Source organism: Haliotis asinina, chromosome 4 (genome assembly GCF_037392515.1).
Source record: "Haliotis asinina isolate JCU_RB_2024 chromosome 4, JCU_Hal_asi_v2, whole genome shotgun sequence".
In the NCBI taxonomy this organism is placed as follows: Eukaryota; Metazoa; Mollusca; class Gastropoda; order Lepetellida; family Haliotidae; genus Haliotis; species Haliotis asinina.
Genome location: NC_090283.1, coordinates 32,854,996 through 32,982,138, shown reverse-complemented (window position 1 = coordinate 32,982,138; position 127,143 = coordinate 32,854,996). Strand labels below are relative to the sequence as shown.

At 40.4% G+C, this 127,143-nt stretch overlaps 4 protein-coding genes, 1 long non-coding RNA gene and 1 pseudogene across 5 annotated transcripts; 1 reads left to right on the top strand and 5 right to left on the bottom strand.

Annotated features, from left to right (window-relative positions):
- Nucleotides 1-41,659: 41,659 nt before the first annotated feature.
- On the bottom strand, nt 41,660-43,101 carry LOC137281470 (uncharacterized). Its single transcript, XR_010956739.1, has 4 exons — nt 43,081-43,101; nt 42,459-42,549; nt 42,159-42,275; nt 41,660-41,742 (listed from the first exon to the last, which is right to left on the bottom strand). It is a non-coding gene; the product is annotated as an uncharacterized lncRNA (long non-coding RNA).
- A 3,887-nt stretch (nt 43,102-46,988) lies between these two features.
- Nucleotides 46,989-52,324, top strand: LOC137281999 (monocarboxylate transporter 5-like). The gene is made up of 5 exons (XM_067813757.1): nt 46,989-47,028; nt 49,780-49,923; nt 50,599-50,745; nt 50,897-51,883; nt 52,206-52,324. The coding sequence occupies exons 1-5, from the start codon at nt 46,989-46,991 to the stop codon at nt 52,322-52,324; spliced, it is 1,437 nt and encodes a 478-aa protein (XP_067669858.1).
- Nucleotides 52,325-54,368: 2,044 nt separating this feature from the next.
- Nucleotides 54,369-65,432, bottom strand: LOC137281499 (NFX1-type zinc finger-containing protein 1-like; annotated as a pseudogene).
- A 3,121-nt stretch (nt 65,433-68,553) lies between these two features.
- On the bottom strand, nt 68,554-85,118 carry LOC137281498 (NFX1-type zinc finger-containing protein 1-like). Its single transcript, XM_067812756.1, has 6 exons — nt 84,586-85,118; nt 83,736-84,266; nt 83,513-83,552; nt 78,280-83,315; nt 77,774-77,996; nt 68,554-69,025 (listed from the first exon to the last, which is right to left on the bottom strand). The coding sequence occupies exons 1-5, from the start codon at nt 85,064-85,066 to the stop codon at nt 77,791-77,793; spliced, it is 6,294 nt and encodes a 2,097-aa protein (XP_067668857.1). The 5' UTR covers nt 85,067-85,118; the 3' UTR covers nt 68,554-69,025; nt 77,774-77,790.
- A 2,846-nt stretch (nt 85,119-87,964) lies between these two features.
- On the bottom strand, nt 87,965-100,170 carry LOC137281496 (NFX1-type zinc finger-containing protein 1-like). The gene is made up of 4 exons (XM_067812755.1): nt 100,043-100,170; nt 91,699-97,774; nt 91,081-91,174; nt 87,965-90,887 (listed from the first exon to the last, which is right to left on the bottom strand). Exons 2-3 carry the CDS (start codon nt 97,703-97,705, stop codon nt 91,083-91,085), a joined length of 6,099 nt encoding a protein of 2,032 aa, XP_067668856.1. The 5' UTR covers nt 97,706-97,774; nt 100,043-100,170; the 3' UTR covers nt 87,965-90,887; nt 91,081-91,082.
- Nucleotides 100,171-105,660: 5,490 nt separating this feature from the next.
- LOC137281495 (NFX1-type zinc finger-containing protein 1-like) lies at nt 105,661-120,660 on the bottom strand. The gene is made up of 4 exons (XM_067812754.1): nt 120,358-120,660; nt 115,203-115,259; nt 109,257-114,715; nt 105,661-108,392 (listed from the first exon to the last, which is right to left on the bottom strand). The coding sequence occupies exons 2-4, from the start codon at nt 115,229-115,231 to the stop codon at nt 108,199-108,201; spliced, it is 5,682 nt and encodes a 1,893-aa protein (XP_067668855.1). The 5' UTR covers nt 115,232-115,259; nt 120,358-120,660; the 3' UTR covers nt 105,661-108,198.
- Nucleotides 120,661-127,143: the final 6,483 nt, after the last annotated feature.

The window sequence follows — 127,143 nt, the reverse complement described above, 5'->3', positions numbered from 1 at the left end:
CTTCGGGCATATCTATACGAGTCAGGCCTTTCATTCTGGGTCTTAAAAAGAGTTTAATTTTGTTTTTTAGCATTAATGGATCCGTGGAAGGATTCATATTATCCAGACTGCGCAGAATTGGTTGAAACAGAGGTGACTGTTTAAAGTACTTAGTGTATTCTAACACGCAGCTGAGGGTATTCACCATTTCATTTTCCCACAACTGCATCATCTATCTGTCCACCCAGTCATCCGTTCGACCCTGCTGCTGGTACTTATTTCTCTTGAGTTTCATCACGTCATGACGCAAGTTGTACAACCGCTCCCAGATGCATTGCAAACCCACATCTTGCCACTCCTCGGCTTCCTCATCAGCGAGTGGTGTTGGCTGCTGCTTCCTACCACAACGTTGATGATGTTTGACAGCAGGACTACCTCCTCCACCACGACCATCCTTCCCGGGGAAGCCTAAGTCACTGACACCATCACCATCACTGTCCATCTCATCATCATCACTGTCATGCTTTCTCTTTGATTTTAAGGTAGTATTTTCTGGACACCAATATTTGATGTGGCGCTGTAGATCGTACATGATATCTATCAGCACCCCGCAATCAGCACAAGCCTTGGCCATTGTAAGTAGACCCTGAATGCTGCTACTACTACTCATGTCAGAATTCGTGTCTTCTTCTTCCCGACTGAGTTGATTACGATGATGATCGTTTGAGCCCTCTTCTTCTTCTGTAGTGGCCAGCTTGGGAGGGGGGACACTATTTGGCGAGGCACCCCTCACTATGCTGCTGGTGGTACCTGTGAACTGCTGCTCCTTCTCTGTACTCCGAGCTTTAGTAGCACCTTCCTCCTTGTTGTTTATAATGTTCACGAGCAGACGGTCCTTGTCATTCTTCCTGTTAGGTTTCAGATCAGTAGTAAGTTGTCCAAAAGGTTGTTCTGCAGCCCGTTCATACATGGACATAAAGCGATCAATGTTTTCAGGGACGATTCTATGAGTAAAGACCTTGATTTGCTGTCTATCTATAGGCGAATGAAAAAGTGTGACATAATGAGCATTCAAAGCAATATCTCTGGAATCCTTACCTCTCGGAAACAGGTTTTGTACAAGAAGAAATATCAGCACATTCTTGTGATGGGAGGTTTGGGTAAACAGACCGGAGATACGTTTGTCGTGTTTAGCTTCAGCCAGGAAATCGTCCAAAACCAATACGTTGCACTGACTAGCATCAAAGTAATCATCCTCTAATATATCATAGGGAAGTCCTTTCACAAATGTCACTATTCGAGACGATTGCTCCTTTATGGTCTGATATAGTGGCTGCCACCGTGTGTAACACCAAACGATACGGTCGGGGAGGGGTTTGATCAAGCAGTGCTAAAGCAGCACACGGTAGGTAAACACAGACTTTCCACAACCACTGGGTCCAACAACGAGAACATTCGAAGGGATCAGAAACTTGTATCCCCCATGTGTGTCCATATCATCCGAAGGAAGAGGAGGAGGAGTAGGAGGAGGTGGTAGGACGTGAGTTGTTCCATGCCTTTGCTTCTGATGTCTTCGTAGGTTGTCTTTCCGTGTAAAAGTCATCCCGCAATCTGAACAGGTTGTCGTCTTCATGGATTCTTTTTGTATTTTTTTTTGGCACAAGAAGAGGAGGATGACGTCCTACCCGTCCCGGGGTATGAGTGAAAATGGAGCTACCCTGTTGAGGCCCTTCGTTTATTCTAAAGATATACCCCCACAGCAGGTCATTCAGCTTCTCACGGCTTTGATACAGTTTCTTCTTGTGTCCGGCCTAAACATGTACTATTGTTATGTGTACTCTTCCACGCCTCTGAATACGATCCATGGTGAGCATACCCACAAAAAACTATTACTAAGGAGATGCTCTATCAAGCACCCACGCATTTTGAATGGCCTCATCTCTGAGAACATTGAGAAACTGTGGTTTTAAAACAAATGCTACGATAGGCATGTAACTGGCATAACTTTCCAAACACCTACAGTAGTCCATAGGGGATGAACTAAGCGTCGTAACACTGCTAGATAGTTATTTCTATCATTTCTCCTTAGAAAACGACGTTTTTCATATCGAGTCACTGGTAATCTTCCTCTTAATAATCTATTGATAATAGCATTGACAGCAAGGACCTGTTCTCTGTTCATTTCTAAGATGTCTTGTCGAATTTCCTCAACATCTTGAAACATTAACATGAACCTTAAAGAGTCGTAATGTTTCAACACGTACCTAGCCATGATCCTAAGGAAATCAAAACAAACAAGCTCTTACTCCTGTCGTTGTTGACGTCTCAATGATAGCCATACTTCCAGTCAAACTGTATTTATAACAACACCAAGAAATAAGGCTATGCACAGACACCAGCTGCGCGCGCGCATGCACGCATATGTATGTATGTATGTATGTATGTATGTATGTATGTATGTATGTATGTATGTATGTATGTATGTATGTATGTATGTATGTATGTATGTATGTATGTATGTATGTATGTATGCATGCATGCATGCATGCATGCATGCATGTATGTATGTATGTATGTATGTATGTATGTATGTGTGTGTGTATATGTGCGTGTGTGTGTGTGTGTGTGTGAGTACGCACTCATGTGCATACGTAGTCTCTTTGTTGCAGCAACCCGGGGAGAAAACATACACACAGTAGACGTTTAAGCATGAGAGTGGATTTAATTTTATTGTGTATATATATATATGCTTCAATCCAAACATACAGATCATGACATGGGTCTGACACATTACACCATGTTTTAAAGGAGTGGCAATACAAATGTAATATTTCTGTAAGGTATATACTTACATATATCTATGTACAAAACAGAACCAAAAACACTAAGCGTTTAATTCATTCACTACTAACAAACACAGAGTGGTAATGTAAATTTAATATTTCTGTAAGGTATATACTTACATATATCTATGTACAAAGCGAAAACGCTAAGCATTTAATTCATTCATTACTAACAAACACAATGCACACTTTTGCAAAGATAAACAAAAATCGATAATACATCTACCAGTGAACACCAGAAGAACAGATGGATTACATTAACACAAGCGCGACCCAGGAACCTCACCACATTCGACTGAGGAGTGGCGGTTGCGAAATGACACAAAACGGATACCTCCTTGCTATATATTCATAGACATAACAATCGTTTCCAGTATAGTTGTTACGGGAAAATTGTTCAAGCATTATCTCCCTTAAATGCCACCCTCTCAACCGGAAGAAGAGATAATACACAACATATTGTCCACAGGTTTTTCCCAAGAGACTCTGGACTCTGATGTGACTCCACACGAGTGCTCTTTTGCTGATATGACGACGACGATGATGATGGTTATTGTCGTTTATATAATCCACAAAATCCTGTACCTCTTTTAGTCTATGGTCTATTCCTCGATCAAACCCAAGGCTATAAAAAAATTCAATACTTTCCTCGTTTACGTAGACAGCAAACCAGTGTTGACCATCCTCATGGGCTCTCCCTGTATTTACTATAATAGCAGATGGGAGAATGTTTCCCCTTGTCATACGCCATGCTAGGTCTTTTGTTAAATGATTCAGGGCGAACACACCCAAAACGTGATGTCTAAGTATGGGGTCGCACTGTATGATGTATTCTAGTTGACGAGTGTTCATGCCGCCTCGTTTACCCCACCTCTGTTTTGCTCACTGTTCCTATTTGCTCAAACGACAACGTTTCTGCTTTTCTCTATTTGGAAAATGTCATCAAACCCCCCATAAACGACGCATGATACCGTCTCGGGAAGCGGTGTTCCAAACTGTGCTTCAAGTCTAAGAGTACCCTGCTTTTGAAGGCGTAGATATGTTCCGTCATTGTTCTGACCAAACACGGGATCCAATGACAGGACATACAGCGCGTAACCTCCGTGAAACTCATCTCTTGAGATGTCTACCCGATTGAGACCTCCACCGTCATCCGTCAACTAGCATCCGGTGGATCGGAATAGGTTAACAAATGCTGGGATGAAGGCTCGTCCAGTTGTCTCCCCGAATTGTAGTTTCATGGGACCGGACTCGCCCACGATGGTCCCATCGCAGAACAATACAATTTGGGATAAGCGCCAGTTGGCAAAGTTGTAGGGATTCTTATGGTAGTCACCCATCCCTGTTGCTTTGGCGGAGACGAACCCCACTACGATCTTGTTAGGACGAATTCCTTGAAAAATGTTATCCCACGCAAAGCTGGTTTGACCCTTGACGATGGGGTCTTTGAGAGCGCCTCATTGTGACCCCATATGACACCGGGATTCACACACACTTTCATTACCTTCAGAACTATGTCTTCAATGTGAACCACATACGAGGTGTCTGTTTTTGTTGCCATGAGCATGAACTGGGGTGTAGATCTGTACAATTTTACTTGTACGTCGACCTGGTTCAGTATGTAGCGTTTCATCTGAAAAAGGTCATGCATCAGTGGGGATTCGAGGTCAAACTCATACCTGGCGAACATCCCCTTACTAGTCCCATTCGGGTCAGTTACGTCTAACGCCCCTGCTGTGTCTTTGAAAAACAGTTGTGCCTCCATTTTTGTCTTGCTGTCAATGTAATTGGTGTCCAAAAGCGTTTGAATGATGGACTTGTATGGATAATGATTGGTGGTGGAGTTAACCAAGCGCCCTTGCAGCCATACGTCTACTTGAGAGAAAAGGGAATGAAGGAAGAGGTTAACCACCGTTTTGACCACTGATGTGAAATTCAATCGGTGCGGATGATGACAGAGGTGACACCGGACGACAGTCTTGTAAATAACCCCTTTCAACGGCTGTTTGTGTGGGTGGCAGGTCGAATCATTGGGATCATTCGTTAGTGCGGTCATGGTTGACTACTTAATAGCCGAAAATGTCCTTGATGGTTCTCTTCCGTCCCAGCCCGCGTTTGTTCTTCTTCTTTTTCCCTTCACCAGTGTTCTTGCACATTTTATTCTTTCTCTTAATCCCCACAGCGGCCACACGCCTACCAAGATATTGAGATAGGGCTGTTTGCCTGTATCTCACAAGTTATCTAAAACTGACCAATATCATAATATCACCAACAGGTCTGACTGCAGTTCAAGAGTATTTATTGAAAAAGCCAAGAATTGATAACATCAATATATATTAATAATCAGTGGATTATTAATATCGTCTGCAACAGATATCAGAAATGATAACATCGTTGTAGATTACTTTTATATCTGTATGATTTACTATTATATAGATAGAAGTACCTGAATAACATCAAGAGTAACATAATCGTAAGTTACATATACAATATAGGGTCTAATATTTCATATCATGACTTACAATAGAATAGGATATAACTTTATTAAGCGTACACATTACATAAACGTTACCAGTGAATGTTTTAATCATACGTATTCAAGTAATACAATAAGAGTTATAAATTTAATCAGATATAAGTTCAAAATAGTTCAAGTACAAATAGTAAGTCCAACATCAACTTAGTAACGTTTCATAAATGAAACGTAAGTCAAGTAATACATTAAAAAAATACAGAATGCAAGGTCTTACCTGAACAATATCAAAATATGACCAACAAGTCTGACTGCAGTTCAAGAGTGAAGATTAGGGGACGATACCCTGTATTTATGTGCAAGGAACATGCAGTCAAACCTGTTGGGGTAAGACCCGCGGCAATGTTTCACAATAACTCTTTTGGTTAAAGCTAAATGAACAATGCAGTAGTGTGGCCTATTGGTGCCGTAGGCTTGTGTAATGTCACTGAGACTGGTAATCCAGACAACTTTAAACAATGGAGTGAGCCGTGCTCACGAGCTTAGCCAGAAGATAATGGGATACTGACCAGGAAGTCCTGGCCGGAGGCTATACTGATGGGTGTGCAGCGATAGTTGTTTTGACAAGCCGAGAGGGAAGCGATAGGGTTTAATTTATGGTTATTGAAAGGAGCTTATCTGAGGTGTGTTTACCTTTGCCAGATGAATTTTATACAGTGAAAGAAATGTATGAATGGTCTTTATTTCAAACAATATAGAATGTAAAAACTGTACAAAACATATTCCACATTGTTACACTATAACAATACCCCTCCATTTTGAGAAAGATCTTTCGTCCTCGAAAGAAATATTGGTTCAGTATACAAGGTAACTAGGCATCGAGGTATAAGGACATTTCATACAATAGTGGCTTCAGAAAGCTCAATCATTTGATACAGATCGTGGTGCTGTATTTCAATATTGGCATTGAAAGGTTGTGATATTATGGAGGTGATACGTTTGGCAGTAATAGGAGAAATGTTTACAGTGCTAGGAATTCTAACGGGTTTATCAGTGCATTTGCTTATAATATTGAAATCCGCCCAATCAACCGTTAAACGTGGAAATAGCCACCCAGAAACAGATACTTGATTGATTGATTGAGGCCTTTTTATAAGAAAACAAGATGGACACTGATTCAAGCATAAAACTGGAACAAGCAGACATTCTGCCCCAGAGCTTAGTTCTAAATGTATGACAGTATTCGCCCTAGGTGATTTACACAATTTGAAAAGGGTTATGGCGAAAAAAATGAGAAACACTGCACACAAAATAATTGGAAAATAATCGTAAAGATATGTTAGAAAATTGGTACTTATTGAAGTAGGAGTAGTAGTTGGAGGTGTGGGGAAATGATACTCAAAAGGTGGTAGAGTCGCAGCTTTCACGGGATTTTGAAATAGTAGTATGGCTGCTGTTATTGTTTTGAGTTTACAGATTAGCCAAATGTTGATAAAAAAGGATAGGGTAGATAGGGTTAAGGAAACTATTAAAAGAATGGTATTAACATCAAAAAGATTAGTTTTAATCTTAATTTGTCCATCTAAGAGCGATTCTGTAAGTGTTTTGAAGATAGTGTTGTTATTTTTGACACTTTGTACCATGCGTTTAAGACTTAAGTGATCATTGTGGTCATTAGCAAGTATTGCCTGAAACTGGTGTGAGTACACATGAAACTTTGGAATTTTGACTTGTACAGCCTTTTGGTACAGCGTGTCTCCCGAAATAGCATCTAGGGAAGAACTTTTAAAGAAGTGTTGTAGAAGTGCAAGGTTGACAGGGTGGAGATAGGTGACCTTTTCAGTAGAATTGCGTTGGCAGGTGCCTAAGTGTGCCGGTACAGTTAGTGTTTGAGTGCTGAGAGAACAAAGGCAGGGTACCTGAATGATGCAAAATGTGCATCCTGTTACTACCTTTTGTCTTGACGGACAGTTTAGTGTTACCAGAGGTGTGCTGTGAACAAGTACCTTAAGGGGAGAGAGCTTAGTCAGTTGAGATTTTTGTTTATTAAGTAAAAAACGAAAGTCACAGTGAGACAGAATATCGTTCTTGTTATTCTTAAAGAGAGACAATTCACAGGCTGAAAGTTCAGTAGATGCTAAAGTAGGATGCAGATAACAGTGCAAATTGCTGTTACTGGAGCATTGAGATATTTGGTGAGAAGTGAGAGTTACATAATGAGTAGTAGTGTTGTCTATAGCTATGTAGTGCGCAATGTTAAGGATTTGCGTAGCATGTGGAGCAGTTTCGTTAATAGGGACGGGAAGTGAAATAATCTTGTAAAGGCTAAAGGGGGGTTTGGAGGAAGCAATGGGAAACTTTATTGTGACATATAGATGATTGGAGTTTCTTGAAAATATGAATTTGCCATGGCTGTAATAAAAATGTGGGTCCGTTTGGACGAGAGTAAAGCCATGATACTTAGACAAAGAAACAGTTTGAATGTGGTTAATAGTTTGTCTAAGAATTTGGGAAGGGATAAGAAGTGGTGACAGTTTACCCTTCAGCATGTCCAGAATACCTAGCCTATATTCTTCAATTTTATGTTCCAAAGTTGAAGCATGTTCTATTTGGTTGAACATAGTTGAAGTTAAAGAAGCAAATGCCATTTGAAAGCTTTTGAAATTAGATGTAATGCTTAATGTGGCTTGTTTAATTGCTTCATGGTTAAGTTTGATACCCTTAATGGCGTTTGTTAGCCTAGTATCACTGTTTTTCATGAAAGATGAAAGTTTGTGTTCGTGCTCTATTACTGTGTTAGCAATAGAAATATCATGCTTTGTTAGCGCGTTGATGTGTTTAGCAAGAACATTGACATCTTCAGTTGTAGCTGTGCCAAATAAGCTTTTTGAGAAGTCGCCAATGAACCCTAGTAGTGCCCGTTTTGGAACGTCTTCCTGTAATGGGGCTTTGGGTAGGAATCATGTTGTTGATTTGTTCCACAGTGTTGTTTAGTATTTGTTGAATTCGTGTTTTCAACGAGTTGAGTTGAGTGTGTAACATTCTAACAAACTGACACGAGTCATTGTTGTTGGGACAGCCTGAGACTGTTTTCAGCTTGAAAGGAGTTGGTATTGGTATTTGGTATGTATGTAGCCAATACTCGTTTGAGAAGCGTACCTTAGCAGTAGGCTGGAATATGGCGCCATAGTTCATGCGTTGTATGACGTCAGCATTGAGTGAGCAGGCAAGTGCACTGGATATCAGCATGAACCATGAGAATAAGAATGTCCAGAACGAGAGGGTGCCTGTAAGGTAGGAGAAAACAACATGTTTGTAGGTTGAGATAAGTCTGGGGAATATGAAAGTGAGTGGGCCCTACTCAACTTTCTAGCACTAAGAATACACAGTGTGTAGAGAGGCTTATCTCATCCTGTTGACATGTTACTTTTGAGGGAAAAGATGGCAGATGGAAGAGTGATAAACAGTAGTGCAGTATAGGAGTGAATAGAGAGTGGTTCAAGTGATAGTGATATGAGATTTTGTGCCTTAAGGCTTAAAATCTCTTTTTCTTCTTGCGTCCATTTGCATAGAAGTTTGCATTGAAGTTCTGACGATGCTGTTCTGGTATGTTGTCAGATGGTTCCCATGATGTGGAGCCATCAGACCATTTGATCTTGTACTGGGTTGTCTGTTGTCGTCTTCTTCGTTTGAGTATTTTCTCAAAGTTGTAAGTGTCCTGTGTGTTATCCGGTGTTGGAGAGTTGTGTTGGTTCATGGGTTGCTGTGTGTTTTGAGGCAAGGGTATTTGAGGGGATGGTGCTTGTCTGAGATGGTATGGTTTCAGTCTGTTGTGATGGACAAGATTTTTCCTCATAACCTGTGTTTCTATATTCCGAATCTTGTATGTAAAGTTTGGTCCAAGATCTTCTATGGTGAAGGGTCCTATGTACTTCTTTGTCAGTTTTGGCGTCAGGCCTTTCTGAACAACAGTAGTGTGCAGAAGTACGAGGTCTCCAACCTGGAAGTTGTTAGTATTCAACTTCTGATCGTAAGTGCCTTTAGTCTTCTGCTACTGTCTTGTAATATTGTCATCTGCAATTGTTCTGGCAGTCTTTAAGTTGTCCAGTAGTGTTGTCATATGAGTATGTACATTGTGTCCTAGGTTGTCTTTTGGAAGAATCGAAGTGTCGTATGGTAATGTCATTTCACGTCCAAAGAGTAGGTAGTGTGGTGAGAATCCGGTTGTTTGACATGGTGAGGTTCTAAGTCCCATCATAACAAAGGGTAAGACGTTGTCCCAATTGTCCTGTTGTGGATTGCAGTAATCTGTGATGATTTTGGCAATGTCCTTATTTCTTCTTTCACACACACCATTCGTCTGGGGATGGTATGGAGTTGAGTAGTGATGCTTTACACTCATCAATTCACAGATGGCATTCACAAGGTTGGACGTAAATTGCCGGCCTCTGTCAGTGAGAAGGATCCTTGGTGCACCATACCTTGTGAAGACCTCCTTGACTAGAATGTCAGCAACTTCAGTGGCTTCCATTGTTAACATGGGAAAGCTCTCTGTCCATTTTGTAAAGGAGTCTATGGCCAAAAGCAAGTACTTGTGTCCTTTCTTGGTCTTTGGCAGTGGTCCCAAGATGTCAACATGTAGTCTCTCAAAGGTACCGACTGATGGCATTGGAACCATTGGCGCCTGACCAGGATGTTGACGTGTTTTGCTCCTCTGACATACATCACAGGATTTGACATAGTCTTCAACATCTTGGTACATATGTGGCCAGTAGTACTTTCTTCGGATTTTGCAAATGGTGGCATCTCTTCCCATGTGACACCCTCCGATTGGGGAATCATGATAAGCCTTGAGGAGTCCCTGTTTGTCTTGACACGGAACTGCCAGTTGTGGGGACTGTTGCTCAAGCTTTCTTGGGTCTGGGAGGTGAAAGAGTACTCGGTCTTTGATGTCAAACTCCATAGCATGTGCTTGGAGGCGTCGAATTTGGGTCTCTGTGTATCCTGCTGGAATGTCTTTGTTCAAAACGTAGTTGTAAATGACCCCTAACTACGGACAAGCCTGCTGTCGCTCAGGAAGTCCTGGTCTATGGATAGGATCCTGAACTTGAACTGGCAGAACTTCTGGTATGGTGTTGTACTGGAAAGTTGTCTGCAGGTACTCTTCAGGTGAAGTTGTGGCCGGAATGACAGTGGGAAGATCATCAGTGTCTAGTTGGTGATTTTGTGTTGGATATGTCCTCCTGGACAGAGCATCGGCATTGATATGCAGTTTCCCTGCCCTGTGGAAAATCTCATAATCATACTCTTGAAGAAATAGTGCCCAACGAGCAAGACGTCCTGTTCCGCTGTGCTTGATGGTTTTTAGAAAGGCAAGAGCTTTGTGATCTGTATAGATGGAGAATTGCCTGTGAGCCAAGTATGGGCGGAAGGTCTTTACACCTTCAATTACAGCTAGTCCCTCTTGTTCGGTGACAGACCATTTCTTCTCAAAGTAATGCAGAGATCTCCCTCCATAGGCGATGACATGTTCTTGTCCCTTGTCATCCAGTTGTCCTAAGATGTATCCTAAGGCGCCTCCACTTGCATCTGTTGTCAAGATGAATGGCTTGTCGAAGTCAGGATACACCAGAATTGGTGCAGTGATGAGCTTCTGTTTTATGTTGTCAAATGAGTCTTGACAAGCAGTTGTCCAGTCAAATTTCACTTCCTTTTGAAGAAGTTTTGTCAAAGGAAGTGTAATTTTGGAGTAGTTATTGACAAATTTGCGGTAATAGTTTGCAAGCCCAAGAAACTGTCGAATCTGTTGTTGATTTTGGGGAACAGGGAACGATTTGACAGCTTCAATTTTGTCAGGGTCAACTTGGATGCCTTCCCTGGTGAATATATGGCCTAAATACATAACCTTTTTGGCTGCAAATCTGCATTTAGATGGTTTGAGAGTTAAACCAGCTTCCCGTAATTTAGAAAATACTGCTTTGAGATGTTTTAAATGTTCAGGAAAAGACTTGGAATGGATAATGATGTCGTCGATATATATCAACACATACTTTCAATTCATTTCCTAGAGTGCTTTGGCCAAGGCTGATTGAAAAGCCATTGGTGCATTTTTCAACCCAAACGGTAGTCTGTTAAACTCAAAGAGACCTTCTTGAGTAATAAATGCAGATTTGTGCTTAGAATTTGGATCTAGAGGAATCTGCCAAAATCCACTAGCACAATCCAGAACAGAGAATATTTTGGCATGGGATTGGCCTATAGAATCAATTACATCTTCTAGTTTCGGAAGAGGATAAAAAATGGGCTTGGTTATGGCATTAGCCTTCCTGTAGTCGACCGCAAATCTGTAAGAATTATCTTTTTTTCTTACCATAACCACAGGAGACAGGAGTCACTAGGCTGGATTATACCTGCTTCTAACATCTCCTGAATCTGTTTCGCGCACTCCTGTCTGACTGGGATTGACTGGCGATAGAGTGGCATCCTCACAGGATCAGCACTGCCAGTGTCAATGTTATGATAGTGTAGAGATGTCTCTTCTCTTGCGGTTCTGTAATGTTACAAGACACCTAGCACCTAGCACTTTGCGTGAGGGATGTACAACGGGCTCTAACAAATAGACACCTGTGGGGTTAGCTCGTGAAAGAGTTACTGGAATGTCACATTCATGGTTAGGGGGAATTTTGCAACTGCGTGAAGATCTAACGAGACCTGCATTGGTTTCTAATAAAGCCACGTGTAGTAAGCCTTTGTTGAAAGTGACAGAGCGAGTGGGAAAGTCAATGTTAACATCATACTTGCTGCGAAAATCTATGCCAAGTATAAGGGAGTGGTGCAAAGATGAAAAGACATGAAAGGTTTGTGAGAAACATAAGTGACCTATGCGCACAGAGAGATCAACAGTTCGTAAAACAGGATGAGTTTCACCTCCAACACCTACAATATTTTGAATCTTGCTGGAGCCAAAATGTTTTGGTTGACCTATCTTCTTGAGATAATTCAAGCTAATACATGAGATGGAAGCACCAGTGTCCAACAAAGCATTTGTTTCAGCACCTTTGATAGAAATTAAAATCGTATTTTTGACTAAAGGAGCCACTAAACACACTGTTTTGACATTGTGCCTGACCTCATGTACATGAGAATCAGGCACCTTATCCTATGCATTATATTTGGGATTAATGGCGCTGTCTACTTGGTGTCGTCTTTGTTGCTCAACAGTTTTTGCTGCCCTCCTTAATTCTTGTAGTGATTGAGGATTCTGATGTTGTACCCATGGTTTGATGTGGGGAGTGAGTCCATTTATGATGCATGATACAAGTATTGTGTCATGAATTGACTGACCCTTCACACCAAGTAGGAATCTGTCAACAAAGTCATCCACAGATTCCATACTTGTCTGATGAAGAGACAGAGAGGATGCATCAAATGTCCTGGTGACACAGAATCTCTCATTCAGAGCATCGAGCATTTTCTTAAGGGGAGTCTGCAGTATTGGGTAGTCTAATAGTTTAAAGTAAGACTGTGCCGTCCCTGTTAAAGAGTTGATGAGATATAGCTTTCTCTGATGCTCCGTGTACTTGGTACCTTCAAACACAGCTTCAAAGATGTTCTTCCACTGCTCAAATGGCTGGCTGGCATCTCCACTGAACTTGGGGAGGAGATTGTGCGGAAGTGTCTTGTTCTGATTGGTCGTGGTCCTCTTGAATGCTGTCAGTTGTTACCGTCTGTGCAGCCTGTGATGGCGTCCTGTTGTCTCTGAGTTCGTATTGCCGGTTGAGAGACGGGGTTCCCGCTTTTCCGGGCATTCGAGAGGTAGGGATCTTCTTTTTCCACCAACTGAGATCGGGCTGTTTGCCTGCCAGTTATCTAAAACTGAACAATATCAAAATATGACCAACAAGTCTGACTGCAGTTCAAGAGTATTTATTGAAAAAGCCAAGAATTGATAACATCAATATATATTAATAATCAGTGGATTATTAATATCGTCTGCAACAGATATCAGAAATGATAACATCGTTGTAGATTACTTTTATATCTGTATGATTTACTATTATATAGATAGAAGTACCTGAATAACATCAAGAGTAACATAATAGTAAGTTACATATACAATATAGGGTCTAATATTTCATATCATGACTTACAATAGAATAGGATATAACTTTATTAAGCGTACACATTACATAAACGTTACCAGTGAATGTTTTAATCATACGTATTCAAGTAATACAATAAGAGTTATAAATTTAATCAGATATAAGTTCAAAATAGTTCAAGTACAAATAGTAAGTCCAACATCAACTTAGTAACGTTTCATAAATGAAACGTAAGTCAAGTAATACATTAAAAAAATACAGAATGCAAGGTCTTACCTGAACAATATCAAAATATGACCAACAAGTCTGACTGCAGTTCAAGAGTGAAGATTAGGGGACGATACCCTGTATTTATGTGCAAGGAACATGCAGTCAAACCTGTTGGGGTAAGACCCGCGGCAATGTTTCACAATAACTCTTTTGGTTAAAGCTAAATGAACAATGCAGTAGTGTGGCCTATTTATGCCGTAGGCTTGTGTAATGACACTGAGACTGGCAAAGGTAATTCAGACAACTTTAAACAATGGAGTGAGCCGTGCTCACGAGCTTAGCCAGAAGATAATGGGATACTGACCAGGAAGTCATGGCCGGAGGCTATACTGATGGGTGTGCAGCGATAGTTGTTTTGACAAGCCGAGAGGGAAGCGATAGGGTTTAATTTATGGTTATTGAAAGGAGCCTATCTGAGGTGTGTTTACCTTTGCCAGATGAATTTTATACAGTGAATGAATTGTATGAATGGTCTTTATTTCAAACAATATAGAATGTAAAAACTGTACAAAACATATTCCACATTGTTACACTATAACAATAGTTTGTTTTCCTTCTTTTACTTCTTCCCTTCCTAGTGAGAGTCCGTCCTACACTGGCCCTTGTGCGACGGTGTCCTCGTTTTTTATTGATAAACCCCATTGCGCTGGTAGAGACCGAGTCCGGGTGTCGTCTAATCTCTGCCTTAGCTTGAACTACTACCTGTTCACTCGGGCTCACTATTCTTATGTCCCTTTGTGGAATGGTCTTGTCATCCGGTGTTAATATGGTCGTCTTTGTGGTAGAAGAGGTCGGAGGTGGGGGTAATAGGTCAAGGGACGATGGGTTCCGTTCCATTGTGATCATAGTAGATGTGGGCTTGAAACTGATGGTGCCGACTCTTATGCGCTGATATGGTTGAATTGTTGTGTCGCTGCCCTTCTTCCTTCCCTCTGCAACATCACCATAGAATTTTCGCCACATAGATATATTTGGAATATATAGACCATCATCGCTTTCCTCTTTCCCTCCATAATGGTGTTCTATTAAGCTATCAGACATTGCTTGCTCGATATATGTATATCACCCAAAAAGGGTACCGTCTTAACTGAAGCGTCATCGATGACACATCCGTTAAGAATGTGGCTGGAGTGCCGCTTACGTCTGTTACGTATATGTCAATCTGATGAACAGTGTCATTGACTAGTGGAATCCTGATGTCATACGGCTCAATGATGTTTATGTTCCACAACTGCCCAACACTTGATGATGCTGACCTTACACTTCGAAGGAGAGGTCGACGTTCACCATCAACAATGATCGGTTCGCATATGGAGCAGTAAATGTAGAGCATGTCATCTGTTACTTTGGACTTTTTCCCACCCTTTGCCCGTTTGGCGTAGAATTCCCTTAAAGCAACAGTCCAGTGCCCACCCAACTGTAGCGGTTGTTGTAGGTATACGGAGAACTTGTGTGGTTGGTTGTCTGGGAAGTATAGGACACTGTTGTTGCTATGGGCAACTATCCATTCGGTCGTCATGGTAACTCCTTATCTATCGTTTCTCCTCACTTCTCACAAATAACTTGGTTCTTGTAATCTTCTCTGGGGTGTTTTGTGTAAGGTGTAGGCGTCTTGCTCATTAAGCCACTTCCTCACACGTGATGTCCTGATTTGGGGATGATTTCTTTTCAAAGTATGTACAAACTTTTGATACCCCCCAAACGCACCGGGTTCTCTTGGTTGATAATACGTATGAGCCAGTATCTGTTTCATGTTGTTTCTTCCCCACCCTGCTTGTGATCCGCCTCCTTTCCGTCATCATCAATATACAACGATATAGCTGTTCTTGCCAATGATTCGTTTTAAAACCCGTATCTCGATAGTCCTTGCATTCATACTTTAAATAATACAGTGGTGATATAACGCGGGAATGGCGTTTATGTGGGCTCTCCACTTGGTAATAAGAGCTTCTTCGTTTATAAAGAACAATGCTTCCTGGAATGATTCGGGTGTTGTTGATTTCAAGTCTTGAAAGATGATCCCGGCATAGACCAAAGTCAATAGATAATCCAGTGTTAGTGTGAAAAGACCCGATTCCATTTTTGATATTGTACTATGTCGTCATGCTTTTCATAAGGGTTGGGAGTAATGATTGAGGTGTCCTTTCTCTTATAATAATGATAGGTTGTCCCCAGGAATCAGGGATGTCAAGATCTGTTTCGTTTAATGCACGTGCGATATCTTCCACACAGGCGGGTCTTGATGTGAACGTGGTTGTTGATGATATGATTTTGACTTCATCGCCGTAACGTTGCTTGGATTTGGGTGGTGGCATGCATACCACACTCCACGAATATTCAGACATTTGGTGTGCTTTCCTTTCGTCTACAATAAAAATACCTCCATTAATGTCCAACCACAACGATCAATACTCGTATAGTGATTAAATCAGTCTTGACGCGGTATGTATAATTATTCTTTCTATAGCTCTTTTTGTGGCGACCTATTCAGCACTATTTATGCCCCGCTCAACAAAAAAGGTACGGTGTCATTAAATTCCCCGCATAGTAGGTCACTAGGTCACGTGGTCTCCGTGCGGGGTGGGTCACGTGGTCCACGGTCGTATCGTTTCGCTCGTTTTGTCTGGACTTGTCGGGGGTAGTAAATCCTATGTTAATCTCCACTGGAAAATGTTCGGGTAAAGGCCAGATATACACTATAGTGAATGAAGTCTCCTTTCTCTTATAACAATGATAGGTTGACCCCAGGAATAAGGGATATCAACATCTGTTTCATTCAATACGGTTGTGAGGTCTTCTACACAGTCGAGTCTTGGACCGCTCGGCGGTGGTCGTCTGCCAATACACACACACACACATACCCACGCCTAGCGCCGCAAATAACTCTTGATGTGGTTTAATCATAACAATATACATTGTGCCGCACCATAAAATGGTTTGACCTTTATTTCTCCCCGACAACCCAATTTAGTACCCGTAATCAGCGAGTGGTGCGGTGGTTAACGCTCGTTCCGCACCACTTACCACCAGGACGTGTTCGTTTCGGTCGACTTGCCTCGACTTGTCGGAAGTAGTAGATCCTATGTTAATCGCCGTTGGAAAATGTCCGGATAGGGGCCCACTAACCACTACTCACACTGTAATAGTTAGGGAACCCGATACACTCTATGCGATGTACACATCGTTCATTCTTCAACAGTCACCAAACAGCATAGTGATCATAACACAATGTAATAGTTAGATAACCGATACACTCCATGCGATCTAACTGAGAGTAAGTAACTGAGAAATACATTTAATGATGTCAAGTTCCACGTGGACCTAACCGCTGTGCCCAAGGTCTGGACTTATTGTCATGTTATGAACAATAGATTACAGTTAACATAGAATAATAGTGGTAAAGATTTGTCAAAGTAGAAGAAAATAAAGTTGCTCACCTGAGTAAATTAAACAAGGAGTTTACACCGCAGTCACAGGATGATTTGTGACTCTAAGTCGTCCCTGTTTCATAGCTATTCTCGTTGTCAAAGATAATCCCATTTATTGATAAAACTGACGATTAAGTTGTTGTTGTGAACTTCAGTTGCTGTATCTTAATCCTATTGCCTAATTCGACAAACGATAAGATGCCTTCTGCGCATTTAAGCTATTCTATCTTCAAGGGATTATAAAATGATTTTGATGAATGTCGGTGCTGATGAGTAAAGTTCACATAAAATTCCATTAGTCTGTCTCTATGCATACCACACTCCACGAATATTCAGACATTTATTGTGTGTGAAGAAAATAGAACTATCTAAATAATGGAAAAAAAGAGAACACTCCCAGTATATCTCTCCAAATATTATTACTGCTCGCGCGATTCGACCTGATATAGGAAAACGGTACACAAAGAAGAATTGTAATGTCACTTTGGTGTGCTTTCCTTTCGTCTACAATAAAAATACCTCCATTAATGTCCAACCACAACGATCAATACTCGTATAGTGATTAAATCAGTCTTGACGCGGTATGTATAATTATTCTTTCTATAGCTCTTTTTGTGGCGACCTATTCAGCACTATTTATGCCCCGCTCAACAAAAAAGGTACGGTGTCATTAAATTCCCCGCATAGTAGGTCACTAGGTCACGTGGTCTCCGTGCGGGGTGGGTCACGTGGTCCACGGTCGTATCGTTTCGCTCGTTTTGTCTGGACTTGTCGGGGGTAGTAAATCCTATGTTAATCTCCACTGGAAAATGTTCGGGTAAAGGCCAGATATACACTATAGTGAATGAAGTCTCCTTTCTCTTATAACAATGATAGGTTGACCCCAGGAATAAGGGATATCAACATCTGTTTCATTCAATACGGTTGTGAGGTCTTCTACGCAGTCGAGTCTTGGACCGCTCGGCGGTGGTCGTCTGCCAATACACACACACACACATACCCACGCCTAGCGCCGCAAATAACTCTTGATGTGGTTTAATCATAACAATATACATTGTGCCGCACCATAAAATGGTTTGACCTTTATTTCTCCCCGACAACCCAATTTAGTACCCGTAATCAGCGAGTGGTGCGGTGGTTAACGCTCGTTCCGCACCACTTACCACCAGGACGTGTTCGTTTCGGTCGACTTGCCTCGACTTGTCGGAAGTAGTAGATCCTATGTTAATCGCCGTTGGAAAATGTCCGGATAGGGGCCCACTAACCACTACTCACACTGTAATAGTTAGGGAACCCGATACACTCTATGCGATGTACACATCGTTCATTCTTCAACAGTCACCAAACAGCATAGTGATCATAACACAATGTAATAGTTAGATAACCGATACACTCCATGCGATCTAACTGAGAGTAAGTAACTGAGAAATACATTTAATGATGTCAAGTTCCACGTGGACCTAACCGCTGTGCCCAAGGTCTGGACTTATTGTCATGTTATGAACAATAGATTACAGTTAACATAGAATAATAGTGGTAAAGATTTGTCAAAGTAGAAGAAAATAAAGTTGCTCACCTGAGTAAATTAAACAAGGAGTTTACACCGCAGTCACAGGATGATTTGTGACTCTAAGTCGTCCCTGTTTCATAGCTATTCTCGTTGTCAAAGATAATCCCATTTATTGATAAAACTGACGATTAAGTTGTTGTTGTGAACTTCAGTTGCTGTATCTTAATCCTATTGCCTAATTCGACAAACGATAAGATGCCTTCTGCGCATTTAAGCTATTCTATCTTCAAGGGATTATAAAATGATTTTGATGAATGTCGGTGCTGATGAGTAAAGTTCACATAAAATTCCATTAGTCTGTCTCTATGCATACCACACTCCACGAATATTCAGACATTTATTGTGTGTGAAGAAAATAGAACTATCTAAATAATGGAAAAAAAGAGAACACTCCCAGTATATCTCTCCAAATATTATTACTGCTTGCGCGATTCGACCTGATATAGGAAAACGGTACACAAAGAAGAATTGTAATGTCACTTTGGTGTGCTTTCCTTTCGTCTACAATAAAAATACCTCCATTAATGTCCAACCACAACGATCAATACTCGTATAGTGATTAAATCAGTCTTGACGCGGTATGTATAATTATTCTTTCTATAGCTCTTTTTGTGGCGACCTATTCAGCACTATTTATGCCCCGCTCAACAAAAAAGGTACGGTGTCATTAAATTCCCCGCATAGTAGGTCACTAGGTCACGTGGTCTCCGTGCGGGGTGGGTCACGTGGTCCACGGTCGTATCGTTTCGCTCGTTTTGTCTGGACTTGTCGGGGGTAGTAAATCCTATGTTAATCTCCACTGGAAAATGTTCGGGTAAAGGCCAGATATACACTATAGTGAATGAAGTCTCCTTTCTCTTATAACAATGATAGGTTGACCCCAGGAATAAGGGATATCAACATCTGTTTCATTCAATACGGTTGTGAGGTCTTCTACACAGTCGAGTCTTGGACCGCTCGGCGGTGGTCGTCTGCCAATACACACACACATACCCACGCCTAGCGCCGCAAATAACTCTTGATGTGGTTTAATCATAACAATATACATTGTGCCGCACCATAAAATGGTTTGACCTTTATTTCTCCCCGACAACCCAATTTAGTACCCGTAATCAGCGAGTGGTGCGGTGGTTAACGCTCGTTCCGCACCACTTACCACCAGGACGTGTTCGTTTCGGTCGACTTGCCTCGACTTGTCGGAAGTAGTAGATCCTATGTTAATCGCCGTTGGAAAATGTCCGGATAGGGGCCCACTAACCACTACTCACACTGTAATAGTTAGGGAACCCGATACACTCTATGCGATGTACACATCGTTCATTCTTCAACAGTCACCAAACAGCATAGTGATCATAACACAATGTAATAGTTAGATAACCGATACACTCCATGCGATCTAACTGAGAGTAAGTAACTGAGAAATACATTTAATGATGTCAAGTTCCACGTGGACCTAACCGCTGTGCCCAAGGTCTGGACTTATTGTCATGTTATGAACAATAGATTACAGTTAACATAGAATAATAGTGGTAAAGATTTGTCAAAGTAGAAGAAAATAAAGTTGCTCACCTGAGTAAATTAAACAAGGAGTTTACACCGCAGTCACAGGATGATTTGTGACTCTAAGTCGTCCCTGTTTCATAGCTATTCTCGTTGTCAAAGATAATCCCATTTATTGATAAAACTGACGATTAAGTTGTTGTTGTGAACTTCAGTTGCTGTATCTTAATCCTACTGCCTAATTCGACAGACGATAAGATGCCATCTGCGCATTTAAGCTATTCTATCTTCAAGGGATTATAAAATGATTTTGATGAATGTCGATGCTGATGAGTAAAGTTCACATAAAATTCCATTAGTCTGTCTCTAACTCTCGTCACTATATGGCTGCAATGTTGATATTGCTGATGTGACGTTAAAGTTTAACTCACTCACTCACTGTCTCTAGCTGCCAACACCTACAGGATACTGATCTCGGACGTTCGTTATCAGTGTGACTCTTGGCCATCTGAAGATTGTGAAACGTGGTCAGTTAGTCTGTAACATCTCCATATTTCAATAACAAACACTGTCCTAAAATATTCTAAAAAATGTACGTTTTCCCTATGTTAAAATATTTATTCAGGCAGGGATACTCTATAACAGGGATAGGTCACTCGCTTGCTTTCCTTACCATTTGTACTAATTAACGTGTGCCTCGTCATGCTCCACTGCACACGTCGACTTGGTTTGTTCTCAGCGCAAATCGGCTGCGCTTAACAGTATTTCAACCAGTTTATTTTCGGAAACTATCTCCCGGAGTAATACTCGGTAAATTGGAGTAGGCTCCCCTGAATGTTGTCACAACAAGCTGGTTACACTTCCTGTCGCCGACTGATGCATGTGTGGATTAATGAGAGGACTTGAGAATGTGTTTACGCATTAGCATAAGATGAGAAGGTAAGTTCATTAGTGTTTTGCTATATATTTAACAAAGTCAAATATGAACTTATCGTAACGCTATGGCGAAGAACGGTGATTTTATCGATTGGGAAGATTTGGAGTTAGCAGACTTTTGGGGCGATTTCAGGAGCGACCAAAATTCATCAGACGACGAGGATGTTGAAGACGTGGTTGCAGACGTCTCGGTTAAGAGAAGGTATACCTGCAACACTGACCAGACCGGCCTATTTTTCAAGTGCCCTCTATGTGTCAAGACCTACAAGTCTCAATCAGGTTTCAGAAGTCATGTACTGAAGAAGCATAACAGGAAGGATCTGAAAGGTAAATTACATGAATCCTTTTATGTATGAAATGAAAACAATATCTAGCATGTGAGAACATAGAGAAGACTATTATATGAATATGAATTATATGAAAATGTGATATTACAAATGTGGACAACAAAATGTAAATATACTTCACATTATTTTGATCTGAAGAAATTGTCATTTCGTATTAAACAGGCCAGTTTTCGAAGTGGAGATATAGTACGGAAATATAACAGAAATATATGCAATATATAGATGTCTGGATAATAAAAAAATATAAACATGATAATTGCATGGGTATCCTTGTTATCGGGCACCCGTGGCGAGCCACCTCCTCGTGGTGGGTGCTGGGTAATGCTAAGAGCTCGCCGACACCCCCGTAGTGGACCCGGGGGGATATTTGGTCCACCAACCCGTTTGCCGTGGGTTGCGTCCCTGTGTCGGTGGAGGAGGGGATCCTGGTGGTTGAGGGCAATAGGGACCTGTAACCGTGTTCCTGTTGCTCAATACACCACTTTGGCCCTGACTTTGCCTAGACGGGTGGTCGAATGGGCCCGGTTCAACCGATCGGCTGGTCATGCCAAGCCCTGTGCATGGAGTACTTTTTATATTTATCAATGCACACATGTCATTTGGAATTGTTGTAACTTTGGACTTGGTTTTTTTATCTAGAACATGTTTGATTTTGAAATATGTTGTTCTGTAATTTGCCTAGAGTCCTATGCCAGAAGGCGGTGGCTCATGGGCCAATCTGGTGGAATTATTAATTTTTTAATTCTTCTGCTGGAGTATATCATCCGGGTATCCTTGGTGCTGCAAGCTGGAGACCCGCTTGTTTTTAGCATTGTCCTTGTGATACTCCGTGGTGGGTGGGGAGCTCGGATGATGAACCAAAATAAACTAACCATGGCTTATGAAAATCCAACAAAAAAAACAAAACGTCCACTTGATATTGACCCTGTTGATAGTGACCATAGACCGTCTGCATCGATTGAGTATTGGCCGCGTTTCATCGTGATTGAGACTCCAGACAAGACACCGTTGAAGTTGAACCCCTTTGCTGTATCCAAGGGTATTCAGGGTATTGCAGGGGACGTGAAGAACATAAGACGCTTACGTTCAGGTGGCCTACTAGTAGAGTGCGGGAAAAAGCAACAAGCAACTAATTTGCTTAACATCAAATCTTTCGTGGGCATTCCGGTCACGGTCTCTGCACACAAAACCTTGAACTCCAGCAAAGGTATCGTTAGAGATCGCGACCGATTGTTTGATGATATGTCAGAACTTGATATAGGATCTGAAATGAAGGATCAAGGTGTACTCTACGTCAAGCGCTTTTCAACTCGCAGAAACAACGAAACCATCAAAACGAACACGTACCTGTTTACCTTTTCATGTCCTAATGCTCCCAAATCAGTGAAGGCAGGCTACTGTAATATTCCAGTTGATACCTACATCCCCAACCCGTTAAGATGTTTTAAATGTCAGAAATATGGACACGGTGTGAATACTTGCACATTGTCTGTTGTGTGTGCTCACTGTGGTGAGAAGACACACACAACAGAAGATTGTGACAGTGATTATGAAAAATGCACCAATTGCTCAGGGGATCATTCTTCATTTTCTAAACAGTGTCCAATTTGGAAAGAACAAATGGAGATCAATAAAATAAAATTCACACACAATATCTCTTTTTCTGAGGCCATAAAACTGGTAAAGAGATCTGATCTTCCAGAAAGTTATGCTACAATAACAAAAACATCATCGGGTTCTAGCTCTAAAACAACATCAACCACAGGCTGCCAAACTACCTTGACTTGGGTAAACTGTGATTCTCCACAGCCTTTGTACCCTGCTATATCATCACAGACTGAGGAATCACTTCCTAGTACCTCAAAGTCGTCTTCTGATCACAAATCATCATCATCTCAGTCACATTCAAAGTCTCAATTAACAGCTGATACTCAACAAACGGTGAAAAGTAAACCGAAGCCAAAGCCTGATGCTTCAAAACAACAAAGTGGCAGACCTCCTAAAGGGTCACAAAATAAAGTTCAATTGTTTAATAAGTATGGGTCTCTTGAAGACATGGACGTTTCTGAAAACGTCCATTCTAGGGCACATAGCTTGTCGCCCTCCAAAAGAGTGCGGGGTAGATTCCAATAAATCCCCCCCAAAGATAGTTTATTCTAATAATATTGTACAGTGGAACTGCAGAGGATTAAGGACTAATGTACATGAATTACAGCTATTAGTCCAAGATTTCACACCTTCAGCGATATGTTTCCAAGAGACATATTTAAAACAAACAGATACATTTGACCTTCGTCATTTTAATGCATATCATTCTTTTTCACCTCCAGGTGATAGGGCCACTGGCGGATCATCCATTCTAGTCAGACAAAACGTTATTCAAAGCCCTGTTCCACTTAATACTAATATACAGGCTGTTGCTGTGAGAATTACTTTACATGCAGCGTTTACACTATGCTCTCTTTATATTTCACCGTCTTCGGTGTTTGCCAAAACCGATCTTCAAGCTCTATATGACCAACTCCCGAAGCCTTGTATTATAATGGGAGATTTAAATGGACACAACCCACTCTGGGGTAGTGTAACTACAAACACTAAAGGTAAGTTGTTGGAGGACTTTTGTTCTGACAATGATTTGTGTATTTATAATGATGGTTCCAACACATATTTACACCCTGGGACAGGGACCTATTCTGCTCTTGACTTGTCATTGACAAATTCAGAACTACTAAATGAATTTGAATGGTCAGTCCACGATGACCTCTGTGGAAGTGACCATTTTCCTACTCTATTAAAAGCTGTAACTCCATCCGATGTTCCTCCATCATCAAGACGAAATTTTAAAAAGGCTAACTGGGCTTTGTATGAAACACTGTGTGCTGAGAAACTTAAACTTGAACGTTTTATTGACGTTCCTGATGCTATTAAATGCTTTTCTGATGAACTGAATTCCATAGCTGATGAGTGTATACCAAAGTTCTCTGTAGTTCCACACATAAGAAAACCATGGTTCAACGATGAACGCAAACAAGCTAGGAAGGCAAGGAAAAAGGCAGAACATTATTTCCGTCGCCATCCTATGGTGCATAATTTCAATAAATTTAAGATTTTAAATGCTAAAGCACAGCGTACTTTTAAACAGAACAAACGCCAATCTTGGCAACATTATGTATCCAAAATAAATTCTCGGACACACATGTCCAAGGTATGGAACATGGTCCAGAAAATAAAAGGTAAAGGTACTAAATCTACGGTCCATCATCTTAAACATGGAGATCAATTACTTACTGATAAATCAGATATTGCGAATAAACTGGGCGAAACTGTTGCTAAACATTCTTCCTCTTCTAATTATATACCTAAATTTCAGCAATATCAAAAACAACAAGAAAAGAAAACTATTAATTTCAATTCAGTTAATGGGGAAGATTATAATGAAACATTTTCTATTCATGAACTCCATACTGCTCTTGATCAAGCTCATGATACTGCTACTGGAGCTGATAACATACATTATCAACTCCTGAAGCACTTACCAGAATCCTGTTTAGAGACGCTCTTATCAATATTTGATGATATTTGGACTTCCGGGAAATTTCCTTCTTCATGGCGTGATGCCATAGTAGTACCAATACCTAAACCTGGACGTGATCATACGGATCCATCCAATTATCGTCCGATTTCATTAACTAGCTGTGTTTGCAAGACCATGGAACGTATGATAAATAATCGACTTGTTTGGTACTTGGAAACTAATAATCTTATCACAGATATACAATGTGGTTTCCGGAAAAACAGAAGTACTGTCGATCACTTAGTGCGTTTAGAATCATTTGTGAAAAACGCACTGATTAATAAACAACATGCTGTGTCTATCTTTTTTGATCTTGAGAAGGCATATGACACAACCTGGAAATATGGCATACTGAGAGATTTACATGATTTCGGTTTGCGAGGTCGTTTGCCTGAATTCATTGCTAAATTTTTAAATAGCAGGCAATTTCAAGTCCCTGTGGGTTCTACCCTGTCTGATCATTACAATCAGGATCAAGGTGTTCCACAAGGCAGTATTTTGTCTGTCACTCTTTTTAGCGTCAAGATCAACAGTTTATCTAAAGTTTTAAACGATTTAATCGATGGATATTTATTTGTGGATGATTTTAATATTTCTTGCCGCGGTAAGAATATGTATACTATTGAACGGCAACTGCAGCTGTGTTTAAACAAAATTGATAAATGGTGTCTTGAAAACGGCTTTAAATGTTCTAAATCAAAAACTAATTGTATACACTTCTGTCGTAAATACAAACCCCATAAAGAACCAGAACTATTTCTCAGTGGTACCCCAATCAAAGTCGTCAAGGAGGCCAAGTTCTTGGGACTTATTATCGATTCACATTTGACCTTTTTGCCGCATATTAAAGTCCTTAAAGCCAAATGCCTGAAGGCACTCGATTTATTAAAGGTAGTTTCAAATTCAAAATGGGGAGGGGATCAATCTACCCTTCTCCACTTATATAGATCACTGATCCGATCTAAACTTGATTACGGCTCCATCGTCTGTGGTGGCGCTTGTCAAAGCAACCTAAAACTACTTGATCCTGTGCACCACCAAGGCCTAAGACGTTGTCTTGGTTCTTTTAGAACCTCTCCTATCGACAGTATATATGTCGAAGCTGATGAGCCTTCTTTCAACTTACGTCGTATCAAACTATCTTTACAATACATTACAAAATTAGCTTCTAATGAGTCTAACCCCGCATTTAATTGTGTTTTTAATCCTCCCTATGAAGATTTGTATAACAAAAAGTCATCCCTTCTTCCGCCTCTTGGGGTCAGAATTAAGCCATTTCTTGCTGCTTCTAGCATTGAGCTGGACCATATAGCTCCTTCCCGTCTTCTTTCTTCTCCTCCTTGGCAGTTGGTTAGGCCACAAGTTGACCTAACATTAACAACAATTAAAAATCAGAAACGAATGAATTACAGTATAAACAAGAATATAATCAACTGAAACATAAATATAGCAATTATAAATCCTTATTTACAGATGGGTCCAAGGACGGTGGCGCAGTAGCTTGTGCCACTGTCATTGGATCCAGAACAATATCTTCTAGATTACCCGATAATAGTTCTATTTTTACAGCTGAAGCTAACGCCATATTAACAGCTCTTAAATTTATCCAAAGACACCCTAAACGTAAACAATATATAATCTATTCTGATTCTCTTTCTTGCCTCCACGCTATTAAAAATTTGTCATGTAAACATCCACTTTTAATTGATATTATTGAATTGTATAATAGTCTTGCTACTGGCCAGTACGGCATTGTCTTCTGTTGGTTACCAAGCCACGTAGGCATTTCTGGTAACACAATGGCTGATCTTGCTGCCAAGGCAGCACTCAACAAATCTGTGACACTACTTCTTATTTCTTACAGTGATTACAAAGCCACCATTAGATCTTATATCCGTGATCTGATGCAGAAGAAGTGTGACACCCAAGTAGGTATCAATAAATTACATGAAATAAAACCGTATATTGGTTACACCTACTTGGGTTGTCAGTCCAGATTTGAAGAGGTTATTTTAAGACGATGTCGTATTGGCCATACTATATATACTCATTCATACCTTTTAAAAGGTGAGGATCCTCCATTTTGTATCCCTTGTGATGAGAGAGTTACAGTCAAGCATATCCTGCTTGACTGTGTTGAATTCTCCATCACAAGGGATAAGTATTTTACAGTTAAAACAATTAAGGATCTTTTTACCAGCGTTAGGTCTCATTTAATTATTGATTTTTTAAAAGAAATTGATTTTTTGGTTGAAATTTGAAATCATGTTGTGTAAATAGATGTATTTTAATTATTGGAAGTTTGGATTGGTAACTTGAATTGTTGGTGGCTGTACCCTCAAAGGGGGTTGAAGTATTGTAAAATTATTGTCCTCCTGAGAGGGTACGTAAGTCCAAAAACATTCACAGTAAATTTAAACTTTCCACTGTTCTTAGTCGTAGTATATCTGTATTTTTAATTTTTGGCTAGATATGTCTAAATTGCTAACAGCTGAGGGGATGATGTAAATCCGACTAGGGTCCATGCAGGTAGCAAAGGCAGTGTAAGTCCCCATGGTCCCTAGTACGGTGATCTACCTTCAGTTGCTGACAACCTATAGCCTGATTTTATACTGTATTGTCCGAATAGTGATATTATTTTTAAACTTTCCACACTAGTTTTAATCTCATTTGTGATATTCTAGTTGTTTTACTGTCCTTCGCTGACAGGTTTTTATACGATACATGTATTTCATGTCAGTATTAAATGTTCTCGTCACGATATGGCTGAGATATTGCCGATGTGACGTTAAATATTAACTCACTCACTCACTCCTTGTTATCCACGAGTACAAATAGGATTTCACTGTAGGTGATCTGTATACAATACAATCAAGGGGTTCAGATCACTGCTTGGACAAGAAATCTTTTTTTTTTACAACTGAAGTTCTTTTGAATATGATAACATATATTATGAATTATATTTGGAAGCAGACTAAATATGGTGTTCAATCAACATGACTTATCGAATGTGAACACATTTATATCACTCAGTTTCATGATGATACTAGGTAACAGATGACACCAAGTAACATGGCAACATGTTATAAGTATTTCTCATTTAATTCAGACAAATTGACATATTTATGATCAGGATGCACTCACAAATGGATAGTTTAGAATGTGACTGGAAAATGTGTAAATAACGACATATAACTTAAAATACAGTAACATATATTATAAATTCTCGATTTTCTATTGACAAACCAAACAAGCCGGTTTCATTATGGACTGGTAAATTGTTCAAAGTTATAAGTCCTTTGGTCTGTCTTGACATTTGTTTTAAGCACTGAAGACAGTTTCAAAGTCACTTTGTCCTGAGTCATATTGACTGAGCAGGTTACACATTCCTCTTTTTTTGGGCAATGGTTGTTGGTCCACTGTACCAGCAAAGCGGCGTTTGTTGGTAATATTGCCCCGAACAGTTGCAAGAGCTTGAGATCCCACAGTTCTCATAGTGCACAAAGTATTGCGCACTTGATACACTGAGGGATTGTCATTGGATCCACCTTTTTGCCTATAGTGCGTAAAATGTTCTTCCAGGGGGATCTTGGTTGAACCTATGTGTCAGTACAAAATCTGCCCCTTCATTGAGCATGAACCTCACACATTCCACTATTGACCGTACTGATATTTGGAGTCCTTATAAAGTTTGATGACTAAGCATCATAGATGATCTTTGTCCCTTTGTAAAGTCTCCAGGACGACTGGTCACACTTACTCTCCATGAATCAAAGTATCCAAGAAAGTCATTCATAAGATAATTGAGGCGGTCATCATCTGCTTCACAATATATATCACGATCCCTGTTTCTTGTTTTTCTGCCTTCTGACAAACTTCTGACATTCAAGCAGTCAAAGAACTTATTCATATGGCGTATGAATTTCACTGTTTCCATCACTTGATCACCATATAATTCTTCCAAAGCATCTGCCACAGTCTTACTCAAAACCTGTGCGGCCAAGTTTACCTTCATCTGTGAGAATGCTGTTAAGTCCACATGAGCTCTGGTCAGTTTTGGGCAAGGCCTGTACAAATTGGTTTCACAGTAGTCTTCAAATAGGTTCACTATATGCATCCATGAAATGTTCTTTCCATCCTTCCACAATTTTCTGGATAGCTTGTGGCTACTTGAATTTGCAAAACAGTTGCGTGTAGTTTTCATTAAATGTGGAACATCGGATATAAAAAATAATTTACGCCTAGGAGTAGCTTATGTATTCCATGTGAAGTAAGTTGGTAATTGCGAATGTTCTTCTTTGTGCATGCCAAAGAATTTCCGATTTGGAGAAGCACCATCACATGTCACAAACAGTACTTTAAGTCCACAATCAATTTCCAAAGTTTTAACACAGTTCCAAATGATATTGTACAGTAAGTCTGCTGTTACACCAAGGGTTGCAAAAGCTCCAAATGGATATTTCAGATTTGTGGTTATTCCACGCACCATTACCACAAGCATAGAGGTTGCAAGTTTTCTTGTATCATTTGTGAAGACATTTTCCAAGTCAATGAGGTTATTTGATGTCTTGTCTAAGTCGATATATCCAACAAGTTCATCTGAAGTACTGTCATAAACAAGACCTTCTTTGACCTTGATCTCATCTTGTAATAGACCAACAAAAGCTGTATGTTCATTACACTTTATGTTGTAACCAGCCATTTCAGAGATGAGATGTCTTGTCACTTCAGGATTAAGACCAAGTTGATTTGGTAGCACATGAGTGTAGTCAAAGAGAGTTCGATTTGACGGAAGGGTTATAAATCCAGAATCCCTCAAGGTTTCATGTCTTACGACTCTTATGTTGTAAATACAGGCTCCATTTTACAATCATGGGATGCCATCTCATGCCCCTCTTATCTTTGAGTTGGTTGTATTTCAGCTGTTCATCCCAAAACAGGCGGCGGAGAGCGTTTTCATCAGGGTAGTTTTGGTGAACTTCATTTGTGTGACTTTGAAGTAGTTGTACAACATCATTACTGGTGGATTCATTGAATATTTGACCATTTGCAGCAATCTGCTTTTGGATTTGCCTTCTCAGTTTAGTATTGTCTTTCACCAAAGCTTCATTGGTTCTCTTCAGATGCTTTATTTTTTCCACTAGCTGAGTCCTTGACATCGTTTCATGGGGATGATTATAGTTCACAGCATTCTCTGGACAACTTGGGGGTGAATTTTCATTTCGAGATATCTTCTTACGAAGAGATCCTAGGTATACAACACATGATTGACATCGTTCTGTGTTTCTGACAAGAAAGGAACATGTTGTGCTTCGAATTGTTGCTGCATAGTGTGTTCCACCACAGTTATCTTCTCAGAATGCAGATGTTGTGGACTTGCTACTGGTAATCACTGCCCCAGGTGGAATAAGCTCAACATACTTATTTTCCCAGTTACCACAACAAACATTGAAACGTTCAAGTTTATCTATCACTTTCTTAATGTCAGCTGCTCCATGAGCAATGTTAGGAATCCCTAGCCAGAAGTCATGGTCCGATGATATGATCTTACGATGTACAGAAATAGATATAGCACGGTATGAATTAACAGACACAGTCCACTTCACTGCAGGTATCTCTGATTGGTAGTGTTGAAGTAGTTTCATAGACCATTGTGTGTTGATGATGGAATAGTTCTGAAACATTCTGCAACTGTCATTTACACTCTTCCTTAAAGCCGCAAACTTTTGTTGCGTCCGCTCTTGAGAAATTCTTGTGACGAACCTGTCTATATCGTCATCGGGGTGATATATATATGGCCTGTCTAGTATGACATAGAACTCATTTGGCAGTAGCTCCATCTGAATCTGTAAGCTCTGACTCGTGCTTGCCCGCAGATTGGCTGTGTGTATCAAAGAATCTCATCATTGCTGTTGACCAGTCCTGATGATCATGACAATCTTGGACTCTGCAAGAAACCGGTTTTATTTCAATAACAACAAGATTTTTTAATCAGTTTTAGCATTATTTAAGTTTATCGGTATGACTTATCAATTTCACTCAAAACCTAGAACAATTCTATGAATCAAGGTATTACTTTGGTGTTGCCTACTTTCTTGCACTAAAACAATCTTATCAGCATTCCCAGATAGTATTCTTCGTTGGCCCTATCTTGGGTCAATGTCTGCCAACGTCGGGTCAAGTAAGAATACTATAGGGGATTTCGAACAGACTTCATGCAACATTGCTTTACATAACACGCAAACTTGGATAGTGGCAACATCTTAAACTTGGCAGCAGTCTAGAAACCCCTAAACAGCAGAGCTGACTTTGCAATAACACCTCACAGCACACTTTTACAAATCATCTTTACTTAAAAATGGACATTTTTCTCATATGTCAATTTGCCATAGTTTGTGATATCCGGTTGTGATTTCTGTTGACTCGAACGTTCAGTCATTGGTTTCATGCAAGTTATATGGAATAAATAGTATCTTAGTGTACGTTTTACTAGAAAGTTGAAGTGAGTGCATAATGTAAACAAAAGAATGTCCCCAAATTTTCAAAAAAGCAGTCCCTTAAATCAAATCATAAGTACTTACCCTGGATCAAGATTTTGATGTAGACAGTAGTTGTATTCATTTTGATTAAGCTTCTTAATATACTCTCTCTTTGATTTTCGACCAATCTTCTTTCTAACTTTCCGTGGCATCTGTAAGCAGAAACAGGCTCATGTATATTTCATATTTTGTGACAATAATGGACTAAACATCATTCATGCATTATATATAAACAGAAAGTTGACAAGATAATTATTTGATAAAAGCAGTAGGACAAGTGTATAAACAGTATAGTTTATTGTTTATTGAATCTGAATTCATATTGCTTTTTCAATTCATTCAGTACCATGCTGCTGCTGATAATGATACTGATGTTTTAATGATGTAAATAATTTGGTGTTTACAGCAGCAGATCATCGACAACAGACAGTAGACCGTGATGTCTTGCCAGAAGAAGATGCCACAAAGCAGCAAACACGCTGGTTGTCAGATGATCTCGAACAGGTCCTTCAAGAAGCTACCTCTGTCACCCTTACCGAGATGGAAACCAGCATGTATCACACAATGTAAGAATCGGCCCATGGACATCATATTGTTTTCCTTACAAAACAAGTGAGTGGACACTCAAGTGTACTCACAGAGTCATTGTCAAAATATTTTAAAGAAATTTTCAGGGGCTTTGCCAAATCCGGATTTAACAGTCCTGAACGAGAGGCATTCTTCAAGAAAGTGCACAAACTAAAAATGAACTTTGATGTGATAGATTCTCTTGAAGGAGATATTTGACACAGCATGGATCTTGGAAGTAGTGAGGTTTTTGTTCCTGTTTTTGTTACAAGTTTTATTGATGGTGTTGTCAGTGTTACCATAAGGCTGCTCTTGCAGAGATGTTAGGAAGACCAACAAAAGCAGAATTCTGGACTGAGCGCTCAAGACCAGAATGTGCTGCACTTGATTGCAGGATTTCTGATCTGTTCTCTAAAGAAAAGTGCCAAAAAGGACGAGGAGAGGCTGTCAGTAATAAACAAGTTGCTAGAGACCTCAGATTCAAAGAAGGAAAAGTTTCTTGCTGATGTGAGGAAATGGTCTAATAAAATTGACAGAGGTGGTCTACAACAACCTTGTGACACTTTCTTTCTAATTATCAGACTGTTTGAAACAGAAGCAAGGAAGTTTCAGCCAATTCCCAAAACTGGCAAAATGGACAAACAGTCATTAACAGTGGCCATCCTCACAAATGTTTTGGTAATTAGGTACTGGAACTCTCTTGTCGGCGACTCACACACTAATACTCAACTCTTGGAAGAAATTGTCCAAAAGTTCCTCAAAGTCAGGTCACATGCGATGGCAAGGAAACTACAGAGAGAAGCAAATAGAGCTCTGAATGCTAAGAGTGCATCTAGAAAGAAGTCACGATCTCTCCGTGGTTCACTCAAGGACTAAAATGTGACTTGAAGCATTGCCTTGTTCAAAGACTCTCTGTTTATGTGACAATTTTGATACAGCGTTCGAAACGATCGCCAGCCCAGAGGCCCAGCGTCGGTTGTTAATGTATCAGGCCAACAGTTTCAGTTATCTGCAGGCACTTCTGGTCTTCTGTCAATTAGATCTCATTTCTTTTCAATTAGCATCTTGCCCATTATTTGTATTAGTGTTCAGGAATTATCCCTGATACTTCATGTTAGGATAACTTCCAGTTTCACTTCGTAGTATTATATATTCAGTGCCGCATAGGAATGTCAGCAGTCTGTAACTAATGTAAACTTCTCTGTGCTCCATACACTTCACTAATTGATTTTGTAGGGACTGTGAAACTCTCTACAATGAAGACTATTTTGTTTTTATTGGTTTGATTTCAACAAAATGGGCATGCAGACTTTAAAGACTGCAAGTGGCAGCAGGCCCTAATGGCCAAATGGCAAACTAAAGAACTGCCAACACTGTTATTATATGTATTTGAAATGATCTGTTACACAATTAAAATGTCTCATTATGTTTCAGTGGTTTTCTGTTTGTGTGGAAAGCTTAGGCTGCATAAAAATATGTTTCTCAGGCACATTCTTTTCAAAAGTGACGAGTAAGACTTTGATTTTTAATTTTTGATAGAAAAAAATGTGACGAGGGAGGAACACATTTTTATTTCCTTTTCCTTCAGGAATACAGTTTGGAAAGTTAAGCACATGTTAATGAGTTGTAGATTCAGTCACTCTCATTCTTACAGACACTCAGTCTATAATGGACAAATGGATGGTCGTGGCAAAGTCGAAATTATTTTTTTTAAGAGGCAATTAATGAAGATGACCAGATGTCTTCCTGCATGTGCGCAATTGCATGGACATTGAAGGATGTCAACTGACACTGTCACCCCCCCCCCCCCCCCCCCCTTAAAAAACAGAAAGTTTAAAACCATCACAAAGCGTTAAAAAGTCCTTTGCAGTTTTGTCAAATATCAGCAATAGTTTCAGAACTAAAACATTCAAGCATCAAAGGCATCCATGGCAGATTAGAACAGATCAGATATGTCATACCTCACACTTTCACCAGTTAGAATATTCCCCTCAATACTTAGAGGTGTATTTGAAAGAAATAAATTTTAGGACGACTAAACTTTACAATACTTGTGAATGTATACACCCAACCATTTTAAAATAAACAATACTTGTGAATGTATACACCCAACCATTTTTTTTTATTCATGAAATCATCACTATTTCTTCCAAACACCTCTCACCAGATGGAACGTTTCCCTAACAGAAATTAAAGGTGTGTGTGAAAGAAGTTTATTGAGCAATAACTAGAAACACTCACAAAATGCTGTGTAGTATTTCAATGGCGGATCAGAACAGATCAGCGAGATGACACGTTTTTTACACACCTAAAATACATCCTAACAATATGTTTAGATTATGAAATTATAAATATCACCTGCAAACACCTTTCGGGTCATAGTATATTCCCCTCATAAATATATAAGGTGCATGTGAAAGAGGTTTTGGAGCAATAACTAGAGACACTCAAAGTTATACTATTTCAATGGCGGATCAGAACAGATCGGCGAGATGGCACATTTTTCAACACCTCAAAAACATCCTACCGATTTTTTTTAAATTAAAAAATTATCACTATTACTTCCAAACACCTTTCACTAGATGGTATGTTCTCCTAATGGAAATTAAAGGTGTATGTGAAAGAAGTTTTTGAAGCTGAAACAAAAGCACTCAAACAACGCCGTGTTATACTTCAATGGCGGATCGGATCAGATCGGCGAGATGGCACATATTTCACACACCTCAAGTACGTCCTAACAATTTATTTTAGATTATGAACCTATCACTATTACCTGCAAACACCTTTCGCCTGATGGTAAATTCCCCTCATAAAAATTAAAGGCGTATGTGAAAGACGGTTTTGAGCAATATCTAGACACACTTCAAACAACGGCGTGTAGTATTTCAATGGCGCATCAGATCAGATCGGCGATCTGCCACATCTTTCACACACCCCAATTAAACCCTAACATGTTTTTAAGTCACAAAACTATCACTATTGCTTGCAGACACATTTCAACTAAAGGTATATTTCCCTGCTAAAAAATAAAGGAATGTGTGAAAGAAGCTTTTTTTGACGAAACTCAGTCTATCTTCGCTGTGTACCGATAATTGAAGCCAGAGAGTTACAAGATGCCGACTTGAAACCTTACTACAAACATATTTTCTTATACTGACACTAATTACAAATATGTGACTAGAACTGAAGTAACAGAACAGGTGACTTACCTTCTACGTGTATGTTCCGAGTTGTCACAACACTCAGCGAATGTAATCAGCTGTTGAAAATGAACCGAGGTCTATCTTAAATACTAAGCTGCCGCCATATTGTCTCCACTGGTCACGTGACAAAGCGAGACATACGTTCAGCGGTTTTTCGAGGAGTTTCACCTCCCCTCTCTATATAGGCTCCCTGATTTTAGCTAACATAAAATGCTACTTAATGCCTTCTTAGGAACAGACATGACAGCATGTCATATTAATGAAAACAGCCGAATATTCCAGCAATATCGATATCACGGCGGGGGACATCAGAAAATGGGCTTCACACATGGTACCCATGTGGGGAATCGAACCCGGATGTTCTGCGTGACAAGCGAACTGTTTGCTGGTTCATTGATTTAATCGCTGCATGGTCTTTCTTCGGAACTGATCATAATTTACACGTTACTACTAGAACACAATGAAGAATTTCCCCTTTCATTAGCTGGCTGTTAAAGAGACTTGTTAGTTCTATTTTTGTGTCTATGTTTTTTTTATTATATTAACTACAAGCTGTTAAGGAGGTTACATATGTTTATCGCGTTACAGTTTATATGCTTATTTTGCAGACTAAGCTTCAGAACGTATAACCCATGCTTTGCACGTCAGTGGAAACTGGAAATGTAATAAAACTTATGTTTGATGCACAATGCCAGATATGATATACTGACCTCTCCGAAAACACACACTAACAATTTGCAAGTACTTCCCAGTGAGTGTACATTGATGCTTATCGACTTCCGTACAATGCATAGAAATTTACATACGATAATCCTATGACTTGTTTATTTCACATACCCCTCTAAATCTCCACTGCGTATTTATTTAATCTATGAAGGGCATTTAGAAGTGTAGGCATAAGAAAAAAACATATTTATGGATGTCTTATGTGTGTTGTATTCCATCGAGCCAATTACCATGTTGTTTTGGTACATTAATGGCCTTATGTCTGTATCATACGTTTTCAGTCTTCGGCGTTGTTAAACACGTTTTTATTTGCAGCGCCTCTGTATACACACACACACACACACACACACATTCGCGTATAAAAGTTGTTTTCTGTTTTAATATAACAGGTCAGCTATTGATGTATATAAATATATATGCTATAAATATAATTGTGTGACCGTTCGTATTTCCCGATCTAAACGTAGGGGTAATAACTCTCAGTTCCTGGAATAGTAAGCACATGGTTGTTGAAGCTTTCAACCTTCACTACAACACTGGACAAGTATGAATCATCGAGCATGAAACATTTCTGAGATCATGAGAAGAAAGACTCAAATCAATGAGTCTGAGGAAAGTGAGGACTCTGAAGATGATGACCATCAGCCGACGTCTTGCTCTTCAGATGATAGCGAATGTTCAAGGTGAGATTCAGAGTCAGAGTCAGCCAAGGTCAACTGAACGAAAATGATTCTTTTGTTGCTAGGGATGGCATTGTCTGGAAGAGAAACAACATTAACTGCTGCGAAATCCAGGAGTATTACTAGACAAGCGGATCCCCACATTACCCAAGCTGTATTTTTCACAGGACACCATCAGTATGATTGTAGACAACACAAGCACATATGCAAATGCTGTATGTAAACAATCGGGTAAGGAATGATTGAACACGAACAGTCTGGAAATCATTGGTCTTCTTGGTGTTCTGATCATTTGTGGAGTAACACATGGTAACGATTTCAGTACCGAGGTACTGTGGTGTCCCACATATGACAAGTCTCTATGAGTGCACGTCAAGTAAGTGAGAGAGTGAGCGAGCTTAGTTTTATGCCGCACTCAGCAATATTACAGCTGTATGGCTACATGTGTCAATCAAGTCAGCGAGCCTGACCACTCGATCCCGTTAGTCGCCTCTTACGACAAGCATGGTCGCCTTTTATCGCCAGCATGGGTTGCTGAAGGCCTATTCTACCCCCGGGACCTTCACGGGTCGCTTCACGTCTAGGGAAAGTTTCCAAACCCTGATGACGTATCTCCGGTTCGACGATAACAGGGACAGAGACGGACGTCAACAGACGGACAAGTTAGCCATATTAGAGTCTAGTTTGGCTCATTTAACAAAAGATACAGTGGTTCTGTTCACTTGGTCCTTTTATCACATTCGATCAGCTTATTCCATTCAGAGGTCGTTGCTGCTTCAAGACGTACATGCCACCGAAACCAGATAAATACGAACTCAGGCTTTCTGGTTAGTAGATGCCAAGACATTTTCTCCTCAATGCTATCCTTATTTTGGGTAAAGTTAATGGACAGGACAAGTTTCGTCTTAGGTGAAACAGTTGTTAAGGATCTATTCCGTCAATATAAAGTGTTACGGCGAAACATCACAACAGACAAGTTCTATACAACACTCGACCTGGCCAGGGATCTTGGAAAACATGGCCTTTCAGTCGTGGGAATAGTGACGATGAACCGGAAGTTTAAGCCCAAGACTTCTTGCCCAACAGAGCACGACAAGCCGAATCGTCCAATTTGGGATTCCAGGAGACATCTACACCCATGTCTTATGTACCTAAGAAGAACTAGTCTGCCTTACTCTTGTCCACAAAACATAGCACCGGAGTCATATGTACACTTATGTGATATGCGCCTATGAAGAACAAGTCTGCGTTAGTCTTGTCCAGTGACGTTGTTCCTGAGAACCACAACAAACCTCAAATTATTATGCAATATAATGAAACCAAATTGGTAGCTGACTCGTTGGATCTACTTGTTCACAGTTACATGAACAAACGACGAACAAACGGTGGCCCATTAGGTTCCACTGAAGTGTCAGTATCTGCTCAAGGGAGAGATGTGTACCCTGAAAATAGAAATATACGTGGAGGTGAGAGCCAGGCGACTTTCATTAACTGTCGGCTTTAATAATTGGAATAATTTTGTAGAAGGTCCACACACGTTTGGATGACTGGCTAACAGAGCATTTAAATGAGAATGCCATCCTTCTAAGTGATTGCTGGTTAAAAGTCCATCTGCATGAAAGTGGTTCCGGAGCCACCCTCAACTCACTGCTCGGTGACGTAGTCGGCAATCCGTTGCACAGCCTGGCCATTTAGATCAACACTGTCTAGTTAACCAAACGTTCTCGACATTACACACCCTAACCAAAGAAAGTGCTAATGCACGCCTGACAAATGCATGCACATTGTCATCATTCTTGTAAGCTCCCTACAAGTCTATAATTTCATGCATGTTTCTCCAGGCCTGTCTGTATGGGAACATTCAGTCCTCACACTCACACTGGAACACTTTCTTTGTTGCACTCTGCGTACCTTTCTCAAAATCGCTGAAGGACGTTGAAGGTCGTAAATTGATGTTGTGCTCAGCTGCCCTCTGTTTCAGAAGTCTAAAGAAATCTGCATATATTGATCGATTTCTGATCATGGCCCTTTTCACAAAACTCTTTGAAACCCAAGATCGCGTAACTTTTCTCGTAACCCCCGTACTGTCTTACAGTATATGAGGTACAATGGTTACGAGAAAACTGACGAGATCTTAGGCTTACGAGAGTTTTGTGAAACGGGTCCCAAGCAGGAGGCCATACAGGAGGCCACACAATAAAGGAAACATTTTCCCCTCAATAAAGGCATGTATAGTATAGATTTGATAGTAAGAGGGACACATGCTAACTGTGCCATGACAATAATCTGCATAACCAGCAGCAAGATCACGAAGGTTTTCCTCCCTGGCAAATATATATCATGATCTCCTTGTGGTCAGTAGCATGGAACACTCACATTAGTTACTAGAAATCGAGTTCACTTAAAACAAATTAATTGGTGCTTTGTGATAATGAGTTGGAGCTAAGCTCCTAAACGTTCATGTCCCCCAATGAGACTACGGGCGACAACTGCTCATTGTAGCCGGTAAGCTACAAGATCGTTACTTCTAATCGTTATCATCACATCAGCTGTCCGATAAAGGCGGTAAATGATCCCTGAGCCCCCTGGATGACCGACTGATGACCCGTGAGGGTCAGCGACGAGGGATACCCCTGGAGGTCTGAACAAAGTTCGGCAGTTGAGTCCTGGCCCGGAGGATAAACGTAGGAAGCTACGTCCCTGTGTTGTCGTATTTATATCCATACGACAGTTGTATGTATGTGATATCATCTGTATCAAGTAATCAAGTACGCTATCCAGAACCAGGTATGACGTCTTGAATTGATTTGTTTGCTACACTATAAGCAGACCTCAATAAGTGGACAGGTTCTTATCGCTGCGTTTTCCGTGTAGCGATTCTCCAGTATTACTTCACCCAACCACGTGACAGCATACCTCATTATCTTGTGACACGGCGAAATGCTTTTTAGGTAGGTAAGTGTTAGATTCCTTATACAAGCTGTATAATGAAATATTTACTGTTCCAAACTGCATTTTGTGTATATCATGCATACACAGGAGCGAATATAAACAATGCGTAGTGACCTGTCTAAACGCCTTTAAACTAAACATTCTGTCATATTAGAATGTAAGTGTCACTGTATTCAGCACACGTTATTTAGCCATATGCATTTATTACTCGCTCGTGGAAGATACTGCAGTGTAATATCTTTACGGCAATATTACATTAGTGTAATACCGCTTGACGTATGACGTCATATACGCACACGTAATTGTCATACTGACCTCACCTGTACATTTAAATTACTAACCAAGTACAGGGCAAGCAATATATTCCATTGAAAAAGTAAGGGGTGTTCCAGTTTGCGAGCATACCACACGCCAGTGCCAATGTATATGAGAAAAAGTAAAATATATCCAAAGAAATAGAACAAATTGTCATATTTTCCCTCAGTTTCTCTGCATTTTCTGTTTCCCTCATGGCTTCATCACTAATGTTTGCATTTTATGAATCTTGTTAATCCTGTCCCCTATTGGTAATGGTATAATTAAAAGAGTATTATTTTATTCAGTTTAATAATACTAGGTTGTACAATGACTGAATGCAATCTGTTTCAAATACACTACTATTTTTTCAAGTCTTTGATAATTTTGAGAAAAGGAGAAAACGACGATCTATTTAACTGTTAAGTATGGTTGACTTGACAGCTTAATAATTCACATTAATCCATTGTCGCGCTGAATAGTCCACACTGCATTCCTGTCATATTATTGTTATGCTAAAGCGATACACAGCAAAAATAACCTGGTTTCCGCAGTGCGGAAACCTGATGGAAAGTGGACTGAAACTTAAGTTTCCACCAAGAATCCAGTGAGTTTCCGTTCTTTTACACTGAGTTTCGGCAATGACGGAAACTGTCAATTACCCACTTTCTAAGGGTTTCCGCACGGTATCCGTTACCCATGCTCCAACAAGTTTCCGTTGAGTTTCAGTTAAGTTAGAGATCCATCAGGTTTCCGCAGGGTTTCAGTCACCAAGACTCCATCAGGTTTCCGCAGAGTTTCAGTTACCAAGACTCCATCAGGTTTCCGCAGAGTTTCTGTTGCCAGAAAACTTTCCACAGCATTTCATTTACTCGGGTTCACAGGAGTCATTCAATGTGTGTCATTGCATATAACATTCTTGTTACTCCTGGTTGGCAAAGACAATATAAGGAGTTTGTGTACAATCATCACGTATACATAAAGAAAAACAAAAGATACAATAAGATTCACTGTTTTATTTTCAGACAAATATGGATCAAACATATATCTAATAAATAATAAAAAGATATAGCACTAGATAACAGATCAATATTTGTAACTTATGACAAAAATATTTCTAAAAACATGCTATAACAGTTGCATCCCTTGACTCCTCCTGCACCTCCTCACGCTGACACAGAAAAACACACCCCAGTCAGTCAATGCTAAACATATAATAACACACACCATGCAATACAATACAACAATGAAATAAAATGCAATAAAGGTTACATTGAAAGTACAAAAAATGTATTCAAAGTAAATAAAGGTCTCTTGGAAAATAGATAAAAATTAAGATTGAATAAAATTGTATTAATTGAAATACAATCAGAATATCAAAACTATTAAAGTTTTACATTGAGAATAATTCAAATTTAATTGATCACAGATAAAATTACGTTCATGTGATCGATTAGCTATTTACTAGCCCACTTGGGCATCCTTGAGCGGATATCTCTGTCATTGTGGTTGGATGCCGCATCCTGGTCTTCATGTTGGCCTTAGCTTTGGTGGTGGCGTTGAAAATTGTGGCTGAGTCCAGTGCAGACATCTTGAGTTTAGATTCCCAGGTAAAGGGGTAAGAGAGCAATGAAATGGCATCTTCTTCATCACTCACAACTGGAGAAGTCATTTCCAAGGTAAGTATAGTTGAAACCCTTTCCTTTCGTCGATCTGGCCAGTCAATAGTTTTCAGGCTTTTCATGCGCAGTGCAATTTTCTGAAAATTAAACAAAAATCAATCAACAGATAAACCATAATGCCAAGATGGATTGCAAATTATTAAAAAGGAAGTGTCGTGAAAAATTATTTACTTCATTAATCACCCCAACACAAGTTAAGCAGTTCATCACATTTAATGACATATCCTATTTTCTTATGGACACACAATCTGTTGCTCTGAAGTGACATGAAGTCACTGAAGTGTAATAACATGTTTATATATCACCATTAACTGACTTGATTCTTATGTTATGATTTATGAAATTATGATCTGAATCATGTGTTACATATCTTAAGAATGTAAAAAGCAATAATCCATAAACATTTTAAATGTATATTTCCGGAACTTAGAATCTGTCACACATTGTAATGAGAAGAATTGTTACATGTTATTATTCGAATAGATATACTTACGGATTTCATTCTTTTTGTTTTTGTTTTTTTTTGCTGCTGTTCTGTGTGACACTTTCTTTCCGGTTTCTTGTCTACTGAGATCATCACGCCTGTTCCGCCACACTCTACAAAGCGCTTCTGAAAATAAATGTTTAAAGTACTATACAGCATGTTTCACACATTTTAGTTCATCTGTTAGGCAAAGGTATTTATATATGCCATGCTGGCTTGGTTACTGAAGTTAACATCCATAAATCTGTCTTTACACTATTATTTAAATCATTAACTATTTATAATGACAGGCAGGTGAGTGAAAATTACCTTCACAAGATCCTATTGACCATCCTTGGTCGTGATATAGTCACTTGTTTCTTTGACTACTATATTCATAGAGTCCTCGTCATCGGCTTTACTGAAATAAAAACAAATGTCATTTTTCTTGCACTTCATTCAATCATGCATTCAACACAATGTCTATTAAAATTAACGATCGTCAGTGAAAATTATACAACCAAGTAAACTGCAGATTTATAACTTTGAATACATATATTGTTCTGAAAGTTTACCATTTTGTAGTTAAATGATTTAAAATAACTTCCAAAAAGGCTAACCATCCTTTGTGTTATTTCGTGCAAATTCTATGTACATCCTGTTTGCCAAAGTTATGCAACCGGTAAGTGAACAACTGACATAAAGATCATGATAAAAGAAGTTTAGTTATATCACATGACATAACCTTGCAGCAATTAAGCATTGTAAAATCAAGGGGTCAGTTTGATGGCAATTTCACACAGGTGTAATATTAAACTGATTTAGTTTACCGGCTATTCAAATCCATTTGCAAATGATACTTTCATGTATTTTTCATTTTGAGAAAACGTACGTAGGGAAGTGAATTAATGAAATATTCAAAGTGAAATTACCTAGTAACATGAGCACATACCTTCGATAGACAAGGGTGATCCTCCAGGAGCAGTCGTGTCCAGATTTTTCTCACAACAGCCTAAAAGATTAAATCAAATACGTTAAATATAACAGATATATATATATGATTATGCTCAACACGTATGTATTAAATTATTGAAAAATTACATGAAATTTTAAATGTATCCTACGCAGAGCTAACAGTTTCTTATATGAATTTAGTGTTTGCCTCAAATAGTTCAGAAACACATCTGACCCCTCTGAGCGAATTTGGGGGTAAACAATTTCATTTCACTAATGATCCAGGATTGCATTTAATAAATTACACCGAAATGTTGCCATTGTAAAAGCCCATCATTTTTATCATTCTTTAAAATATATCTGAATTGGTGAAATACATCTTGCAATACCCAGTAAACCCATGAGTGAACCACTACATATGGCGGATCTTTTCGATGCAGATCGTAATTCATCCCCCCCCCACACACACACACACACACACACACACCTTTTGTACAAGTGTTAACCGAGTTGCAACGCTAAAATTTGCAAACTATTAACAGGAGCACTAAAATCAAAAGTCTGCCCCTTTAAACTTAAATAAATACTTGTGGTTAGTACTAAGATAGTTACTTACAAATACAAGCTTGGTGTATTCTATACCATGTCGATCTATTGAAATGGAATATAAACAAACTTATTTTTCAGGCCTATTTTACTGAGATTTCACGATAACATTTAAAAATAATACGAGCGAAAATATACATTCGCGGGATAAACATTATAATCTATCCGGATTTCTGTCATTAACGCAATATTTCTTTAAACGTTATTTACAATAAAATACCCTCGGTCTTACCTGACACATCCGAGGTACTCCGAGTTGCTCGCATCCGTTCTCTGCTTTCTTCTCCAAGTCGCGAATTCTTTCGTCGAGTGCTTTTGGGGAAAGTGAGGTGGCCATGGCAAAGTTTACACGACGCAGCCATCTTATGCTTAAAGTTTTGAAAAATAATTGCTAGGAAAACAAATTTGTTCCTACCCGCCAAACAAGATGGCGTCTCGCTAACACTCACGGGAAATAGACAGTTTTGTTATTGTGTTTTTTTAAATAAATCTAATGTGACCATTTGACAGTAGATATCCTCGTTCTACAACAAAAGAGGAAGGTACACCCTGTTGTGAGTTGTTTTGTTAACAATTAGATAGTCTCGCGTGGACGTGATCCTGTCGCCATTCGTTTATTTGTTTACATTGCCGACATCAAAGGGGAGTGTGAAAAGTGGAATTCAGCGGATTGAATGTAAGTACTCAAAGTGACAACAGTGAGCAGTTATGGTTTTAGCAGTCTTTTCATCGCATTAGCGTCACTGATTGCTTTTTCTCAGTGTCAAGCATCAATATGTAGACCTTGTGATTATTAACAGTGATTAATTGTGAAAACATGTTCACCTTACTTTAACATGCTCGAGCGTCATGAGTCCTACTGATTTAGCACTCATGGGAAACTTTATTGTGGCAAATAATTTATTTTCTAAAATCCTGTCAGGAGAAGGTAGTATCCGGATATATTTCTGCTGGATGGACCCCCCCCCCCCTTCCACCACGTACCATGTAAGTAATTTACGCACTGTGCTCACAACATGCACGGGGGTTAGAAATATTAACATTGTTTGTTCTTTTCAGGTATACGCCCAGATCTACTATCCCTATCTACCCTTTAAGTTAACTTTACTACTATTACTAATATAATTTGGTAATGTGTCACAATTTCTTTGAAACCTTAATTCATTTGTCAATGTGAATGAAGAATGAAGCACAATCCCACTTACCCTTTGGCTATGATTTGTACATGCATATTTTCTGCAGACTATTCGTGGCACTTTCTGCTGCAGGGACACAGTTCTTTGTGGACATTGCGACAAGTAATTGTCAAGAAAAACAGCCTAAAATCACGAGAAATACGTTTCTGAAATATGGTTGGTTTCTACAGTATTTGTTTTAACATGGGTACCCAGAGATATTCCGCATATATGTCTTCGTTATATCTATTCATATAATCTGTACTCCAGAAATATTTCAACCAAGTCACATCATACATTTATTAGTTCATCAAATTATCTAGTATCTTATGTTCTGTGTCAGTTCTGTGTATCCAGTTGTACCAGTTAATCAGTTTCATGGTTTGATATTTGTTTTATAACCATTAAAACCTTGTCCATCAGTACATGTTGCATGTGTTAGCCCTACAATGCATTGACATCACACCTCAAGTTTCATATTTCTGAAAGAATCGTTGTGTCAGTTATTTGATTTACAGATATGGATTGTGGACCAACAAACTCGGAGAATGATGCCCGGTAAGGGAATCTCTTTTATAACAATATTATTCATATAGCTTTATAATGAAGCTGACACTATGTTAATACATACAACAAACCTTTTTGACCTCACTCAAAGTGTAACTGTACATGGATTCAAGCATAATATATACATATATTTTAAATTCCAGGAGAAATACGGCTTTTCTGTCCTCACTGCCAGACGTCTGTTTCAAGAAAAACACGTTATCTCCATCTCCGTAACAAGATGTTTGTTAGTTTGTAAAGATTTTTCGGGTGAATGACAAATGTTTCATCAGGTTAGTCATCAAAGAATTTTTAGATTTCACTAAAAATCGAGTTTGCACTGTCACTTTGCTATCCATGTTTAATATATTTAATGTATGTATCATACATGTAACTGTAATAACTGAAAGTGAGCAAATGGTAATACGTATTTAATATTTGTAATACATGTTATCTGCATTATCATATATATTGCTGTGTTTCATTCATTGAATTGTCTCTCAGTTGAATTGATGATTCAAACTGAATGTCCTTTTCCTTTCCAGACACTGACAGTGACCAAGATATTAACAGCACATTCAAGGTTTGCGAGCTATTACCACCACAATGTGAGAGCCTGATTGATTCGGATTCAGATGTTTCACCAGATATTAACCAGGACTCGCATACACCAACAAACATCTACAGAAGAACAAAGCACTTTGTGTACTGGCTAGCTCGTCTTCATTCAGTGTGCCTACTTCCTGAGCAATGCTTGTGTGCAGAGAATTCTGTTACTCTTCTCTGAGCGCCCCAGTTTCTTAATACAGCGAATTGTGTACTACTGCAACTGCCCTGTTGCATTAAAATGTGAGCTTTTCTAAGAAATGAAACAGTTGGATCATAATATTTCCAGCGTTTGTTTTTTGTTCAAATAAATATGTAATAAATATAACAAGATAATACAACATATTTCAGCTTTCTAAACTAAGCGAACTCTCATTGTCATCTTCCTTGTACAGAAACCTAGCGGAAACCTACATTACCCAAGATCCACAAGGTTTCCGCAAGACCAGAAACTTACTCACTCCAGCTATAAAGGTTTCAGTAAACTGAAACTAAATGGAAACTTCCAACTACAGTTTCAGTTGACGGAAACATGACGGAAACTAAGACTTGTTAGTTTCAGTTGTGGAAACTATGCGGAAACTCTCATTGCGCGTTTCCTGAAACTGAAACCTAGCGGAAACCTACATTACCCAGTATCCATCAGGTTTCCGCAAGAACGGAAACCAAGTTATTTTTGCTGTGATAATTAAAATGTATGGATCTCGAAACGCAAGTTGAACAAGTTAGACCCGCGTGACTTATTTTTATGTATTCTACGCCATTGCAGAGTTAGCTGAGGGAGTCAATCTCAAAGTAAACGACAACAAGAAAGGTAAACACTGACCTTGTGCTGCTGCAATGCACGATAATCAGCTTATGCACAATCACAGAGCATGCTGTCGACTGTGCACAACATAGGAGTTAGACAGAGAGCGCATGACCCACCAGCATAGAATCATAGCAATTTGGACTGGCCGTGTGTCCGCTGAGGATGGCTTCAGATGAGGGATGGTCGTGGGTAGTACTGGCAGGTAAGAGATGTCAAGGCTGTATAATTTGTGATTTGATGTAGCATCTCTGTTTTGCAATAACATCACCGTGATTTTTACCCCGAACACAGCAATACCCCAGCTTACGGTCTGTAAATAATCCAGGCTGGACCAGACAGTACAATGGACAACATCAGCATCATCGATTTATTCAAGTGGGATAAGATGGTATATGTTGTGCAGTGAGGTATTATATACCCATATCAGTAACTGTGTGTGTTGGTTGTGCCATTGTATGATGGTTGTTGTTTGAGGTATGTCATTTTAATTTTTTAATATTATCATGCTTTTTATCTTTGTTTTGACGTGTCTCATAGGCTTAAACATGCACGGACCATGTGCTAGGGTGTGACACATTGTAGTAAATAATTTCTCCTTCATATTCTTCTGATGCGTTAACAAGTCAGCGACCGCCAGTCCCGTTAGTCGCCCATTACAAGCATGGGTTATTGGAGATCAGTTCTCACCGGGATCTTCACCGATGAATGACAAAGGGAAGTTTGTTCAAAAGATACAATACAGTGATCATGTAACACACGCAGAAAATGATTATCACATATACCTATAAATCTAAGAAAAATTAATAACCCGCCCAGCGAAATGTTTTGTATACTGGGCAAAATAAGTTGGGGATATTGGTATTTTTATGACTGATATTTTATCAGTGTGTCAATGAATCAATGCATCATTATCCATACTTTCAAAATTTACAAATATCCCTAGCTATTCTTGTCCAGTATATTTACGAATGGTGATCACTTTGTTGACTTTGGCTGAGGGGCTATGTAAATGAATTTGAACGAGTGGATTTGGGCGAAGTGACATGAAGTGGCTTGATGGTCTGTAAAATGACCGTCGGTCAGGCAAACGGAATAGCCAGCCCCACCTGACTGACATGGATTCTAAATATAACTAACCTGACCGTGACCCTTGATGATCGTTCCAATAATTTGCTGGGCAGGTGTTAGGTTAGACTTGCACAAGTCTCTAAGGTTACGATTAATACTTGATTGATAATTTCTAGAATAAAATATAAATATCAGACTGGGGTCCTTAGGCTAGGATCTTTTCTGTTCTGTACTGGAGACCGCGAGTTAGAGCCTCCGCGCAGAGGCCGAATATCGCGGGGTCGATCCCCAACCTTGTCCAAACGATGCACCAAAAGACGTGCAAAAGACGTTAAAATATGGTGCTTCTTGGTCCCTGTCTAGCGCTCGGTATTCATAAGTACAACAAGGACTGTTCGGCTCGGAGCCAATAAGTGTGTCTGAATTGGGTATTCATGAGGCATGGTGTCTCAGTGAGCTTGCACTATGAAACCAGCCTTAAGTCTGGGCTAGTACAAGCACCCACACATGCACACGCATGCACGTCATCATATGAGCGAAATATTCTTAAGTACGACGTTAAACCCCATTTCACCTCACTTCACTGTACTAGAATTACAGAACATGGGCTTAGCACTCAGTACAGTGCTAGAGCAAGGTTACTGTGAGGTGCAACTACTTCTATAGATTTGATGGCAGCTACTTCTATGGGTTTGATGGCAACTACCTCTATAGGTTGGATGGCAACTACTGCTATGGCAACTACTTCTATAGGTTGGATGGCAACTACTGCTATGGGTTTGATGGCAACTACTTCTATAGGTTTGATGGCAACTACTTCTACAGGTTTGATGGCAACTACTGCTATGGGTTTGATGGCTACATCTTAGTTGCAGACAATGCGCACATTATAATATAAAAATATTATAGAGAGCCTCTCAAAAAACAGCATTTCATTTTGTGAAAGGAGACATTTCGCCACGAATACGGGTCCTGGAATCTTGAAAGTATTTGAGTCACGTCACGTTGGATGGAGCGACACGGTGATAATGCTGACTCCGCGAGAATAGGGCGTTAAAGTCCATAGCCACAGCAGCAGTAGTTCAGCTATATCGTTACGCCGTGAGAATAACAATTTGTACAACTGCTGCAACCGCTCAGGGCGATTAGCAGTCAGAAAGGTGGTAACTCTGTAAAGCAGAACCCTTCGTTGAAACAGGAAATCATTTATGTTACTGATTCTTCAGACAGGACTTATGAATGTCTTCTTTACAAACCATGCTTGTCATATAAGGCGACTAAAGGGATCGAGTGGTCATTTAACAGGGCACACAGCAATGTTCAAGCTATGTGGCGACTGTCTGTTAATAACGAAGTCTGGACCAGGCAATCCAGTGATGAGCTGCATGTCAATTAGAAAGTGATCAAATGTAACGTGTTATATATGGGATTACACTTTCTTAGTAAAGTACAAATCTACTACACTGTTGGTTGAGTCCCATCCGGGATTTCGAACCAGCACCATCAGTAGTCAGGTACCTAATCGCCAGCAGACAAAGTCAGCCACCTAGGCCGCTAAGCCAGCGTGTCTTCCACAAATATGGAAGTAGGATAACTGGTAGTCTAGACTGCATACTGTGTGTACCCCTCTGACAAGTCCGTGGTCGGATGGGACTGAACCCAAAAAGTACTAGAATTTATACTTTACTAAGAAAGTGTAAACCCAGATATGACATATGTGACAGGTTGACTCGTGTCGTCAGTTTCCAATAATGCGTAAACCGATGCCGATGTTGATCTCTCGATTATTTGGTCCGGACTCGATCATTTACAGACCGTTGCCATGTAGCTGGATTATTACTGGGAGCGTCCTAAAACCAAACTCACTTACGCCAGTCTTTTTCAGCTTGTTTCTTCATGAACGTTCTCAACGCCGGGTACATCAAATGCTTCGGGATATTGTTTGTGGAGGTGGAGAAAAAGTTCAATGCATCAGCGTCTGTTGCATCGCTGCTGATGGGTGTCAACGCGGCTGCTTACAGCGTCGCAGGTATGCATGACGTTGTTGGTCAGATAGTACCTGAGGGAAGTCAACCTGTGACATCAATTGTAATTAAGTAATGTGAATGATGGATTGGATGTTTTTAAATTTGGTGCTATTCCGTTTTTCAGCTTATATAAGCTATAATAATATGACGAAAATATGTTTTTCAAAAACAGCTTATTTAAGCATTTCAGCTTTGTACTTACCGTATCCAAGTATTTAGACTTGGTCCTCGTCGCTGACTGAAATTATGCCGATGGGTAAACTCAACTCAACTCATCCCAGTAGCTGGTGAAATTAGGAGATATTTCAAATCAATACATATGCAACTTGTGGTAGGATAATAACACCGTCATTATTATGTTTCATAAAAAAAACGCCACATGAGTTTCAGTCAAAGAATTGAGAGTTAAAGATTTTGGGCAAAATCTGCTGCGTTGTATTGGAATATTTGTTAAGTTTGAAGAGCATTAAAACTAAACTTGTTCACTTACTTATTCAAAAGAGTTCAAAGATAGCTCAGTTAGTAACTTCCCCGTGTCATGCCCATGTCTTCGGCTCGAAGGTTTGATTCCCTTTTTCACTTGATCATGGACAGGTTTCTGCTAGAGTGTAACATCACTGACTTGCATTTGCCTCTTGCTTATACCTGATATACTCACATACTGAGTTCTGTTCCAGCACTGTTCGTCCTGAACGTCGTTCTGGAAAAAATCACCATCCGGACAACGACTATACTAGGAGTGTTCATACTTGCCATCGGCGTCTTGACCAACTCCTTCGCAAGTAACGTCTATGTATTGATCTTTTCCCAAGGAGGATTAGCAGGTTAGTTTCTGTTTTTGACTGCCATCCCTGCTATTTATAGAACCCCGATTGTTTCCGGTTACAATTGGACTCCTGGAATTAGTATGCTCACTAGCATTGCAGAATAACTTCACAAACATTAAGAAATGATCACCGTTCACCATTGTTTCAGGAATTGGAGCGGCAATGCTCTACGGGCCAGGCTTGGTTATGGTTGGCAAATACTTCACAAAAAGACGAGCTCTAGCAACAGCAATATGCAGTTGTGGCGTCAGCACTGGTGGGATGCTACTGCCGCCACTTGTCCAGTTCCTCATCCAAGAGTACGGACTGAGAGGAGCATTCCTCATCATCACAGGCATGATGCTGCAGATTCTAACTTTTGTGAGTCTCTATCGACCATTGACGTCCACTGCTTCTGAAGCGAAGGAGACAGATCAGGATTTTTCTTCTATTATACCGTGTGGGTCGAGTGAGAAAAATAGTCCGGTTTCCACTGTTGCTGAGGTACCTGATGAGGGCACGAAGTGTGAATTACGTGGTCACCTTGGCAATGACGACCATTCGGAGAGAGATATGTACCGAAAAACGTCTGTTCCTGAACAGTCAGAGCTGGATAGCTTTCTTCCTTCTGAAACTGAGCATGGAATGGACACGACAGCGTGTACTGTTGTATCAAGCTGCTACAAAGCGATGAACCTATCATTTTTTAAAAAGCCACTGTACCTTCTGATATTTGGATTTACAGCTTTTGGGTTCCTTGGTGTGGGTTTACTTCAGACATTTGTGCCACCACTGGCGAAGGAGAAAGGTCTGAGCGAAATGCAAGCAGCAATGCTCCTGACTCTTTTCAATGGCTTGGAACTGGTAAGCCGGCTTCTGTCTGGCGTAGTTTCAGAGTTGCCCTTTATAAAAAGACATCATCTTATTGCTTTCAGTATGGTTGCACTAGGCACACTAAACCACATAACAAGATATCTCAACGGATTTGGACTTATCCTGTCCTATATTGCAGTATTTGGAATTCTTAATGGGATATACCCAGCACTCCATCCAGCCGTGATTATAGACTTTGTTGGAATGGAACATTTTTCAAAAGTATTGGGCTATGTTCAGGTATTCCATGGTGCAATGATGGCAGTTTGTTATCCAATTATGGGTAAGTACCAACTTTTTCCACGCAAACAGCTGAAATGTAGTTTTAAAGCCTGATATCTTTAGGATCATCTCAAAACAATATTTTTGCATCAATACGTTGACGTTAAGGATACACAGCTAACATATATACTGTGTGGAGGGTAACTGTTTAGACGTACACTGAGGTCTGAATACGCAGGAATTAGGCTTGTCTTTTGATATATCCAAATAAAGATAGTTCTAAAACTCATTGCCATTAACTGGGCAAAGTTAAATAAACCATTTTCTTTCCATGTTTGTCATTACCCTCGCATAAACATAAAGTTTCCTTGTTTGTTTTGTAGGTGTCCTTAGAAATTTCTCAGGGAGTTACGCTGCCTCCTTCCACTTTTTGGGAACATGTCAACTGATGTCGGCTTTGCTCTTGTTACTTCTTCCAACAGCAAAGAGAAATACAGACTAATCGGGCAGGGATGAGAAAACAGAGGAGATATCTCCTCCTTTAATGTGTGCTGGAGTGACTGGATTACATTATCCAATTCCACCCTTCGGAGGCTGTTATGAATTATGTCCCTTCTATGTTCTACTAATTTACCAATCAGTAACCACTTTTAACTTGCAGTTGCTTTTGGCGTCCGATCTCGATCGAAAGGAAAAACAGGTCTAAAATCGAGCAGTAGCAGAAATCGAGACGAGATGTCAAAAAAATCATTTGACGTCCATTTGATCGTTCACATGCTGTGCAGTACAATCGTCTGAGCTGTCCGCAAAAGTCGTTCCATACCCGACGGTGGTAAAATGTGTGTGTACCCCGCCGTGATATTGCTGGAATATTGCATAAAGTGGCGTAACAACTAGACCCAATCACTATTGTGCATGCACAGAAGACTGCCGAATACACTGTAAACCGAGAGAAAACACAGACTACCATTGCAGACCTTGTATTAAAAGTTTTTGTTCACATCTTCTTCTTTCAGGAGGGTTCTTTCCAATTTGCAACGCCTTGTGTGAGTCAACCGTATGGTCCTGATCAGAAGTACATCTTTGCCACAGATTCTTAATCCCATTGACTGACTGAGTTTAATTTTACTCCGCATATAGCAATATTCCAGCAACATCACGGCGAGGGTCATCACACATCGGCTTCAAACACTGTACCCTTATTGGGAATCGAGCACGGGAACGAAGGCTTTAACCACTGGGCTATTCCTCCACATCCGCAGTGTAATGGGATGGCATTTTATGATCACGTTTTCCGTGTTATCTGACTGATCATATAAACCCATTACCGCGTGCATCGTTGCTCATTCTCACTGAGACATAACACCAGTCAATACAGACATTCGTGTATCATCCTGTCACCCTGATGACTTTGGTTAAATATTGGTCAGTTACCGTCTTATGACTACACATTCTTCCGTTATGGTCTGTTATTGAATTCCGAGCAAATTTGGGACAAGGGCATCGTCAAGGCTTGTGAATTTGTGTTTCACGGTAAGTAAGTGAGCATGGTTTCAGGTCGATTTGAACAATATATTAAATCGCGAGTTCGGGGAATTGGCTCGCTTGGCAAGAGTTATGACTATAGCAACCCACGCACAACACAGAACCTAAGTAAATAAATATGGAGTCTAATGTACAGCAGTAACAGGATCATTTTACATGATAATTCAATAATAATATGTTACAATTATAGTTATCAATCAGCTTGCAAAGAACATGAACATCATATTTAGATTCGTTATACATACTACATTAATCACGATACACATTCAAAAGTATACAACGTTATGTCATTGTTAAATACTCTACACATCAAGCCAAAGGCGTTTGTACAATCTATATGAATATTTTACACTATTACAAACCAGCATAGTATTCACAACGTAATGCCATAGATAAAATTTACTAGATTTGTTACTGTCATCCGTATTATATATCTAACTGTCGTATAGACGGATACATGCATTGAGTCTTGGCTCTGTTAGCTTTATTCCTGATCACGGAGTAAGTCCGATGGTCGTTATCACTGTGACCCTTCACAAGTTTAACATTGAGGAACGTGGTCAGTTGGTCTGTAAATTTCCAGTTTTCATTAACCCATACCGTTAAAAAATATTGGTAAAACTTTCTCCAATTTTCACGTTAATAAATATTCTAACACTATTGCGTCGGAAGACACCTTGGGATGCTGGTTTGACGAGACAAAGTTTCCTTTTCTGAATTACATACATAAGCTAGTTTTTATTGCTGGCTGAAATATCATACCGCAGTTTAGCATAAATAACGTGAGTCAGACACATTATTCTGACTCCGAGCCGACCAGTCCTTGTTGCACTCATTAAAGCCGAGCGTCAGAGAGGGATCAACGAGAACCATATTTGTACGTCATTTGGTATGACGCGGCCGGGGATGGAACCCACGACCTTCCTGTCTCCGGGCGGACGCTGTAACCACTACACCACGGAGGCTTACTGATTCAGAACACCAATAAAACCGACTAGTTGTTTGGGTAAAAACCTTTATTTCGATTGATATTTAACTCCGACTTTAGAAGTAATGATAATAATGCATACAGATTACAATCACATAAAACTAAAACTCTTTTAAGCAAAGAGCTGGTAAATCGGAGACGTTTTGAACCCAATCGAACCGAACAACCTCCCTCAGTCAAAAATCATAATGACCATATCGAGTTATCCGGAGATCGAAATAGGAGGAGTGTAAACATTACAAGAATCAAAACATCGACAACATTCACAGTTTCAGGTGCTCCTACACGTGTGTCTACATCCGTTACAGGTTTACACCTGTTATATGTGTGGCTTTATCAGGAAATATACGCTCAAATGATAAGCTCACGTGACGATTAGCTCACCTGAACATTTTCCGCTCAGAAACCATAATATTGCTCAGTATGTTCGAGGGCATCCTTTCCAACTGTCACCGAAGAAGCTATTCTGTAAAAATGTATGTAGCGAACCATTATTGTTCAAGTATAATGAGAATATCACCCCACTGTCTTTTGATATCAAATATATCACCATAAGGTGCTATGAAGTTACAAATATTTCTACTTTTATGAACAAGTGTTGAAAGATTTGATATTAGAAGGCACTAGTGTGAAATTCTATTTATCATGAAACAACACTCGTCTTTTCAATGAAAAGTATACTCTCTGAAAACTGTACTGTCATTTGCCTTAAAGAGCATCGACATTATAGGATTACTCGTCATCACGTCTTCAGGCATTCTCTTCCCACAGAGGTTACTTGTCATATCTTCCTAGGAACCTCTGTTCTAATACGGCCATAATTCGCGGTTCTCATAAAATCCCTTTGCGGCAAAAAATGGCAGCAGATTTATTTCCTTTTTTTCTGTCCAATGAGAACACGTGTTACATCGACCTAGATTCAACTTGAAAAATGCAAGCAATGTGGAGAAACAAATATGACATGACTGAGTTCTGTCTAGAAGAAACATTTGAGTATCGCACTCGGGAAGAGGTTCCAGTTTTCACGATGCATCCGGAAATTACCGAGATCTTGAGAACGATCATTTTGAAACAAGGTCGCTGATTGCACTACTAAATTTAATTGCCTCCAATCACGAGTCATGAACACTCGCACCATAATAATTAAAATAATAATAATTAAAATGTGATAACAATGTCAAATTCTTATTCAGACATACAACATCCAGATTACTGACCCTGTTACCTATTGTGGAAAGAACAGTTAGTCGGTATAGGTGTACAAATGAAACTGAAATATTAAAAAAACATTATAGATATCTTAAATGAAACACACAAGGCTAATATATTACAAAAATTAAAACTATGAATGTCTCACTCACAAAATAATCATTTTACCAAAACATGATTATCAAAGTAAAGAGTCACGTTGGCCATATCCGTTACATCGGTAGAGTGAACAAAGGGGCATAATCAAGAACCGAAAAATGAACATACTCGCCAGTATCAACATTTGGGTGTAGTAAAGTAACTGTCTCAACGACATATATAGCACTGAGGTCGATCAGACATGGCGTCTTATCCCATCAATAGCAGATCGTATGTACCGCATCAAACATCCTTTCTCTGATCTTAAAATATGCTCATAAACTTATCTATACCTTCTAAAACAACATCATTTTGTTCACCATATAAGGTTACATATACACTATTCATCAAAAAACACAGTCGAGTGGTCAAAACAAAATACATGTAGATCTAAACATACAGTAAGTGCAGTAGAATTCACTGACTATCCGCAAAGATAGATTCTATTTAGTAAATGAGAGAAATTTAAGCGTATGAACCGCCATTCACATTTCTAAGATTTGTTCAACGGTTTAAGAAATGACATGGCAATGTATTGTCCTGCTGTCACAAGGAAGAAAATTTCTTGTAATAAAATGGATAAAAGGAACAAGAAATTATAAACAAAAGCAAGCTTGGGAAGACAAGCGGTACTAATTAGAATAACAGTTTGCATAATGTAACAAAACAATGAAATGCATGAGGAGTGGCTTATAAACCATTTGACATAATCCACAAAGTTGAAAATGAATTATCAATTTAACATATATCCATAATTACTATGCAGCATACATTACACCATGTTCAACCTCACAATTTCAATACATCGAATACAGGAAGTTGGTAGAGGCATTGTTATAGCTCCTTGTCAAACAATCCAGTTCAATTATAGTATAAGATATATTGTGAAATAATACTGTTACCTATATATTTACATACTGACAATAACAGTAACGCTTGAAGACAGTTTCGATTTCTGTTCACCTAAAAAACTGTCGAGTCTTTTTTGATAACTGACGTCAAAGTGAAACATGAAAGTGGTATAACCAGTGACTTGAGTATATGATGGTGCAGTCATATGTCCTGCACTTCACATTCAACGGCCACCAAACTGAAGTTGCAGAGCCAGCATATAGTCTCTCTCCTCAGACCATGGCGGGTCATCTGCATCGTCCATCTCAGGAGCCCAGGCATTGTCCTCTGTCAGTCTGTGAGCAGTCCCTCCTATAGATCCCCCACACTCGGGACACGTGGCCTCCTCATACGCTCTGCCACATTCACCGATAGCATAGACATGACCTGGGTAAAAACATGTAGCTACTATTAAATGTCAGCATACATGAAAAAAGGATAATTCTCCATTACAGTCACGGTGAAGCTCATGAACACTTGGTTGAACCTATTCTAATTTCGGCACGTATGTGATTCGAATCCTAAACACTGCCTACCTGTGCAACTAAAGGACTCAAACTTGCAGACCAGCTATTGCGATGAAGATTTATCTTAGTCAATTTTCAAATGCGTTTTAGAAGATCTGTCTGTGTAGCTTAATATTGAGTGTCAAATCAGTGAAAAATCTAGTGAAAATTTTACATATATTTCTAATCCTCTTTGTCAGACGCTAAAAACGTAGCTATGCAACGACTCACCCCTCTTACACTTGTACCAATGTCCTGTGTTGAGTCCCATAGCCTCTACAATCATGAGTCGTTCCTCATTCGTCACTCCTATCCCTGACCCAGGGACAAACTCCTTTACATCCTCCTTCATTTTCTTTGCATCCTCCATTTCGCCATCCTCTAGTTTTGCTGGACATTCGAGCCTCCTGATCGTTGCTACCAAGTTCCTCATAATCCGTACAGCAACATCCTTCTCATCAAGATCTATCCATTCCCTGGCGTCTATAAGGTACTTCAGTAGACTCAAGCGCTCAAGTTCTATCTGTGCATCCTGAGCCTCTTGTTTGCTGAAACAGGACCTTGGAAGAAGGGCCCAAGCTCTGAAGTCTTTCAAACACTTTGATAAATTTCCATAGCTTTCACTACCAGCTCGTTTAAATTTTCCAAGGCTCTCCTTCACTGTCCTTTCAATGCTGGATATCTGCTTAATGATACGGATCTGTCGATCTTGGGTTGACAGGATAGTAACTGAATCAACCGGAAAATAATTCATGAGATCATTCACAGGACCCAAGTCATCTGGACGAAGCCTATTTTTCATCCTGTCCATGGAGTCTCTGAGTTCCTTCACATTCTTGTTATCGCCAATAACCTTCCTCTTTGCTTTCTCTATACATGCCAGTGCCTGCTTAATGACGTTGCCATATCTGAGATTCCTTCTGATTGGTGTGAGGCATCTAGGACATTCCTTCAGTTTGACTAGTGTCTTGTCCTCGTCTTCACTTGGTCCGTCCATGAACAAGTCCAAATCTCTGACTTCAAAAATGTGTTTGCAATCTTCCAGTTCAATAAATCTGGCCTTTGGCTCATCTTCCCTACCGAGGAACACATCAGGCATCTTCTCCTTGTCACAATCTCGGCACAGCTTTGGACATGGCTCTCCACAAATGCCAATGCAGTAATGACCACATGGTAGTTTATTCCTGCACCAGTCATTGCATCGGGGTCTGTCACACTCATCCCCACACGGCATGTTGCATTTGAAGTGGCGACACTTCCACTGACATGGCTCCTTACAGGAAGCACAAGGATCTCCACATTTCCTAGGACATTTGCTGTGGTTGCATCTGTTCTCGCACCTCCTGGTACACGGTGGACAGTTACTGCAAGACGACTGACATTCGTGTCCACATATGAGAATTCGCTTACATTCCGAAGGACAAGGCTGATGCAGACGCCCTTGGTGGCATGTACCACACGTACCCATGCATGGGTCACCACAGCTGAGAGTTTCACCACACTCATGATTGCAGGCAGCTGTGTCTCGATCTTTGCATGCAACAGCTATGGTATGACCACATGGCTTGGAGACTTCTACAGGTATGGCACATGGCGGATGAGGCTGTCCACATTTGCCCTGGCATTCATGGCCACATGGCAGACGCTCTTTACAAGTTTCCTGACATTGATAGTTCCCCTCGTCCTCTTCACAAGGAATCATTTGGGCGTGACCACACCTGGGTAGGGTTTTCTGTACGAGTACAGGACAGGGTCTGCATGGCTTGTAACAAGGGAGATCACAGTGGTAACTCTTACATTTCTGGCATTGTCGTTTACATTTCTTTGAACAGATGATGGATTTGTGTTCTGCATCTATCACGTGACAAACTCGTGGACACACATGACCACATGAAAGTCGGAAAAGACATGGTTTCGTACAGCCTCCTTCGGGGACTCTTTCAAAATCACTTGGATGATTTACGGCAACTCCCATATCATCCGGGTGATTTTGACACGACAGAGGCAGTGCAGGGCCGAAGCATCCTCTTGCAGATGCATTTGCAGCAATGTCCTTTAGCAGTGGACTGTATGTAGTGATGTGATTGAAATTTCCAATAACATATAGTCCTTTCTTAGCCCTTGACAGTGCAACACATACCCTGTTGCTTTCTTTCAAGAACCCAATTTTCGTTTCATCTCCACTGCGGACAAGTGACAGAAGTACAATATCATTCTCTTCTCCTTGATAGCTGTCAACAGAAACAACCCTCACTCCTTCAAACTGTGCTTTTGGCATCCTATTCTTTAAGCAATGCATTTGGGCGGAATATGTTGTCAATATTGTAATTTGCTCCGCATGATAACCTTGCTTTAAGAGGTATTTGCAAAGACCTATTAGATATTGAGCTTCATATTCATTCAAAAAGCTTTTTGTCTCTTCATCATATTCATGTGGGTGTTGATGTTCGATGAAGTACACATTGTGTGCAATACCCTTCACATTGTCATACGTCTTAACACACTTGTCATCTTTCAGATCTTTATAGAGTGGCCGTACAACGTCCGCTATTTCAGGGCGCATTCTGTGTTGCCAAAGAAGCGTATCATGTGGAATACCAGAGTTCACCATTCTCTCAAACAGGGATATTTCCAAGTTGTACCTCTTGGCAAGCTCATGAACAGCTGTAAGTGATCACCTATGAGAATAAGATGTTGACATCTCCGACTGAGAGTTCCTATAACATGAGCCTCAAGTACTTCGGCTGCTTCTTCTACAAGAATAATCTTGGGACCAATTTCGTTCAGAACCCTCTGATATCTTGCTGCACCTGTTGTTGTCATCCCTATAATGGAGCAGTTCTGAAGGATAGTTCTGTCCTCTTGCATTAAGACCTCTTTGTATTGCTTAGTCAGACGCCTGTAATCACCTTCTTTGTCTCTAATTTCACCTTTGGCCTGTCGACAAAGTACATCCACCCAATATCTGTACAACCTCCACCTGTCTTTTATGCGCAGTCTCCAGATGTTACGCACGTTCTCAGCTTCACGTGAAGTCATTCTGTCAGTTGATCGCAGTTTCTTAATGAGACTGACTTTCAGGGATCTCTTCTGCCTCTGTTTGTCCTCATGGATTTTCTTCATTTGTGGTGACATAAACATTGTAACTGTTGAAGCATCAAGGTTGCTTATGTTTAACCCTATGCATTCCTTGCGAACATGCTGTATATCAGCATCTAATGATTGTGCTTTGCTAAGTACATCATCATCAGCATATTCATCATCCGAGTCAAACAAGTCTTCCTCTAGCCTTCTCTGACTCTGATGTACTTCAATATCAATCATCTCTTCTTCTTCATACTCTTCTTCCTCCTCTTCATCTGCCAACTTTCGCTCTTCCAGTACGTGTTCACCTGTCTCTTCAATATCAAACAGTCGCTTCTTGATCCCTAACCAAGTAGCTATCTGGCATGTTTCATAGTCATTCCCAACAGTGAAGCAGCTTGCTATGGTTTCGGTCATAAAGTCTTTCAAACAACGCTCATGTAAAATTTCTCTCTCTGCCACTTCAAGTTTGGCTGCCGTGGTATGTATTTCTGCTTTCAGGCTATTCATTGCTCTTAACGTCTCCATTTTCCCTGAATGAACAGCCACAGGCAGGGATCTAAGATCTCTCACTCTCTGCCTTGCATTCCTCAAGGAATATTCTTGCATGGTTTCACTCTTACTTCGAGCACCAACACGAATGAGTCTACCTTTGAAAAACTTCAAAATCCCTTCTAAGAACTGATCCAATGCATGGTTGGTATAGCACACAACAAGAATTGGCAGATTGGCCTGTCCTTGAAGCCACACATGTGAGTTATGCAGCAGAGTCTTCATGATTTTTATTCCAAGGTATGTCTTGCCTGTACCTGGAGGTCCTTGTATGAGAACGAATTCTCTCATCAAGGCATTTCTCAAGGCTGTATGCTGGGAGACGTTGAGATGTAGAAACTCTGGCATTGGCCAAGTTGAAATGTCGTCAACATTCACATCCTTTGCTATATCTGATCCTTGTGGAAAACCCCTCTCTGCACTAGCCGTGTCCCCTAAATCAGTTATCTTGTGATCTTCATCCAGAAGCGGTCGCAAGTCATACACAGCATTTTGTTGTTCCCTCAAGTACCGCGGTTTCTCTACATCATTTTGACACTCTACAATGTACCGCTGGAATGGAAAGTTTCTGTCTGTGAGATCTTTCATTCCCTCTAGTATATATTTATAGGATTCAAAGTAGGCAGGAGACTCCACCATTGCAAACCTTTCATCCCGAGTTATCCTTGCCACCTCATCATGCTGGGAGATGAACTGCACGTCAACAAGTCCATTCTGTAGGTTTTCCTTCTCCCTCTGATCAACTGTAGCAAAGAAAATGTTATCTTTGAAATTGTCCGAGGACAGGCAAAGTAGCGATCCGAATATCAACCTTCTAGTGGCATCCCACTTAACACGCCGTAGCGGTTTGGTGTCAAAGGCTAGCCTGTACCCAAGGCCATTGTGTGTGCAAACCGGTCTGATAATCTGAACATCTGTGTAGATCCTGTATCCAACTGATGTGTTTTCAGAAACAGTTTGAAAGTCGACAATATTTTGTTTCAATGGTATGATCACATCTGCTCTGAAGAGGCGAAACTGGCATTCAAGGTAATGTTCTAGATCTCTAAAACGACCTTCCACTTTATTTGACAGAAGAAAAACTTCTGTTGTCCCATCCAGCTCATCTTTCCGAGGAATAATAGGTAGTTCGCGAAAGTTCTCAGGCGGTGGTTGGTTTTCATTGTGTGCATTGGCAGCTGAACCACCTGATGATCCAACTGCTTGTGAGGGAGGAGGGGGTTTTGACTTCACAAGGAGGTCGGATATTTCAAGCATGTGTTTATTAAGATCTTCGTCTTTCATGCCTCCCCTGTCCCACAGTCTCTGCACTAAGATAGCAACTGTCTGAACTTTGCCCCAACCTTCAGTTGGCATTTTACTCAACATCTCCTTCATAAGGGGTAAACAGTCTCTGACAACACCATTGTCGCCACCTGCTTCCATGATCAGCTGAGTGAGGAGACGAAGTAAAGTAGAATCTAAAAATGGTGTGAGAAGGATGTTCATGATAACCGCATTCAATCCCTCGGGCATCGATTCACACAAACAGGCCTTGCTTAGTGCAGCTAGTGCTAACTTGGTTTCATCGACACTGAGATCCTGTCGCTTCAGAAATTCCATCAGTCCACTGTTAGGCCTGCTAAGCCGGGTGAGAACTTCAGCAGGATCCTGAGATAACATGTTTCTTAGAGTGTCAGCTGTAATCCTTGAGGGACCCCTTGATCTGGTCTGCCTACCTCCTCTTCCCCTGCCCGCATATCCACGAGTGCCACCCCTGTAAACATTGCAAAACAGAAATATTACGGTTAAACAATCTCCCCCGGTGTTCGCTGTCTAAATAAATGTAATTTCGGGTTTCAATATTGTCCGGGGTACTTTTGTGTAACAATATATGTACATATAACAGACCTTAGATTCACATTCACATTGAGCAGATGCTTTTTAATACTTTATTTAGTTTTATTTGTTACTTTCAGGAAAAGATAGTTTTTCTTGATGGATGTTTAACCAGGCAGGTTTTAATTAAGGCTGTCGGCAAATGATTTGGGTCAGACAATCGAGTCTTTGACATCACGAGGGCAAATCTATGCATTTTGAAGACGACAAAAGACACTTAGCAAGCCCTTACACCAGGTGCCATCACGGACACTTACAAGCGAAGGCTGCCTAATACAATCCTAACACCTTGTGCCATCACGACGCAAGCGAGGGCTCCCTAATACAATCATGACACCATGTGCCGTCAACAACACAGCGAGGACTGCCTAATGCAACCCTGACACCAGGTGCCGTCACCGACACTTACACACGCGAGGGTTGCCTAATACAACCCTGATATCCAATGCTATCACTGACACTTACAAGCAAAGTCTGCCTAATCCAACCCTTTCACAAGGTGTCATCGCCAACAAGGTGCTGTCACTGACACAAGTGAGAGTTCCCTAATACAACCCTTTCACCAGATGCCGTCACCGACACTTACAAGTCAGCTTTGCCTAATACAACCCTGACAGCCGATGCTATCACCAACACTTACAAGCAAAGGCTGCCTACTGCAACCCTTTCACAAGGAGCCATCGCCGACACTTACACACGCGAGGGTTGCCTATTACAACCCTGACATCCGATGTTATTACTGACACAAGCGAAGGCTGCCTAATACAACCCCAACACCCGATGGTATCACCGACACTTACAAGCAAAGGCTGCCTAATACAACCCTCACACTAGGTGCTGCCACCGACACTTACAAGCGAGGGTTGCCAAATAAAACCCTGACGCCAGGTACCCCCACAGACACTTACATATGTAATGGAAAATACGTATATCTGCCTGTTCTTTAAACAGAAAATGCTTGTATCAGAATATCAAATAAACGGCAAATCTTTGTATCATCAACTCAAACAAACAGAAAATACTTGTATCCTCGTGAAAAATAAAAGGCAGATATTTTTATTCACGTGTGAAATAAATAGGAAACAGGAGGTATACAAGTATATTTTTCTTGTGTAATATTAGTATAATAAGCATTTTCGCCCTCAGAAGTACCGATTCTACGTATATGTATCACACGTCTCTGAGTGGCCATAGTTACCTCTGCTTTGGCAATGATTGGTCGTCAGCGCTTTCTTCGTCCATAGTTTCAGTGTCAGTCTTCGCTTGGTATTTACAACCTGTAAAAAAAGTTAAATGTGAAGCATATTCTGGTTGAGTACAAATCCAAAGACTCAACCCAGAGCGGTATGAGTTGTAGGTGAGACAAGTAACTGCACGTTATGTTACCTGAATAACTTGCTTGCTCTCTTTCTAAATAAATAAATAAATAAATAAATAAATAAATAAATAAATAAATAAATAAATAAATAAATAAATAAATAAATAAATAAATAAATAAATGAGGAATTGCATGCACACACACACTAAACAAACACAACACACACAAATCACAAGGCAATAAACACATAATGCCATTGTTGAGCGAATGAACATGTAACTGAAATGCATAGTGCCCGCTTCCGCCACCTAGATAGCTTCTCTGAAAACAGAGCCACACGAGTTATCTCCCTTGACATTGCAACATTCATTCTGAAAACAGTTTGCATTGAGAGATCCAAATGAACTTAATGTAGCCAATCAAGCCCAGATGATGTCACCAATTCTTACAAGCGAGGGTTGATTAAGTATCTTTAACACTGAAAGGGAAAAGTGTATCATCGTGTGAAATGTATAGTAAATACTTGTATCGTCTTGTGAAATAAATGGTAAATGCTTGTGTCATCGTGTCACATATATGACAGGTACTTGTGTCATTGTGGCAGATGAATGGTAATTACTTGTGTCTTTGTATCGAATAAAAGGGAAATGGTGTAACTATCCGACAGATAAGTGGTAAATACATTGTAGCTGTATTATCGTGTCAAATAAATGGCAAATGCTTTATCTCCGTGGCAGATAAACGGTAAATACTTTACACAATAACGTAAAAACACAAATAACGACATTGTTGAGCGAATCAACCATGCCATCACTCAAATATCAAAAGTAAGCATATAAAAATATATTAATAAAGCGAATCCACTATCAGTTTCGAACGTGCAACTGACATGGATGCGTTTCGTTGACATAAATATTGGCTTTCACTTACAACAGCGCTGCACGAGTTAACTCCCTTGATACTTCAACACTCTTCCGAGATAATTTGCATGAATGCATAGCGACATGAGCTTCAAGAGCGGACAGTGGAAAACAGTTTCTATTTCGACGTTGATTTATGTTAGCAATCACACCATTACCAATCATCCCACCTTTGCAACTATCCATGATCGAAACAGAAATACGTAATACGCAATAATATACATACTATCACATTATCACGTACACTCCTTGACGCATGGCTGGTTTCTAAAGGTGGACATCATTCAACATATATTGACGTTAAACACCCAATACTGAATCATGACATCGCTATCTCTAGACCGTCATTCCGACAATTCAAGTACACAAAAAATACATTCTAATAGCATGACGAAACATTTCTACATCACAAATGCCTTGAGCTTGTGATCTCTGAAGCCAGTTCTATGCACGACAAAGATATATTTGATCAAAGCGATATACGACCTTTACCAAGACGGATTGAACAATCAACACTTACTGTGTTTGCCCCGCAGTCGCCATTGCTCTGCGACATGTACGGTTCTAATGATCTCTTCTCGGAACAGCAGGGATTTCCCCGTACAGAAACCGAAACTAGGAATTTCATTGGTGGCAGAAGTTAGTTGCGTGAGCTGTTATGTAATTTCATCATTGTTTTGAACTTCAGTTATATAACAGTCACCTGACCAGTTGAGAAGCCATATCACTACTGAGAAGCCATATCACATTATATATTTATTTGCATGTTAGACAGTAAATCATGTACATGACGTAAAACAGGTTACTTTGTCAGCTGCAGATGAATGGCTTATCCTTTTTCTATATCAATATTGATGGATTCATTCTTAAAAGGTAATAGACAGATATTATTGATTTAACGTTAGCTGGTTTTAATTTTAGTATGTGTATTTCGTTTTTATTCATTTTTCACCAGACAAATTCGCCGTGAAGATCGATAGTACAAACAGTATACACTACATGAGCGAGCGAGTGAGCGAGTTTAGTTTTACGTCGCACTTAGCAATATTCCAGCTATATGGCGACGGTCTGTAAATAATCGAGTCTGGACCAGACAATCCAGTGATCAACAACATGAGCATCGATCTGCGCAATGGGGAACCGATGACATGTGTCAACCAAGTCAGCTAGTCTGACCACCCGATCCCGTTAGTCGCCTCTTACGACAAGCATAGTCACCTTTTATGGCAAGCATGGGTTGCTGAAGGCCTATTCTACCCCGGGACCTTCACGGGTCATACACTACATGAATGGCAACTGATTTATATAGAATGACAAATGATTTGCATAACGCCTAAACTCCACGTCACTGTCTACTCAGCACCACTTCACGGAACGATTACATCATTTGGAAAGACAGGAAAGACAGTAAAAGTTAAAATGATGAATATGGGGCGATCGAGGATTCAGAGCTCAAATATTTTCTGAATATGTGGGTTTTAAGATATTTGTTTGTTTTGGGGGTGGGTTGTTCTTGTTGTTGTTTTAAATAGCACATAGGGCTTTTGTGTGGAATATGATTCACGAAGGCTATCTGTAAAAGGCCCAGATATGATATCTCATGCTATAAATTCACTTAAACAGATCGTGTATTTTTATGACGTTACAAAATGCATGTGTACTTAATAGATTAAGTAGGATTAGCAGATAAAAGTATGAAGACATACATTGTCTATGTGACGGATGCATGAAGGTTCGGGGTAGAATAGGCCTTCAGCAACACATGCTTGCCATGCACGGTGACTGTGTTTGTCGTAAGAGGCGACTAATGGGATCGGGTGGTCAGGCTCGTTGACTTGGTTGACACATTAATTGTGCAGATTGATGTTCATGCTGTTGATCACTGAATTCTCTGGTTCAGACTCGATTATTTACAGACCGCAGCCATATAGCTGGGATATTGTGAATGCGGCGTAAATCTAAACTCACTCATCTCTGAAGATCCGGGTTAGAATTGCTCTTCAGTATCCCATCCTCCTCGTAAGAGACGACTAAAGGGATCGGGTGGTGAGAGTCGCCGACATGGTCAACCCATTCCGTCGTATCCCATCTGTGTAGACAGATCCTTATGATGTTGATCAAAGACGATTGTCTGGTCCAGACCCGATCATTTACAGATCGCCTCCATGAATCTTGAATATGGCTGAGTGCGTCGTTCAGTAATAATCATACAATTCTGTTTTCAATCCTAACACTTTACCATAATATACAGATGAAGTTAAACTTCAAAATGTGTTTCAGTTGTTATCATAAATAATGCAAATAGTAATGAGTAGAAACAATGGCTACATTTTTTCAATTAATTTCAAGACGAAACAGTATCTCATATTTCTTGATCAATGTAAGGACATGTATATGTATTATACTTCTGCTACCAACTGCGTTTTCCGTTTGGAGGACGCTGTCTGATTAAGAATTCTGAGATATCATCCGGGTAGTCGTGAAGAAAAACAATAGCAAGAGCTACAACAAGTCCCGGGTAATTTCTTAAAATCAGTGTCCCTTTAAGGCATGTTATCTTTCAACGACATCATTAGTCAATCGTTGACGTACGTTAAAGTGCGTGTGCGTTCAAACAAAACCAAATATTTCCACATACATTATATAGTATTGCTTTATATTTTTTGAATGCACTAAGCTTTTGTGTACTGTTTGGCTTTAAAGCCGGAGAAATAAGTTAATGTTCCTGTAATGTGTTTTTTCCCCGAGTACAGTTCCTTTCAAAATGCCACCCGCTCGAGAATATCGGAAACCGTGGAATCGCGACTGATGGGAAAAGTTGTTTCTCTTTCGGTTTGAGCTACGTTTTGGTGTGATTCGACCAAAACAGATTTCTAGGAGTGAAAGTTCATTTCTGATGAACGTGAATGATAAAGTTGACAGTCTACATAGTGCAAAAGACAAATTATTATGAAACTCCTGCGAGTCGCAAATCCCGGTTTACTATACAGACCCCTACTATATTACATGTTGTTAAACACCTCGTGTCTCCCCACACCCTCTCTCTCTCTCCCTCTCTCACTCACACACACACGTTTATTCTAGATATGCATACGTCTTATTACATAATATATTCGTGAAGATGTTGGTGGGGTATGGGCCGTGGAGCGCGAAGTTACAACATTTCCTTCTCCCTCTAGAGTTGCGCTAGAAGCGCCGGGCAAGCGAATTGCTATGAAAACATGGGATTACCGTGCTTCGGATTAGCGCAGTACTCGTATTTATGTACGCATTCACGAATGGTGTGTGTGTGCATGTATGTGTGCATGACAGGTATGTGTATCTATGTATATATGCATCCATGATTGTTTGTGAATGTATGTGCGTGTGCATGGTATGTGTGCATGTATAAGTGTATCCGTTGTAGGTGTGTATGTATGGAGTATGTTGTGTGTGTGTGTGTGTGTGTGTGTGTGTGTGTGTGTGTGTGTGTGTGTGTGTGTGTGTGTGTGTCTGTATGTGTCTGTGTGTATGAGCGCGTACGTGCTTGAGTCATACGTATACTCGGATTGCAAGCGGGAGCTCAAACCTTCAGCAACTCCAGAGCATAATATGCCACATCACATATGGGGGTAGAAGTTGGTAATGGTTTAGTGAATATTGATGCAAGAGGAGTCATACATCAGGTTTTCTTTTCTTAAAAACAAACAAAACAACAAAGTATTTGACCTCAACATGTTTACAATACCATTCTGATACATTTGGAATGCTAACTGGAGAATATTTGTACATTCAAATGTTTACTAATTTACATAGCTTTGCGATGGAAATTCGACTTCATCCAACAGCAAGCAATGTTACACTTTAAACACATCCATGTTCCATGTTCCTAATAAAGCAGAATATGAATAATAACGACAAGATAACAATTATTCTTGAGTTACATGATACACAAATAATAAATACTTCTTAGAAAAAGTTACACATTACACACACATATCACATAAGAAGTTCACTGGAAACTCGATAACATCTCGTTTCGTAGGATTTGAGAGACACCTGGCCAGTTTTGCCCCAGGAATACAAATTCTCTGTCCATTGCAGTCATGCTCTCAGTAGCTAAAATCGGGTGCAACCGTGCTGCTAACATCTTTGGAGGATTCTGTTTTCACGAATGTGACTCTGGAAGAAAGGGCTGCAAAAAAAGAAATGAAATTGTTATGGAAAGGAAAATGACGACAATTAAAGGAAGACTCTCAAACTGGTTGTAGGTGGATTGCATGTAGGTAAAATGTTGTCATTGTTTGACGTTAATAGGTTCATATGTACCCGAGGCAGGGAGTGATACGGTTAGTGGCACAATGCACTGTAGCTAAAGTTATGTCAGTGTAGTGTGTGATTGGTAGGTGTTGTCAGTAAGAGTAAAGGTGGTAGGGTCTGATATTGAATGTGTAGGTAATGAGGCCTCTTAGTCAATGTGGTGTGTGGTTGGCAGGTGCTGTGTGTGAGAGTAGGGGTGGCACGGTTTGCTAGTGAGTGTGTATTTAGTGAGGCCTGTTAGGCACTGTGGTGCGTAATTGGTCCGTGTTGTGTTGTGTGTGAGATTAGAAGTGGTAGGGTCCGTTATTGAGTGTATATGTGATGGTTCCTGTTAGTCAGTACAGTGTGATTGGTAGGCGTTGTCAGTGAGATTAGAAGTGGTAGGGTCCGTTATTGAGTGTATATGTGATGGTTCCTGTTAGTCAGTACAGTGTGATTGGTAGACGTTGTCAATGAGATTAGAAGTGGTAGGGTCTGTTAGTGAGTGTATAGGTGATGGTTCCTGTTAGTCAGTACAGTGTGATTGGTAGGCGTTGTCAATGAGATTAGAAGTGGTAGGGTCCGTTATTGAGTGTATATGTGATGATTCCTGTTAGTCAGTACAGTGTGATTGGTAGGCGTTGTCAATGAGATTAGAAGTGGTAGGGTCCGTTAGTGAGTGTATATGTGATGGTTCCTGTTAGTCAGTACAGTGTGATTGGTAGGCGTTGTCAATGAGATTAGAAGTGGTAGGGTCCGTTAGTGAGTGTATATGTGATGGTTCCTGTTAGTCAGTACAGTGTGATTGGTAGGCGTTGTCAATGAGATTAGAAGTGGTAGGGTCCGTTATTGAGTGTATATGTGATGGTTCCTGTTAGTCAGTACAGTGTGATTGGTAGACGTTGTCAATGAGATTAGAAGTGGTAGGGTCCGTTATTGAGTGTATATGTGATGGTTCCTGTTAGTCAGTACAGTGTGATTGGTAGGCGTTGTCAGTGAGATTGGAAGTGGTAGGGTCCGTTATTGAGTGTATATGTGATGGTTCCTGTTAGTCAGTACAGTGTGATTGGTAGACGTTCTCAATGAGATTAGAAGTGGTAGGGTCTGTTAGTGAGTGTATAGGTGATGGTTCCTGTTAGTCAGTACAGTGTGATTGGTAGGCGTTGTCAATGAGATTAGAAGTGGTAGGGTCCGTTATTGAGTGTATATGTGATGATTCCTGTTAGTCAGTACAGTGTGATTGGTAGGCGTTGTCAATGAGATTAGAAGTGGTAGGGTCCGTTAGTGAGTGTATATGTGATGGTTCCTGTTAGTCAGTACAGTGTGATTGGTAGGCGTTGTCAATGAGATTAGAAGTGGTAGGGTCCGTTATTGAGTGTATATGTGATGGTTCCTGTTAGTCAGTACAGTGTGATTGGTAGGCGTTGTCAATGAGATTAGAAGTGGTAGGGTCCGTTATTGAGTGTATATGTGATGGTTCCTGTTAGTCAGTACAGTGTGATTGGTAGGCGTTGTCAGTGAGATTGGAAGTGGTAGGGTCCGTTATTGAGTGTATATGTGATGGTTCCTGTTAGTCAGTACAGTGTGATTGGTAGACGTTCTCAATGAGATTAGAAGTGGTAGGGTCTGTTAGTGAGTGTATAGGTGATGGTTCCTGTTAGTCAGTACAGTGTGATTGGTAGGCGTTGTCAATGAGATTAGAAGTGGTAGGGTCCGTTATTGAGTGTATATGTGATGATTCCTGTTAGTCAGTACAGTGTGATTGGTAGGCGTTGTCAATGAGATTAGAAGTGGTAGGGTCCGTTAGTGAGTGTATATGTGATGGTTCCTGTTAGTCAGTACAGTGTGATTGGTAGGCGTTGTCAATGAGATTAGAAGTGGTAGGGTCCGTTAGTGAGTGTATATGTGATGGTTCCTGTTAGTCAGTACAGTGTGATTGGTAGGCGTTGTCAATGAGATTAGAAGTGGTAGGGTCCGTTATTGAGTGTATATGTGATGGTTCCTGTTAGTCAGTACAGTGTGATTGGTAGGCGGTGTCAATGAGATTAGAAGTGGTAGGGTCCGTTATTGAGTGTATATGTGATGGTTCCTGTTAGTCAGTACAGTGTGATTGGTAGGCGTTGTCAATGAGATTAGAAGTGGTAGGGTCTGTTAGTGAGTGTATAGGTGATGGTTCCTGTTAGTCAGTACAGTGTGATTGGTAGGCGTTGTCAATGAGATCAGAAGTGGTAGGGTCCGTTATTGAGTGTATATGTGATGGTTCCTGTTAGTCAGTGCAGTGTGATTGGTAGGCGTTGTCAATGAGATTAGAAGTGGTAGGGTCTGTTAGTGAGTGTATAGGTGATGGTTCCTGTTAGTCAGTGCAGTGTGATTGGTAGGCGTTGTCAATGAGATTAGAAGTGGTAGGGTCTGTTAGTGAGTGTATAGGTGATGGTTCCTGTTAGTCAGTACAGTGTGATTGGTAGACGTTGTCAATGAGATTAGAAGTGGTAGGGTCTGTTAGTGAGTGTATAGGTGATGGTTCCTGTTAGTCAGTACAGTGTGATTGGTAGGCGTTGTCAATGAGATTAGAAGTGGTAGGGTCCGTTATTGAGTGTATATGTGATGATTCCTGTTAGTCAGTACAGTGTGATTGGTAGGCGTTGTCAATGAGATTAGAAGTGGTAGGGTCCGTTAGTGAGTGTATATGTGATGGTTCCTGTTAGTCAGTACAGTGTGATTGGTAGGCGTTGTCAATGAGATTAGAAGTGGTAGGGTCCGTTAGTGAGTGTATATGTGATGGTTCCTGTTAGTCAGTACAGTGTGATTGGTAGGCGTTGTCAATGAGATTAGAAGTGGTAGGGTCCGTTATTGAGTGTATATGTGATGGTTCCTGTTAGTCAGTACAGTGTGATTGGTAGGCGGTGTCAATGAGATTAGAAGTGGTAGGGTCCGTTATTGAGTGTATATGTGATGGTTCCTGTTAGTCAGTACAGTGTGATTGGTAGGCGTTGTCAATGAGATTAGAAGTGGTAGGGTCTGTTAGTGAGTGTATAGGTGATGGTTCCTGTTAGTCAGTACAGTGTGATTGGTAGGCGTTGTCAATGAGATCAGAAGTGGTAGGGTCCGTTATTGAGTGTATATGTGATGGTTCCTGTTAGTCAGTGCAGTGTGATTGGTAGGCGTTGTCAATGAGATTAGAAGTGGTAGGGTCTGTTAGTGAGTGTATAGGTGATGGTTCCTGTTAGTCAGTGCAGTGTGATTGGTAGGCGTTGTCAATGAGATTAGAAGTGGTAGGGTCTGTTAGTGAGTGTATAGGTGATGGTTCCTGTTAGTCAGTACAGTGTGATTGGTAGACGTTGTCAATGAGATTAGAAGTGGTAGGGTCTGTTAGTGAGTGTATAGGTGATGGTTCCTGTTAGTCACTACAGTGTGATTGGTAGGCGTTGTCAATGAGATTAGAAGTGGTAGGGTCCGTTATTGAGTGTATATGTGATGGTTCCTGTTAGTCAGTACAGTGTGATTGGTAGACGTTGTCAATGAGATTAGAAGTGGTAGGGTCTGTTAGTGAGTGTGTAGGTGATGGTTCCTGTTAGTCAGTACAGTGTGATTGGTAGGCGTTGTCAATGAGATTAGAAGTGGTAGGGTCCGTTATTGAGTGTACATGTGATGATTCCTGTTAGTCAGTACAGTGTGATTGGTAGGCGGTGTCAATGAGATTAGAAGTGGTAGGGTCCGTTATTGAGTGTATATGTGATGGTTCCTGTTAGTCAGTACAGTGTGATTGGTAGGCGTTGTCAATGAGATTAGAAGTGGTAGGGTCTGTTAGTGAGTGTATAGGTGATGGTTCCTGTTAGTCAGTACAGTGTGATTGGTAGGCGTTGTCAATGAGATTGGAAGTGGTAGGGTCCGTTATTGAGTGTATATGTGATGGTTCCTGTTAGTCAGTACAGTGTGATTGGTAGGCGTTGTCAATGAGATCAGAAGTGGTAGGGTCCGTTATTGAGTGTATATGTGATGGTTCCTGTTAGTCAGTACAGTGTGATTGGTAGGCGTTGTCAATGAGATTAGAAGTGGTAGGGTCCGTTATTGAGTGTATATGTGATGGTTCCTGTTAGTCAGTGCAGTGTGATTGGTAGGCGTTGTCAATGAGATTAGAAGTGGTAGGGTCTGTTAGTGAGTGTATAGGTGATGGTTCCTGTTAGTCAGTACAGTGTGATTGGTAGACGTTGTCAATGAGATTAGAAGTGGTAGGGTCTGTTAGTGAGTGTATAGGTGATGGTTCCTGTTAGTCAGTACAGTGTGATTGGTAGGCGTTGTCAATAAGATTAGAAGTGGTAGGGTCCGTTATTGAGTGTATATGTGATGGTTCCTGTTAGTCAGTACAGTGTGATTGGTAGGCGTTGTCAATGAGATTAGAAGTGGTAGGGTCCGTTATTGAGTGTATATGTGATGGTTCCTGTTAGTCAGTACAGTGTGATTGGTAGACGTTGTCAATGAGATTAGAAGTGGTAGGGTCAGTTATTGAGTGTATATGTGATGGTTCCTGTTAGTCAGTACAGTGTGATTGGTAGACGTTGTCAATGAGATTAGAAGTGGTAGGGTCCGTTATTGAGTGTATAGGTGATGGTTCCTGTTAGTCAGTACAGTGTGATTGGTAGGCGTTGTCAATGAGATTAGAAGTGGTAGGGTCCGTTATTGAGTGTGTAGGTGATGGTTCCTGTTAGTCAGTGCAGTGTGATTGGTAGGCGTTGTCAATGAGATTAGAAGTGGTAGGGTCTGATAGTGAGTGTATAGGTGATGGTTCCTGTTAGTCAGTACAGTGTGATTGGTAGGCGTTGTCAACGAGATTAGAAGTGGTAGGTCTGTTAGTGATTGTGTAGGTGACGGTTCCTGTTAGTCAGTACAGTGTGATAGGTAGGCGTTGTCAATGAGATTAGAAGTGGTAGGGTCCGTTATTGAGTGTATATGTGATGGTTCCTCTTAGTCAGTACAGTGTGATTGGTAGGCGTTGTCAATGAGATTAGAAGTGGTAGGGTCCGTTATTGAGTGTATATGTGATGGTTCCTGTTAGTCAGTACAGTGTGATTGGTAGGCGTTGTCAATGAGATTAGAAGTGGTAGGGTCCGTTATTGAGTGTATAGGTGATGGTTCCTGTTAGTCAGTACAGTGTGATTGGTAGGCGTTGTCAATGAGATTAGAAGTGGTAGGGTCTGTTAGTGAGTGTATAGGTGATGGTTCCTGTTAGTCAGTACAGTGTGATTGGTAGGCGTTGTCAATGAGATTAGAAGTGGTAGGGTCTGTTAGTGAGTGTATATGTGATGGTTCCTGTTAGTCAGTGCAGTGTGATTGGTAGGCGTTGTCAATGAGATTAGAAGTGGTAGGGTCCGTTAGTGAGTGTGTAGGTGATGGTTCCTGTTAGTCAGTACAGTGTGATTGGTAGACGTTGTCAATGAGATTAGAAGTGGTAGGGTCCGTTATTGAGTGTATATGTGATGGTTCCTGTTAGTCAGTACAGTGTGATTGGTAGGCGTTGTCAATGAGATTAGAAGTGGTAGGGTCCGTTATTGAGTGTATATGTGATGGTACCTGTTAGTCAGTACAGTGTGATTGGTAGGCGTTGTCAATGAGATTAGAAGTGGTAGGGTCCGTTATTGAATGTGTAGGTGATGGTTCCTGTTAGTCAGTACAGTGTGATTGGTAGGCGTTGTCAATGAGATTAGAAGTGGTAGGGTCTGTTAGTGAGTGTATAGGTGATGGTTCCTGTTAGTCAGTACAGTGTGATTGGTAGACGTTGTCAATGAGATTAGAAGTGGTAGGGTCTGTTAGTGAGTGTATAGGTGATGGTTCCTGTTAGTCAGTGCAGTGTGATTGGTAGGCGTTGTCAATGAGACTAGAAGTGGTAGGGTCTGTTAGTGAGTGTATAGGTGATGATTCCTGTTAGTCAGTACAGTGTGATTGGTAGGCGTTGTCAATAAGATTAGAAGTGGTAGGGTCCGTTATTGAGTGTATATGTGATGGTTCCTGTTAGTCAGTACAGTGTGATTGGTAGGCGTTGTCAATGAGATTAGAAGTGGTAGGGTCCGTTATTGAGTGTATATGTGATGGTTCCTGTTAGTCAGTACAGTGTGATTGGTAGGCGTTGTCAATGAGATTAGAAGTGGTAGGGTCCGTTATTGAGTGTATATGTTATGGTTCCTCATAGTCAGTACAGTGTGATTGGTAGGCGTTGTCAATGAGATTAGAAGTGGTAGGGTCCGTTATTGAGTGTATAGGTGATGGTTCCTGTTAGTCAGTACAGTGTGATTGGTAGGCGTTGTCAATGAGATTAGAAGTGGTAGGGTCTGATAGTGAGTGTATAGGTGATGGTTCCTGTTAGTCAGTACAGTGTGATTGGTAGGCGTTGTCAATGAGATTAGAAGTGGTAGGGTCTGTTAGTGAGTGTGTAGGTGATGGTTCCTGTTAGTCAGTACAGTGTGATAGGTAGGCGTTGTCAATGAGATTAGAAGCGGTAGGGTCCGTTATTGAGTGTATATGTGATGGTTCCTGTTAGTCAGTACAGTGTGATTGGTAGGCGTTGTCAATGAGATTAGAAGTGGTAGGGTCCGTTATTGAGTGTATATGTGATGGTTCCTGTTAGTCAGTACAGTGTGATTGGTAGGCGTTGTCAATGAGATTAGAAGTGGTAGGGTCCGTTATTGAGTGTATATGTGATGGTTCCTGTTAGTCAGTACAGTGTGATTGGTAGACGTTGTCAATGAGATTAGAAGTGGTAGGGTCCGTTATTAAGTGTATATGTGATGGTTCCTGTTAGTCAGTACAGTGTGATTGGTAGGCGTTGTCAATGAGATTAGAAGTGGTAGGGTCCGTTATTGAGTGTATAGGTGATGGTTCCTGTTAGTCAGTACAGTGTGATTGGTAGGCGTTGTCAATGAGATTAGAAGTGGTAGGGTCCGTTATTGAGTGTATATGTGATGGTTCCTGTTAGTCAGTACAGTGTGATTGGTAGACGTTGTCAATGAGATTAGAAGTGGTAGGGTCTGTTATTGAGTGTATAGGTGATGGTTCCTGTTAGTCAGTACAGTGTGATTGGTAGGCGTTGTCAATGAGATTAGAAGTGGTAGGGTCCGTTATTGAGTGTATATGTGATGGTTCCTGTTAGTCAGTACAGTGTGATTGGCAGGCGTTGTCAATGAGATTAGAAGTGGTAGGGTCTGTTAGTGAGTGTATAGGTGATGGTTCCTGTTAGTCAGTACAGTGTGATTGGTAGGCGTTGTCAATGAGATTAGAAGTGGTAGGGTCTGTTAGTGAGTGTATAGGTGATGGTTCCTGTTAGTCAGTGCAGTGTGATTGGTAGGCGTTGTCAATGAGATTAGAAGTGGTAGGGTCTGTTAGTGAGTGTATAGGTGATGGTTCCTGTTAGTCAGTACAGTGTGATTGGTAGGCGTTGTCAATGAGATTAGAAGTGGTAGGGTCCGTTATTGAGTGTATATGTGATGGTTCCTGTTAGTCAGTACAGTGTGATTGGTAGGCGTTGTCAATGAGATCAGAAGTGGTAGGGTCCGTTATTGAGTGTATATGTGATGGTTCCTGTTAGTCAGTACAGTGTGATTGGTAGGCGTTGTCAATGAGATTAGAAGTGGTAGGGTCCGTTATTGAGTGTATATGTGATGGTTCCTGTTAGTCAGTACAGTGTGATTGGTAGACGTTGTCAATGAGATTAGAAGTGGTAGGGTCCGTTATTGAGTGTATATGTGATGGTTCCTGTTAGTCAGTACAGTGTGATTGGTAGGCGTTGTCAATGAGATTAGAAGTGGTAGGGTCCGTTATTGAGTGTATAGGTGATGGTTCCTGTTAGTCAGTACAGTGTGATTGGTAGGCGTTGTCAATGAGATTAGAAGTGGTAGGGTCCGTTATTGAGTGTGTAGGTGATGGTTCCTGTTAGTCAGTACAGTGTGATTGGTAGGCGTTGTCAATGAGATTAGAAGTGGTAGGGTCTGTTAGTGAGTGTATATGTGATGGTTCCTGTTAGTCAGTACAGTGTGATTTGTAGGCGTTGTCATTGAGATTAGAAGTGGTAGGGTCCGTTATTGAGTGTATAGGTGATGGTTCCTGTTAGTCAGTACAGTGTGATTGGTAGGCGTTGTCAATGAGATTAGAAGTGGTAGGGTCCGTTATTGAGTGTACATGTGATGGTTCCTGTTAGTCAGTACAGTGTGATTGGTAGGCGTTGTCAATGAGATTAGAAGTGGTAGGGTCCGTTATTGAGTGTATATGTGATGGTTCCTGTTAGTCAGTACAGTGTGATTGGTAGGCGTTGTCAATGAGATTAGAAGTGGTAGGGTCCGTTATTGAGTGTATATGTGATGGTTCCTGTTAGTCAGTACAGTGTGATTGGTAGGCGTTGTCAATGAGATTCTAAGTGGTAGGGTCCGTTATTGAGTGTATAGGTGATGATTCCTGTTAGTCAGTACAGTGTGATTGGTAGGCGTTGTCAATGAGATTAGAAGTGGTAGGGTCCGTTATTGAGTGTATAGGTGATGATTCCTGTTAGTCAGTACAGTGTGATTGGTAGGCGTTGTCAATGAGATTAGAAGTGGTAGGGTCCGTTATTGAGTGTATAGGTGAGTATGTGAAGCTATATGATAATCGAATAACGTCTTACGCATAACGAATAACGTCTTATCCGTTAAGTTCCTCGTGTAGCTTCCATGCAAGTTCATAGTCTCTCTTATCAGACCACGGCGGGTCCTCCGGATCGTCTATATCCGGAGCCCAGACATTGTCTTCTGTTATTCCACAGGCAGACCCTCCTGTAGATGATTCACACTCGGGACACGTGACCTCCTCGTGAGGTCTGTCACACTCACTCATGGCATAAACATGGCCTGGGTAAAGGTAATACAACCATACATTATGGTGTCTGCACAAGTGTAACCAACAGTAATGTAACCAACAATAACCAATAATGTAGTCCACTCTTGTTCGATAGTTTAAACTTGGTTAGTTTTTATCATTGTTCAGTTAGAATCTACTAAAGTCAGTCCACTAAAGACGACATCTGACAATGTGTAAACATCATCATAAGACATACTCCAATACAAACAAGAAAAGTAAGAACATGTGCTCTATACAAGTTGTACAAATATACAAAACACACAATATACCGACCTTCTTTGCATTTGTACCAGTGACCCTGTTTCATGTCAATCGCTTCTACAATCACGACCCTCTCTTCATCACATGCTCCAATCTTGGATTCTGATACATGGCCCTTGACCTCTTCCACCAGTACCTTGGCATCGGACAGAACTGATTCGTGCGTCTCCGAAGAGGCTAGGCGCTGAATCATATCGTGAATCCGCATATTCATGTCAGCACTACTACCCTTCCTGTCTGAGTCAATCAAGTGGGATGCTGTAATGAGGTATCGGCTCATAGATAGTCGTTTCATCTCGCCATCACTATCCTGCCTCTCCTGCTTCCCAAAACAAGACCTTGGAACTAGAAGCCATTCCTTGAAGGCATGTATGGCTCTTAGAAGTTGCTCATACAGATGAGAGCTATTCTTGGCGGCATCTGATCTTACAAGTTTCTCTAGGCCAAGTACTCTCTCCATGATTCGCAACTGACTGACCTGTGCCGACAAGTGACCCTCCGACGGAAAAAGACTGGTAGTTGTCAATCGTTCTACGATTACCCTGTCTGAGCCTTGAAATCTGTTTCGCATCGACAAAATCATTTGTTGCAAATCCCGCACTCTTCGTCCATTTTCTCTGACCTTCAGTTTGGCCTTTTCAATATCTGAAAGAGTTCCTTTGATGATGTTCACATAACGCTGGTTCCGCCTAATGGGAGTCTTGCAGATTGGGCATTTTTTAAGTTCCACAACAGTTTTTTCGACGTCTCCCGAATCTCCTTCCATGTATTTATCCATGGCTTTCACGTCAAATATGTGAGAGCACTCTTCCAGTTGAATGAGCCTGTTGTTCCCTGAGATTTCGGTTCCAAAGGCTTCCAGAGCTTTCGATATTTCTTCTGGGTTGCATTCCTTGCATACGTTTGGACACGGGGCATCGCAAAGTCCAATGCAAGGATGACGACATTTTAATTTCTTCCTACATATGGCATTGCACTTTTCCCTCTTGCACATGTCTCCACAGGTTGACGTGCATTTGGAATGTCTACATGCTATGTCACAGGGTTTTGAACAGGGAACACACGGATCTCCACAGGCTAAAGTGCATGTACGGTGACTGCATCTATTCTCACATGGTGTCTCACATGGAGGACAACTGTTGCATGTTGACAGACATTCATGGCCACATATTAGGATTTCTGTGCATTTTGCAGTACACGGCTGGTGTAGCCTCCCCCTGTGACAGGATCCGCATGTGCCTTGGCATATATGGCCACAAGTCAGTTGGACCTTACAGGGATAGTTGCATGGTTCAGTATCCTTCCTTCCACAGGCAACAGAAGAAGAGTGGCCACATGGTTTAGTAACAGTGATAGGCTCAAGGCATTGGTACCGTCCAGCATCAGTATGACAAGGAATCACCTGTGTGTGTCCACATGCTTGTAGTTTCACCTGCACGGGAACTTCACATGGAGGGCATGGTTTGTAGCAAAGCTCACTGCAGCCTGAATGCCCATTCTTGCAAACTTTCCCACATGGTTTTAAACAAGGCGATTCAATGTGATGAGGGTCATTTGAATGACACATCTTCGTGCAAACGTGACCACATGGTAGTCGGTAATCGCACTGTCTCTCACATCCACCTTCGGGAGCACTTGCAAAGTCTGTTGGATCAAGAGCCTCAATGCAAGCCGTTTCCGGGTGTCGTTGACAGCTCAGGACCAAGGCAGGGCCAAGGTAATCACAAATCATTGCCTTTTTACATATTTCCTTCCATAGGTCACTGTGTTCCGCAATGTGTGTAAAGTTGCCAATGACATAAAGACCAATCTTTGCCCTTGACAATGCAACACAGACACGATTCTCTTCTTTCAGAAATCCTATAGAGCCTTTGTTTCCACTTCTTACTAGTGACAAGAGTACTATGTCATTTTCTTCTCCCTGATAACTGTCCACTGCTACAACGCTCACATCTGTTATTTGTTGCTTCTTCAATGCGAATCGGAGGCGACCTATTTGCGCTGAGTAAGTGGAGAGAATGGTGATGTGCTCGTTTTGATAGCCTTGCTTTAAGAGGTACTTGCAGAGGCCAGCGAGGTATTCTGCTTCATGAGAGTTCTCAAAGCTTTTAGTCTCCTCATCGAAGGAATGTGGATGTTGATGTTCAATGAAGTAGATATTTCTGCTTACTCCCCTTACGTTGCCATATGCTTTCACAACATCGTGGTCCTTCAACTGTGGGTATATAGGCCGAATAATTTCAGCTATCTCGGGCCGCATTCTGTGCTGCCATTCTAAAGTATCACAGTGTAGACCAGATTTTACCATCCTTTCAAACAATGAAATTTCAAGGTTGTACTTTTTTGCAAGCTCATGCACTGTGGGGTTGGGTCTAAGTTGCTTGTGATCTCCAATCAGTATGAGATGTTCACACCCTTTACTCAAAGTACCAATAACATGGGCTTCTAGAACTTCAGCGGCTTCTTCAATGATGATTATCCTGGGTCCTATCTCATTCAGTATTTTTTGATACCTTGCCGCAGCTGTTGTGGTCATTCCAATGACGTCAGTCTCTGCTAATATGAGTTTATCACCTTGCAACGAAACTTCCTGGAATCGAAAAGAACAGTTTTCATATTCTTCTTCTTTCAGAGTAATTTCTTCCCACGCGTGTTCACAAAATAGATCAACCCAAAACCGATACAAACGCCACCTGTCTTTGTGCGGTAGCTTCCATATGTCGTTGAGACTTGTTTCTTCATCCCTTGTCATTGAGTCAAATGATGTGATTTTCTCCATTAAACTTTGTTTAAGTTTCCTTTTCTTTTGAAGTGTTTCCACCTGCTTTCTTCTCTCTTGTGCTGAGTAAAACCGAGACACCGTGCCGTCTCCTAGTTTTGTGACATTGAAGGCTACATATTTCTGTGTAACTTGATCTTCTGTCTCAGGTAGTTCATTCTCATCCATGGTGTCTTCTGTGTCAAAGTCGAAGTCAAGATCTAATATTTGTAGTAAGTCTTGAACTATTTGGTGTCTGTTTCTTGGCAAGTCATAGTCAGATAAACTGACCCCCTTTTCACCACTATCTTCCTCATCACTGTCATCTTCCGTTCTGCAACTCTGATCGCTGGTCCTGTCTGTTAAGGCTAAATCAGCATCAATGCGAAGCCACTTCAGTATGATAGGCCCTCTTGGTGACAGATCCTCTTGTGGAAATTGCCTTCTCAACTTCTCGTCCATGAAGCTTCTCAAACAGTTCTCGTGAAGGATTTCTCGCTTGGCTACCTCAAGTTTAGCTGCACTTAAATGAATTGTCCTCTTCAAAGATTTCATCTTTCTTAATATGGCCATTTTCGCTTCATGGATATGAGATGGCACTGCTTTCTGTTTCTTTATTCCATCCCTGGCATATTTAAGAGAGTGTCTCTTCATCAGTTCTGTCGTGAAACGCCCTCCGACACGAATAAGTTTACCCTCAAAAACTTTCAACAGTCCTGCCAGAAACTGGTCCAGGGCATGATTGGTGTAACATACTACAAGAACAGGTAGATGTTTTTGCCCACGAAGCCAGACGTCTGAGTTATGTAGAAGAGTCTTCAAAATGTGTGTGCCAAGGTAGGTTTTTCCGGTTCCAGGAGGCCCCTGTATCAACGCAAACTCTTTAGTCAGAGCATTATGTAATGCTTTTAACTGGGAAGCATCTAATCCATCAATCTGAGGCCAAGAGCCTTTATCCTGAATCTTCACATTTCGAGCACACTTTGATTTTTTCAAAGATGTTTCAGTGTTGTCTCTCTCCCTTCTGTCGGAGACTTTGAACGCCTCATCTAAAAGGGGTTGAAGATCATACAGAGCATCTTTTTGTTCTTGCAAATAGAGAGGTTCCTTCACAATGTTTACACATTGTACTATATATTCCTGGAAAGGCAGGGTACTTCCAGACAGATCTTTCATACAAATCAAAACATCCTTATAAGCTTCAAAATATGCAGGTGATTCTACCATATCAAAGCAAACACCTCTTGATCTGTATGCGGAATATGGTACATCTGACAGAAACCTCACATCAACCAGTCCCTGTTTTAGACTTTCAGGATCTCGACTGTCAACAGTTGCAAAGAGGACATCGTCAGTGAATCTATCTGATGACAAACACAGCAGGGAGCCATAGATCAATCTTTGACTTGATTCCCACTTGACCCTTTTCAGATGTGTGGTGGAAAAGGCAAGCCTATAGCAAAGACCATTGGATGAACAGACAGGACGCAAAATGTGTACATCGACATATGTCCTATAGTCTGTAAAAGTGTCCGTGTCGGCCCTTTTGAATGCTTGAATGTTTTTCTTCAGAGGCATAATGACATCAGCTCTGAAGAGGCGGAACTGGCATTCAAGATAGTGTTCCAGATCTTTGAATCTAGTTCCCACTTTATTGCGCAGAAGGAAGATCTCCTCAGTTCCGTCGAGTTCCTCCTTTCTCGGGATGACTGGAAGATCACGGAAGCTTTCTGGAGGGGTGCCAAACTCTTCATCTTCATCCATGTCCTGCTTGGATGTTGATGCATTCATTTCAAGTGTTTCTGGTTTAGTTAACAGCAGAAGTTCATCTAATTCCTCTGCACATTTAATGACATTAACATCTTTTATGCCATTTCTTACCATCAAGCCACGTGACAGTAGAGCAAGGGTGTCCACAACCGGCCACCCGTCAGATGGCATACGTTTCAAAATCTCTCTGAAGATCGGAAAACTCTCAAAAGTCACTCGTCTTATGTCATTTGGATCCATACGTGGCAGAACATTTGCGTACGATGTTCGAAAAAATGGGGTAGTAACAACTTTACTAAGTATGTCATTGATCCACTCTGGCATTGATTCACAGTGAACTACTTTACTCAAACTAGACACAATCAGTTTGAAGTCTTTTGGCGACAGGTCCTTTCTGCAGAGCAAAGTTTTAAAACCTTTTACGTCCTGATTGATATGTGTTATTATTACTAATGGTTCACAGTCCTGCAATCCCTTCAGTGAAGAAAGAGTCAGCCTTCGTGGTCTACCATGAATTTGACTGAAAGACAAATGTTTAGATGCATTATCAAATTGAGGAGTGAACAGTTGAGTGATTTGTTACTGATTCCTGACAGAGACCGTTGACTTTGAACACCATTTTTAATGACAATGTGAAAAGAATCATTCCATGTTTATTATTGATATTTGCTACTTCTAGATTTGTTTACTTTCGAACTTGTGTATTGTTTTTCTTACCTTGAACGTGACATTCTGAAGTCTGCACCACCCTGGGAATCTAGATTGAGAAAAAACTGAACTGAACAGATGCCATTATTCCATGTAACAATTAAATGCGTCAGATTTTTACCCTTATGGATTAGTAGAGAAAATGGAAAACAAAATGATAAATCTCGTAATATCTTAACTGATGATGTTTAATCATCCCAAAATGAATATCATGGTGAAAAGATAATTCTACCTGTTGACTCTGGGTCAACACTGGAGGATGGATCGTCTTCAGCCTCTTGTGGATCAGGAGGATCAACCGATGAAGAGTGGCTGCTGTCATCATCCTCGGTGCCCTCCTCTCGCACGCTCACGTTCACATCTGGCAGTACGCGACAGTCTACAGGAGCCGGGTCGATGAGGGATGTCCCAGCCTTCTGGATCATCTCCTCTGGAATGCTCAGTTCAACAGTAACAGTAACCTCTTTACCAGCAATCATCTTGAATACAGACTCTTCGCTTAATAGTTCTTTGACAATGTTATCAAACTGTCCATTTTCAATTGATTCTAGCAGTGTTTGCACAGAATTACTCGTTGTTGGCCGTAACTCTATTACAATGGACCCTGGTGTTATCAAGTCAATGGCGTAGTTTAACCGATCAAAAAGGTTGTGTAGGTTTTGCTGGAGTCCTGTCCTAGGGCGGTGGTAATTGGCAAACACGGCATCCATTGCTGATTGATTTCCTTCGATATCTATTGTGATCCTGACTTTCTCTTTGTGCGCTGAAATTTAAAATCAAAAGATCACATGCGTGAGCGTGTGGACGTGTTACTGATTTGAAAATATTTGTTCATCATGAATATTTGAACGCCTGAAATTTACACATTGAAAAACTGTCATTGATGCTTTCCTTAGGTGCTCCTTTCTTCGGTTTGGTGTAATCCCATTAAACACTTGCTTCAGAAAACTATTACATACTTAGAAAAGTTATGGCGCTCTATTGATAACAAATCCTATATTTATCCACAAGCAATCGTACCGTTCCTTAATTTTCATGAAATTCTGAAATATAATTCCATAACTGGATTACAATGTACTCACGTTCTGTTAAAGGTTCTGCAGAAGTGTTGTACTTAATGTTGACCTTTGTATTCCGTTCCATGTAGAAGCTTCGGACTTTGCCTCCAGGTAGCATGACATTAAGGGTATTTGACGACCCAACCATGACCACTGATGTCGTGTTAGCTTGATCGTCCTCATCTGCATCCTCATCATCAAGCCCAGAGGTAGTCGCCTCACTTCCCAAATCAAAACTCTCTTCTGGAATATGACACTCCTGTGTAGAACATGCACCGTCTGTTTCAGTGTTTTCCTGAAACCTCTCTTTCAAGTCAATACACTCTGTGTTGTTTGAAGATGCGCTTTCACCCACTGTACATTCAGGGCAAGCATCTGGTGACTCAACGGCACACTCCACATCAATAGAACATGGGCTGTGGTTGAGAGTGTTCTTTGGTCCGAACATGACATGGGAAGCATCACTTACTTCACACACTGATTCACCTACATCACGCATGGACATTTCAGCAGATGGTATGCCTGTTTTGTTTCACTGCGCTCTTGTTTAACGTTTCCTGAAAATATCAGCTGATGTAAATGATGTTGCATTTTGAAAATGTAAGAAATCATGAAGTATAGAGTATTCCATAGAACATCTCCGACGATAGTAGCATACATCATCTAACCAAGCATTTACCTCACTGTAGATCTGTCTATCATCGATATTATTGTACGTCTTCATACCGTTTTACTAAACAACGTTATACCACGTCTAGTTACTATAACCTTAGACCCGTGAAAATCCGTGTTAGTTTTGATCTACAGTAACCCATGCTTGTCGTAAGAGGCGACCAACGGGATCGAGCTGTCAGCCTCAGTCAGTGTCGTCGTATAGCAACTACGTGAGTGAGTGAGTGAGTTTAGTTTTACGTCGCACTTAGCAATATTCCAGCTATATGGCGACGGTCTGTAAATAATCGAGTCTGGACCAGACAATCCAGTGATCAACAACATGAGCATCGATCTGCGCAATTGGGAACCGATGACATGTGTCAACCACGTTAGCTAGTCTGACCACCCGATCCCGTTAGTCGCCTCTTACGACAAGCATAGTCACCTTTTATGGCAAGCATGGGTTGCTGAAAGCCTATTCTACCCCGGGACCTTCACGGGTCAGCAACTACGTAGATGGACGCTGTTGACCACGGGACTGTCGTCTGATCCAGACTCGATTATTTGCAGACCCCAGCCACTTAGCTTAGACACTGATGAGCGCGCCGAAAAATAACCTCATAAGACCCAGTAGAAGGTATATATGATATTTATTTTCACCCTTCCGAGTTCATACACTTTCTACATACATTCAAACCGGTCTCGATAGAGTGCTCTCCCTTACACCGTGTATTTAGGTGCGGAAATACATCACGAAAACACTGACCATACGTCAGAGGTGTTTTCCAGTAACTGTTTGTAAATAGCACTTGTTATAGAAATTATATGGCCACAATGTATAAAATCAACTGCCGATTTACGCATTAGCTTAGCTGTGGGCAGTATTAACATTGTCAATAATTATGTTAATGACATTCATGTTTATGTGTGTAGCTTTTGCTTTACCGGTGTGAAGAAGGGTAAAGGATGACTTACCATGAAGCAGACTCTGAACACCTTTCCTTTAATGCCAGCTTACATACTCGTGTAAACGTTTATGATACAATACGTTTCTTTTCCTATACTGTATTTGACTAGTGAAAGGTATTTTTTCTTTGTCGGCCATAGTTGGAAATTCCGGGAAAAGGAAAGGGAAACTAGACACGTAGTGGTTGGCCATTTGTTGTCGTGGGCCGACTCAGACGTTCAAGGCTTCGTCAACAAGCAGTATTGCTGTCATGGGTGAATAAGTGTAGTCTGTCTGTCCCCGTGACTGCTTTCGGTGATATGAGTATATTTGTTAAAGGAAATCCAGGGTTATGAAATGAGGGTGAAAGTATGCGTGTATGTACGTGTGTTGAATAATCAACACATTATCTTCACGGCTAAAGATCGAGAGACCACATGATATGCTGTGCAAATGTAGTCAAGTCGAACATGATTCACGCACTATCTATCACTGAGTGGCGGAGATGTGTGTGCGTGGGTGTTTTTATTTGTATGTACGTGTGTCCTTATGCAGGAATGTGTGTGTGCATTGGTGTGTATGTATGTAGGTTTGTTTGTTTGTTTGCTTGATTGTTTGTTGGAGGACACTAGTAACTGTATGTGATTTAAATTAATAATGGCTATGGACATTGGAAGCTTCCATATTGGATTTCTAATTATGACGCACGGAAACAGAGAAACGTTCCGTTACATGGGGATTGAAATATGAGATGAGTGAGTGAGTGAGTTTAGTTTTGCGCAGCACTCAGGAATATGCCAGCTATATGACGGCGGTCTGTAAATAATCGAGTCTGGACCAGACAACAACATGAGCATCGATCTGCGCAATTGGGAACTGATGACATGTGTCAACCAAGTAAGCGAGCCTGACCACCCGATCCCGTTAGTCGCCTCTTACGACAGGCATAGTCGTCTTTTATGGCAAGCATGGGTTTCTGAAGGCCTATTCTACCCCGGGACTTTCACGGGTCAATATGAGATGAGGTGTCAATATTTGCACTATGATCAGAGTGAGTGAGTGAGTGAGTGAGTGAGTGAGTGAGTGAGTGAGTGAGTGAGTGAGTGAGTGAGTGAGTGAGTGAGTGAGTGAGTGAGTGAGTGAGTGAGTGAGTGAGTGAGTATTTGCTTTTTTGCCTGTATGTATTAACATGTTTCTTTCTGTGGAGACCCGTGAAGGTCCCGGGGTAGAATAGGCCTTCAGCAACCCATGCTTGCCATAAAAGGCGACTCAGTTTGTCGTAAGAGGCGACTAACGGGATCGGGTGGTCAGACTAGCTGACTTGGTTGACACATGTCATCGGTTCCCCATTGCGCAGATCGATGCTCATGTTGTTGATCACTGGATTGTCTGGTCCAGACTCGATTATTTACAGACCGTCGCCATATAGCTGGAATATTGCTAAGTGCGACGTAAAGCTAAACTCACTCACTCACTTTCTGTGGACAAGGGTCATCGGCGTGACCTTAACGATTAAGGCTACGCTGATATAGCAGTTCAGGAGTGAGTGAGTTAATATTTACCGTCACATCGGCAATATTGCAGCCATATCAAAGTCATAGTCAATAGGTGTATTGTACAAAAGGCCTCCGGCCCATATACAAGAGAGTATGTATATAACAAAAAGTTACGCACAGAGAGTATTACATTCTTTAAGCAATTCATTTCTTTTAACTAATGTATGTTTAATATATAGTGAAAGGTTTAACATTTGAGATTCGTTCTTAGCAGTTAAAACATATACGAAAGCATGCGATGGTGGCATCTTTATCAAATGATCTTTAATATATTTCTTTCGAAGGTCACTATAAAATGGAAAGACGAACACAAAGTGAATTTCATTCTCCATTTCTACATTGCATAAATGACAAATTCGTTTCGATTTTGCAATGGACACATTTTTCCATTATTTTCGACAAGGTCTAATAAACCAAGTCGATATTTAATAAAATGGTTATCGTGACGAGAACAATTCACTTATGACAAGAACAGTTCACTTAATACAATGAAAACATCTGGAGGAGTAAAACCTGTCGACAATGGACAGTAAAAATACTAGACTATCACAGAATTGAACATAAAACTAGCATGTAAAACTAAAATACTGTAATGAGAGAAGGCAATACACTATAAAAACAGGCTATAGATTGCCAACAACTGAAGGTAGATCACCATACTAGGGACCATGGGGACTTACAGTACTTTTGCTACCTGCATGGCGCCTAGCTGGAAGCGGGTCAGGATTACTTGGATGGCAAGTACAAAATCATCGTCGCCCAACAACATTTTACCCAATTCTTTATTGATCTAACCCCTAACGTGACCCAATGTGGATAACTTTTATGAAAACATTAGGAGAGACAGTGAATGTCGTTTTGTCTCAGGTAAAAATGAATGATGATCACGGTTTTGTGCCCCTGGCATGTAGTATTTTCAGAGTTAGCCCACTCACCTTGGTGTCGCAAGGGTCTATACATAGTTCAGTTCTGTATTTGGACAAGAACCATGCGAAGACCAGCTTACAATTGATGGCACATTTTAGCTGTCCCCATCATACACCTCATCATACTGTTCAGATCTGCATCAGGACACGTGTTATTTGATGTGCGCTAACCCAAAATGGCTTGTCCCCGGTAGTCGTCATGAGACACGTCAATAACACAATGTTTGTTGTAGCGAATAATCAACCTGAAATAGTCTGCCGATAAAGCAATGTTCCATATTATTTTGGATCGATAGATCCAAATTTTTACTGACGTGTTGTTTTGATCATATAGTCACATTCAATCAATAACTTTATTTACTAGTCTAACTTCTAGGTATTGCTTTCACATCAATGAATTTAAGCGTGAATACGTGCATCCTTCCTAAGATAAATATTATTATATACACTTGATAGTCACGTCATTTATGAAACGTAACTATTTCAAAAAGAACTCACATTATACAGTGATACTGATGATATTTATCACTGGGGGACATCTGATTTGTGTATACTATACGTACATGAATATATAGAGAGACCGTACTGCATCGCAATTGAAAATATATTTTCAAAATATACTTTCGAAAGACTATTATTATATATTATATTATATTAAAATACTATAACCGAATTTTTTCTCTCACTTTAACTTACTAACATTCTTCTGAGATTTAGCTTGCTAACACAATGCCGTTGTATAAAAGCATCTTCAACTAATCGTATTCTGTAAGACCCAGGTATAAATACGCATGTCCATGTCATGTCCACGTTATGTCCACGTCGTGTCCACGTCGTGACCATGGTGGTCTGGATGACCATATTCAATAAATGTTGGAAGGTTTTAGAATGTAGGATTTACATTCGAGTTAAAACGTAAGAATTACAAATATCACCTGAGACAAGCTTTGTTTAATATTTGGACGTCAGCCTGGGGTACTTATATATAATATTTTTACTTTATTATACAAGCATGAGCAGGGATACCACGCTAGTAATGTAATGGATCCATTGTCAATGAAGGAATTTGCGTGTTTTTAGGTTTTGTTATGAGCATGTTATATTGCCACACCGACACTGTAATGGAAAAGCCTGTTCATTCGGGAAACAGACTATACATATCCGGAAGTGGAGAGCTGTTTCATCCGGTATTAAGTAGAGCTATCTCTGACTTAACCAAATTCTTGTGTGTACTGGACTTTACAGGACTCCGCACATGGTGCTTGTATTAATGAGTTAGAACGGCCAGTAAATGATATATATCCCTGGCATACAATCAACTCCAATGGTTGTCATGATCCATGAATCTGCCATGAGAACACCTTCAAATCATCCATGTACATTTACGTCCTTCAAGCAACATTTTCAATCACACAGCCAAGTGTTATGTCAATGGTGAAAGAGCAATTGTGCAGCGTCATTAATGCACATTTTCAACCTATCGAAATCTTATAAATGACAAACCTATATACAGACATCATTAATCATTATGCAGTTATGTTACTATCATGGTAACCAATATCTTTAAACAACATTGTTGTTCCAAACATATAGCAAACATACTACAAAAACAATAATTTCTAAGGTCATAGACCCGTGAAAATCCGGCGTAGAATTGGTCTTCAGTAACCCATGCTTGTCGTAAGAGGCGACTAGCGAGATCGGGTGGTCAGGTTCGCTGACTTGGTTGACCCAATGCTCGTGCTATAGATCACTGTATTGACTGTCTCAGACTCTATTATTTACAGACCTCCGATATATAGCTGGGATATTGCTGAGTCAATCAGTCTGAGGGAAACAAAACACTGCCCGATTTACAATTCAAGGACAACGAAGTGACACAACACATGTCTGTATAGTAAAGGATCACATCATGAGCCTGACATACTCGACATCCACGCGTGTACAACTGTATACAAGTTGTTCTGTTCCTCAAATACATAAGGGAAAGCACATTCTTTGGTGGTAGGCGTAGCCTTGTGGTTAAACCGTTTGTTCGTCGCGATTAAATTCTTCACATTCCATGTGTCCACGTCGTGACATTGCTGGAATAGTGCTAAAAGCGGCGTAAAAATAAACTCATTCACTGGTCCAAGTCCATGTTGTTATATTCCTGATGGAAGAGTACAACCAACAGCACAGTTCACGGTCTGCGATCCATGCATTTCCGATCGATGAAAACATCTGCGCATGATTCCTCTTAGTCTGAAATTAAAAATATATCAAGCGTCCGGTGATACAGATTAGCGCAGATTGATCAGGCCTGGGTGTCATAGCTTTATAACTTTAAGAACAGAAAAGGAAGTTCAACCAAATTAACTCCATTATTAATCATAATCAGCATTATGAATCTTGAACAGCTTTCTACTTAAATACGCATGCACAGATGAGTATCTACCTTTACATGTCTTCTAATAAAGCTCTGTCACGAACGCACATATAACATTCGTGTTCCACCTCGCCGTCTTCAGCATAGTAAACGTGGTCATCACCTACAACAGGGTACATACAACCTTTTCATACCAGGAAGGTTTCGTTACAACAGGGTGCATACAACCTTTTCATACCAGGAAGTTTTCGCTACAACAGGGTACATACAACCTTTTCATACCAGGAAGTTTTCGCTACAACAGGGTACTTACAACCTTTTCATACCAGGAAGTTTTCGCTACAACAGGGTACATACAACCTTTCCATACCAGGAACATCACCATTTATCATTCAAGTTCAAAATACTTTACACTTTATTAATACAACTTCATTGAATTGAATTTTCCAGCTTCTAAAATGTCTATGACACTTGTTAGTAAGTCATAAATTTACAAATCACACTATCACAGGAAAGCATTCTGAAAGAGCAAGAAATTTGCAAGACTACTAAAGCATAAATTAGTTCATTAGAATGTGCATCAACTTGCATAAGCCTGAAAAAAAGCAATGCTCCCTAAGTACATTTACGGCAATGCATGCTTGCATTCCTTTTTTAAGTAATTACTGTCAACTGTCCTATACTCACAGACTTGGCACTTGAACCAATGTTTTTGTGCTGCTTTCAAGTGTCTCCAGACACACAGTTTTTCTTTCATGGTATTCTCATAAAACATGACACATTCGGGGTAATCATCGGAAACCCCCTGCTTCAGTTTTGTAACAAGCTGATATTCGTCTTCAGTAAATTGTTTCTTCGCCTTGATGACAGCCCTGACCTTTTGCAGCAGCACCATGGGTGGAGGTAGAAAACCGTCTTTAGTTTCGTGTGATAACAAGTCATGTAAAAACACACAAATGGTAATCCTGTGGAATTCGTTCCGAGCGTCTGAGATTTCCTGCTCAGTAAAGACATCCCGCTGGAGTTTAAGCCATTGCTCAAAACTCGTGATATCCTGCCAGATTTCTTCTTGATGGTCCACCTCCCCTTGTTCACGCATTCGTGCCTTCAGCTTTTCCAGTCCAATGAGAAAGGTCTTCTGGTTTTTAACGGCTACGAGGCGAGCTTCATCATCTCCAGCATTGGCTATCAATTTACATACATCATCGTGACATTCAAGACTATCTATGTCAGTGTGCATCACATTCTTTAGGGTTTTGAGTCTTCCTGTTGTCATCTCAGCCAGGAAAGCCTTTCCTATTTCTATTTGTTTGTGTGTCTGATTTAGTTGAACCCCATACCTGGCATTACGTCTTATAAGTGTGTAACACCATGGGCAGCTTGGAAGTTGGATCTGTTTGCTGGCTTTACATTTCTCCATTATTCTGTCCAAAGAGTGTACCTCGACGATGTGTCCACAGTTTTCAAGGAGAACAAACCTGGCTGTTGAAATGTCTTCTGAGTCAGTAAGAAAAGTTGACACATCATCTTTGTGGCATATTCTGCAGACGCGGGGGCAGGTTTCCCCACAAAGCCCGATACAGGTGTGTTTACACTCGAGTTTTCGTCGACAACGTTTGTCACAGCGATCTCTGTCGCAAATGTCTCCACACATTTGTGTGCATTTGAATTGTGCACAAGCCCATTTGCATGGGTTCTCACACGGCTGACATGGCTGGCCACAGGGATTCTGGCATTTTCCATGAGAGCAAGCCTTCTCACAGTCAAAAGTACAAGGTGGGCATTTAGAACAAGAGGCTTTGCATGCATGGCCGCAAATAAGAATCTTGTCACACTTCCGTTTGCAGGGCATATGAAGTCGTCCTTCGTTGCATTCATAACACAATGCTTCGCATGAATGCCCACAATGCAGTGTTGCTTCACATCGTTCAAGACAAGGTGCATGATCTTGTTCTGAACAGAGTACCTCTCCTGTGTGACCGCATGGCCAGGTTTTCGGGACAGTCTCATAGCAGATGTGTTCATACCCACAAAGATTTCCACATTTATGGCCACATTCTAATATTTCGTCACACGCATTGAGGCAGACATGCAACTCCGGATCCACGCTGCATGGTATCTGCTGTGTATGCTGACATTTAGGAATAGTTTTGACGACTGGGAACTCACAGGGAGGGCATTTCTCTGAGCAAGCAGCAGGGCATGGATGGCCAAGTTTGCAAATCTGCTTCTGACATTGTTGTTTGCAAGAAAACAACACATGATTTGGATCATATGCATGACATTTTAGAGTACAACTATGTCCACAGTCCAACATATAATGACACTGCTTCAAGCATCCACCCTCAGGGACCAGTTGAAACATTTTTGGATCTGTGACAACGACGCCCTCTGCTCTCGGATGGGTCTGGCAGTAGAGTTCCAAACCTGGTCCGAATTGATTTGAATCTTTAAGGTCTTGAGTGATATTTTTCCAAGTTTCACTGTGACGAGATAGTAGATCAAAATTCCCAATAACATACAGCCCTATCTTTGCCCTTGATAGTGCGACACATATTCTGTTGTCAGTCCTCAAAAACCCAATCTTTTCTTCCTGGTTGCTGCGTACCAAGGACAAAAGAATGATGTCATTTTCCTCTCCCTGGTAATTGTCAACAGCTGTTATCAGCAGACCTTCTTGTCTCTCTTCTCTCATCATTGACCTCAAATGTGATATCTGAGCGGAATATGTTGAGAGGACGGTTATTTGTCTGTGACTGTAACCCTGCTTCAGTAAATACTGGCATAGTTTTGTGATATACTTTGCTTCAAAGTCGTTCAGATGACTCATGAGTTCCTTGTTTTCTGACTCCTGGACAGAGTGGTTAATGAAGTAAATGTTTTCTGAAATTCCAAGAACATCCTTATAACCAAACACGGATTCATGATCCTTCAACTTGTCATAGATGTGTCGTAACACCTTCGAGATGGAGGGCCTCATTCTGTGCTGTAGTTCCAGACAATCACAATGTAAACCATTGTTGATCATCCGTTCAAATAGAGACAAATCTAAGTTATATCTCCTGGCTAGTTCATACACGTTTGGATTTGGCCTAAGTTGCTTGTGGTCACCGATCAGAATGAGGTGCTGACACCCTGGACTAAGGGATGTAATGATATGTCCTTCCAATACTTCAGCAGCTTCTTCCACAATCACAACAGGAGGTTGTATATCAGTCAACAGGTTCTGATACCTTGCTGCACCTGTTGTAGTTAGGCCAATCACCGAGGAATGTTCAAATACGTATTTGTCGACCAAAGCATTGGCTTCTTTGTATCTATCAGCAGCATTCTGGCACAATGTTCTCAGAGGCCCCATCAGGTGGTGCATCTTTTGGCAAAACTGGTCAACCCAGTACCTATACAATCGCCATCGGTCAGCTATGGTCAGAGCACTTGCATCATTTACGCTAGATGCTTCATGTTCTTCCATTTTTGCGTGGGACAAAATTTCCTTTCTCAAACGAGTTTTCAGGGTTTGTCTGCTGTCTTTTTTCATGGAAGTTTTGTGTTTCGTTTTCCATTCCTCATCTGTCAAGTCGCAATCAAGAAGACTAACAGCAAGACACCGATTCCTATACATGGACAAATTCCTTGTTTGTAATTGCAGGTATTCATCAATGTCATCAAGCTTCCTTTCCCTTTCTGTCTCATCCTCCTCTTCGTGTCCATCGACCTGTTTGCTGTTATCCACTTGTACGTTTCCCTTGGAGGTTGCTGTATCAGTTGGGCGCAATGAGACCTCCTTGCCTATTCCTTTAATCTCAAGCCATTCCAGAAGGGCAGAAAAACGGTCTTTCTTACCAAATATTTTGGTAATCTTCCTAAAATGCTGCTTCATAAAAGGCCTTAAATAGTCTTCATGAAGGACACCTTCCGTTGTGGCATCCACTTGTTGTCCATACTCCTCTATCTCCCTTTGGCATACAAGGAAGTCCTCTTTCAATTCCTGTCGTATTTCCAGAATTGTACTGATGTCTTCATCCAGGTGGGCTTTTTTCTTGAACAGCTCAGATCTTTTCTGGTTGAGGTTATGGTTTACCAATATTGCACTTTTTGAACGCCCACCAACTCTAAGAACCTCTGTTTTGAAAAATGTCAAAATTCCTTCCAAGAACTGATCGAGTGCATGATTGGTGTAGCAAACAACCAATAATGGCTTCGAGTTATCAGGGTTCCATGCATGTCTGTTTTGCATCAAAGCTTTGACGATCTTCAGTCCAACATATGTCTTGCCTGTTCCAGGAGGCCCTTGAATGATGGCAAGTTCCTTCGTAAGAGCTGTATGAAATGCCTTGAACTGGGATTCGTCCATTTCCAGATCGCTAGCAATGGGCCATTCTACTTCCTGGTGTACACATACAGACTTAAATGAAGCGCTGTTGCCGTCCCCTGACGTCATTGCAAGACCACTCATGTCATAACTGATAGCATCATCATTGGTCAAATACTTTGGAGGTGCCAGTGTTGCACGACATTCCACAAAGTACTCAGACATTGGAAGTTTGTTGCTCCCTATCTGCTGAATTCCGATCAGCACATGTCGATATGCAACAAACAGAGCTGGAGTTTCCACCATCGTAAACTTTGTTAGCGGGTCCAGTTTTACTTTAGACTCAAACTTGATATCTACTCTCCCATGCTGAAGTTTCTCCGGTTTTCTATCACTAATTATTGCAAACCGAACTGTCTGGAAGTTGTCAGTTGAGATGCATACCATTGATCCATACATGAGTCTCTTTGTATTACCCCAGTCAACATGTGAAAGTTTGCTCACGTCAAATTGTAACCTGTATACGATTCCATCTTCTGAGCAGAAGAAGCGCCTGACTAGTACATTCTGATACAGACGTATTGTTCGTCTGTCCTTCCTTGCCAATAGGTCTTGATACTCTGAAACACCTTCTCGTAAAGGCTGAATGAAGTCTTCCCTGAGGAGCCTGTACTGAACATCTAAATATTCATCAACGTCTGTGTATTTGCCGACTGCCTTGTTTTTCTTTAGGAGTGGTTTCATGGCGGGGTTTATGTCATCATTTGTGGGCATGAGCTTGATTTGTCGGAAATTGTCATCCTTATGCAAGAACGTATCTTCACACACTTTGAATCTTGCATCTTTCAATGACATCAAATCCATAAGAATCGCCTGTCGTGACTCTTCAGGAATTGTTGTCAACTGTTTAGCTGCAGCAATAAGAATCAGAGTGGGTATTGCTGTTGGATCAGTACCTGTGTCCAGCACCCTTTGTACCATCTCTTTTAATATGGTCACCATGTCTCTGAAAAAGTTTTGAATTGTCATTGGCCCAACTGTATGAACATTTTCTGCAACTCGTGCAGTTAAGGAGTGTATATGTTTTGCGACAAACCCTGTCATCTTTGTCAGGATTTGCAATCCAGTCTTTGGGACAACTTGACATTCACATCCTCTGGATATCAGAGACACAAGTAGAAGACAGTTTTCTATGTCAGATGCTTCATCATTCAAAAGATCGTCCAGATCTACATTCCTTGCCAGAGTCAAAGCTATTACAGGGGATGGCTGACATTGTAAAGTCATCAGGAGAGGCTCGGAAATCTTTCTCTCAGTAAGACCTTGATGGATCCAATTATAGTCTCGTTCAACCAGTTCATCTGAACTGTCCGTGTCATCAGGGTGGATAGTTGGAATGACTCGCCTTTGAAGCTTTCGTTGAGCTGGACGTTTAGGCAATGGCTTATTGTTTAAATCTCTAGAAATTGTATTTCCTTTATGGCCTTTTGTGTTCCGACTGGGATTCTTTGTTTTAAACCCCAGTATCTCAACAGGAGCTGGCACCATGTGGGTCTTATGTTTCCTACCCTTCTTTGGAGGTTTGTTATTTCTTTGGTCTTCTGGTAGTTTATTCTCAAGGGCGTGTGTCTCAGAAACAGTTGTTACCTCGACTGTTGGCATGCAATTTGCTTGGATGATGCTAGTATTACAGTCATACCTATTGCCTGCACATGGTCCTCCTTGCTGAAAGCCTGGATTATATGTGAGACCCTTCTTCACACTGCCTCGGTCATGCATGAAGGGATTTTCAACAGTTTGGATTGTACTAGTAAGATTATCGCACAAATTTGAACTCTGATTTTGCTTTTCCAATTTCTGTATCCATCCTGTCATCACCCTGTTGGAGTTATCAAGGTTTTCTAATTTGGGTGTTGCAGCGACATCTTCATGTTCATAAACAGGCTTCAACCACAAAGAATCTCTGATGGCTGTTTCGCGTCCTTGGGCTCCATAGGGGTTGCTCCCATACAGCTCATGGCGAGTTTCTGGATAAGCTGGTGGAAGGTTAAAGTCCAGAGTAAAATACTTTCTCTTTTTCTGTTTTGCTTTAATCAATGGTTTTGAGGTTGTGGTCTTCGCCCCAGTTCCTCGAATTTCCTGTGGAACTGTTGATAGGGGTGGTATATTGATATGAATAGGGCTTTGTTTTGCTGTGTCGTCACATTCATCTGAAAGCTGTTCATAACTGTCATTAGTTTCCCTCTGTTCCAAAACGCTTGCCACATCTTTCAAGCAGAGTTTCCCATGTGCAGGTTTAGGCTTTTCTTTCGTCTTTTCCACTTTACCTCTGGTCTTCTTTCCAGCCCTGGCTTCAGACATCAGTGGCGGGAACTCCTCCATACTGACCGTGTTGTGAAGTCTCTTGCCCTACATTAGTACCCCAGCAGCACGGTCATGACGCTCAACAATCTGAAAGATATCAACGCATTAAACAATACAAAACAATACATCGTCAAATACTTCAGTGGTTATATGACAGCAGGTCGTTTTGCCTTCTCGTTCATTGTCAACTTCACACATATCCCTCATGCTTATGATTAAAAAGGTTCAAATGATCCCACATCTATATTGTAGACACCTGAATACCTTCTGTTCGGCAGTTGATACTGTGGATTTGGTCTGTAAAATATCTTTGAACAAAACAAGGTATCGCTGCATAAAATTCAACCGATTTTGAGTGCAGGAGAACAGTGTGCTACACTGGAAATACTAACTACCTGAATCAGTTTCATGAAAATCCCTACCTGTAGATCTAATTGCCTACTCTGAATAAGTCATGTGCTTCGTTCTAGGACTGCTAAACGCAAACAGAGGACGCCTTTGTCAGCAATCGATCCGTTGATAACGTTGAGCCTATTTATAGTCTTTGGCTGTCTCCCAACTCGGTAATATCATGTTGATGTGTCCTGGAGTATACTGACTCTGTGCAGTGTGCACTGTGCATACAATAAAGCTGCACAATATAACTGATCATAATACCTGTTGTATGCAATGGTATTTTCCTCCTCGACGCCCAAGACCCGGGTTCGATTTCCCAATGTGTAAAGCCAAAGCCCAAGCTATGATATTGCTTGAATAGTACTAAAAGGCGGCGCCAAACTATTCTGAATCATTTTTCGGGCTTACTACAAGAGCAGATCAAGATTGTTTATTGTACATAAGACCTCTTGCCCGTGTGCATACTATTATGATGCCAGGCAAATTATGGACATTGCAAACTGTAGAAAACAGCGACATTGTGGAATTAGTTGACAGGAGAAATAAGACTCTTCCTTAACGACATCGAATGTGTAAAAACAGGGCCAACTTAACATGGTCAGATTCGCCTTTTGATGAGAGAATTCTTATAACTGATTCCCTTGTAGCGTGAACCTGATATTTCTGGGGAATGGACTCCTGTTTCCAATCGGCATACGCGTCGCACATATATAACAGATAATAGTCGTCCGCCATACAGACAGGGCAAAAGCTCAGATTTTGCTTGCTTGTAATATTTGTAAGCTATGTCTCAAGTTCGACCAGTGTCTTAAATGGTCTATATACATCAAATCCAGATCTAGGATATTCGTCCGATTCAAATTGGAGACTGGGGATTGGATGAATGCTACAAGAGTAAATGTCATACAGCTTTGTCAATACACGCTCATGGTCCTGTTAATAGATATGCGCCATCTGTCATTAGGAGTAAGTTTCGGAAAGTATATTGCAGTAGAGATTACAGGTGCTACTAGATAAAAGAAAATGAATATTTCCAAAAGATGATTTTATGAATAACAGTGCCTTCATGACTGTTTACCCGTGAAGGTCCCGGGTTAGATTAGGACTTCAGCAAACCCATGCTTGCCATAACAGGCGACTAAGTCTGTCGTAAGAGGCGACTAAGGGGATCGGGTGGTCAGACTCGCTGACTTGGTTGACGCATGTCATCGGTTCCCAATTGCGCAGATCGATGCTCATGTTGTTGATCTCTGGATTGTCTTGTCCAGACTCGATTATTTACAGACCTCCGCCATATAGCTGGAATATTGCTGAGTGCGGCGTAAAACTAAACTCACTCACTCACTCATGACTGTTATTACAGTCACTCACAATTAATTTGTGTTAAGTACAGATTGCGATTTACAACATCATGAACAGTTTGGGAAATGAACGTCACCAGATTCAATCTACCTATATATAGTGACAAGCGCCTTCGTGACCAGCATATCGAGTAGATTAATCAGGTAACATTGTATCATATAGGTTTTTCTAGCCTTAGGGCACCGAAGCACTGTCACGTTTTTTCATGGACAGTATGTCACCCGGTATATAATTATGACGTCATACGTAAGACGGTTCGTATGTGACTCAAACTGATGCACACAAATACTGTAATTCTCACGAATGTTCACAGTGTTGATCAGGTATGTAATACTCACGAATGTTCACAGTGTTGATCAGGTATGTAATTCTCACGAATGTTCACAGTGTTGATCAGGTATGCAATACTCACGAATGTTCACAGTGTTGATCAGGTATGCAATACTCACGAATGTTCACAGTGTTGATCAGGTATGCAATACTCACGAATGTTCACAGTGTTGATCGGGTATGCAATACTCACGAATGTTCACAGTGTTGATCGGGTATGCAATACTCACGAATGTTCACAGTGTTGATCAGGTATGTAATACTCACGAGTGTTCACAGTGTTGATCAGGTATGTAAATATAGTTCTGGCAGCGAGGTCTTTGTGACCCCGGACATGTTGGGATAACGTGAGTAACACTGGCCTCACATTCCTCGAACCACTTCACAGATTACATATCACTACTGTGACTGGTCTAGTTTCACATTCATTTCCAAGTAGTCCTACTTTCACATTTGATGCAATGAAACGCTCGTCGTATGATATCGCCAGCAGGGTGTGACTAGGAAGTAGCTGTAATTAATGAGGTTTGAGTATACATGTGTGTATGTATGTATGTATGTATGTATGGAGTCACACAAGAACACGCCTAGGTACACGCATGCAAATACGCATGCATGCACACACACTAATACATACATATGCGCATGCACTCACACACGCACTCACACACACTAATACATACATATACGCACGCATGCACACACTCACAGACGCACTCACACACACAGAACCATGCATGCGTACGTACGTACGTATACATACGTGCGTGCGTGCGTGCATGCATGCATGCATGCATACATGCATACATATATACATACATACACGTACATACATACATACAATAGATAACTGTGACAAAAGGTCAGTTACATTTAACAACGAGTGGTCGAGAGCTTTCCACGGTATTACGCCTAGATTTCAAACAAAGAGACTTGTGTTATCATCTATGCGTGCTGACGAACCGGTTAATGTGATTCAAGACGCAAACTGAGACTACGCTAAGGAACGTGGAGTGCATGTGACCAGTGTAAGACTACTGAAACTCTAGGAGGGTCCGACACCAACTTACACTTTAAGAGTGAACGTAGACAGCATTGATGCAAAACTGATAACACAAAATGAGAGAGTGCATACCTTACTCAGGACTAAGTCAGGACAAAGCAGTGCATAAAAAGTATTCACCATATTCTCATACACTACATCATCATGCTTTGCATTTCCACATGGAATATTCCACGAAACATTCTGGCTATAACAGAATACTGGTGGTGAACGGAAAACACTAAGTGTTACTGTGAACAAATGAAAGGCCATTAAGATTGCGCTGTAACCGTTAAGTCCTCACAAAACAGCATGAGAAGTGAAGGAGTGGCAATACTAGTGAAGAAAGCATTAAGTCAGAATTTGTGTGTACATGACACCGTAAGTGACAGATTGTGTGCTGAAAGAATACAACGTGAACACTGCGTTGATCTGTCTATTGTTTGCGCACATCTGCGCTCTTCAAAAAAAAAGAGTTGCGATGTGTATGAAGATATCGTGTAAAATGCATGTTCGACACTGTGCATGAGCTCTCTAACACTAGTGTAACACTATTGTGTGGAGATGTGAATGCGGATATTTACAACGAACCTCATTGTTGTTCAAAAAGTATTTATCAGATCGCGCTATGATTCCAACACAACAGGATATGAACAATATACCACCGACATAACGAAACATATCCAAGACCAAGAGGTCAACTGTACGTCTTCATTCCAGGGTCAATACACTCATCGCTGCTAGAGACTGTCACTGATGATACCATTCCATGTAATGTATCCGATCATGTTCAAGTGACTGTGACGTTAACGATTTATTCTTTTCTCACTGGAACAATATCACGGAAGTGTAGTTCCCTAAAGTGGAGTAAGGCTAACACGACAGATGTAACGATGTATGAGACTGAAGTGGCTCAACGGTTGGGTAGGATACTCCCCAGTACGACCACTGTGACAAAAGATGCTATTGACAAGTACCTGGATACCATCACAACATGGCTACACTGAGCTGCGGCTGCCTATCTCCCGCGTGGTGTGCATAGGCCATACCTTAAACCCTACTGGAAAGGATCAAACCTGAACTATTACCACTTCCAGATGAGACACGCAAAGCGTCACTGGGTATCCCAAGGAAAACCAAGACAAGGATGTAACCAGTCTTACACTGACTATAAAGACTCAAAGAGAGAATGAGTAAGTTTAGTTTTACGCCGCACTCACCAATATTCCAGCTGCATGGAGACGGTCTGTAAATAATCGAGCCTGGACCAGACAATACAATGATCAACAACATGAGCATCGATCTGAGCAATTGGGAACTGATGACCATTGTCAACCAAGTCAGCGAGCCTGACCACCCGTTATAGGGGGATCACATTAACCTCAGTCCTCGGTAAACTGTTTGAAAAGATATTGCTAGGCAAAGTTGTAGATCATGTACATGTAACTAATCCTGAATTTCCAAACAAACTCATTTTGGATTTAGGAAAGAACGCGGTGCAATCACAGCTCTCCATATACTGAAAGAGACGATAGCGTATTACAATATAACGGCATGACGAGTCTTGTTTTCCTAATCAGACAGGGAGTGGGACAAGGAAGACTATTATCTGCTTGCATGTTCCTACTTTACATCAACGATCTGATCACCCAACTCAACAAACTCAAACTGGGGAGCGTTGATTGGACGATTTCATATGCCTTCAATGGTGTTAGCAGACGTCACGACCCTGATCAGTACAGCAAATTATATACTGTAGGCTTCACTGAACATTGTACATGATTATTCGTGCCTATGGAGGTTGTGCTACGACCCAGAACCTGTTTGTTCTGGCTATAGGCATGCGCAGACGGCGTCCTGAAGGAAGAAATTCAAAATCAAAAAAGAGAATGTGAGAGCTGCCATTTACAATTTTCTGCACTTTTTTAACAATTTGCTGCTCGTAAGTTTGGCCGATGGGAGTTACTGATTCCGAGCCAATGATTTTGCGCGCTGTGTCAACACGTTTGTTGAGTTTAGCTTTGTTTTGAACAGACAGGTTACCAAACCAACAAAGAAGATTAAAAGTTAAAATGCTTTGTATAAAAGTTTTTTAGAAAATAACCGTGAGTGAACAATCAATTATAAAAGTGTTTAAACGACGAAGGAAGTACAACCGCTGCTGACCTGTCTTGTAAACATAATCAACGTTATCGTTCGAGGATAATTTTGAATCAAGAACAGTGCCCAAATACTTGTATGTGTGTACAATTTCAATATCTTCGTTGTTGATTGAAATCTGGGCCAAATGATCACAAGTTTTTCTGAAATCAATAATCATTTCTTTTGTTTTCTTAGTATTTCTTAGTAAAGTTGTCTTTACACCAATTTGTAAACTTAGATACTTCATTTTTTTAGTCAACGTCAGCAGATTTAAAAAGTGAAACAACAGCTGCATCATGAGAGAACGTGACGACCGTTTTCTTCTGCTAGAAGGAAAATAACATCTCTCAAAGATGTTGGTCTTCGGGCAGGAAAGTTGAACCCAGTTGTCTGTGCTAAAATCTGGCAACGTATCATCTTAGCCCACAGTTTGCATTAATAAAGGGCACTTGCTAACATCACAAGACTAAAAATAGAAGAATTAGAATTAGGTTGCAAACATACTTTGCAAGAATAATACAATTTATTCAATTTTATATTTAATAAATTAATTTAAGTGAAGGAATGGGCGTGATTAGGACATCTTACAGGAGTTGCCTCCCTTTGACAAGTGTCAGTGATCACGTGATAGCTGCGGCCATTTTGAAGCCGGCAAGCAAACTGACCAGACGTCTACAGTTCAACCCCACCTCTCCCACCCCTTTTTCTTTGGTGACATATTAAAGAATTGGTTGGTGTTAAATTTTTCATTATTGTATGGATTTCATGTTATATGATATGCTACGCAAGTTCTGAACTTGTTTTCATTGTCTGAACCATTATCATTAGTGTTGTGATATTACATTTACACTTTGTTTTGGTTTTCTATACTTCTGTGCACCATTCTGCTGGTTGTGTCCTCTTCATTTCAGCATCCATCGATGCAAGTGGTTTCAATATTCACATCAGGTGCAGCTTTGAATTCGGATGGTGGATTTCGAGGCGAGCTCGTAAAGTGTTGATGGAAATATTGCTGTGCTATCGACCCTGTAGGTCTGCTTTCCAAGTCTGGACGCCTTCTTACAGCGACATCTTGGTGTGACCAAACCCACAGAGGTGAAATGAACTGTGAGTAGGCTAAGGACATGATTGGTTTGTGGCATCACTAAGTGCAGTACCCTTGGTTGTCACAATTGCTATAGCTATATGATTTATGCTTCACTTGGTTGTCACAATCATTGCTGCCTGATTCCTATAATTGATTGATGGCATCACTTGGTGCAGTACCCCTTGGGTGCCACAATCATTACTGATTGATTCTCTAATGATATGTGCAGGAAAAGCTGTCATAGGAGACCTGAAATGTCATTACCTTAAGGGTCGGCGTTCCAAAACTTCTCTCGATTTCCGCCTCTGTAATATCAAGTAATAAACCTGCGCCCATTAATGCCATCACAGGTGTTTTGTTCTGTTTTCTGGTTCAAGGATTCCATGTTCGATCTCCAACTGCTGCTACCACACAAACGCTCTGACTTACTCTGAGTTATTTCGGCAGAATATGTCGCGCGAGCTCCACACAAATGATTAACCTACTGTTTTATTTCAGATGTGGACAGTTTTTAAGTGGTAGCTTCAATAAAGCTGTTATTTATGACTTGGTTGCTGTATCAATATCCGCTTCAGTATATTGATACGGGATTCTTTCCATCGAAATGTGTGTGGAAAACTATATGTAATAAAGCAGTTTATACAAGAGAGATATCAATATGGAGACAGCAGTTATCCGTACGGCCCGTCTTACAACGGTTTATAGAGATATACACACGAACCTTTTGCCCCACAGACTGTGGAACATGTGTTAGCTGTTTGACCTGTACAGTACGCCTGTGTACGCCCTGGTGGTCAGTGCTGGACTCTGCTGTATGTATGACGAGGAGACAGATGATATTGTGCAGCACCAGTTTTTATACTACGATAAACTGTTCAGGTACAGAAATAACATGCATGAACGATTGTTCTATATCTTGCCATTAGAGACATACATCAATCTGGAGAACAGCACTGATGACATGAGAGTTACTACTCTACTTGGTGGCATCACCCCTATCATAGAGAACATCCATACCCACATGAGAGCCCATTTCATCGACATTGTTGCCAGGAGCATTAGCTCATGGAACCTACAAAACCTATGACTTCATTCAGTCACCCAATGTAATATACATACGTTTGCTTAATTTTCTTTTCCACTGTTAAATGATCTGTACATAATCACACATTTTCGTATTAATGTCATAGGTCTCTGTACTCTTCGACATTATTGGAGGAAGTAAAGAACATACATGCATGCATGAAACCAGCTGAAACGGCTAGCTGAGGACCCTTTACTGCTGTACCCGTACTCGATGTGAATGGGTGCAGACAGTGAAACCCATGTTTCAATTTCCGGAAATTGGAAAACACATGACGTCAACGCCGTCGTTTTCAAACGAATTCTCGTGCTTCAAACACTAAATAACACTCGGAACTTCGCCAACACATGACGTTTATCTCCTAATTTAATGTGATTCATACCAAGAGGTGGTCCCCGATCACACAAGGTCGTACTTAGGGTCGTACACAAAATCCAAACACCGCTACGTCAACATGAGGGTAAGACACGAGGAGTGAATCGCCTTCCCTTAGTGATAAATAAGAAACAATTAAAACAGCAAGACCAATAGTAGGTGAATACCAAGTATTTATTTTGAAGGCACAGGTAAAGCTGATCAATCATTTTAATGAATACCAGGCAAGAAGTATCCAGGTTATGATAGCATTTTGCGACAAAATTTCACATTCGAACACACAGACATTTTATTGTACCGACGCGTCTCAATTTCTAAAATAAACCCCCTTCCACCGCTTCAACGTAATAGTCATGTTCCTCAAAGTCGTGGATAAAACACGTTTCTTTACCTGTTCTTAAACATTACCGATAATCCTCTTATTTGTCCATGACGGATATATCTCCACTATTTCAAAGTAATGTTGGTTCAAGATGCATCGCTATGCAAAGCAACTATAGCAACACATAGCGATTCATAAAAGGTTCAGTACTAACAGATTGTGGCTTAGTAACTACCATACTGGTGGGTTAGTAAAGCACACAATGCGAGCCCCATCAGGCTTAATCTGTCAGTCATTTACGTGTAGTCACCTATAATCAACTTTAACTAACACCCCTAAATGCCACTCCAAATTACAGTATTTGTCTATTTGACGATTTTGTATTGGACATTCAGTTTCTTTATTTCGGTTTTGTAGGCCGTTGGCCCATGTACAGTAAGGAAAACCATTTAAAACAGAAAGAGTAGCAAATTACATTGACGGAATTAAGTTAACTTGTAGCAGAGGATGTAATGGAATTTCTAAAAGTAAGGGCTTCTTTAATATATTTAGAACCGTTAGAAAGTGTGTGGATACAAGTACAACTTATGAAACCAAAATATTTAGTCTGTTTGCTATCCATTCTAGAATATGAAAAATACCTATCCCTAGTAAAATCATATGCTTTGCATTCAAACATGAAGTGAATTTCATCGTCTTTCGAGCCACAGTCACACATTTTACATATCTTATCAAAATTATTATCTCGAATATTACATATCAAAGGAAGTGCATGTAGTCTGAGCAAACATACATTTCTTCTGATAGCTATTGGATTGATGGAAGAGACATAATATTCAGTATTTAACAATGACTTAACTTCTTTAAGGTACCTTAAATGGACAGATTATCTGATATTACCGAGAATACGTTGTTTATCACAATCAAGAAGTCTTTTCCTAAAAAGGGAAATTAAATGGGGAATATCACCAACATCCGGACTATACCATACATACCCGAAGCCATGAGCATTTAAAAGATATTTAACCGATGTCGCCCAATTCACTCGACCAGCTGAATCTAATTTCTTCATAAGTAAATAACACTGTCTGAGGTAACGATCCTCAGACATCCTTAACAATTTACACCAATACATAATGCACATTTGGTAGTAATCCACATAAATATTTGATCTACCACATTCTGCTAAAATACCATTACTGGAGACATGTTTTCCAACGCCAACAACATATTTACAGAAATTAGTATGGAACATTTCGATCGATTTCCTTTCCTCAAATCTCCAGATTTCGGAGCCGTATAATAACACTGGTTTAACTTTGGTATCAAATAATTTGAACATTAACTTTGCAGGCATGTTAGGGTATTTATTAAATAATACCTTCAGAGAAAAAAGTGCCTTACTGGCCTTACCTACTAGAGTTTGTGTGCACTTTGTCCAGGACAACCGAGTAGAAAATAGAATACCAAGGTAATTATATTATGTTGATGTTTTGATTGGAATATCATTGTAAAACCATTTTTCATAGGAACAAAGGAACCCACCGTTGCGAAATACCAAAACCTCTGTCCTATCCATATTAACCTGCAGACCCCAAGAGCTACAGTAGTTATGTAAATTATTTATCTTTCTCTGCAATCTGATGACAGAATCATCAAATAAATTAAGATCGTCGGCGTACAGCAGCAGAAGTAAGTCAACATAATCGGATCCCACAAAGATACGCCTTAGACCTGAATCCTGCAGCATGACCTGACATATTGGACATTCGACTTAGTAAAGTAGGAACAACAAATTTTATGATATCTAAGCACTTTACAAATACAATGGGAGCTGTCAAAACCGGCATTTGTCCAATTCGGCAAGTTTTCAACACCTGCTTAAAATTTCAGACCCGACCGTGACTTATACATTTATCTTCAGCTCTACAATCCAACAGGCTGTCTAAACTGGATTTTTCCCTCAGTCCCGATGAGTGCGGTTTAGACAGCTTCCAATCTAACATCATTTTATGCATCAAATTGACAGTTCAGACTCATCTTTTCCACAATCAAAGTCTGCAAAAAACGCCGTTGTATATTTTCACACATAAGCTTCAATTAGACACGTTGGTCTATGTTTTCCAGGTAAGAGGTCCTTACATGGGGGAAGTGATAACTTCTATTCACAAAGTCACTCAGCATGGTTATATGTTGTGAAGTTTTCTACATCACAGTTGAGAAAGACAATACTCTGAACATTCAGAAGAACAGTAACGCTTTACGTTCCTCCGATGAATGGGAGTACGGGTGGACATGTCGATCGATAAACATATCACATTTCACATTATCAACAGTCCACAGTGTTGTCTTAACAAACCGACGCAGGCGGTCACCTCAAGTCCAGGTTATAGTTCTGAAGATTGGCCTGCTCTGACCATGCAGCATACGAAGCTCCATCCATTTCTGGTGCAAGGGCGTTGTCGCCTCTGAGTCTGTGCCCAGTGCCACCGATTCCAGCCTTACATTCTGGACACTTCGACTCCTCGGTTGCTCCACCACAATCTCCGATTGCATAGATATGCCCTGAAATCGGAAGTAACTATGTTTCTTGAGGGATCAGAATGATAGGATAGAGCATGTCAAGGCTCGAGTTCAGTTGCAATTTCTGGAACCCTGACCTGGTGTCCTGTGCTGTGATGTGTCTGGACCCTAATTCGCAGCCCCAAACACAACATTGTACATCCAAATGATTTACTTCAAGACCACAGATTCACCTAAAATATCCAAATATTAGGCGAATAAAATTGTCAAAAGTAATTGTTTGTCAACAGCTAATCGTTTTTCTTTAAATACTTTATTTCAAATTATTGCACCAGGAAAGTACAAGCACTGTCACTAAGGTGACATAATCCCCACAGCAAATGTTTCAAACAGTCTTAAAAAGAAATAAAAGTGACGGTCGTTGTTTAAAATGAAGTTAAATGTCAACAAAAACAATCAGCCTCCCTTGATATCTTACTCTGCAGTTGTTCAAACACACAAATATTTTGAAGACTCACTTTGAGCTTAACAGGAATGTCATAGTGTATGAAATAAGCAAGACTAGTAGTAAAGAAATAACTTATTGAAAAACATTCAAGGGTAGTTTTGAAAGTCTGTGAAGAAACTCCAGTCAACCTCAACATGCAGTTTTAATAAAATCCAATGAACGGTTCTTGAAATATCTTGCTCAGAAGAGTAAAACGTTACATGTCCCCTGCGACCTTAAAATGAAGATCAAGGCCACTCATCCTAACTGGGACCTTTCGTATACCATGATTCGATACCACGGTTCTTAAATTATTCGTACATAAATACAGATGTACGGGACGTACGGACGTACGGACCGAACGTAACACTATAGGCCGGGACTATAAATAGGTAAATGAGAAAATTACGAAAACTTACCGTTAGGGCACTTAAACCAATGTCCCGTTGTGAGTCCCATTGCTTTCACTATTTCCACCCTTTCTTCATCAGATATGCCAAGACCTGTTTCGGGAACATGCGTCCTTAGAATTTCAAAGATATTCTTCACTCTTTCTTTACGCTGTTTCGTAAACTTTTTGCCATATTTCAAAGTTCCCTGTAGGGCTTGGAGGTCTTTTTGCAAAGTCTCTGGCAAATGAATGTGTCTCACGGCTATAATTCTTTCTGTCTTTAAGAGCCTGATGATGGCCTTATTCCTATCAACTTCATCCTGGGCATCTGAGATTTCCTGATCACTGAGGGATGTCCGTGTTCTCATGAGCCATTCTCTGAATTGCTCCAGCTCCTTCATGCTGGAAATGATATCCCTAAGAACTGGACGTAGAACTGCTTCTTGGCAGTCTTCTGCAAGCTTTTCATAGGCATCAAATAATTTGGACGCACGTTTCAAAAACCGAAATTGATTCTCAATAGCACTGAGGCCAACTTCGGTATTGACATAACCCTTTTTCAACATATCCAGTTTTTCATTCCGTTCTTGGGGGTCAATTTCCCTTTTGGCTTGAGCTTCAAGTGTCGCTTTCAAAACACGTATCCTGTCCTCTTTTCCAATATAACGTGTTTTCACTGTGTCTATATCCTTCAGCATTCTCTTGATTTGAGAGCCATATCTGATATTCCGTCGAATCTGTGTCTTGCAATGAGGGCATGCTTTCAACTGAATAGTATCATTTTCATGATCCATTTGCATGAGCCTGTCCATGGCAGATACTTCAACAATATGACCACAGTCCTCAAGCTCAACAAATCGTGCATCTGGCTCATCCTCTGTGCCAAACAATATTGATGTGACTTCATCGTGATTGCACACTCTGCAGAGACGTGGGCATGGCTCGCCACATAGTCCAATGCATGGGTGACCGCAGCGAAGGACTTTTGGACAAGGTTCATCACATGGAGGTCTGTCACATGGCTCACTGCATTTCTTGGTGCATGCATGGTGCAGACATCTCCATTCACAGGGCTCATTGCATGGTACACAAATCTCGCCACATGTTTTGTAACATCTGCTGTGCGGACATCGGTTCTCACACACATTTCTGCATGGGGGACAGTTGCTGCACATGTCCTTACATTCGTGACCACAGACTAGATTCCTTTTGCAGTTTCTACGGCATGATACGTGTAGCCTTCCTTCATGACAGTCATGACAGTTTCCAGCACACATATGTTCACATTGCAGTGTTGTTGAACACTTCTTCTTGCAGACAGCTGAGTCTTTTCGAAAGCATTCAACATCATTTGTATGTCCACATCTCCACGTCTTCTTCACCATCTGTTTGCACTGATGCTCAATTCCACATGGGTTTCCACACGGGTGTCCACACTTCAAGACCTCATCACATTTAGCTTGACAAACGTATTTCCTGGGATCCATGCAACAAGGGACAAGCTGCTTATGTCCACAACGCGGTATCACCTTTTCCACTGGTACTTCGCATTTCCCACACTGCTGATAGCACAATCGTGGACATGGGTGATTGTTTTGGCAAATTGATTTTGGACAGGGTTTATTGCATTTGTATTCTTCGTGATTGGGGTCATAAGGATGGCAAAGACGAGAACAAACATGTCCACATTCCAGTCTGAAGGTGCACTGCTTCATGCAACCACCTTCAGGAGCTTTCCCGAAGTCTTCCGGTTTCTTTGCAGCAATGCCCGTGTCCTTAGGATGATTCTGACAGTATAGGGTCAAAGTTGTTCCTATCTGGTTGTTAACCTGCAAATCTTTCTTTATTTCTCTCCACAGCTGACTTTCTTGAGCAAGGAGATCAAAGTTCCCGATCACAAATAACCCTTTTTTAGCACGAGAAAGTGCCACACAAACACGGTTTTCAATCTTGAGGAACCCAACGCTTCCTTCAGCATTGCTTCGCACGAGAGACAGAATTATTATGTCATTCTCCTCTCCTTGATAGTTGTCCACCACTGTCAGTCTGACTCCCTGGAAAATCTGCTTTGGCATCATCTTCTTCAGTTTCAGTAGCTGGCCTGAATAGGTGGTGAGCATTGTGATTTGTGATCTTTCATATCCCTGTTTAATCAGATATTCACACAGTGCTACGACATATCTAGCCTCAAACTCATTGGAGTGACTAACACGTTCAATGTCATGTTCTTCTGTATATCCATGGTTGATGAAGAACATGTTGTCAGATATTCCCTTGATTGTCTCATAATTGAGGACAGAGGAATGATTTTCAAGCTTGGGGTAGATTGGCTTCATTAACCTGGCAATTTCGGGGCGCATTCTGTGCTGAAGGGCCAGAGTGTCACAGTGCATGCCGTTGTTGATCATTCTCTCAAATAAAGACACATCTAATTTGAATTGCTTTGCAAGTTTGTATACAGTTGGATTTGGTTTCAGCTGCTTATGATCTCCGATAAGTATCAGATGTTCACATTTCTTGCTCAGAGTTGTAATGATATGTCCCTCAAGCACTTCTGCAGCTTCTTCAACAACTATCACTTTGGGGCCAATCTCTGACAGGACCTGTTGATAGCGGGCTGCCCCTGTTGTTGTCATCCCTATCACTGTTGCAGTCTCCATGATCTGTTTGTCTTCAATCATCTGTGACTCTTTGTACTGAGTTACCACGTCTTTGTATCGAGCCTCCTTTGTTGCTATGTCACGTTGTAGTCTCTCACAGAGACAGTGTACCCAGAATCTGTATAATTTCCATCTTTCATTCATTTGGAGTGCCCAAGGATCCCTGATTCGATGAGCCTCTGCTGATGTCATCCTTTTCGTTGATCTCAGTCTTTGCAAAATACGTCTCTTTAAACGTCTTCGGGCTTCAGGCTGTACCTGAAACTGCATCCCATCCTCTTGTTCCTTCGGGGTCCTGTCCAGATTTGTCACATCAAAGGCTACATATCCACCTCGTTCATACTGAAGACGCTCGATCATTCTCTGAAGTTTGTCAAGTTCATTCTCCTCCATGTCATCATCGTCCATGCCATGCATCTGTCTCTGCTCTTGCAAGAGATCGGCTTCTTCCTGAACATCTATCAGTCCACCATCCTCTTCCTCATTTCCAATGTCTTCTGGTTGCGGTTGCTCTGCTAGGTTTACCATTTCACCAAAAGCGCCAATGCCTAGCCACTCCACTATGACAGGGGTTGGTGGTGGCGCATAACCATTTGCTTCCTGCATCTGCATGAGCATCATATTCATTGCCATCACCATATCATCATAGCTTTCACCCATGAATGGTCGCAACACATCTTCATGTAATATCTCCCTCTCAGCTGCTTCTATTTGCTGACCAATCTTTTCAATCTCAAGTTTAAGACTCATCATGCTGTTACGAAGTTCCCATCTCATTCGTCCAGTATTTTTCATATCTCTGGAACTGTGCAACTTCCGCGCCTTTTGTCTCTGTGCTTTGAGCGAGTAATCCTCCAGTTGATCACTCTTGATCCTCCCTCCTACTCTGATGATACTTCCTCTGTAGAACGATATTATCCCTTCAAGAAACTGGTCTAGTGCGTGGTTTGTGTAGCAAACGATGAGCATTGGTGATCTGTTCTGTGCATTCCAGGCCTTTTTGTTGTGCAAAAGGGCCTTCACAATCTTTAAACCAACATACGTTTTCCCTGTACCAGGTGGACCTTGCATAATGACGAACTCTTTGGTGAGGGCTGTTTTTAAGGCTTTGTACTGTGAGTGGTCAAGATGCAGCTGAATTGCAGACGGCCAATTCAAATGATTTAGTATGTCAATGTTGTTGGCAATCTGTGATTCACGACTGAAGTTGTAGCTTACCTCCCTTTTTTGCAGTCTCAAAGCAGTGTCTTCCCTTAGGACAGTTTTTTCATCCACAAGAGGGCGCAGGTCATAACTCACAGCCCTTAAACCCCGGAGATATTTAGGTGACTTCACTTCACTCTCACATTCCACAATGTACTCTTCAAATGGAAGATCACCATCATGGAGTGTCTGCAGACCTCTCAAGACATGTCTGTACGCCTCAAAGTATGCTGATGTCTCCACCATTACAAAACGGGTGTCTAAGGAAAGGATGTCACCAAGATCTGCATCATTTTCAAGTAATACATCAAGTATACCATCCTGAAGTTTTTTGGGATCTCTGTCAGAAACAGTAGCAAAGAGAAGTGTTTCAAAATTGTCATGTGATAAGCAGACCAACGATCCAAATATCAGTCGCTTAGAATTTTCCCATCTAATTTTGCGAAGCTTGCTCGTGTCAAACATGATTCTGTGGAGAAGTCCACTATCTGAGCACACTGTCCGCACGATCTGGACATCATGATATACCCGTATGTCTTTCAGTCTCGGACCTTTCTCACCTGGAACACTGGCAGCTTGATACTCTGCAATGCCATTCCTCAAAGGATAGACGAAATCTTCCCTCAACAAGCGGAACTGGACGTCCAAGTAATGCTGAAGGTCATTATATCTCCCAACATCTATGTTCTTGCGAAGAAAAGGTTTCTCCTCAGGGTGTATGTCCTCAGCATTTGGAAATATGGACATATCTCTGAAATCACTCGGTGGTGGCCCGTCAGTATACTCCGTTCTCACATCCCCACCTTCTGTTTTTGTCGTCCTGTCGACAGTTGGCGTCTGCATATCCTGCAGCTGCCTCAGCTGCTGAAGCATTTCTTCATCTACGATCTCCGACTTCAGCTCAAGTTCAGGCACGATCATTTCCAGGAAACTCTTCACTCCAAGTACATGAATATATGAATGAGGCAGTCTGATGGCCAGTTCTTTCATGAGTGATATCAAGTCTTTGATGAACTGCCTCTTTTCTCTGGCATTTTCATTTGGTCTCTGTCTGGTGTCGTTCAAAGCGTTAGTGACATGGTCGTAAAAGTTTGACCGCTGAACAGTTAGCAAGAGTTCAATAAGGTTAGTCTGAGCAGATTTGCATAAACATGCCTGTGCAAGGGCACCTACAATCGCATACATCATATAAGGTGATAGATTGGCTCGTTTAAGAAGTGAGCCGAGACCTGATTCCTGGCCAAGTGTCATAACAATTGTAGATGGATCTTTTGAGCGGAGTTCGTGCAGCTGCTTGTAATCAAGGTAACGACCTCCCCCTCTTCCACCTCTTCCTCGGAACCCTTGTCCCCTGCCTCCTCTTGCGCCATCCCCACCATTGTGTCCTCCTTCTTCTTCCTCTGCGCGATGAATACCTCTTCCCAGGTGTCCTCCCCTACCTCTGTTTTCTCCCCGCCCTCTTCCTCGAAACCTTGCATGATCCAAATTCGGTTCATCTTCATTTCGTCCTCCACCTCTTCCCCCTCTTCCAGCACCTCTAATGCCTCTACCGTGACCCAATTGACCCCGACCTCTCATTCGACCTCGTCGTCTCCCATCACCTTGATCCTGTCCGTAACCAGGTCTGGAATGGCAAAGATGACAAAACTATTGATGATATGCATCAAACAGCGTTATTTAATATGACATCTAAGAAAAGTAAGTCTTCATTATCGTCGAAACATATGAGAGCTACCGGGCGCTAACAATGTAAGTATTGTTTCCCCAACCCCAGATGCTGAATACCCATACAGGTGGCGACGTCAACGTTATGAAATCCAGTGACAACATCTGAATTGGAAAATTCATCAAAGCCATATTTCATTTATACTTTGCAGCATTTCTTCATAGAGAGCATGTTGCATAAAAGAAAAAATACATAGTATAGAAAAATGCCTTAAAACCTTAAAACCTTAAAACCAACCAAACCACCCCCTCTTCCGCCCCCCACCCCACCCCCACCCCACCCTAAAAAGAATAAATAAATAATTAAACTGCATCCATTTGACAACATGAATCCTTCGAATAATATTAAAGAAGCTCATCAAAATAAACTTGCAACTACATCTCACCTATTGAAGTGACCATCATCGTTGTCCATGGTAAACAAGCCAGGTGTGTGGTGTGATCTAAAGATAACAAAATGTGTCGGTTACAATACAAGTATGTAAAAAAGGAAATATATACTAGCATACACATGGATCTAAGGCACAAAGTTGACAACTTCCTGTTTCTAGCAGTTTCGGTTTTATCGATGTTTCTTTTAGTACGAAGCAATATTTACCATTTTTCATGAATATTTCTGAATAGTCGAGATTATGTGTTATTTTAGCATTAATCATATCCGTCATATTTCAAATAAATTACCAGACATTTCTTTATGAAAAGATTCTGTCACTATCAGTGCAGATCTTCCATAAAACAGCAAACACGTGTGGTATAACAGATAATATGCCGCCAAATTTCAAATGTGCATTTAGACGAAAGGAACACAGGCGAGTATTCATCCACATGAAGGATTTATAACCAGTAGTCACCGTTCGTCCCTATTACATATCGGCTCCACTGACTTTGTTGACGTGGCGGTTCTATGTTTAGGTTGTCTGTCGTCAATTCCCTTTGCAGAAATAATGACTATAAATAGACCAGTGGCGTGCACTCTTATTCCTCAAGCACATTCTTTCTCCTCCATTATAATCGTTTTTCCTCCAGTATATTCAAATCCACCAGTATATTCTACCCCCTCCAGCATATTCTTATCCCTCCAGTATATTCATACTCCTCCACTATATTGCAACACTTCCAGTATATTCTTAATCCTCCTGTATAGTCTTACTCCTCCGGTATATTCTAACTCCTCCATTATAATATCTTATTCCTCCAGTATAGTTTGATTCTCCCGGTATATTCTTAGTCCACCGTTATAATCTTATTCCTCCAGTATATTCAAATCCTCCAGTCTATTCTAACCCCTTACGTATATTCTTACTTCTTCACTGTATTGTGATTCCTTCAGTATAATCTTATTCCTCCAGCACATTCTTACTCCTCCATTACAATCGTTTTTCCTCCCGTACATTCAAATCCTCCAGTATATTGTTATTACTCCAGTATATTCTTACTACTTCAGTATATTTGATTCCTTTAGTATAATATTATTCCTCCAGTATATTCTTACTCCTGTATATTTTGATTCCTTAAGTATAATCATATTCCTTTCGTATATTCTAACCCCTTCAGTATATTCTTACTCCTTTTTAAGCTTCTCTTGAGCACATGCAATGACTGCAATGAGCATACGTGTATGCATCTATGATAATCTCCAGGGTATATGTTACACTAAATCACTTCTATTTTAGTGGAGTGTTTATCGGAATGTATACCCTGGACATTATCGTGGATAAAATGTACGCTAATGAGCAGAAGCTTCTCCACATTGGTACGTGGTGGTATTATATAGTTGGAAAACCCATAACGTTCATTATGCAAACACAACACTTTGAAGACTGGGGTAGATGTATCTCGACCAAAGTGACGGGCTTCTACAACGTCTACAGCTACATCACTGAATAAGATTGTCGGTTCAGAGTACTGAAAAATCTCTCTCAAAGTCGCAGTAGGGAGACCATTCATCACGAGTTCAGAAACAACGAAAGAAAGAGTAGTTTCCATTGTACTTCGGAATGCATAAAAAGCAATAAATATCAACAAATAACAAGATTTTACTACCCCACAACAAAAGATTTGAAAGGTGAAACATGTAATAGTACTTTTCATCTCCCGCTTCAAACCATGTTAATATACATACATGTGATACATCTAAAATGGATATTTACCATATATAGTCATACTGTCTATGTACCACATACCTTGATGCATAATACTGTCTATGTACCACATACAAAATATGTATGTGATACATTCACATGGTATACCCACATACTGTCTGTGTTCCACATATCATGATCATACATATCTAGTAAGTGATACATACACACAGTATATGTGAAACGTACATACTATGTGATACATATACACTATATGTGATATATACATATTGTCTATTTACACACCATGAAACATACATACGGTCTATGTGATACATACTTAATGCCAGTGTATCACATGTGATACACAAGTAGTCAATTTACCACATACCAAGATACTTCCAAAAGTTTATGCGATACGTACCTTCTGTCACTGCACCACATACCATGAATATCATGTTATTGTACCACACACCGGGTTCAATACCATATGGCATATGTGATGCATACCTACTGCCAATGTGCCACAGGTCATACATAAGTACTGTTAATGTACCAAATACCGTGATAAATACATACGGCCCATGTGATGCATACATGCTGCTACTGTACCACGTACCGTGATGCATACATACACTTTCAACGTAAGACGTAAGGTGATACATACACACGGTCTGTTTGATACACACATACTGTCATTGTACCACATAATGTGTTGCATACATGCAGTATGTGATACATACATACTGTCACTGCATCAAATATCGTAATCAAACATGCATTGTATGTGATGCACACGTCCTGTCAACGGAAAACATATTATGATGCATACATACGGTCTATTGGACATTGTTGGATAGTGATGTTCATGCATATTGTATACATGCCACTTTGTGAGGCCTATACCGGGAGAGCAAGATCCATGCATACTGTATACATGTCAGACAGTGGGATGTATACATGCAGTATACATAGCAGAAGCGATTCATACATACTGTATCCATACCAGATAGTGAAGTCAGTACACAATGTATACATGCAGAATTGTTAGATCTACACATGGAGTATACACACCAGATAGTCATAATCATATCTACTGTATACTGGTCAGATAGTGATATTCATATACACTGTACTCATCTGAGATAGTGAGATCCATGCGTACTGTATACATGTCAGATAGTGAGATCCATGCATACTCTATACATGTCAGATAGTGATATTCATACACATTGTATATATGTCAGATAGAGGTATTCATGCACACTGTATACATGCCACACTGTGAAGTCTATACATGCAGTATACATAACAGATAATGAGAATCATACACACTGAATACATGTCAGATAGTGAGATCCATATATACTGAATACATGTCAGATTGTGAGATCCATATATACTGAATACATGTAGGATTGTGAGATCCATATATACTGAATACATGCCAGATAGTGTTATCCATCCATACTGTATACATATCAGATTGTGAGATCCATGTATACTGAATACATGTCAGGTTGTGAGAACCATGCATACTGAATACATGTCAGATTGTGAGAACCATGCATACTGAATACATATCAGAAAGGGAGATCCATATATACTGAATACATGTCAAATTGTGAGATCCATGCATACTGAATACATGTCAGATACTTAGGTCCATATATACTGAATACATGCCAGATAGTGTTATCCATCCATACTGTATACATATAAGATATTGAGAACCATGTATACTGCATATATATCAGATTGTGAGATCCATATATGCTCAATACATATCAAATAGTGAGATCCATGCATATTGAATACATGTCAGATTGTGAGAACAATGCATACTGAATACATATCAGATTGTGAGATCCATATATGCTCAATACATATCAGATAGTGAGATCCATGCATATTGAATACATGTCAGATTGTGAGAACAATGCATACTGAATACATATCAGATTGTTAGAACCATATATGCTCAATACATGTCAGATAGGGAGATCCATGCATACTGATTACATATCTGATAGTGAGATCCATATATACTGAATACATGCCAGACAGTGTTATCCATCCATACTGTATACATTTCAGATAGTGAGATCCATGCATACTGCATACATATCAGATTGTGAGATCCATATATACTGAATACATGTCAGATAGTCAGGTCCATGCATATTGAATACATATTAGATTGTGAGAGCCATGTATACTGCATACATATCAGATTGTGAGATCCATATATACTGAATACATGTCAGATAGTCAGATCCATGCATGTTGAATACATGTTAGATTGTGAGAGCCATGTATAATGAATACATATCAGATAGTGAGATCCATATATACTGGATACATGTCAGATAGTCAGATTCATGCATATTGAATACATGTTAGATTGTGAGATCACTGTATACTGTATACATATCAGATAGTGAGATCCATATATACTGAATACATGTCAGATAGTGTTATTCATCCATACTGTATACATATCAGATTGTGAGATCCATATATACTGAATACATGTCAGATAGTCAGATTCATGCATACTGAATACATGTTAGAGTGTGAGATCACTGTATACTGTATACATATCAGATAGTGAGATCCATATATACTGAATACATGTCAGATAGTGTTATTCATCCATACTGTATACATATCAGATTGTGAGATCCATGTATACAGAATACATGTCAGCTTGGTACATCCATGCATACTGTATACATGTCAGATTCTGAGATCAGTGTGTACTGTATACATGTCAGATAGTGAGATCTATGCAGAATGTATACAGGTTAATGAGATCCATGTATACAAACTATTTGTGATATACATGTAGTTAGATCCATGGATACTTCACACATGTAGGATTTGAGATTCATACATATTGTACACATGCACGTGGATGCTTCCTACATGTCAAATGGCGAGATACAGACATACTAAATATGCGACATGGTGATTTTCATTCATGCCTTTCACGCATGAGGAGAAAGTGGTGAAAAAGGAAGCTTTGGTAGTAAAGGCTGTCCAAAAGGCTAATCTACGATTTTGAAACACCATTCTTAGAAATATCTCTGGGCAGTTCCATATTTAAGTACCAGATATCTCACAGTGAAAACAGTACTAATAGATAATCAAAATAAACACAATTTTCGAATGATGCAAAACACAGCAAATATCCTGTCCTTAAGCATTTGAGGAAATACGTACGGGCTCTCTACCGATGAACCGTGTTTACTACACGTAACATATCTTGCTTGTAACCTTCACATACATTGTCAAACTAGTATCCACATCGACAGTTGATAAAATAACCGCAACAATTCGTCAGTAATTGAATCACATGCACATACATTCCTGCATATAAAGATCGATCAAACACGGCTAAATCGGGTTTCGTTGATCAGAGGGACATGAAGGTGCCTTCAAGCTTAACTGTACTTACCATCGGCCTTCACGGGACCTCCAAGTTCTACCAAATCACATTTTAGATTTCCCAGAACTGATAGTAGCACACAACACCCACTGTTATATACAAGGCACTGCAACATGGGCTTTCCAGGAACTGTCTAAGAGCTGTGACGTCATCAGAATTTCAGCCTAATCACTCTATTTTCGTTTTCGTTTCTGTTTACTACAGGTCGTGTATGCTTGATTACGGCAGGTGTTATCACGTGACTCATACAACTGATATATATGACACGTTTTGTCATGTCACCACGATCTGTGTGGTTACGGGGCATCTAATGAATGTCACTCGACGTATCGACTGTACCTGGAATTTCCAAATGTTACGCGAGCGTCTATATATAGTCGTGACGCTGGCAGGGAGAGGTTGGGGTTTATCAGGGTTTCATTGAAACTGGATAAAACAGACAACCTTGTGAAGAAACGGTATCTATCTCAGTCGCTTGATGTAGTTTCAAGTTTATCGAAAAGCATGTCAGTGTTGTAGTTTCGTAATATCCATCATATACTTACATCAACTGGAGAGAGAAAAGAAAAGTGCTCGAGCCGGGAATCGAAAACAGATGTGTGTGTACATGCGTCTGCTTGTGCGCGTGCGTGTTCGTGTGCGTGTGTATATTAACTGTCACGGGTGCTTTAGGTTGTCTGGGTGGAGGAGAAATACAGGCCAATAAATTTCAGCATTAGTGCACGGACAAGCTATGCAAGGGACGCTACTCCGTAAGCCTTATTTACGATCTTTTGGATGATCCGTAACAATTCGTTCACCGAGAAGACCAGGGTTACATGCAAAAGCGTGAATACAGATTTATGGAGTGGGGGGTTTCAGCGTTTACGGGATGGGGGTTGAAAGCCATGTTCTTTATTAAAGGAACAGTTTACGTATATTAGGAAAATTACCCACTTAAATAAAACATTAGAATTGTAAAACCGGCTCAAAATAATTATTAACAAGCTTTAAATGTCAGTTTAGTTATTATGCTATAGAATATGTGGCTGCGTGTATCTTTTCTCTGTGTTCCACAGTAATGTCTATGTCAGTCTAAGTACACTTACTCAGTGTTATTCGTTACACTCCACCACTGAGTCTAACAAAACCTAGTAATGCTAGACGCATATTAGATGATCCTGCGCACTGAATGCATCTGTGACAAGAGAGGCGGTATAACGAATTGGGCGAGTACACTTGGCTGCTACAGGTAGCTTGACGATAATGCACATGCAATACATGTTAACCGTGACATGACATCAACACCGCTACTGATTAACACCTGTCTCAGTACTGTGAAACGCCTGTCTCGCTACTGTTTTACACCTCTCTCAATACTGTTAAACAGATTTCAGTTGTAGTAAAAAATGTCCAAGTCAGGAAAACATGGGCAAATAGTTAATTCTCAGGCAAGGGAGATAGCATACAATGTTATCATGCATATGGACAAAAAATGTGCAACCAAAACAGATTCTCTTTTACAAAGTAGCCTTGCTACTGGACTCTCAACGGCAACTTTAAAGCGCATTAAGGCAGAAGGTGGTAGGAGTGCGAGTGGACCTTCATTTATCAGTCCCACCCAGTTGCGCAAACCCAAAACTTGCAGTTACAAACTTGATGATTTCGACCGGTGTGCAGTCCGTCAATTTGTACAAAGTTTATATGGCGTAAAAAAACAACTACCCACTCTGGATACGATGTATGATATGGCAAAGTGCCAGTTGAACTACAAGGGTTCTAAGGAAAGTTTTCGAAAAAATCTCAAAGACATGGGGTTTAGGTGGCAAAAAACGCAGTCAAACCGTAAACTTTTCATGTTTCCAAGCGTTTGCAATACTTGAGTGCAATAAAGAAATACAGAGAAGAAAATCGAACACTCATCTTTATCGATGAAACATGGTTGCAAGTGTTGGTAACTTGAGGGTGAAGTCGTAATAAATGGAGTTCAACCTCCGTCTGGCACCGGACCTCGGCTTATTGTGGTTCATGCAGGGGGTGAAAACGGTTTTGTTCCAAATGCTGTGCTTGTTTTTGATTCCAAACTCAAATCAGCAGACTATCATGGCGAGATGAACTTTGATAATTTTTCCAAATGGCTCCAGGAAAATTTGATCCCAAACCTTCCCCTGCGCACTGTCATCGTTATGGATAATGCACCATATCATAGCAAGCAGGTGGACAAATGTCCGACAACCGCCAACAGAAAAGATGACTTAAAAGCGTGGCTACAAAGGCACAATATCTCATTTGATGAGAAAATGCTTAAAGCCGAACTATTGTTTCTTGCAAAATCCAGCAAATCGGGCCCTGTCTACAGTGTAGACACGATGTTCAAGCAACATGGTCATGATGTACTACGTCTCCCTCCATACCACGCAGAACTAAACCCGATTGAGTTAATTTGGGCAAATGTGAAAAATTATGTCGCTTCACAAAACTTGCAGTTCACAAAAAGTTCCTTCAGAGTTGCCATAAATGAAAGGATGTCTGCAATCGGTGCAAAAGAATGGTCGGAATGTTGTAAACATGTTAAAACAACTGATGATGGTTACTGGCAACGTGAAATCGCAGTCGATAGGGAAATTGACAGACTAGTGATTGACTTAGGACTTGCAAGTGATTCAGACACCGAGACTGATTCAGAGAGTGATAATTAAAGCATAAATCAATAAATCCACCTAATTTTCCAGCAATGTTGTGTCTTGTATGATAATTGACACATGCTGTATCAAGTTTTTACTGTTCCCATACTTTGTCATAAAAAAGAGTAATCTTTGGTGAGTTGTCTGTATTTTATATTTTTTTAGTCACTGATAAATCTACTGAGTCTGGTACTGAGTAATCCCCAAACCGACAAATTTGTGTACAAAGATATTTCTCACTGACTTATCAATGTCAAAAGGTACTTACAGGTTTCTGTACACAATTTTGGTGACCATTATAAAAATATGACAGAAATTTGGAAATATTGTTTGAATACTAGCCATTTCTCTGGAACCGGTTATATAAATTTCCAAGACATGTATTCCCGGTCGATCACCAGCGGAATTATGGATGCAAATCAGCTCGTACAGAGAAATAGGCACAAAATTATGAGATAAATATATTTCCCCCTTGCTACTCTGATTTAGCCACCACCATTCAGTAACAGATAACTTTTCACATATTAAAAGGTTAAATGAAACACAATTAACTATATGTAGTTATTATCTATTTAATATTTAGCAGACGAAAAGTCAACTTTACCCATTAAAAAAACACCGCACATTCCTTCGAATGATAAGACTGCAATTTCAGGCATAAGATACTGATATTCCACGCTAACCTTTAGTTAAGACGACGACAAATAGATGATTGGGGCATTGACAAACATTTTAGATATTCAACAATTTTGTTTTTAAAAAAAACAGGAAAATGGCATTTGCTTCGTGAAATGGATCGGTGGTCCTAAACATATTTGCTCAGTATATTGTGTTGATTCAATTCGTTGGGATTGTACCTGTTCCCAAATCGAGTGTGCTATAACATTTCATGCGTGAACCGCACGGGGAAAATGAACTTCTCGATATTTATCAGACAACCTGTCTCCCTCTTGTTTCAAGTGGATTTTTCTGTGGGGCGTTCCCAAGTATGCAAAGTGGGGTCATTTGTCAGGTCGTGGATCATCTTATATGTATTTACCAGTAGAAGGTCGCGTCAGCCTTTGAGAGACCTATGACCGTCCAATCAATAGCGAGACGGTTAAATAGATTTAACCAATCAGACAACGGCTACTACTCAGGGACCGGAGGGACTTACAAATTATTCAGGTCACTGACACGGATGTCTCCACAAATATGAATCCGCATATAACACAGTTATTTGACCTGCAGTATATACGCTTTGCGGATTCTATTGACATGGTTACCATTAGCTAATATTTCCACAAGCTGGCATCCTTGAATATGGCCAAAAACATCATTTTCAGCGACTGTTTACTCACCGTTGTCATGGTTGTAACGTGCGTCGTGTGCATCACCCGGAAGCGATCGTTCCTCAAACAGCATTCGGAATCGTTCGGGTACGAACCTTTTCGAGATATAAAGTTCAAAAGGTACGTGCGAATGTCCACTTTCGCGATCTGGTAAGCTATGTTCTGATTGGTCAATCTCAAAGGTTACTTGACGCGACCTCCCATAAGGTTTTGTTAGACTCAGTAGTGGAGTGTAACGGAAAGTACCGAGGCTAAGTTTGCTTAAACTGTGTCTATGTTGGTCTATCATCTAATTTATAATACTGCCTTGAACATATCATTTTCACGATATATATCCTAATCCAAGTGACACAATCCATATGAGTCGATATCTGAGGAAATCATGCAATTATTTTGAAACAACCTTTCAGTCCAAATATATGTACAAAAAAGCACGACGTCACGAGATTATCTGCCTGATTATGAATTAATGACGTCCAAATGTGCTCTTCACAGGCGCGTAATGTTAATAGGAAGTAAAATGACATTTAACATGTCCATCCACAGCAATATTTATAACTAATTTAGAGCTACGCAGTGAGTACGGAAGGCATTGTCGATTTAATAAACATCAGTACAGTACATTGTGTGTGTAATATGGCGCGATGGTTAAACTGTCTTGACGAATGACAAGATGGGCAAAAACAGCCGTTGAGCAGTGATAAGCGACATCAAGGTCTGTTTCAACAAACAACGATATTATAATATCTAAATGAGTGAGTGAGTTTCGATCAGCGTCACTTGTAACGAGACCCGTGAATAGGGCTTCAGCAACCCACACTTGCCACGAAAAGGCGACTATGCTTGTCGTAAGAGGCGACTAAAAGGATCGGACGGTCAGGCTCGTTGACTTGGTTTGACACACGCCATCGATCCCGATGCTCATGCTGTTGATCACTGGATTGTCAGGTCCAGACCCTATCAATTACTGACCGAAGCTGGAATATTACTGGGGGCGGCTTAAAACTAAACTCAATCACTCACGACATTGTAGTTACATGACTGCACACACACATAACGTTAACGAAACAGATATAAACGACTCGTAACGTTGGTCACCAAAGAGCAAAATAAGGGTTCCAAAAGACATATTTGGTATTCCTAACACAAACCCATTGAACCCTGGAACAAGGAGGGGTCGGAACGCTCGGCAGGGAACATCTGTCTTACAATTTCAAACACTTTCGCAAATCATGCACATAATATTAGGTAATGTATTCAGGTGTGTGTGTGTGTGTGTGTGTGTGTGTGTGTGTGTGTGTGTGTGTGTGTGTGTGTGTTGTATGTAATGACAACGGCATTAATGCTTCTATATCATGATATCAATGTTTGTCACAGTCAAATACAATGCAAGCAATACTGATTTTGCGATGATCGACAAAGCATTTATTGTATTGCTTCATGCGAATTTCATCCACCTGTTGTAATCAAAATCCATAAACCCTTTCCACGTGCTGAATAAAACTCTACCGAAAGTAAAATCGACTGTAGATTCTGCTGATATCAGGAGTTTCTTAATTACGTTCAAAACGTGATGATTTCAAGTGTTCGCGAAACGGTGATCTGTTCGAACTACTGGGTCCGTCATAAACATATAAATTGGCAATTGTTGTTTGACAGTTTTATTAAGCTAAAGTGCACACGTATGACAATGTTCCCACTTACTTGGAATTCAGTCAGCTGTTCTAAAATAGATTTTGCATAATATCATAACATTCTAAACTGTTTAAAGGTATTGTAAAACATATTCGTATCACTGAAACGATTACTGGCATAAGTTCCATAATACTTTACGTCATATCGGCAATATCACAGCCACATAGTGACGAAAATACATGATGAAACTGTGTTAATTGACGAATTCTTTACAACAGTTTACGCTAAATACGCAGCTGTTCACATTCACGATATTTACACATGCTTTTCAGCAATTTGATGCATGATCCTCGTGAAGTTTATCTGAACAAAGCTTGCAGCTGGTTCCCCCCAAAAACTGTGGAAATGTATCTTCGATGTAACTAAATATAATAGTGAGTGCTTTAAGTGAGTCTAAACATTTAATGTAGATAGATAGATAGATAGATAGATAGATAGATAGATAGATAGATAGATAGATAGATAGATAGATAGATAGATAGATAGATAGATAGATAGATAGATAGACGTATATATAATATGTCCTCATACTGCTTAATCCTTTCATCAAAATTGGTAACTAATTCAAATTAATAACACATAAACGCGTACATACCAACATATTGTGTCTATTATTAAACTGACAAAAAGCAACTGGACAGATGTATTAAAAATGAAAACCAGAGGTTGTCACCACTCAAACCAAGACTGCAGATATTCATTCTTAAAACAACAACTACATTAGATTTCATTAAATGACATTTCTTGATTTGATTCATCATGCAGCAAGCACACATCAGTGTAACTAACTTTAAAACATTAAGTCAAGTGCATTGAAATGTCTGTCATGTCATACTCTTGTTTGACAGCAATATGGTACGAAATTGAAACAATATACTTTTACAGATACTTGGGACGTATCTGTTGTCTTATTAAATCATGTCTTATTGGCTTGTAACAATATAAATATATGGTTGTCAACACCAGCATACAATCTCTGCCCCATCCATGGCTTTAACATAAATTTGAGTAGCATATATATTTGCGTGGATGAATCATCAAATTCATGTTGAACTTCACGTTATGAATCTTGCTAAATATTCACATATTTTAATACATAATATATA

Bases quoted from the DNA above. Each gene is read 5' to 3' on its own strand.
- LOC137281999 (XM_067813757.1), top strand. From the start codon at position 46,989: ATGGCTTCAGATGAGGGATGGTCGTGGGTAGTACTGGCAG. The intron at 47,029-49,779 runs GTAAGAGATGTC...AGTCTTTTTCAG, and splicing joins GTCGTGGGTAGTACTGGCAG to CTTGTTTCTTCATGAACGTT. The intron at 49,924-50,598 runs GTATGCATGACG...GTTCTGTTCCAG, and splicing joins GGCTGCTTACAGCGTCGCAG to CACTGTTCGTCCTGAACGTC.
- LOC137281498 (XM_067812756.1), bottom strand. From the start codon at position 85,066: ATGTCCATGCGTGATGTAGGTGAATCAGTGTGTGAAGTAAGTGATGCT. The intron at 83,316-83,512 runs GTAAGAAAAACA...TTTGTCTTTCAG, and splicing joins TTCAGAATGTCACGTTCAAG to TCAAATTCATGGTAGACCAC. The intron at 77,997-78,279 runs GTCGGTATATTG...ACCTTTACCCAG, and splicing joins CTGGTACAAATGCAAAGAAG to GCCATGTTTATGCCATGAGT.
- LOC137281496 (XM_067812755.1), bottom strand. From the start codon at position 97,705: ATGGAGGAGTTCCCGCCACTGATGTCTGAAGCCAGGGCTGGAAAGAAG. The intron at 91,175-91,698 runs GTGAGTATAGGA...ACCCTGTTGTAG, and splicing joins TTGGTTCAAGTGCCAAGTCT to GTGATGACCACGTTTACTAT.
- LOC137281495 (XM_067812754.1), bottom strand. From the start codon at position 115,231: ATGGACAACGATGATGGTCACTTCAATAG. The intron at 114,716-115,202 runs GTGAGATGTAGT...TTGCCATTCCAG, and splicing joins GATGATGGTCACTTCAATAG to ACCTGGTTACGGACAGGATC. The intron at 108,393-109,256 runs GTAAGTTTTCGT...TTCCGATTTCAG, and splicing joins TTGGTTTAAGTGCCCTAACG to GGCATATCTATGCAATCGGA.